This window comes from Mesoplodon mirus (assembly GCF_964341445.2).
Source record: "Mesoplodon mirus genome assembly, chromosome: 3".
NCBI lineage: Eukaryota > Metazoa > Chordata > Mammalia > Artiodactyla > Ziphiidae > Mesoplodon > Mesoplodon mirus.
In genome coordinates, this window is record NC_138978.1 from 61,346,178 (window position 1) to 61,474,958 (window position 128,781).

General features: G+C 38.5%; 1 protein-coding gene across 1 annotated transcript; it reads left to right on the plus strand.

Annotated features, from left to right (window-relative positions):
- Positions 1 to 38,009: 38,009 nt before the first annotated feature.
- Positions 38,010 to 97,099, plus strand: IL23R (interleukin 23 receptor; the record flags this gene model as incomplete). Its single annotated transcript, XM_082612929.1, has 10 exons — positions 38,010 to 38,199; positions 41,248 to 41,544; positions 54,547 to 54,670; positions 65,112 to 65,272; positions 69,354 to 69,499; positions 74,872 to 75,028; positions 87,759 to 87,848; positions 90,166 to 90,268; positions 92,791 to 92,881; positions 96,449 to 97,099. Exons 1-10 carry the CDS (start codon positions 38,130 to 38,132, stop codon positions 97,097 to 97,099), a joined length of 1,890 nt encoding a protein of 629 aa, XP_082469055.1. The 5' UTR covers positions 38,010 to 38,129.
- Between the last annotated feature and the right edge of the window lie 31,682 nt (positions 97,100 to 128,781).

The window sequence follows — 128,781 nt, forward strand, 5'->3', positions numbered from 1 at the left end:
AGAGCAAAGGAACATCAGGTCTAATATGACGATGCATCCCAACGGCTTTTGCATGAAGTAAAAACTAATCTTTTGATGCAAAATGCATCTACTGTATTAAACGTTCCTCAATTTGACCTTCTGTGTTTCAGTCCTTTCTTTTTTTACGGTACGCGGGCCTCTCACTCTTGTGGCCTCTCCCGTTGCGGAGCATAGGCTCCGGACGCACAGGCTCAGTGGCCATGGCTCACGGGCCCAGCCGCTCTGCAGTATGTGGGATCTTCCCAGACTGGGGCACGAACCCGTGTCCCCTGCATCGGAATGCGGACTCTCAATCACTGTGCCACCAGGGAAGCCCTTAATGTCTATTTTAAACCAGCATATTGACTTCATACTTCTGCTTCATATTTATACTTCTATGGGCATAAGTTCTGCTTCATTGTCCTATTTCTATGAGTATACATTTTCATTTAATGACAAACATTTCATTTGGCCTCCAGCTACTAACTCTATTACATGAAAGACACTGTGCTAGGTATTCTACTAAATTTATTGAGTAAGTTGGCACCTGGCAGATATTTTTCTTGTGACACCCCTCTTCCTAGGCAAGGCAAATAGTCTCTCCTATTTCAGGTAAGAACTTCTTCAACTTCCACTTCCCATATCAATGTCTCATCGGCATCCATTCCCATCTCACCTGTATTTTAATTTTAATAGAAGTGTTTCCTCTCCCATCCAAAGCTAATCCCTCCCAAATACTCTAGGTTCTACCACCTCTGGCCTCCTAAAAGAATTACTGCCATTTTTTATCCCCTCTTTCCTCTATCTTTCATTGGTTTTCTTCCCCAATTTCTTCTCCTTAGCATGCTCAAGTCTCTTCTATTTAAAAAAAGAAAAAAGGAAAAAATTCCTCCTCTAACCTTACTAGCCATTATTCTCTCTCATCTTCCCTTTATTGCCAAATTTCTTAAGCTAGTTGTCTATACTTAGGTTTTCTAATTTTTTACATCCCTTTTCCTTCTCAGTCAGCCATCATTTGACTTCCTCTTAAACTATTCCTCTAAATCTGCTCTCATAAGTGACCAGGGTCACCATCTTATACATAGGTGGGCACTTTTCTGCTCTTATTTACCTTATTTGAGTTTTTATAACTTTTGCTAATGTTGACCATGCCTTTCTGTGGGTCTCCCTTCTCTTGGTTTCTGTGACAACAGTCACATCTTCTTGCCTTCTCTGAACATTCCTTGCCAATGTCTTCAACTTGCTCTTCTTTCTCAGACTGCTTCCTAAATACTAGTGTTCCTAAATGTTCAGCCATCTTTTCCACTATTCCATATATTCTTCCAGGATGAGCTTCCAAACCCAAACCATGGGTTTGGAAGTAAATACCATTTATTTCTATAGAAAATCTCTCTTCTGAGTTCCAAACCTATATACCTCACTCAATCCAGATTTCCCACAGGTAGCCCAAAGGTAGGTCTAAAAGTAAATCCATTCTTCTGCTCCCTTAGCCAAAAATCTCTTCCAACCTTTATTATCACATAGGCATCTCTTTATTATCACACAGATTGTATCTTAGGCAACCAGCCCATAAACTTAGGAGTTGTAATGGTTCTCAATCCTAGTTACACTGCAGAATGAACTCAAACGGTTTGAAGAAATACAAATTCCCAGTTACCACCTCAGATCCACTAAGTCAGGGTTTATGGAGGTAAAGACCAGGGATCTATTTTTTAAAGCCATTGTGATGCAGCCATTCCCCAAACCAGAATTTTGTCACCACTCTCCTGGAAAACTCCCTCCCGCCCTTTCCCTAAGTATACAACAGTCACTTTCTCCTATATATGCTACATCCTACATATCTTTTTGGTTTTCTTCCTCTTATCCATTCACATTGCTATTGCCTCAGTTTAAGATTCCATAACTTGTTGTCGGGATTATTGTAGTAGTTTCAAAATATATCTGTACATTTGTTCCATCCTATCCATTTTATTCTTCACTTTTGCCTGAATTATTCTTTTCAAGAAAAATACAATCACATGCCTCCCTGATTGCAGCTTCAACGCCTCCCTATAGCTTTCAGGACAAAGGTCAAGCTCCTTGATTTATCATGCAAGGCTCATTGTTTGGCCTCTGACTAAGCCTTTAACCTCAGCTGCCTCTCCCTCACGTATACTTGATATTCCAGTCCTAATGAACAACTTGCAATTCTTGAATGTGTTGTATTTTCCTTTACTTGTTGCTTTGTCTTTGCAGTTCCCTCTGCCTACAATGCTGTTATCCATTCCCTGTATTTCTAAGTCCCATTCATCTCTCAAGACCCAATACAAATAACACCTCCGCTGGGAGGCTTTCCCTGATACACTGTGATTTAGATGTCCAACGTCTGTGTTCACATGATAGTCTATGTATACTGCTATCCTAGTACTTAATCACACTTTATTAAAGCATTTGATATACTTTATTCCCCCCTATACTGTTTCTTGAAGGCAGGAACCATGTCTAATTCATCTTTGCATCCCTAATACCTAACAAACTGAATAAATGAATTAACCATCAGCCATAGAGGAAATGGAAAACAGTAAATGCTACACTTGCTTTCATCCTGCATTTACATTTATGAGTATACATAAATCTTTGACAGAGTCCTCTTGAGGTTCTTCTAGATCAAGCCATAGCATTAAAAAACATTGCTTTCTCTCCCACCTTCAAACTTAGAAAGGCAGCATAGTATACTGGTTAAGAACATGGACTCTAAAATAAGACTGCCTGAGTTTGAATCCTTGGCTCTGTTACTTACCAGCTGTATGACTGTGGGCTAATTGCCTAACCTTTCTGTGTTGTCCCATCCATAAAATGGGAATAATAGGAGGACCTACTTCATGGGGTTATGAGGTTTAATTGAGTGAATACAAGTGACACATTAAGTGTTTGATAAGAAAAGAAGTAATATAAGTAATGATACACTTACCAGTTAGGGTTAAGATGGTGAGATTACGTATAAATTCTGCAAAATGCATGTTCCTCATATGCATATCATTTTGGTTTTTTCTGCATACCTTCCACTATGCAATCACCAATGGTTTCCATACGTCTTATGGACTACTTGCTTCCTTCACAGTATATTTCTTCAATTATACCTGTATCAAATGCTTGGAACTTGGGAAACAATAAGTATTCAGCAAGTCAGTATCTTCTATTTTAATCCAGTAATCCAGTATCTTCTAATTTAATCCAGAAATTCAGTATCCTCTGTACCATGTCATCTATTATCTTGTTTCCTTCCCTTCTCTAATTTTCTCATAATTTTACTTCTCAATTTTTTATTAAATTCTTATTCTGAGTTCAGTGAACAGAAAATAAAACTCATTGTCCCATAAAGTGTTAGCATAAGCCTTGAATATATAGTAATGTTTAGGGACACTACCTTGATAAGCATTACTATGTTGCCATACTGGAGACTCATCCAAAAACAAAATTAGTTTGTGTTCAAGTAAATAGATCTACTCATCCCCCTTTCAACTGATATATTAACTAGGGGTGAAAGAGATGATCTCACTTCTTAAATACGTATCAATATATCTGAAGCATTCTTTTTTTTTTTTTTTTTTTTTTTTTTTTTTTTTTTCTTCTTTTTGCGGTATGCGGGCCTCTCACTGCTGTGGCCTCCCCCGTTGCGGAGCACAGGCTCCGGATGCGCAGGCCCAGCGGCCATGGCTCACGGGCCCAGCCGCTCCGCGGCATATGGGATCCTCCCAGACCGGGGCACGAACCCGTATCCCCTGCATCGGCAGGCGGACTCTCAACCACTGCGCCACCAGGGAGGCCCTGAAGCATTCTTATATATACTTACGGTTGCTGGGAAATCCTCCCTTCTGGAATACAGAGTTCTTATGTGGTCACAGAAACCTAACCCATAGAATCTTGGGGTTAAAATGGGTCAGTAGTCTTTCACATAATTCCATGAACAGTGAGGCAACATTGACCCCAAATGGACAAGACCTTTCTGATCCTTGCTTTTATTTTCATTGTCATGTCTTCCTTCAGACCTTCAGGTGTTCATTTTCCCTCCTCTCAGTTACTACGTTTTTTTTTCTCTTTTTCTTTTTTTTTTGTGGTACGCGGGCCTCTCACTGTTGTGGCCTCTCCCGTTGCGGAGCACAGGCTCTGGATGCGCAGGCTCAGTGGCCATGGCTCACGGGCCCAGGCGCTCTGCGGCATGTGGGATCTTCCCAGGGCACGAGCCCATGTCCCCTGCATCAGCAGGCGGACTCTCAACCTCTGCGCCACCAGGGAAGCCCTACTACACTTCTAATCTCCCTAATTTGCTAGCCCCTAACCTTCCTCCTCAATATCCCTCAAATATTGGTCCTTCAAAATGCCATCAGAGCTGTCTTTATTAAACAGGACACCGATCAGGTCCAGCTCCAGCCCACAAACCTCGGCTTGCTCCCCATTACCTGCAGAATAACACGCAAACTCTGCAGATGACATACAAGACAGTTCAAGAAAACAGTCCAGGACCTGGCTCGGTCTACCTTTCCAGTTAATCTCCCACCATAACCCATCTTCTTCTGCCATATGCTACCAGTCCTACTCCCCAGACACATCCTGCCCCTTTCCAAGCATGTCCTTCACTCCTGTTTTTCCTTCCACTTGGGATGTTCTTTCCTCATGTCTTCCAGTCAAAAGCCTATTCTTTCTCAACTCCTAATGTAAAGGCAACCTCTTCTGTGAGACTTTGCTTGACATTCTTTCATTCTTTGTCCCGGTGACAGTTTCATTTCCTTGTGTGCTCCTATAATACTCTGTCCTTCATTATAGAACTTGGCACATTGTGCTATAGAGATTTACCATTTGACAAATTTCTTCCTCACTGTGTTAAAAGCTCATTTAAAGCAAGAATTGATTTACCTACCTTTGAATCTCAGCACCAGGCAAAGGATTTTACACCTAACTGGGATCTGAAAATTATAATTTAGTTTGGAGATGTCTCTGAATAAAATGGTTTAGGGGGAGTAATCCCAGTTTATCTGTAATGGATGATATTAATTCATGATGATTTACTGGGGATGAAATATGAAGTTGAGTGAATTATAAAATTTGGTTCTTGCCAAATCTAAACTCAGTAAAATTATTTTCAAAGGGAACTTGGATTTATGTTCTTAATTACTGGCTCATTAATGACAGTTTTTTGAAAAAGAACACAATGAAATAGAGAACTTGCCAACTAGAGCAGAGTAAAATCCCCAGTCACTCTCATAGTAAATCATCCACAGGCCTCACTGCAAAGACTTGGCTACATCAACAAACAATTTCAAGGTTGCAAGGCCAACATTATAAGCACATTAGAGACTGAGTTGTTACTAAAAATAACAATACCAAACTAAAAAGTTACTTTTAAGAGCATTAATTCATTTTAACAGTTAGCACTTTGAAAATAAAAGTCAAAAACCAAACAAACAAAAAGCCCAACATTGCCAACATAACTGGCTCTGCTAAGAAGACTTCTTCAGCAAGTTGCAAATGTCTCCTATTAAAGGAAGAACTTAGGAAAACTGAAAGTGGCTCTAAACTCACAAACTAAAGAGCAGGACTGAGCAACTGTCTAGAAAATGGGGAGGCTCAAATTAAAATTTACTCCATTATCTGGATTTACCAGTTCAAATGTTTACTCCTTGCAGGCAAGGCCTCTGTCTTATACTTGTACCTGACACAATCCACTAAACACTGTACTGAACACATAGTAAGCACTCTGTTAAATGATTACTTTTTGCTCCATAATGAGACAACTGGCTGAATTTCTTTACCTCACATTCCAAGTACACACACAAGGGAATTTTTTTTTTAGTCTAAAATGTTGATAAATGACTAATATTATAGGCTGACTTATGTCACCCCCAAATTTGTATGTTGAAGCCCTAATCCCAAGTATCTCAGAATGTGGATGTATTTGGAGGGAGGGCCTTTATTTTAAAGAGGTAATTAAGTTAAAATGAGGTCATTAGAGGGGGCCTTGATCCACTATGACTAGTGTCATATAGGAAGAGAAGATTAAGACATAGACAATACGCACAAAGGAAAGACCATGTGAGGACACAGGGAAAAGGCATCCATCTGCAAGCCACGAGAGAGGCCTAAGAAGAAACCAACTCTGCAGACACCTTGGTTTTGAACTTCTAGCCTCCAGAATTGTGAGGAATAAATTACTGTTGTTTAAGTCACACCGTCTGTGGTATGGTGTTATGGCAGCCCCAGAAAACTAATACAACCTACAAATCACGAGAACTAATTTAAAAACTCATTATTAGAAGAATTAATTATTAAACCTGGCCTACGTGCATAGATCCACACCATATAATTTCTTGTCCCCTTTTTGTTATAAGAGAGTGGGAGAGGAAATTGCCTCTTCTTTTTCAAACATTACTATACTAAAATTTGCCGGCCAACCAATTTGAGGTTGGATGGTAAGATTCTAATGGCAAATATCAAAAATGTTTTAAAAGTATGATGTATATGTTCTGGGGAGTATTACTGTGGGCAAACAATGAGATAAAGATTGGAAGAATCCATTGGCAAATTCGAAATCCCACCACAATTTTTGCAGGAGTGATCAACTCCAGCCAGATGGGTCCAGGCCCGTTCTGTCTGTTTTGGGAAGTTTGAAGTGCACCAATTATGCAGCCCAGAGTCGGCTTGCACCACATGCCCGCCCTCCAGTTCTGCTTCCCCAGGGAGCCTCCACCTCAGGAACTGCCGGCAGGGCACAGGTGCACAGGTGCACATGGAAAACAAGGGCCCTGCTCACTCTATGCCTACGATCCTTAAATAGGAAGCCAAAATATCAAAGATGTTTTGATTGAGGAAGCTCTTTAAAATTAAGTATAGAAGAAGCAAAGGTCTTTTCAAGGAACCTGGGAAAAGCCCCTGAGGCCGGCCTCCCACCTGTAGCCCACACTCATCTGAGAAAGCGTGGCGAGAGCAAGCCCGCAACCCAGCGTGATGGTGACACGCCTCTCACCCAATCCCTCCCCAGTCAGATCTCACTGGAGAAATTACTGCGACCAGGGCAGGAAGGGTCTAAGACTTAATAAAACTATGCATTTCTTTATTTTTTTAATTAATTAATTTTATTTTATTTTATTTATTTTTGGCTGCATTGGGTCTTTGTTGCTGCACGCAGGCTTTTCTCTGGTTGCGGCGAGCGGGGCCTACGCTTTGTTGCGGTGCGCGAGCTTCTCATTGCGGTGGCTCCTCTTTTTGGGAGCACAGGCTCTAGGCGCGCGGGCTTCAGTAGCTGTGGCTCGCAGGCTCTAGAGCATAGGCTCAGTAGCTGTGGCACATGGGCTTAGTTTCTCCGCGGCATGTGGGATCCTCCCGGGCCAGGGCTTGAGCCTGTGTCTCCTGCATTGGCAGGCAGATTCCCAACCACTGCACCACCTGGGAAGCCCCAAAACTATGAATTTCTTATTTTGCCTTCCATCTCCATACAAATTTTAATTTCCAGGCTTCCAGCGCCTCCACCTCCCCAGACGGCATCTACTTCTTTCTTTTCTCTTCTGGCTCCGGTAGGTCTTTTCTGCTCGCTTTAGCCCCTTGGCAATGCGTCCTGTGTCCACAGAAACAGTTTCCTGAGCTTTCCTTACCTTGAAAAGGTCTTGAGAGCAGAGTTCTCTCTCCTCCAAGGGGTTTTCGACCCCATACTTCTGGCACTAAAAGCCAAAATGACTCACCAAACCCTTACGGATATAAAAACTATTATGCTGAGGACTGGAAGGAGAGAGAGGTTAAGAAAAGAAGAAAATCAAGTAAAAAGAAGTGGGGAGCAGTGACTTTGCTTCTCTTTATTTCCTTCTTCCTTTTGTACTTTCTTGGAAACGCAGAATTTCAAAAAGAAGCTTAAAGCTTCCTCCATGCAGTGTGCAGCTCTGAATGGAAGTTGACAATCTATTTTTGAATACTTGATGAAAGACTGCTTTCATGACTTATGACATTAAACAAACAAACAAAGAAAAGAAAACCCATTCTTACTCCTGAGGCCAAGAAACCACCCGTGTGATTGCTAAGATCACACTTGTATTTTACAAGTTGTATAGCAGGTTTGGCCACACACACACACACACACACCCTACACCATTCATACACACCACAGAATAATAATCTAAAAATGACTGACTTGAAAACATTCTTGATTTGCTCAAGAATGATGGAGCATTTCTACAACAATGATTAATTTTTTAGTCAAGAGTTATATTGATAACTATTTCAGGAATGTGCCTTAACTGATGCAAATCCAAATAGAAGTAAAAGCTTTAGAAAACAGCATTAATCATCACAACACAAGTCCATGCTAGTGGCAATGACAGAACTTGGCAAAAAAAGTAGTTTTAACTATGTAGTAATAAAAATTGAGTTAGAAATTGTTATTCATAGCCAATGTATGAAAAGATTGGAATCAATTTATTTAAATATAAGATTTTCAATGATAAAAGTATAAGGTAGTTTAATTCTATCATATTTTTAAAACCATATCCATTCAAGTACAATGATTTGTATGGAATTGGTAAATAGAATCTAGTGGACATTTGACTAACATTATTATAATGCCTTCACCTCAAATTTTCACAAAGGTGAAATTAGCTTCTTAAATAAAGGAGAATTGAGTTCAGAATTGTTAGCCACTTACCAATTTTTAGTCAATAAAATTTATAAAACATGAATCATATAAAATTCTTAGAATATTATTATTATATCAGTTAATATTTATGGAACACAACTCTGTGCCAGATACTAGACTAGAAATTTTTAATAACATCTCTCATTCAATGCTTCATCTTTCATTAATCCTTAATCTTTAATTACTATGTATGAGAATGGTATTATCTTCAATTTTAGAAATGATCAAACGCAAAGAAATTATGTGATTTGCCCAATATTATACAATTATTAAGCATTAATATAACAAAGTATTTTCTCTTTAATAAAAAACATTTGATAAAATATACACCAGAGGGCTTCCCTGGTGGCGCAGTGGTTGAGAGTCCGCCTGCTGATGCAAGGGAAGCGGGTTCATGCCCCGGTCCGGGAAGATCCCACCTGCCGCGGAGCGGCTGGGCCCGTGAGCCATGGCCACTGAGCCTGTGCGTCCGGAGCCTGTGCTCCACAACGGGAGAGGCCACAACAGTGAGAGGCCCACGTAACGCAAAAAAAAAAAAAAAAAAAATGTACACCAGACAATTTAAATGGATTCTTTCCTAACTTCCTTAACTGCTCTCAGTTAAATTCAACAGGTATTTACTAAATGAGCTCATGAACCTATTATAGATAAATATTGTGTAAAGGAGTCTAATGAATGTTTTATTTTAAAAGTATACAATGTCTTAAAACATAAACAAACAACACTATCTTAAAACATAAACTCTATTCTACCGATATAAGAAAACAAAGAAAGTTGTATCTGCAGACTTTTTCCTCCTGCAAGGTGTTTAGGCCAACCACAAAGTTAGAGGGCATCTTCCCCAAGACCACTCACTTCTGACACCAAGTTTGAACTCTCAGGTTCAATAATTAGCTAGAAGGACTCACAGAACTCACTGAAAGCCATTATACTCAAGATTAGGGTTTATTACAGGGAAAGGATACAGGTTAAAATCAACCAAGGAAGAAAACACATAGGGCAGAGTCCAGGAGAAGTGCCAAATGCAGAGCTTCTTTTGTCCTTTTCCTAGGGTCAGGAACAGCTTACTCTCCCAGTATCGATGTATGACAATGCATAAGGAGCACAGCCAACCAGGGAAGCTCACCTGAGTTTTGTGCCCAGAGTTTTTAGTGGAGGTTCATCATATACGCGTGACTAACTGCTTAATTGCCTACAGGGTTAATCTCAGTCTCCAGGTTGACTGATCCAAAGCCCCCACTTTAAGTCACATTGTTGGTCTTTCTGGAGTGGTCATTCCCCACCCCTAAGACTATGCGGGAGGAGCCAGCCCTCCACCTAACTCATGTTGTTGGACTATCCAGTGTGACCCAAGGCCCCGAGGCAAACAAAGACACTCTATCAGATACAATACTCCTAGGACCCAGAGATTACCTCCCAGAAGCCAAGGGCAAAGTCCAGAGCATCTCTTTGGGCAAGAGATTCTTTATTATATATTCCTTTTTTTTGTGTGTGTGTGGTACGCGGGCCTCTCACTGTTGTGGCCTCTCCCGTTGCGGAGCGCAGGCTCTGGACGTGCAGGCTCAGCGGCCATGGCTCATGGGTCCAGCCACTCCGCAGCATGTGGGATCTTCCCGGACGGGGGTACGAACCCGTGTCCCCTGCATCAGCAAGTGGACTCTCAACCACTGCGCCACCAGGGAAGCCCCTATTATATATTCTTTACTACATACTGACTATATCTTGTTCAGAAAATATTCAGATTTTTATTTAGCCATTCAGAAATGGTGAAATCCTGTCTTTCCCCACCTTCTGTCCTCTCTAGAAAAGGGAGCATTTCTTTTCTTGCCCCACACAAACCATGAGGCCTGGGAGAAGTGTCATTATTCTTCAACTTTCCTATTGTCCCTTTCATACCTCTATTTTTCTTCTTCCTTAGGAAAGGCTTCCTTTTATGAGGTTTGTGCCAACCATCTCTCCACACCTACTTATTAACAAATTCCCAGCCATTTCTCACTTTTCTGGAGTTGGGATCTTTCTCAGTCTCTATATTAAATTTATGAAGTCAATAGTTTCACCTCAACACTCATTAACCTCCCAGATTAAAGCTATCTTTACTTCATTGTCCACTGAAACTGAAACTCTGAAATCTTGAGCTTTAATAGATCATCTTAGATCACAAACTCTCCTCCCTTTAGCCTATCACCTCTCTTACTTCTAGATAATGGGCTCTTTGGCCCCTTAGTGACCCCTTAATTCCATCTCTCTTATTTGAAAATCCAATGGACATCTTTCAGACCCTATGCTATTTGACCTCTGTTCTGAATTTGACACTGTTGACTTCTGGCTCCTTGAAATGTTCCTTGGCTTCAAGGGATGCTACTCTCTCCTACTTCTCCTGCCTACTTCTCCTGCCTTACTGAGAATTTTCTTATTACTCTCCTTTATGGACTCCTATTCCTCTTCTCACTCCTCAAATATTATTCTACCCTGAGATTCTTTCCTGTTATTATCTTCCTTCGTTCTGAAACAGGAGGGAAGGGGACAGGGCACAACCTTTAAAAGAATGACATAGCTGTTGAGGATACAACATAACTGGTTAGAACCAATTTGCCCCAAGATGGCAGATGATTTGACTTCCAGTAGATGTCTGGGCCTCATTATGCACTCATTGTAATACATCAGCTAAATGACATACCCACCAGCGCCAAGACAGTTCTGAGGCTGACCATAAGAGGCCATAAAGAGAGTGATGGCCCAATCCTGGAAATCCCCAGCCCTTCCCTAAAATATTTGGAACAGTTCTCCCACTTGGTAGCCCGTGAAATTACCCAGCCCATAAAAACTAACCACCCCATATCTCGGGGCTGCTCTCACCTTTTGAGACAGACTACATTTTGTCTATAGAATGTGTATCTTTCTAAATAAATCCACTTCTTACCTATCAATTTGCCTCTTGCTGAATTCTTTCTGCACTGAGACATAAAGAGCCTGAGCTTCACTAAGTCCTGAGATCAGGTGTCCGATCTCAATTAAAAGACAGTAGGTTTGAGTCCTAGCCCATGGGTTCAAGTTCCAATCTGAGTTTTGGCTGAGTAAAAGTCTCAGCCCCAGGGTTCAAGTACCAATCTGAGTTTTGGCTGGGTTCGAGTCCCATCTGAGGTGTGCGGTTTCCGTTCCCTTCCTGGCCTTGACATTGTCCTCAGAACACAGTCCAAATTACGCAGCAAAGAATATGGATATGGAAATTTCTACCATCTGAGTCCAGTTTATGTCGAACTGAGTTCTGATTGTTTTTTTTTTAATCTCAGCCAATCCCTGGTACACAAAATGACAGCCTTATCTGTTCATGTAAATTTTTCAGATGTTTCAGGTTTTCATATCTTTGTGCCTTTGTTTATGTTGCTCCCTCAGTACAGACACTTTAGAGGAACTTAATCCCAAAGCTCCAAGGGGAGAACATGTTGTCTATGCTATGCCAATGAGACCACTGACTGTACCCCCTGACCACAGTGATTGACTCAGGGAGAGACACATGACTCACGTGAGGCCAGTTAGGGGCCTGGGTCAAGCTACCGTGGAAGTTAGAACTACTGCCAGACTTTTTCATGATAAAATAAATTCTCTTTGTGTACAAACCAGTTTGGATTTATTTTTTCACTTCCTATAAAAGGAAATCTAAAAACTGATACTATGCTCAACAAATATTTGTCAAATGAATGGAAACCGTAAAATAGGTAGATTAATGATCTCATAGGGCTGGTCTGAGAGTTAAATGATTTACCAATCTGAAGCACCAAGCCCAGTGCCTAACAAAAGCAGATTCTCAAAACTTTCATTATGTTTCTGTGCCCCTAGCCCTCCTCCCTATCTCCACAAAGTCCTCACAGCACAATTCAAAATTGCCACCTGAACTTGATTTTATAGTACTAAGAAAGTACATATTCTCAAATATGTAAATTATTAAATCCTAGAGTTTTCCCCCATAAATCCTCTCCTGTTTAAGACCACAACTTTAAGCATATTCTTTTGTATAGTATCTTAAAATGTTTTGCTTGCTTTACATGCAAAAACAGAATATTTAAAGTAAAGGATTGTAAAATCTGGCTTCATAAATATTTAAAATTTCTGCATGTCAAAAAACATCAAAACATGTTAAAGTTGGAAAACTACCCAACATGTGTAAACAAAAAGTATCTCAAAAATCTTAGGAATCATTAAGAAGAGGACAAACACAATAATGGGGAAAAAATGTGTGTTGAATATAAACAGTCCACTTGCAAAAGAATACCTACAAATGACCATTAATTATATTTTTAATTATCAATAGAATATTCAAAGCCATATGCATTAAACCTACAAAATATAACTTTTTCCCTATCCTATCAGCAATCTGGGGAAAGAAACAGAGAAATAGGCACACCTATGCTGTACCAGTGGAAGTATGAATTGTTAGAATGGTGATTTACAATTTGTAGGAAATCTTTCAAAATATATGTAAACTTTGGCCCAGCAATTCCATTTTCAAGAATTTATATTTAGAAATTAATCATAGAAATGCACAAACAATTAGGCACAATGCTGTTAGCGTAACATTCTTTATAATGGTGTGAAAAGTAAAAAATAGGATAATAGCATCTATTTATTATTTATTGAATTCTCAATTACTAAATGTATTATGTATCAAGTACTATACTGAATTTCACATATATTGTCTCATTTATTCTTCATTTTATAGATTACAAGTTGGATTCAGAGACTTTAAGTATCTTGGTTAAGATCATAAAGCTAGTAAGTGGCAGATTCAGAATTTAAACCCAGTTATATCTGTTTCCAAAGCCTATAATCTTTACTACTATTTTCAGATTTTCTTGTCAAGCTTTTGTCCAGCCATAGGATGTTACATATGATGCAGCTATTGAAAGTGATGTAAAGGAATATTTAATGATATAGGAAACTGTTCATGATGTTGTGTTAGTTGAAAAAAAATCAGATTATAGGACTTTACATATGTACATTTAGAATTATTTTTTTTTAAACAAAGTATGAGTCTATGTTCACAGAAAAGATCTGCAATAAAACACTCTTAAAAGATGGTTATCTTAGGGTGGTAAAACTATTCCTTGGAATTTTTTTTGCTACTTTGTACTCTTTTCCATTTTCTAAATGCACAAAAGACTAATGCATAGTAGAGACTACATATGAATATGTATTATATTTGCACCCGTTATTAAAATACTTCAATATGGCCCCCAATTTTTTTTCTTCTTGTGAAATTTGAAAAGGCAAGAGCCTCTTTGAAAAAAAGTTTGAAATGTCTTTCCATTTGGCATTCAAAAAAGTTTGAATAAAAGTACATAAAGCTAAAGATTTAAAAAATAATTTAATGATTTCAAAAGTAAGGGATAAACTAATGAAAAATAGAAAAGCTGAGTGTAGGACTTCCCTGGTGGCGCAGTGGTTAAGAATCCGCCTGCCAATGCAGGGGACATGGGTTCGAGTCCTGGTCCGGGAAGATCCCACATGCCGCGGAGCAACTAAGCCCATGTGCCACAACTACTGAGCCTGCGTGCCACAACTACTGAAGCCCACGTGCCTAGAACCAGTGCTATGCAGTGAGAACCTACCGCAATGAGAGGCCTGTGCACCACAATGAAGATTAGCCCCTGCTTGCCACAACTAGAAAAAGCCCGCATGCAGCAACGAAGACCCAATGCAGCCAAATAAATAAATAAATACATTTTTTTTAAAAAGCTGAATGTAGACAAGAGGAAAATTGCTGATAAGTTGATAGCAATCCCCTTTAAAATGCTTCTATTGTCTGTTCCAGGCTATGGCACTTTTACCTGAGGGAGGGGTCAAGACACTTTTGTGTGAGTAAGAGCTGGAGCCCCTCCAATTGGCCTGCTCTCAAAGATGTTTTACAAATACAATACAGCAATCTGCTTTGATCCTAAGGCAGGAAAAATCTGAAATGGTCAAGACACTTTAACTCTGACATCAAGACTCCTAAATATAGATTGTATCCTAGAGTGGAAATAATAGATTAGTTGCTCCTCTGACTTATAACATCAGATGTAAACATTTTTATTGTTCAAAACTAGTGGGGGTACACTCAACTGAATTAAAACAATCTCTTATGCTGAGTTGAACTCAGAATTCCTGCTTAGATGAACTTGGTGTTGGGAATCTTATTATAATTCCAAAATCAGTTTTTCAACTTTTCTACAACTGTGATGGAAAACCAGTTTAACGTGATTTTGATTTTATTTTCTTAAAAAATTTTTATTTATTTATTTATTTCATTTTTTTGGCTGTGTCGAGTCTTAGTTGCAGCACACGGGATCTTTCATTGCAGCGCTCGGGCTTCTCTCTATTTGTGGTGTGCAGGCTCCAGAGCACATGGACTCTGCAGCTGCAGCATGTGGGCTTAGTTGTCCCACAGCATGTGGGATCTTAATTCCCCGACCAGGGATTGAACCTGCATCCCTGCACTGGAAGGGAGATTCTTAACCACTGGACCACCAGGGAAGTCCCAAACACACATCCATAGTGCCTGGACAGGGACATGAGCCCTAGGCTGTGATTTTTAAATATATGTTTTATTAGAAATATTTTGCAAGGGATTCTGTCACTTTTTAGGAAAATTCTAGGAAATCTGTCTTATTACTTTAAACTGTTCAAAAATACTCTAAAACTAAATTGGAAAAATATTATTATTATAGTCCTAGTAGACCAGTGACAAACCAGGCAAAGTTAAACTGAGGCAGGGAAGGTAGGAGAAAGATAAAAAGGACAGAGAGAGAAATAAGAATAAACTGAATAGGAGGGAAGAGTATTAAAGAGCAAATAAATAATTTATGTCTAAATAAGGAAAAATAATCATGACGGTTTTATGGTCCAAATAAGAATATGCCCTAGATAGCTCTTTTGTTATTTTCTTCTTTTTGGTACTATTTAGAGAAAGAAGGTAATACTTTAAGGGAAAAAAGTTAAGGAGAAAGGAACTAAGACACATGTGCAAGGTATTTTGCTAGATGTTTTATCTATTTCATTAAAAAATGAACCACTTTTTTTCAGTTATATATATATTTTTTCCAGATTATTTTCCATTATAGTTTATTACAAACAATTGAATATAGTTCCATGTGTTATACAGTAGGTCCTTGTTGTTTACCTATTTTATATATAGTAGTGTGTATCTGTTAATCCCAAACTCCTAATTTATCTCCCCTTCCCTTTCCCCTCTGATAACCATAAGTTTGTTTTCTATGTCTGTGAGTCTGTTTCTGTTTTGTAAATAAATTCATTTGTATTATTTTTTAGATTCCACATGTAAGTGATATCATATAACATTTGTCTTTCTCTGTCTGACTTGCTTCACGTGATAGGTCCATCCATGTCACTGCAAATGGCAATATTAAGAATGAACAACTTTTGGGACTTCCCTGGTGGTCCAGTGGTCAAGAATCCACCTTGCAATGCAGGGGACTCGGGTTTGATCCCTGGTCAGGGAACTAAGGTCACACATGCCATGGAGCAACTAAGCCTGCATGCTCTAGAGCCTGCGCACCACAACTAGAGACAAGCCTGTGCGCCGCAACTACTGAGCCCGGGTACTCTGGAGCCTGTGCGCCACAACTAGAGAGAGCCCGCGTGCTGCAACTACTGAGCCCACGCGCTCTGGAGTCCACTTGCCACAACTAGAGAGCCTGCACACCGCAATAAAGAGCCCATGCACCGCAACCAAAGATCCCACATGCCACAACGAAGATCCTGCATGCTGCACCTAAGACCCAACACAGCCAAATAAATAAAGAAATAAAATAAAAATAAAATATATTAAAACAAAAGAATGAACCACTTTTTTTTTTTTTTTTTTCTTTTTGCTGTATGCGGGCCTCTCACTGTTGTGGCCTCTCCCGTTGCGGAGCACAGGCTCCGGATGCGCAGGCCCAGTGGCCATGGCTCACGGGCCCAGCCGCTCCGCGGCATATGGGATCCTCCCAGACCGGGGCACGAACCCGTATCCCCTGCATCGGCAGGCGGACTCTCAACCACTGCGCCACCAGGGAGGCCCTGAACCACTTTTAATTGGACCCTGTATTCAGGGCATAACCTCACTTAGTCCTCCCCACAGGCTTAAGAGGTAGGTATTATTATCCCCAGTTCATAGATGAGAAAACTGACACTTGGACAGGTTAAGTAATTTGATAAAGCTACTTAGGTAGAAAGAGGTAATTTTTTTTTTTTCTTTCAAAGCCAGGAGCTTTCTACTCCACCTCACAGCAAAACAAAATCAAAGGCTATACATGTGCTTCAAAGGCAAAACCTAAGCAGAGTGAATATCTTATCTGTGACACAAGACAAATTTTTACAAACTAATAGATATTCAACCTTTAGATTGTTTGGCAATGAATAGCATGACTTAGGATATAGTGCTGGGAAGGATTTTTGCTTTAAAAGTAAAATTAAAGATGAATTGTTGTCTTACTTGGGTTCTCCCAAAAGCAGACCAAGCGAAAACAAGGATTTGGTATAAGGACTTTATTTAGGAGGCGATCCCATGAAGTGTGATAAAGAAGTGAAACAAGGAAAGGAAAGAAGAAAAGTCAATGCTTTAATGAATGGGTTACTGCTGTGGGCAACTGGGGCTCAGTTTCCCTGGGTGATTCTGAGAGTTGATGGAATTGATGTAGAACTGACGACATAATTGTCCCTACGATGGGTGAGGAAGCTAGGGTTTATCCACAACACTCATCCCTCACTGATTGATGGTTATTCTGAGCCATTATATTCCTGGCACTTCGACCCTGCCCCACAAATGGGCTGAGCTCACTCCTGAGGCCAGAGAAAGTCTCTAGGCAGAAAGACACAGATGCTTGAGGTGAGATGCCCTTGGCATATAAAGCAATTCTTCTTGAAGCTGCAAGTGATATCAAGAGTGAATTGAGGGGCTTTCCCTGGTGGCACAGTGGTTAAGAATCTGCCTGCCAATGCAGGGGACACGGGTTCAAGCCCTGGTCCAGGAAGATCCCACATGCCACGAAGCAACTAAGCCCGTGCACCACAACTACTGAGCCTGTGCTCTAGAGCCCGCGAGCCACAACTACTGAAGCCCATGTGCCTAGAGCCCATGTTCCGCAGCAAGAAATACCACCGCAGTAAGAAGCCTGTGCACCGCAACTACCAAAGCCCATGCACCTAGAGCCTATCCTCCACAAGGAAGAGCAGCCCCCCCACTCGCTACAACTAGAGAAAGGCCGCGCACAGCAACGAAGACCCAACGCAGCCAGAAATAAGTAAACAAATAAATAAAAATTTTTTAAAGGAGTGAATTGAGGGGATTCAAGTAGGACATCAACAGAGTCCAGTAAATAACTGCGTGTGTGTGTGTGTGTGTGTGTGTGTGGTGTGTAACTTTAGTAGAATAAAATGCAGTTTCAGAAGTAGGTTCAAAGAATAAAATGAAGAGAAAAATAATATTCTCTTATTTCACACACCCTTCTACCAGTTGATGGCAGTATACAAAAGTTTAAATGATTGAAACTAAAAAAATAGTAGTAATGACTTGAAATGACACTAAATATCTCATGATAATGGCTGCAAAACAATTTCCCCAAAATGTGTCATTTTCCAGTTGGAGATTAAGCTACTCTTACTATATTGTAGGTTTTTCAGAAAAATTCTTTCTCCAATGTGTCCCTTCTCCCCCAGCCCCTGCCTGTTTTTATACTATTATAATAGTCATGAAATTACTATTATAATGTAGTGAAACTATTGAATTAATGCTTAAACCACTTTCTTACTTTGTATGTCTCTTTACTTTTTGCTGCTACTGAGGCCTGATTTGTCTCCTTACATTGGCATTCCTTACAGAAAGAGGAAGAGTTTCCTTTCAGTAAGAGAGGAGTTGTCTTTCTTATGAAAATGCTGACAAAATATAAAGGTTCTTGTAAACAAGGCTGCAGCAAGGACCACTTGTGAAATGCGTAAAGTATAAAGGCAGCTAAAGAAGACAAATTAATTAATCTTCCAAGATATACTCTGTCAAACAGGAAAGTAGAAAATTGACAACCTAATTTATACTATAAATTGCCTTTTTACAATGTATTTACAGGTGTGAACACTTTGATTTCCCAATACTGTGAAGAAAAGGAGGCACATGGAAGAAATATCCTGAAGGAGAAAGTTAGTTAGCTACTGATGATAAAGTTAACATCTCTCCTATGTTAAAAAAATTGAATCACACCTGTAAATTGTGGCTAGTGAAAGATCTGTTAAGCTCCTCAGTGTTTAGACCACTGTACTCTAACAGTTTAACAAGAAGCTACATGTGCTCCACTACCGACTGAGAGGTGAAGCAAAACTCTCACAGTTAGGTTACCAGAAGATTCTCCTGACAGAAATAGTTGACAAAACAAACAACTGCTTTTTTTTCTTTCAGTCAAATTTTGGTTTCAAGTATAGTGCCAATGACTTCAATGTTTTACTTTTTTTCTCCTGTGTAAACTTGTGCTCCATTTTATTTGAGACTTTTTCCTTTCTGTAATAGTATTCGATTTTAGTGTGGAAAGGAACACAGCATTGAACTCAAGACAGGACTCTTGCCTTATTCCATTTGTTATCACCATACCAAGAAACTAACATTTATTGCATAATTATGTGCCAGACACTGTGATATACATTGATAGATGTGATCTCATTCAATTCTCCCCCAAATCCTATATGGTATGTATTATTACCCATATTTTACAGAGAAGAAAACTAATGGTAAAATGGGCTTGTGACTTGTCTAAGGTCATTCAACTAGTAAGTGGCCGAACTTGAATTTAAACTTAGGTTCCTCTGGCACCAGAATATTTCTCTTTCCCATTATTCCATGCTGGTGCATTTGTTTCACAGACATAAAGATTAGAAAGTTTAATAGGCATGACCTACTCTTAAAGAGGCACCAACTGGAAAAGAGGTTATTAACTTGGAATCCTCAAGGACATTTTCTTTGCAACTTAAGAGAGTTTATGTGCAAAATGACACTGTTTCAGGTTAATAATAGCTTTTATTGCTTCTCCTTTGAGATAATAGTTATAAAATTCCTAGTATACTGCTCACAACATTGTAAGGGCTAACTGGTTCTCTTCCAATGCTCTCTACTTTAGCATTTGGGGATTGATAAAATCTACTACTTGATATTATTGTATTTGTATCTATGTAATAATACTATACAGGACTCCTATTCTCTTGTTTGCCCAACATCCAAATTTCCTCTGGAAACTGTTTCTTACATTCATGCCTTGTGGTAGATTAAATGATTTAGCCCCATCCTTCTCCCTCCCCTGTATCCCACTCTGACTATAGCTTCACTGTGGGCAGAAAGTTTTTCTCTGCCCCTTGACTTAGAGTTTAGCCATGTGGCTGGCATTGATCAGTAGATGTGTGTGGGAGTGGCAGTGTCAGGATGGTTCAGAGCCTAAACTTCAGAGGCCTCCCATTTGCCGTGACTACCTCGCTTGCTTCAAGAGGTAGATGACCAGCGTGTAGAATACAGCCACTCTAGTCATCACAGCCTAAAGTAGAGCTGCCTCAGCCAATCTGCATATCTGTAGAAATAAATGATAGTTGTTTTAAACAACGAGTTTGGGGTGCTTTGTTAGACAGCATGAAAGTGGTAATAGCTAACTAACTACCTCCCACCACACCCCACTCCCAATCACATGGTCCTCATAGAACTTACCAAGTTCTTCTTACAAACCTGACCCCTTGTAATCTTCATATAAGATGCTGTCAACAGCTGGTCCAGAGGCAGACGTCTACTTAGAGCTCTTCTCAATGTTTTGAACTTGGAGGGAGAACATGCGGGCACTCTTCCTGGGGCAGAAAGTCTAAGGTATAAAACCGAGGAGTTATCCTCAGCCATTTTGGCCGCCCTGTGGAGAAAGCAGATTTGCAGTGAGAAAGATGAGTCAGGAGGTGAAAAGCGACACCTAGGGGCTCTTCAGAGTCCCTGGTTGCAGTTATTAAGGCCTCACTGCATCCTTAGCCTTTCTTAGGTTCTCTGAACCAATAAATTTCTCCTTAGTTTGACTAAGCTATTTTGGCTGAGTTTAGTCTCTTGCAATTGAATGAGTATTGACCCATACACATTTTTTCTTTTCCTTTTTTTAAAAATTGTGGTGAAACCATATTATGTAAAATTTACCATCTTAACCATTTTTAAGTATGCAGTACAGTAGTGCATACTATATGCACACTGTTGTGCAACAGATCTCTAGAACTTTTTTGTCTTGTAAAACTGAAACTCTATATCCACTGACCAACAATTCCTCTTTTTCACATCCTTCCTTCCCCTGAAAACCACCATTCTACTTTCTGTTTCTTTGAGCTTAATTACTTTAGATACTTCATATATGTCGAATTATGAGCTATATGTCTTTTTGTGACCAGCTTATTTCACTTATCATAATGTCCTCAAAGTTCATACACATCATAACATATGACAGAATTTCCTTCTTTTTAGGGATGCATAATATTCCATTATATGTATAGACCACATTTTCTTTATCCATTCATCCATCAATGGACATTTAGATTGCTTTCACCTCATGGCTATTGTGAATAATGCTGCCATGAAGATGGGAAATATGTGCAAATATATACATATTTTCTTAATGGATTCAAACCCATAATTTCTTGTGCAATCTCTGCTTCTCCACTTTGGGAGAAAAAAAATGAAAGAAATATAGACGATAATAACAGTGATTTGAGGACACAAACACCCACCAGTGAAACATACTCCTGTGCTTTCTCACACCGGGGCCCTTGGCCATTATACCTTCTACCTGTCAAATCCCATCCTACCCATAGTTCAGGGGCTATCTGAAATGTCATGTCCTCTATGGAGCATCTAAGATGTTCTCAGTGGAGAATCACTTCCTTTAACTTGAACTTCCATAAAGTATTTCTGTCTCTCTGTGCCTCTTATCACACTTTACTTGTGTTACTTTCTATTTTTCTGTTGTAATCCTTCTGAAGAAAAAGACAGTCTCCTAATCAAATCTGCATTTCCCAAATTACTCTTTCAAGTCTCTTACACATAATTGGCACTCAGTAAATATTTGTGGAATTAGGTGGTCCCTCACCCAAACCCCTGAGTTAAAACTAGATCCCCTCTTTTGCCCAAGTAAACCCATGTTTACTCTAATCCACCTACTTTATGCTGGAGGTTCATATTTCAATAATTTCCCATCATTTGACTGAAATTAAATCCCTAAATTACATTGGGCAAATGAGTCAGCTAGTTTTTTAAAGGTCAAAATATTTGTTGCCAAAAGGCCAACAGGTTGAATTTGATCATCCTTTAGGTTAAGACGTACTTTAGCTTTAAGATTCTTGAGATTTGTAATATATATACAGTTAATTCTTTTTTCCAATCATAAATAAATGAATTTCCAGGTAACCTTCTTAAGGATAGCTAGAAAATTTGCCTTGGTTTATTTTTCCTTATATTTTTACATAGGAATGTTCTGGGCTCAGTCCTAGGGCTTCTTCCCTTTTCTACCTCTAGTTTATATCTACTTTCTTGGTAATCTCACTCTGCTTATGGCTTTAAATTCACCTCTGTGCAGAAGACACTCAAATTTTGTATCCCACCTGTATCCCTCCTCTGAAATTCAGACTGATATGACCAACTGCTTATTCAACATCACTGTCTGGATGCATAATAGGCATCCTAAACCTAACATGTTCTAAAATAAATTCCTAATTTGTTTCCCCATTCCTCTGCAAAATATCTTCCTCTTCAAGTTTTACCCCATCTCAGTTAATGGCCACTTTACCCAACCTTCCTAGTTGCTTAGGCGAGAATCCTTGAAGTCAAATCACGGTCACTCCTCTTCTTAAAACACTCCAATAGCTTCTCATCTCAACTGTCAGAAGAGCTGAAGGCCCATGGAGCCTGACACTATTGCCCACCACCCCTTCACTGCAGTTACTTCTCTAACCTCGTTTCCTTCTGATTTTATCTCCCACTTTCATCTCCCCTTGTTTACTAAGCTCCTCCCACACTGGCCTCCTTACCTGTACTCAAATGCAGCCCAGAGCTTCTCTTCTTCCCCTTCCCTGCCCCCCACTGTTCTGCCTGCCTGAAGCACACTTCTTCAAATTAACTCCATGGCCCCTCACTCAAGTCTACCAGATCTTTGCTCAGATATTATATTCCAGCAAGAGCTTTTCTGAGCACACTGAACTCTGTCTCCCTTTCCCACTTAATTTCTCTCCAAATGGTACCACCATCTAAAACTATATTTCACTTATTTATTTTACTTACTGTCTCCTCACATTAGAATCTAAGCTCCATGAAGACTAGATTTTTGTCTGTTTTGTTTACCCCTTTATTCTCAGTGGTGGAATAATTACTGAAACATAGTAAACACTCAGTAAATATCTCTTGAATAAATGAATGTTCTCAAAGTAGATACATAAGTTCACAACAAATATAGACAGAACAAAATGATGAAGAATAATTTTCTTTCACTCGAATTATACCTTTCAGTGAATGTGTCTAGATGGCAAGGATGACTCCATGGTACATTTTACATTGTTAATAAAAAAACCACTCTCATTCAGTTATTTTTTAAAAATACATATGGGTAGGGACTTCCCTGGTGGTCCAGTGGCTAAGACTCCGCGCTCCCAACGCAGGGGGCCTGGGTTCGATCCCTGGTCAGGGAACTAGATCCCACATGCTTGAACTAAGGGTTTGCATGCCGCAACTAAGACCCAGCACAGTCAAATAAATACAAAAATAAAAATATTTTTAAAAATACATATGGGTAGAATGGTAGAGAAAATATGCCAAAGTAAAGCAAAAAAAAAAAAAAGAATTTTTGGTTCTCTAAAAATTTAGTTTGCTACAGAGGATACTCTAAACAAGTTTCCTTAGGGCAGAGTACTTCTGGTGATAAGTGAGTAATTTTAGATGGTACACAGGTAAACATTTTTACTTAATAGCCATGTGATTATTTTAATGTGTGTTAGGAAAAACAAAGCTAGCATATCACAGCTGCGATCTTCTGGATGTAACTTTTTTTTTTTTTTTTTTTTGGCGATACGTGGGCCTCTCCCGTTGCAGAGCACAGGCTCCGGACACGCAGGCTCAGCGGCCATGGCTCACGGGCCCAGCCGCTCCGCGGATCTTTCTGGACCAGGGCACGAACCTGTGTCCCCTGCATCAGCAGGCGGACTCTCAACCACTGTGCCACCAGGGAAGCCCTGGATGTGACTTTTTAAGGTTAGGCTACAACAGCAAGAGCTGTGGTAATTTGTATACTACACGAATCACAGGAGTGGGTCTCAGGCCTATCCATGATCATAGTGAACCTCCTCTTGGAACTGTTCATAGAATGGATAACGGATGATGCTGTTCACTAGTATGTTTTCTTACATACTGAATTTTCAAGCCCATTCCTGCATTCTTTTCGGCATTAAATTGAAATGTCACTTTGAAAAGCTGTTGAATGTTGAATACTGGAGTATTAAAATGGTTGCCCTAGAAGCATAATCTTGTCACTGTTTGGATGCACCAGCAAAATCCCCCTGAGCACACACATGAAAACTGAAGAGGCGTATTTAAATGATGCTTTTCAAATTGTCAATTGTATCATCCAAAGTTCTCTTAAATCTCAGATTTTTACTTTTCGAAGAGATGAACAGAGGCAATGAAAACCACTGAAGATCATTAGCTTCCATGCGCCCAAGTCCTCACTCTTTCATTTGAGTTGATAGAACTCTAAATCTCTTCTGAAGAAAGCCTTCAATCTTCAAAACTGTTTTCATGAATGGGTTTAAAATTAGAATATCTTACTGATATCTCTGCTAATTTGAACAGCTTAAAATCACCCTTACAATGTGAGCTTCCATTATAATTATACATGAAGGCCAAGTGAGTGAGGGGCCTGAAAAACAGAGTGATGAATGTGTCTTGATCATGCTATATTCTATTATTCTTTATCTGAAAAATTCTCTAAAAATATTTTAATATCATGAAACACTTCATAAATATTTTTTCCCACCATTTGGCAGCAGTAAATGGATAAAGAAAACACTTTTCTTCTATTACTTTCTATTATCTTTAGCAAATGATATAAATTTTCCATCAAAGTCGATAATAATAATAATAATAATAAATGATAATAAGTTTCATTGTTAATAATAATTATCTTCATAGCAGTAAACACCTACCCTGAGAAAAAAGAAAGATCACAAATAAACAACCTAAATTTACATCTCAAGAAACTAGAAAAAGAAGAAAAAATTAAGCTCAAGGTTAGCAGAAGGAAGGAAATAACAAAGATCAGAGCAGAAATAAATGAAACAGAGACCAGAAAAGCAATAGAAAAGATCAATGAAACTAAGAGCCAATTTGTTGAAAAGATGAACAAAACTGACAAACCTAAACTAAGAAAAAAAGAGAGCAACTCAAATAAATGAAATCAGAAATGAAAGAAGAGACATTAAAACTGATGCTGCAGAAATATAAAGATCATGGACTACTATGAACAACTACATGCCAACAAATTGGATAACCTAGAATAAATAGATAAATTCCTAGAAACAGATAACCTACCAACATTGAATCATGGAGAAATAGAAAATATGAAGACCTATAACTATTAAGGAGATTGAATCGGTAATCTAAAATCTCCTAACAAAGAAAAGTTCAAGACAAGATGGCTTCACTTGGGAATTCTACCAAACATTTTAAGAAGGTTAACACCAACCCTTCTCAAACTTCCAAAAAATAGAAGAGGAGGGAACATTTCCAAACTCATTTTATAAGGTCAGCATTACCATGATAACAAAGCCAGACAAGGGCTTCCCTGGTGGCGCAGTGGTTGAGAGTCCGCCTGCCGATGCAGGGGACACGGGTTCGTGCCCCGGTCCAGGAAGACCCCACATGCCATGGAGCGGCTGGGCCCGTGAGCCATGGCTGCTGAGCCTGCGTGTCCAGAGCCTGTGCTCCGCAACGGGAGAGGCCACAACAGTGAGAAGCCCGCGTACCGCAAAAAAAAAAAAAAAAAAAAAAAACAAAGCCAGACAAGACCATAAGAAAAGAATATCCCTGATGAACATATATGCACAAATACTCAGTAAAATACTAACAAACTAAATTCAACAGCACATTAAAAAGGTCATACACCACAATCAAGCCGTGTTTATGCCTGGGATACAAGGATGGTTCAACATCCATTTATTGATATTCAAATCAATGAATGTGATACACATTAATAGAATGAAGGGTGAGAATCATATGATCATCTCAATAGATGCAGAAAGAGCATTTGACAAGAATTCAACATCCTTTCATGGTAAAAACTCTCAATAAATTAGGTATAGAAGGAATGTACCTCAACATAAAAAAGGCCATATATGACAATCCCACAGATAACATCATCCTCAACAGTAAAAAGCTAAAAGCTTTTCCTCTAAGATCAGGAATAAAACAAGGATGTCCACTCCCATCACTTCTATTCAACATGTTACTGGAAGTCCAAGCCAGAGCAATTAGGCAAGAAAAATAAATCAAAGCTACACAAATTGAAAAAGAAATTGTCTCTGTTTGCAGATTTTATATATAGAGTAACCCTAAAGATTCCACCAAAAAGTAACTAGAGTTAATAAATGAATTCAGCACAGTTTCGGGATACAACATCAAAATACAAAAACCAGTTGCATTTCTATACACTAACAACAAAATATCTGAAAGTGAAATTAAGAAAACAATCCACTTAAATAGCATCAAAAACAATAAAATATTTAAGAATAAACTTAACCAAAGAAGTGAAAGATTTATATACTGAAAACTATAAGACACTGATGAAAGAAACTGAAGAAGATATAAATATAAATGAAAAGATACCCTGATGTTAATCAATAAAGTTAGAACACTCCCTCACACCATACACAAAAAATAGACTCAAAATGGCTTAAAGACTTAAATATAAGACATGACACTATAAAACTCCTAGAAGAGAATATAGGCAAAACATTCTCTAACATAAATTGTAGCAATGTTTTCTTAGGTTAGTCTCCCAAAGCAATAGAATAAAAATAAATAAATAAACAAATGGGACCTAATCAAACTTATAAACTTTTGCACAGAAAAGGAAACCATAAACAAAATGAAAATACAGACTTGGAGAAAATATTTGCAAATAATGCGCCCAAAAGTGATTCGTTTCCAAAATACACAAACAGCTCATACAACTCAATAACCAAAAAAAACAAACAACCTGATCAAAAAATGGGCAGAAGACCTAAATAGACATTTCTCCAAAGCAGACATACAGATGGCCAACAGGCACATGAAAAGTTTCTCAATGCTGCTAATTATTAGAGAAATGCAAATCAAAACTACAATGAGGTATCACCTCACACTGGTCAGAAAGGCCATCATTAAAATGTCTACAAATAATAAATGCAGGAGAGGGTGTGGAGAAAAGTGAACTCTCCTACATTGTTGGTGGGAATGTAAATTTGTGCAGCCACTATGGAGAACAGTGTGGAGATTCTTTAAAAAACAAAAAAGAGAGCTGCCATATGACCCAGCAATCCCACTCCTGGGCATATATCCAGAGAAAACTATAATTCAAAAAGATACATGCACCCCAATTTTCATAGCAGCACTATTTACAACAGCCAAGACATGAAAGCAACCTAAATGTCCATTGACAGAGGAATGCATAGAGAAGATGTGAGATATATATATATATATATATATATATATATATATATATATATATATATATATGTCTCACATCTTATATAAAAAAGAATGAAATAATGCCATTTGCAGCAACGTGGATGGACCTAGAGATTATCATACTAAGTGAAGTAAGTCAGACAGAGAAAGACAAATACCATATGATATCACTTATATGTGGAATCTAAAAAAAATGATACAAATGAACTTATTTATGAAACAGAAATAGACTTACTGACATAGAAAACAAACTTATGGTTACCATAAAGTAAAGGGGTAGGGGATAAATTAGAAATTTGGGATTAACATATACACACTATATATAAAATAGATAATCAACAAGGTCCTACTGTATAGCACAGGGAACTGTATTCAATATCTTATAGTAAACTATAATGGAAAAGAATAGAAAAAGAATATATTTATATATAATATATATAACAGAAACACTTTACTGTACACCTGAAACTAACACAACATTGTAAACCAACTGTACTTCAATTAAAAAAAAAAGCAAAGCTATCCTGTGTCCTTGGATTGGAAAAATTAATATTGCTAAAATGTTCATACTATCTGAAGCAATCTACAGATTCAATGCAATACCTATCAGAAACCCAATGGCATTTTTCACAGAAATAGAAAAACAATCCTAGTATTTGTATAGAACCAAAAAAGACCTTGAATAGCCAAAGCAATCTTGAAAAGAAGAACAAAGCTGAATGCATTACACTTCCTGATTTCAAACTATATTACAAAGCTATAGTAATCAAATCAGTCTGGTGCTGGCATAAAAATAGACACACAGACCAATGGAATAGAAAAAAAAGCCCAGAAATAAACTTATGCATATATATCAACTAATTTTTGACAAAGACACCAAGAACACACAATGGGGAAAGTATAGTCTCTTCAGTAAATGGTGCTGAGAAAACTGGATTTCCACATGCAAAAGAATGAAATTAGACCCCTATCTTACATCATTCAAAAAAATTAACTTGAAATTACTTAAAGACTTAAATGTAAGACCTGAACCCATAAAACTCCTGGAAGAAAACACAGAGAAAAAGCTCCTTGACACTGGTCTCAGCAATGATTTTTTTTTTGGATATGACACCAAAAGCCCAGAAACAAAAGCAAAAATAAGCAAGTGGGACTACATCAAACTGAAAAGCTTCTGCACAGCAAAGAAAACAATCAACACAAAGGAAAGACAACCTATGGAATAAGAGAAAATAATTGCAAACTATATATCTGATAAGGGGTTAATATCTAAAATATATAAAGAACATACAACTCAATAGCAGAAAAACAATCTGATTAAAAAATGGGCAGAGGAACTGAATAGACATTTTTCCAAAAAAAGATACACAAATGGCCAACTGGTAACAGAGAAGGTGCTCAACATCACTAATCATGAAGGAAATGCACATCAAAACTGCAGTGAGATATTACCTCACACTTGTTAGAAGGACTTTTTTATCAAAAAGACAAGAGATAACAAATGTTGCAGAAGATGTGGAGAAAAGGGAACACACACTGTTGGTGGGAATGTAAAATGGTACAGCCATTATTGGAGATAGTATAGAGCTTCCTTAAAAAATTAAAAATTGAACTACCATATGATCCAACAATCCCACTCCTGGGTATATATCTGAAGGAACTGAAATCAGTATCCAAAGAGATATCTGCACACCCATGTTCATTGCCTTTATACATAATAAACGCAATAACAAAGCTATGGAAACAACCTAAGTGTCTGACAAGATGAATGGATAAAAAAGATGTGATGTATATATACAATGGAATATTATTCAGCCATGAGAAAGAAAGGAATCCTGCCATTTGCAACAACATGGATGAATTTGGAGGACACAAAATGAAATACACAAGACAGAGAAAGACAAATACTATTTGGTATCACTTATATGAGGAATCTAAAAACAATAAAAAGTGAAACTCAGAAACAGAGAGTAGAATGGTAGTTCCCAGAGGCTGTGGGGTGGGGGAAATAAGGAGATGTTGATCCAGGGGTGCAAACTTTTATTTATAAGATGAATAAGTTCTGAGGATCTAACATACAGCATGGTGAATATCGTGCATAATACCATATTGTATACTTGCTAAGAGAGTAGATCTGAAGTGTTCTCACAAAAAAAAAGAGAGAGAAAGAAAAAGAGTAACTATGTGAGGTGATGAATGCACTGATTATCTTGACTGTGGTAATCATTTAACATATTATACATATACCAACTCATCACATTGTACATTTTAAATATATATTGAATACAATTTTATTTGTCAATTATACCTCAATTTAAAAAATATTTATTATTATTGCATTTCTGATATGGCCTTCTTTTCTTCAAGTCACTAAAGACTTAAGGTCTCTTTTAAAGAAGATGGTAGAAGAATGAAGGAGAATTTAGTGGGATAAAAACTCTTCCCCCCCCTCCACTTAGAGTCGAACTTGCATAAATAAATGTGTACACCAGTAGACATATCCATAATTCCCTCCAGCTGCCTCATATTTTAGAATCGACTAGGAAGTAATCTCCTCTTTATATCCCTCTCTTTAAAGACTTCCTGTCCTTAATGTGTTTAGTATTTTTTAAATGTTTTTAAATTATCATATACAATATACTCATCCTAAAAAATAGGAAGTTATAGAAAAGCAAAAGGAAGAAAAAGTAACCATAATTCCATAATCCAAAGAAACCACTATTGATATTTTGGTGTATTTTTTCCACATACAAATTTTGTTTGGCTAGTATAGGTGAGCACTAGTACAATGGTCTTCCAAATGTTTTCTTTAAATACCCTTAAAATAAACATTTAAAATTATGTACCCTATTGCATATTTTTAAATTAATGTCTAAAATATTAAACATAAGTCTAAAAAAGTTTACTTCTTTTTAAATAGAAATTATTGAATGTTTTATAAGATGAAATAAGTGAGACAAGGCTGTAATAGGGACAAATATGCCAAATATAACAAAACCTTTAAAATTTTGCTTGATTTCTTTAATATTTGCTGTACTTTATTGATAAGGTAGTTACACATGAATTTTATCCAATGTGTCTAGAAAAAATATGACAGTTCATCAAAAATCTCATTTACATTTAAGAGGATAAGTCCCCCATATTACTTCTGATGCTCAGCATTCAGACTATTCCAAAATGGGCCCAAATATCCCCACCCAAATTGGTTAAAATTCAGAGTACATCAATATAGGCTGAAATACAAGTATTTTAGTAAGCTTCACTTTTCTAAAAAATGTATACAATGCAGGAAATGATTAGAAGCCTTATGAGTTTAATGTGCCTTGATTAGTAATCAGAAGAGTTCTCCCTGAAACCAGTATCTCCATTTCTCTGTTTGTTTGGTACCCTGGAGCTAATTATACCCAGGGTCATGCACAATACTGAGATTTGGGGTGGAGGGATACCATTCTTTAAGAAGCGAAAGAATGACTACTGCGAACCCAGGCTCATTCTCAGAGAAATCAAATGTAGGAAAGTGCACATTAGGAAGTTGAAAATCTGGAAACTGATCTCCTTAGGAGTATGCATGAAGTCTCCAAGAGCTACAGTTGTACATTGAAGGTTTTGAGTTCACCTCCGCTTCTGAGCATTCTTAAGTCTCTAAGAAACTCATAGGAAATAAGATAAAGTTGACCTTTAATGCACACCTCACAGGAAATGGTGATGATTCAGCCAGTAGCACCCACTCTTCCGATAGAGCTGAATGAGCCATAAGGCATTTGATACTGAGAAATACTGAGCAGATGCATGTAGGGTACATGTAGAGTCCTTTGGAAGAGTCAAAAGATTTATGGTATTTATTTCTCTTCAAAGTGACTACATAACTCTTTATGAATAATGGGATTATTAATTCAGTAGTTGAGAAAATTAATAAAGTGACACCTCTTTTATCTGGCATATTAGAAGAATGAGTTTTTCCAGGTAAAATTATTGTCAAGAAAATGATAACTTCAAGGCCCTGAAGTTACAAAAGTAAGTTCAACATTTTTGACAAAAAGTTTTCTGAAATGAATACTACTGTCTGTTACATTCTTAAGACTGCAGAACTGAAATTGTACTTTTCGTAATTACTCAGTTGTGAGTTTTGAAAAGTAGGGCAGGCCCAGACAGTGAGCTAGGCACTCTTGGTGAAGCAAAGTGAAATGGTGTGGTACACACCCATTGGAGGAGGATGGGGTAGAAGTAGAGGCAGTTGAAAGAGGAATGCTGGTGTCATAAAAAGGCAAAAGATTTACATGATCTGAAGAGAAACCACAGTTATTTGCTACCATAAAATCTAGTTCAGAGTCACAAGTGTGAGATCAAACTGGAGGGAACAGGTAAGAAACCAAGCCTGAGTCACGGACCCAGATCAGGTAAACTTTGCCCTACAGGAGTTGGCATTCAGGGCTGAAGCTTGCAAAAGTGTGAACCTGAGGCTCCTGTATATTCCTCTCTGATGCCCTAATTGTTTTCATATCTTTCTATTAGCATTTTCTTTCATTGTAATTTTTAAATACAATCTTCTTTCCTACTTCAGGGTCCTTGAAAGCCATTAACATCCTCTTCTGTAGTCACAACACTTAGCCAGTCTACGCTGGCACGCAGAAGGCACTTAAGGCCCCTTTATTAGGCCTGTAACAACAGAAGGGCAGGCTGACACAGTCACTTATCCAAATAAGTCTTCAATTGCACATGCAAACGTCAGTATATTGAAGGTGCAAAATGGTTCTTTACTCCAGGCTCAAGCCCCTTATTGCAGTATATACAGAAACCACCTTAAATAGAGCTGAGGAGTGGCTCACTGCCCCTGCACGAGTCCGTCCACAGTCACAGTGGGCTTTTCTTCTCTCATCCTAAATTTTGGGGGGCCCACCCATGCAGTTGCCTCTCTTTTGAATGTTTAAAGAAGAAATTGGGAGGAGGAAGCCACTTTCCTAGCCAAATGTTTATTAAACAATTAGACTATTATTCTACTATGAATTGGGGAATTGTTTCAAAGCATAACTCCTGTTATTTGCCTAGGGAAAAAGAAGCCCTCTGTCTTATCTTTGTGCTGCAGTTTCTAAAGGCCCTTTTCTGTCATCTTGGTTCGATCTGTGACTGCCCAAGGAGGAGAGTGGATACATGTCTTGCCCCTGGCAGGGAGTGAGGAGGGATCCAGTCACACTTTAGTCATTGTAGTACAGTAAGCCCTCTCAAATGGGCATACCTGTTTTACATGGTGTAGAGAGAGACTGGGCTGTACCACTGTATCCTAGCTACCAAGAATTGTGCAGATATGTACAAATGTCTGCTCTGAGCATATCCATATATTAGGGGACTTCCTCTGGCCTCTATGGGTAGCCGTTGTCATCTTCTCTCCTACAAAAAACAATTCACCCAAACACCCATCAGTCTCCCCACCCTTCCATAATATTGATTTCCTTTTTTCCATACAGAATTGCTAGATTACTATGGCACAAAACTTTAAGCCTCCCAAATTAGGTCTACTTAATGGGATTTGCATATTTAGTGGTACCTTCAAAGGGATGGTTTAGGAGCTTTACACATGATAATATTCAGACATTCTCCCCTACTAAAGCCACTTCAAAGAAATGCAGTAATCAAAGTAGAAATAGTGTACCTGCTATGCAATCACAAATTCAAGAGTTCCCTAGTCCTCCTCTCTAACCAGATTAGCTGCCCTAAGCCAGGCCTATTTAAAAATGTTGGGGCTGCCATATCACTCCCCTATATAGAGGTGGTAGGTTTTCCACCTCTATTCAGAGTCAGGGAGTCACTAAGTTCCCATTTCAGGGATCAACAGTCCATTCCTTGTTCTTCTCATTCCCACCCATGTAGGGTATCTGAGTTCTGAGGCAAGATAGATCCCTCTAGGTCTCCTCCCCAATGCTAGACCAGTGTTGCTAGGCAACAGTTTAACATTCCAGGTCTTGGTTCAGCTATACTTTTTTTTTTTTTTTTTTGGTACGTGGGCCTCTCACTGCTGTGGCCTCTCCCGTTGCAGAGCACAGGCTCCGGACGCGCAGGCTCAGCGGCCATGGCTCACGGGCCCAGCTGCTCCATGGCATGTGGGATCTTCCCGGACCGGGGCAGGAACCCGTGTCCCCTGCATCGGCAGGTGGACTCTCAACCACTGCGCCACCAGGGAAGCCCCAGCTATACTTCTTAAACTGAAAGATCCTAACCAATCCACTTCAAGGAGTTCCTTCTAGTAGTCAGTTGGTTTATGACAATGTTGCCACTGGACAGGGAAACTGGAGATATTTTCAATCCACAATAGGCAGGTAAATTTATAGAAAAGCACAATTGCATAAGGACTACAGTTCTAGCTGTTTTCTTCTGTTCTGAAGTTCTGAAGTTTTAAATTTTAAAATTTATTTGTAACCCCAAAATCAACACTTGCAGCACTTTGTCAGTCATTTGCTGAGATTTACAGAGTGGTGAAAGTTTTGAGTCACACAATGTGCAAGTTCCCAGCTAAGAAACTTGTTTCAGCATGATACTGTAATCAAGTGTCCTTTCTCAAGTCTATCTTAGTGCTACATTTTTCACATTCTGTGCTTTTTTTTTTTTTTGGTGATTTTGCTGTTTAACTTGGCCCCCAAGTATAGTCCTGTAGTATTGTCTAGTTCTCCTAAGTGTAAGAAGTCTGCAATGTACACTACAAAGAACACCCGTGTTACGTAAGCTTTGTTCAGATATGAATTATAGGGCTGTTGGCCCTAAGTTCAACGTTAATGAATCAACAATATAAACTGTCTTTAAACAGAAATACACATAAAGCAATATTACGTATTGATCCATTGATAAAATTTTAAGCAGAGACTCACAGGACAAAGAAACAAAAGAAAGAATCACTAAAATAATTAATGAATTGGACTTAATCAAAATTAAAAACTTCTTTCAAAAAATGTTGGTAAGAAAATGAAAAGATAAGGTACAGACTAGGACAAAATATTTGTGAAACATATGTTGATAAAGGGCTAGTTTCCAAACCACATATAGAACTCTCAAAACTCAATAATAAGAAACATAATAAACCAATAAAAATGGACAAAAGATTTGAACAGACTGTTCACCAAAAAAGAGATATGCATGGCAAATATCTTTGAAAAGATGGTTAAGAAGTACCACCAGGGCCTCCCTGGTGGCGCAGTGGTTGAGAGTCCGCCTGCCGATGCAGGGGATACGGGTTCGTGCCCCGGTCTGGGAGGATCCCATATGCCGCGGAGCGGCTGGGCCCGTGAGCCATGGCCGCTGGGCCTGCGCGTCCGGAGCCTGTGCTCCGCAACGGGGGAGGCCACAACAGTGAGAGGCCCGCATACCGCAAAAAAAAAAAAAAAAAAAAAAAAAAAAGAAGTACCACCAGCCCCCATTAAAATTAATAAACGAATCCTGATTTGCACTGAGCTGTCCATCAATCTCATCTCCACTGTCCGAATTCCTGAAAGATTAGATGATGTCCTCTCCTTTATTTTCTATTCTAGTTCACTTCAATCTCCTTTCTGCCCCCATTTCTTTTCTGAAACTATTCTCAGGGAAGACAGACTTTTGTCAAATTCAACACTACCCATTAGTTCCTATCATATTTAATCTCTGACAATTTGACACTGGTCACACACTTCTTCTCGTATCTCTTCTTCTGTCCTTTGGTCAAGATTTTTGGTTCTGGCCATCTACTCCCTTCCCTTAGCTCCCTGGATGTTCTCTTTGAGTTCTCTTATACTAATCTTACTTCTAATACTATTGACATGCTGAAATCTTCTAAATTTAGATCTTCAGCTCAAACTTCTCTCTCAAGTTTACCCATGTCTCCAATATCCTACCAGTCTTCTCTGAACATGCTGTAAGCTCCTCCAAATCACCATGATCTGAACCAAATTCATTACTTCCCCACCCTCACTCCTCCTTTTGTGTGCTCAGTTAATGCTGTTATCTGCTGAGTCAGCAAAAGTAGCCACAGAGCCAATCCTTAAGCTCCCAAATTCTTAGCCCCACACAGCGTTGTTCACTGCACAGCTGTTGAATCGGCCTCCACAGAGCTCTCAGGTGTGTTTCCTCCTCTCAGTTCTCACTGCCTTTGCTTTGCCTTAGGCTTTCATTAGACTTTGGTTTTCCATAGCCTCCTAACTGGACTCTACCCTCATTCAGTTCTCCACACAGTAATTAGAATTATCTTTCTAAAAATCCAACTTGATTATGTATTTCTCTGCCTAACAATCTTTGCTATCTCTGACACTTTCTGATAAAGGAAGTTGGGGTTTTTTTGTTGTTGTTTTGGTTTTTTTTCAGCTGTGTAGCCTGACAAGCAATGGCCAGGTGGCTATGTGCACCTGGGTGAATGGGAGGACGGACAGGAATACACAGGAATACAAAGCCCATTACCTTCTGCAACTGACCTAATTTTCCAGCTCAAATCCTTTTCCCTTCAACCTGGAGAAACAACCTGCAAGTCCCAAACAATTTACTTGCACCTTCTGTTCTTGGTATGTGAAATGTTTTCCCATACCCTCTCCTTCACAGTTTAGAAAATTGTTACTGGTGATTAAAACCCAGTTGATAGTCAAAGACACTCTTATTCGTGTATTCCAGTGGTCCTCAGCCCTGGCTGTTCCTTGTAACTACCAGGAGAGGCTCTTTAAAAATATCGATGCACAAACAACCATTCACAGAAATTCTGATTTCATTGGGTACAATAAATTTGAGCATAGGAATGTTTTAAATATTCCCCCAGAGTATTCTAATGTGCTAGGTACTAAAGATATAAAAAATAAAAAGACAGTATGGAGTTTCTAACTTCAAGAAATTCACTGTGGAGGAAATGAATAAATTAATTGTCATTTACAATATAAAGGAGTACAAAGAGTGAAAAGATATCATGTAGAACAAATAAGGAGGCAAGAAAAGGTGTGTCGCAGAAGTCTCCTGGAGATGTTTACTATAAACCAACCAAATAATTTGATAATTATTTTATTTGGTCGTAGGATCCTGCTAAACCATGAACAATAGATCAAAGCCACTAATCTGTAATTTTGTCATGTAAACAATACAATAAAGCGGATTTTCTGTGATTAATCACCATTATATCTTTAATGCCCCGAACAATACCTGGCACATATTAGATGCTCAGAAATGCTTGTTAAATAAATGAATGGTCAACAGTAGCATTTAAACTTTCTTTTCTTAAGAAATGGGTTTATAATGGATATCAGTGTTGGTTGCAAATGAAAACTAAGCATCATATCTTTGGTGTCAAAGATTTTGATAGATAAAGCATATATATGTGTTCTACTTCTTGGATGAGACAGATTATTTTAAATTAAGATGAGGAAAAAAAAGTACTGACAAAGCAGTTCACTTTCAGTAATCTGGGTTTTCCCAAATAGTGACATAAGAGCCAGTCATTTTGAATTGGACGGTTTGAGTTCCTCTTTGAGAATCTGAAATGTAGGTTGGTGCTTTGCTGACATTTCCATTTGCCTCATCACTGAAAACCTGAAGTGATCGTTGACAGGCAGGCAGTGAGGAAAGAAGATGTGACACAGGCGACAGCCTGGCTCTGAAGTGGAATTATGTGCTTCAAACACGTTGAAAGGTAAAGAGACAACGATCATCTAAATACTCAAAAAACAGCTATATTTTCTTTTGGAAATACATGGGCCAAGTTGTCTTCTCTTATAAGTTCTTGTGATATTTCATACAGTGGTTACTGATGGAAGTTGAATCTGTAATATTGTCTATCACATCACTTTAAATAATATTGCATATATTCTATTAGGTGAGTAGTTAACTCCTAACTAGGAACATTTTAGGGTTTGTTTTGCCTATTATTTATAAAGTGAAGACCTACTATTGTTAACAAATTATGAAAGGGATCCTTATATTCATAAGTCACGGGGACCCCAGTTTTTAAAAGTGTTATCAGATATCTTGTGCTATTTGATGAGTCATGAGTTTTGTTGTTTTACATGAAAGGATCAGATTTTACTAAAGAGATAAAAATAACTGAATAATGTTGATTATTGAATAATTTATTCAATAATGTAGGTAACTGATTAACTGAATAATGTAACTCCAGTTGTAAACTAATGGCAATATTGTCTGGAATTTCTATAAGGTATTTCTTTTGAACTCTCTACAGATAAAAGGGCTTTCTGTAGATTTAACTAGTGATAGCACATAAGCCTTTGTCTCACTTTCTCTTTCTTCATTTTGAATGCTTTTTTTTCTGGAAGTTCTGACATTTTTGGCTTTTCCTGAGTTTTACTTATCAAAGACTAATATTTCTGGAGCTTGATAGGCATGTAAACCTGGTCAGGAAAAGAACTGAGCATCAGGGGTTAGAGCAGAAAGAGATTTCTGATGAGAGAGACAAGATTAGGAGGAATTATATTTTATCAAGGGCCAAAATGTCCTACTAAGGTAATTCATAGTGATTTTTGGAGGGTATAAAATTCCATATTTTGCTTTACTCCTCAACCTGTATTCTACCTCCTCGCACTCCAGTAACTCTTCTTTGCCCTGTTTCCTTTACCTCCCTCTTCCTTCCTTTTTTTCTTCCTAATTAAAGATTCTCATCACAAACAACTGTTAGAAAAAATGTTATGCCTTTTAGTATTTTATTGTTATTTTATTAAAATATTACAATTTAAACATTTTTCATATTTTTTCTAGAGGGCGACAAAGAGCTCTTTCCTGCTTTCAGGCATGAATCAGGTCACAATTCAATGGGACGTGGCAATAGCTCTTTACATATTCTTCGATTGGTGTCATGGAGGTACAGTGTTTTGAGTACCTATTGCTATTTTTTATTCAAATAAAATATTGAGTGTTTATTATGCTCATGGCATTATGCTAGGATCTCTGAAGAATAAAAACTTATTATGTTCAAAAAAATTATAAGCATATAAAATTATGTGGAATGAAATAAAGTCCAACCTCCCTCCTAATGCAGGATTCATTTATCAAGCATCCTAACAGACAGACGTCTAATTCTTATACCAACATTTCCACGAAGGAGCTTATTGTTTTGAGTTGGCATATTCTATCTTTGAACATTTTTTTGTTTGTTTTTTGTTTTTTTGTTTGTTTTTTGTTTGTTTTTTTTTTTGTGGTATGTGGGCCTCTCACTGTTGTGGCCTCTCCCGTTGCAGAGCACAGGCTCCAGACACGCAGGCTCAGCGGCCATGGCTCACAGGCCCAGCCGCTCTGCGGCATGTGGGATCTTCCCGGACCGGGGCACGAACCCGTGTCCCCTGCATCGGCAGGCGGACTCTCAACCACTGCGCCACCAGGGAAGCCCTATCTTTGAACATTTTTAACTTATATGATAACTCATCAAACATTTCAACTTAATTCAATTCCACAAACCATTTATTGACGGTTACCGTGTGTCAGGTGCTGTGCTAAGCCTTGTATTCCTTTGTGCAGTAGTATTATGTGCTATTATTATTCCTATTTTGTAATTCACACAAACATCTGGCATTATGACAAAGGCATACACAGATTTTAGGAGTCCAGGAGGGAGATCATCAGAAGTTCAGGCAGGGCAGCCATCAGCATTTGAGAGTTTCTGCATAGCATCCTGGGCAGGCGACAGGGATTCATTTACTAGGAGATAAGCAACACCAAGGCAGGGTCCTAGACCTTGAAGGAAACTTTGCAAATCATGAAAGTTACTCAGAATAGTGACAAAAGCAAAACTGTCTTCTGTAGGTTGGGACACATTATATTAGAGATATAGAAGTACCCCACCTTGAGAACTAGAATCCTTCCAGCAGGATACTGGACACTTCCAGAGTCAGATCAACAACTATCCAAGAAGATTTAGTAAAAATAAGACACCAGCTACTTTTTCCAGCTTCTGGAAATATGCAAATGATAAGTAGGACTTCTGTTTATATATCCAAGTGATTAATATAAAGCAGACAGAAATAAGACAAGCCCGTGTCATGTGGCATTAGAGACCTATCAGCTGTCCATTAAAAAATATTTTATATATTATTGTTCAATCTGCTATGAATATTTTTAATATCATCCAGACTATCTTTTCCACGTTTTCTACTAGAACAATATTTTACCCCTTTTTAACAGCTTTGCTGAATAAAAAATATACTATGTTTAGCATTCTTCTGACCAATCTAAAAAAAAGAAGAAATTAATGTTTTATATGACTTATTTTAACATATTAAAAAGAGAAATTGACAATTTTTCATATGATTTTTTTTTTTTTTTTTTTTTTTGCGGTATGCGGGCCTCTCACTGTTGTGGCCTCTCCCATTGCGGAGCACAGGCTCTGGACGCGCAGGCTCAGCGGCCATGGCTCACGGGCCCAGCCGCTCCGTGGCACATGGGATCCTCCCGGACCGGGGCACGAACCCGTGTCCCCTGCATCAGCAGGCGGACTCTCAACCACTGCGCCACCAGGGGAGCCCTGACTTATTCTTATATAATCCATGTTGATTCCTGCTGATTACTGATTTTCTTCTATGTACTGAAAAATGATCAACTTACTAATTCATTCTTGAATATTGTGAAGTTCAGCGGTCCAGTGTTTCTGGGGTTCTTCTTTATTCCACTTTTGAAAGCCAGGAGAATATTTGTCCAAATCTGAAGTCTTCTGACATTTTTGATATTTTCTGTGTATTCTTAAACACTACTCGCAATGGTTTCATGAAAGTATTCACAGATTTTTTAAGGTGCTCAAGATGCAGTTTGTCTGAACTTGAATGTTGAACTTATTTAAAGCAGTCAGATGCTTTCTTAAAACGTCTTTTCACGTCTTTGCCTTCAATTCCCTATTGATAATGATGGAATTATTTTTATCATTACTTCAACATTTAAATATTTATAACTTACATGTAAATGTTCATTACACAAATGGCCATATTCAAGTATGTTTATATTATTAAAAAGTTAATTCTTTAAGCTTTGAATTCCAAAGACAAGAACCCTTAAAAATCAAATACTGACCTTTAATTATCACTATTTTGATAAGGTTTTAAGATATTCTGATACAGGTATTTCCAGAAAAAGCCTACAATAAATTTTCCTTGATGTGAATTTAATTTAATTGATATTGCATTGCATTGTCATTCAAGTTTATGAAAATGACTTTATTGTCTTTTGGTTATAAAAATAATACTTTATTATATAATTTTTAAAACACAGAAATATACAATTAAAAATAAAAATTACTCTAACACACAGAGATTATCATTGTTAATATCTTAGTGTATTTCTTTTTAATTCACTCATCGAGTTATTTTTAACATTGAGCCTCCATTAAATATGTTGTTTTGAAACTTGCATTTCAACTTAAAAATGATGAATTTTAAGTGGTTGTCAAGCAATAAATTTTTGCAGTTAGTAATTAGTACTGATTTTACTCATTAAACTCATAGTTTTCTGTTAAAAGTAGCCTTTATCAAAGAGTGAAAGATTGAGTAGCTGGTGAATGGGGTTTGGATTCTGCAGTGCCAATTCTTATTCCTAATGTTACCTTTGAAAAATGAGGTAGACTCAAAATGTCTCAGTCCTCACCTTTAAAATAGGAGAGCTAATCATATTTGCTCTTTAGATGCTAGAGAAACTTAAAGGCTGAAAGCTGATTCTAGTCTTGTGTCATGCTGATGAACATCAACAGAACACGGTAAAAACACACTTTGCTAAACTAAACAAATGATACTCTGAGTCCTAAAACTCTTTTCCAATGGAAATTATTCAATTAATCGAAAAAAATTTTTAAATGCAATAGCACATTCTTCTGAATCTCTGGTTTTAATGCTTTACATGGAATTTTTAATTTTATCTATTTGTTTTCCAGGAATTACAAATATAAACTGCTCTGGACGCATCTGGGTAGAACCAGCCACAATATTTAAGATGGGTATGAATATCTCTATATATTGCCAAGCAGCAATTAAGAACTGCCAACCAAGGAGACTTTATTTTTATAAAAATGGCATCAAAGAAAGATTTCAAATCACAAGAATTAATAAAACAACAGCTCGCCTTTGGTATAACAACTTTCTGGAGCCACAAGCCCTTATGTACTGTACTGCTGAATGTCCCGGATATTTTCAAGAGACACTGATATGTGGAAAAGACATTTCTTCTGGATGTAAGTGTTGAGGTGCATTCAAAATCCAAATGAAAGTTAGTCTAACAATTAACTGGTAATTACCAATCTTGTCTAAAAATAGAGGCAAATTAATATAGTTCACTTCTTGTATTAGTTTAATGTAGGAATTGCAAATTCAAATGTCTCCAGGGGCCAGGCTGGTGAAATGTGTGAGTTAAGGAGGCTGGTGGGATCCTTGCAGAGAGGAAAGCACAGAGATGGTCTACTGGGCTCAGCCACTGCCCAGCTTCAGCATCTATGAGGGCCCAGTGTCCCTAGATCTTTGGACACTTCAAAAGAAGACAGAAGTGTAAATTTTCAATGTGAACTCTACAAACTTTAAATGTTTGTATGCCAACGCACTCAAAAAATAATTTTCCAACACTAGTCTGGCCAAACACAGCATATGTGAAGGGCAGCATCCTCAGATTTTCACTGTTGCTCTTTTCATCTGTTTTTTACTTAACATCGTTATCTAAACTATTCAATAATATCAACCTTGAAGCAGTTCCCATTGAAAAATATTGAGGCTAAGGTTTAGGAAGGAAAAAAAACATTTGCAACATTAGCTTTGTGTCCCTGCTATACTTCTTACCAGCTGTGTGACCTTGGGCAAGTTGCTTAACTAGTCTGAGCCTCAATTCCATGTCTGTAAAATGAGGCTAATTATATTGGCTATGTATGGTAAGCATCAAATTTCAATAATTTATTTGAAAGCATATTATACACTTTAAACTACAACATTAATGTACCTAAACCCTTTTAAATGCATCCTTTTGATAAAACATGGGGAGATTCTGATACAATTCCCTGCTCCTAATGTCACTGCCCCAATTGTGAATAATTGTGTTTATTATAATTATTAAGAAAAAAATTAATTAAGTTAATTTTTTAAATATTTGGTAAGTTCAATTTGTGTTCATGGTATTCTGAAGGTGTTTAAGTTACTATAGTAATATGGGCTGGCTTGTATAATTATATACTTAACTCTTGGTTCTACTATTATGAAGGAAAAATCAGTTAAGTTCAGCACGGTTTTAACCCAGAGGTTCATTACCTACAGCATCTGGGCCCATTTTCAGTGAAAGATAGAGGGCTTTGGGTTTTTGTCATGCTCCCTTTCTCCATACTTTTGAGAATCAAATCTGAGTTCTTCCTCATCTCCAGTCCTCAGCTAGACAGAGCAAGCCCACCTGGCCACCTCCACCTGCCCCTTGAGGGGATGTCTGAGAAGCAGGAGGCTTCCTTGTTCTCAAGTAAGGCTATCGTCCTGCTGGGCTCCTGATCTCTGTGATTTTCAAGAGAGAAGAGTCGTGGGAAGCAGTAGAGGTGAACTAAGGAAGGAAATTAGTAGGTTTTGGAGTCAAAGAAAAAATTTATGCCTTAAAATAATACTAACATGCTAAACTTGCCCTAAATTGTAGGAACTGAAACCACAAGTAGACATCTTATTTGATGTCTAAGGACTTCTTAGCTTGTCCACATCCTCAGGAAACAGAAATAACCCTTCATGCTTAAATACTTTCCTATTTATTCTTTGGGGCTGTGGTGGGGTGTTGAGAGAATATTTCTTTAGAGGGCAAATGAGTAACTTTCACAGTTGTGTGGAAAGGTTAGTTTTTAATTAAAGCCAGAGTAAGAAAGGAGGCAAAAGAAGTACGCCTCCTTCCCTCTGTTGCAGTTTGGGTGACAGGTTATTGCCAACCGCTCTCCCTGTGTTGCCTGAGGCCCTCTGCCCTCAAACACAACCACCAGGCAATGTTTAGGGCCAGGGAATGGCCTTTTCTCCCCTTCTAGGACAACATATTAGAAGCACTTACACTTTTTGCTGATGGCTGCTTAGAAAGAACATCACCCTTTCCACTTATTTACTTTGTGAGTTGGAACTTCTTACATAGACCTCTGGTTATGAGCGTGAAATTGTAACTGCCATGTAAGGGTGTACTCAAACTCCTGGATTCAAGAACCCCTGTGTTCTCAGGCTCTGCACTCTTAGCAAACAGAACTTTCTATTTAAGTAGGTCAAGCAAAGGCTTTTGAGGGGTTTTGTGGTATTCTAGAAATCACACTGCTTTCACTGGATCACTTTGATTACAGGATATTCATCCTGTGAGCTTTACTGTGTCAACTTATCATCACTGTTCTGAACAAAATGATTATGTGTATTTTTTAAACTGGAGACAAATCATAAAAGACAAAGAGAAGATAAATGAGTCGTTGCTGTTCCTAAAAAGATATCTAAACATATTAAAAAGGTTCTGTACCTTAATGTGTAATTTGTGAAATACAAACTATTATTATCACAGTTTTCATTTTTAGCCATAATCTTAAAAACTTCCTAGATTCTTATCTGTGATTAAATACATGCATATTATGAAAAGTGTTCTATCAGAGTCACACCAATCACGGAATAAAATACTATGTCTTTATTCGTTTAAAAACACCAGATTAAACTATTCATGAAAGTCATATTTCCACATAATCATTTATTTAAAAGTTTAAATATCTTTGACTTAAATTTTAACCATCTTTGATCTCTACTTGTCATCATGTTATCTAGTAGAAGGCACTGAATATTCGTCTTTAACATTGCTACTGAGTCTCATTAGTGACACAATAGGCTAGTCTGTGTGCTCCTTAGGTAAGGAATTATGGAGTGATCTTTGCCAGAAGTATTGACTTTCTTTTAATTTTAAATTCTTCTCATTGTCATTTTATTAATCAAGCCAATCAAGTCATGAAATAAACTTTACTAAGTGGTTGGTATGCACCAAAAATGTGTTAAACGATATAAATTCAGAGAAGAGGGGATCACAGACAGTGTCTTCAAGAAGCTCTCAGTAGAAAATGATACTTGGCTAAACTCTGAATTAACAAGAAACCTGGCCTGTGAATAGTGAGGGACCCAATGGTAGGGGAGAGGTGCAATTAGTAGGAGAGAGCAGAGTGTTTTTTGCTATCTGGCTGTACAGAAGGTTTTTATCCATGGACATTTAATAACCTGGCAATGAGATCTAAAAACAATTCGGTCTTATTCTTATAACCATATTCACATTCCCTTCTTTACATAGCTTCACATTAACAAATAGTGTGTATATTTGCATGTGTGTATATAATCCGTTTGATCTTTTGCAAAGTTAATCAGTTACCAGACACTTCAGAGAGAATGCTGTGGAATAACATAGCCCAAAAGACTGACAGTTGTCTTTTAGGATGGCCAAATCAGTGATACTCTGTCTGAAACCAGAGGGAAAAAATAACTTCAGCACAGATCACTGAGGGACCCCAACTCAATCAATATCCAAAATGATTTAAATTTATGTTTCCACAGCTACCTCCTTCAAGGCTCAAAGAAAACTTAAAGATTTCTTTTATCCTACTTGGAGTTCAGTTTCTCCCCATTGTAACTTGATACTACAACTCACCAAAATATTCTAAATCATTTTAGTGTGTTCTTGCTGTTTGAAAACATCTTTTTTTGTTGTTTTTTTTCTGAGAAGGCCAAGTTAAAGTTTTATTTTTATTTCTTTTAACATCTTTATCGGAGTATAATTGCCTTACAATGTTGTGTTAGTTTCTGTTTTATAACAAAGTAAATCAGCTATACATATACATATATCCCCATATCTCCTCGAAAATGTTTTTTAATTGTAAAATCAAATTGTATTCATGTAGAAAGTGTTTAAAATTTTGGACCAACAAAAAAGAAATACTCATAATTTCTATATTCCCATAATCTCACTACTAACAGACTCCCTCTTTAATAATTTGGAATATGTCTTTTTCAGTTTCAGTCTTTTTCTCTCTCTCCCCTTCCTATCTCTCTGTTTGTCTCTCACATGAGACCACTATACTATACTATTTTTTTCACTTTATCATATGGCCAGTACTTACTTAATTAATTAAACATATTTCTAGTGCCTTCCAAAGGCCATATACTTAAACTGTCTTCTATAACTTTGTTTTTGGATGTATTTTAGGAGTGTATTTTGGGGTGTTAAGGTGGTCTCCAATTCTTCCATTATTAGGAACAACACTTTAAGAGGCAAACCCTTTTTAGCCAAATACTTTTGTATATCTATGAACATTTCAGTAAGGTTGCATTCCTAGATTTAAAATTGCTGGGTCACAAGATATTACTCCCTTTTAAAGACTGTGATATGTAAAGTGCTCTCCATAAAGGTTGTATCAATTTGCATTCCCACCAGCAGTGTGTTAGAGGATTTCGCTGAGTTCATTCCAATACTGTGGATTAACATTTTTCAAAATCCTTGCCAATTTGATAGATCTAAATGGCATCTATTATTGGTTTAATTTGCAATGAGGGTAAATTTTTCATATATTTATTTCTTCTTTTATAAGTAGTATTCTTGGTAGATGATTTATTTACAGGTGAAGTGCAAGAACATATTTGTATTTAAGATAAAGCTTTGGGCATAACTTCAGGTGCATAAATGTCTGTATTTTTATCCTTTCTGAGCCCCCATCCTTTCCTTTTTTTTTTTAATGGGAAAGAATTATCATTTTCTTTCCCCCCCCCCCTTTTTTTTCGGACGCACAGTGAGGCATGTGGGATCTTAGTTCCTCGAGCAGGGATCGAACCCGTGCCCCCTGAAGTGGAAGTGTGGAGTCTTAACCACTGGACTGCCAGGGAAATCCCTCTTGTCATTTTTTGAGTCGTCAAGTTTCCCAGGCAGTATTGCAAATGTAGGCCCAAGCTGAAAAGTGAGCATATGGTAAACACTCAGTATTTCCATACTTCTTTTTTTATCTTGATTCTTGGTAATTTATTATTGGGTGATGCATCTGAAATTCCAGATGTAGTTCTACAGTTGCTGGGGTTTCATAGGTTTCAGAGGTTCCAAGGGCTCAAACGATGTCATTAGAACTCTCTCACCTTTTCTCATTTCTTGGGTTTTGTTTTCCCCTGTGTTGGCTTCATTCTTAAATAGACTGTTTCACTATGACAGCAAGATGGCCATCAACAACTCACAGCTCACATATTACTCAGAGATAGCAGTTTCAGCAGGGGAGAAGCACCTCTTTTACAATGGCTCCAGAAGAAGATCCTTGGATAACTCTGATTGGTTCATCTTGAGTCATGTGTTCATTCCCAAGGGAAATACTCTGATTAGTTAGCCTAGGTCAAGGGTACACTTCTGTGTGATTGACAGCCCTTGGCATAGGGGTGGAGTGGGGATGAGGTTGGGAGTGAGGGAGATGTCAATTCTCAAAGGGAAAGACGGTAGCAGACAAAAACTAACAATATTCCCCATAATAGGGTCACTCAGAGAAAGACTTGAGGGCATGGGAGAAGGGGAAAAGAGAGAGAAACCAGAAATAGAATTCTGTGAATGCCAGAAATTTTTAATCTTTTTTTATTGTAGTAAAATGTACCATTTTAACTATTCTTTTTTTTTTTGCTTTATAACACATTTAATCAGTTATACATATACATATGTTCCCATATCCCCTCCCTTTTGCGTCTCCCTCCCACCCTCCCTATCCCACCCCTCCAGGCAGTCACAAAGCACCGAGCTGATCTCCCTGTGCTATGCGGCTGCTTCCCACTAGCTATCTACCTTACGTTTGGTAGTGTATATATGTCCATGCTGCTCTTTCACTTTGTCACAGCTTACCCTTCCCCCTCCCCATATCCTCAAGTCCATTCTCAAGTAGGTCTGTGTCTTTATTCCTGTCTTACCCCTATGTTCTTCATGACATTTTTTTTTCTTAAATTCCATATATATGTGTCAGCACACAGTATTTGTCTTTCTCTTTCTGACTTACTTCACTCTGTATGACAGACACTAGGTCCATCCACCTCATTACAAATAGCTCAATTTCATTTCTTTTTATGGCTGAGTAATATTCCATTGTATATATGTGCCACATCTTCTTTAACCATTCATCCGATGACGGACACTTAGGTTGTTTCCATCTCTGGGCTATTGTAAATAGGGCTGCTATGAACATTTTGGTACATGTCTCTTTTTGAATTATGGTTTTCTCAGGGTATATGCCCAGTAGTGGGATTGCTGGGTCATATGGTAGCTCTATTTGTAGTTTTTTAAGGAACCTCCATACCGTTCTCCATAGTGGCTGTACCAATTCACATTCCCACCAGCAGTGCAAGAGTGTTCCCTTTTTTCCACACCCTCTCCAGCATTTATTGTTTCTAGATTTTTTGATGATGGCCATTCTGACTGGTGTGAGATGATATCTCATTGTAGTTTTGATTTGCATTTCTCTAATGAGTAAAGATGTTGAGCATCCTTTCATGTGTTTGTTGGCAGTCTGTATATCTTCTGTGGAGAAATGTCTATTTAGGTCTTCTGCCCATTTTTGGATTGGGTTGTTTGTTTTTTTGTTATTGAGCTGCATGAGCTGCTTATAAATTTTGGAGATTAATCCTTTGTCAGTTGCTTCATTTGCAAATATTTTCTCCCATTCTGAGGGTTGTCTTTTGGTCTTCTTTATGGTTTCCTTTGCTGTGCAAAAGCTTTGAAGTTTCATTAGGTCCCATGTGTTTATTTTTGTCTTTATTTCCATTTCTCTAGGAGGTGGGTCCAAAAGGATCTTGCTGTGATTTATGTCATAGAGTGTTCTGCCTATGTTTTCCTCTAAGAGTTTGATAGTTTCTGGCCTTACATTTAGGTCTTTAATCCATTTTGAGCTTATTTTTGTGTATGGTGTTAGGGAATGATCTAATCTCATACTTTTACATGTCCCTATCCAGTTTTCCCAGCACCACTTATTGAAGAGACTGTCCTTTCTCCACTGTACATTCCTGCCTCCTTTATCAAAGATAAGGTGACCATATGTCTGTGGGTTTATCTCTGGGCTTTCTATCCTGTTCCATTGATCTATCTTTCTGTTTTTGTGCCAGTACCATACTGTCTTGATTACTGTAGCTTTGTAGTATAGTCTGAAGTCAGGGAGCCTGATTCCTCCAGCTCCGTTTTTCGTTCTCAAGATTGCTTTGGCTATTCGGGGTCTTTTGTGTTTCCATACAAATTGTGAAATTTTTTGTTCTAGTTCTGTGAAAATTGTCAGTGGTAGTTTGATAGGGATTGAATTGAATCTGTAGATTGCTTTGGGTAGTACAGTCATTTTCACAATGTTGATTCTTCCAATCCAAGAACATGGTACATCTCTCCATCTATTTGTATCATCTTTAATTTCTTTCATCAGTGTCTTATAATTTTCTGCATACAGGTCTTTTGTCTCCTTAGGTAGGTTTATTCCTAGATATTTTATTCTTTTTGTTGCAATGGTAAATGGGAGTGTTTCCTTGATTTCACTTTCAGATTTTTCATCATTAGTATATAGGAATGCCAGAGACTTCTGTGCATTAATTTTGTATCCTGCAACTTTACCAGATTCATTGATTAGCTCTAGTAGTTTTCTGGTAGCATCTTTAGGATTCTCTATGTATAGTATCATGTCATATGCAAACAGTGACAGCTTTACTTCTTCTTTTCCAATTTGGATTCCTTTTATTTCCTTTTCTTCTCTGATTGCTGTGGCTAAAACTTCCAAAACTAAGTTGAATAAGAGTGGTGAGAGTGGCAGCCTTGTCTTGTTCCTGATCTTAGTGGAAATGGTTTCAGTTTTTCACCATTGAGGACGATGCTGGCTGTGGGTTTGTCATATATGGCCTTTATTATGTTGAGGAAAGTTCCCTCTATGCCTACTTTTTGCAGGGTTTTTATCATAAATGGGTGTTGAATTTTGTCGAAAGCTTTCTCTGCATCTATTGAGATGATCATATGGTTTTTCTCCTTCAATTTGTTAATATGGTGTATCAAGTTGATTGATTTGCATATATTGAAGAATCCTTGCATTCCTGGAATAAACTCCACTTGATCATGGTGTATGATCCTTTTAATGTGCTGTTGGATTCTGTTTGCTAGTATTTTGTTGAGGATTTTTGCATCTATGTTCATCAGTGATATTGGCCTGTAGTTTTCTTTCTTTGTGACATCCTTGTCTGGTTTTGGTATCAAGGTGATGGTGGCCTCGTAGAATGAGTTTGGGAGTGTTCCTCCCTCTGCTATATTTTGGAAGAGTTTGAGAAGGATAGGTGTTAGCTCTTCTCTAAATGCTTGATAGAATTCGCCTGTGAAGCCATCTGGTCCTGGGCTTTTGTTTGTTGGAAGATTTTTTATCACAGTTTCAATTTCAGTGCTTGTGATTGGTCTGTTCATATTTTCTATTTCTTCCTGATTCAGTCTTGGCAGCTTGTGCATTTCTAAGAATTTGTCCATTTCTTCCAGGTTGTCCATTTTATTGGCATAGAGTTGCTTATAGTAATCTCTCATGATCTTTTGTATTTCTGCAGTGTCAGTTGTTACTTCTCCTTTTTCATTTCTAATTCTATTGACTTGAGTCTTCTCCCTTTTTTTCTTGATGAGTCTGGCTAATGGTTTGTCTATTTTGTTTATCTTCTCAAAGAACCAGCTTTTAGTTTTATTGATCTTTGCTATCGTTTCCTTCATTTCTTTTTCATTTATTTCTGATTTGATTTTTACGATTTCTTTCCTTCTGCTAACTTTGGGATGTTTTTGTTCTTCTTTCTCTAATTGCTTTAGGTGCAAGGTTAGGTTGTTTATTCGAGATGTTTCCTGTTTCTTAAGGTGGGATTGTATTGCTATAAACTTCCCTCTTAGGACTGCTTTTGCTGCATCCCATAGGTTTTGGGTCGTCGTGTCTCCATTGTCATTTGTTTCTAGGTATTTTTTAATTTCCTCTTTGATTTCTTCAGTGATCACTTCGTTATGAAGTAGTGTATTGTTTAGCCTCCATGTGTTTGTATTTTTTACAGCTCTTTTCCTGTAATTGATATCTAATCTCATAGCATTGTGGTTGGAAAAGATACTTGATACAATTTCAATTTTCTTAAATTTACCAAGGCTTGATTTGTGACCCAAGATATGATCTATCCTGGTGAATGTTCCATGAGCACTTGAGAAAAATGTGTATTCTGTTGTTTTTGGATGGAATGTCCTATAAATATCAATTAAGTCCATCTTGTTTAATGTATCATTTAAAGCTTGTGTTTCCTTATTTATTTTCATTTTGGATGATCTGTCCATTGGTGAAAGTGGGGTGTTAAAGTCCCCTACTATGATTGTGTTACTGTCGATTTCTCCTTTTATGGCTGTTAGTATTTGCCTTATGTATTGAGGTGCTCCTATGTTGGGTGCATAAATATTTACAATTGTTATATCTTCTTCTTGGATCGATCCCTTGATCATTATGTAGTGACCTTCTTTGTCTCTTCTAGTAGTCTTTATTTTAAAGTCTATTTTGTCTGATATGAGAATTGCTACTCCAGCTTTCTTTTGGTTTCCATTTGCATGGAATATCTTTTTCCATCCCCTTCCTTTCAGTCTGTATGTGTCTCTAGGTCTGAAGTGGGCCTCTTGTAGACAGCATATATATGGGTCTTGTTTTTGTATCCATTCAGCCAATCTGTGTCTTTTGGTGGGAGCATTTAGTCCATTTACATTTAAGGTAGTTATCGATATGTATGTTCCTATTCCCATTTTCTTAATTGTTTTGGGTTCGTTATTGTAGGTCTTTTCCTTCTGTTGTGTTTCTTGCCTAGAGAAGTTCCTTTAGCATTTGTTGTAAAGCTGGTTTGGTGGTGCTGAACTCTCTCAGCTTTTGCTTGTCTGTAAACGTTTTAATTTCTCCATCAAATTTGAATGAGGTCCTTGCTGGGTAGAGTAATCTTGGTTGCAGGTTTTTCTCCTTCATCACTTGAATTATGTCCTGCCACTCCCTTCTGGCTTGTAGAGTTTCTGCTGAGAGATCAGCTGTTATCCTGATGGGGATTCCCTTGTGTGTTATTTGTTGTTTTTCCCTTGCTGCTTTTAATATGATTTCTTTGTGTTTAATTTTTGACAGTTTGATTAATATGTGTCTTGGTGTATTTCTCCTTGGATTTATTCTGTATGGGACTCTCTGTGCCTCCTGGACTTGATTAACTATTTCCTTTCCCATATTAGGGAAGTTTTCAACTATAATCTCTTCAAATATTTTCTCAGTCCCTTTCTTTTTCTCTTCTTCTTCTGGAACCTCTATAATTCGAATGTTGGTGCGTTTAATGTTGTTCCAGAGGTCTCTGAGACTGTCCTCTGTTCTTTTCATTCTTTTTTCTTTATTTTGCTCTGCAGCAGTTATTTCCACTATTTTATCTTCCACCTCACTTATTCATTCTTCTGCCTCAGTTATTCTGCTATTGATCCCATCTAGAGTATTTTTTATTTCATGTATTGTGTTTTTAATCGATGCTTGATTCATCTTTAGTTCTTCTAGGTCCTTGTTAACTGTTTCTTGCATTTTGTCTATTCTATTTCCAAGATTTTGGATCTGGGAAATAGAATCTTGGATCATCTTTACCATCATTATTCTGAGTTCTTTTTCAGGTAGACTGCCTATTACCTCTTCATTTGTTAGGTCTGGTGGGTTTTTCTCTTGCTCCTTCTCCTGCTGTGTGTTTTTCTGTCTTCTCATTTTGCTTATGTTACTGTGTTTGGGGTCTCCTTTTTGCAGGCTGCAGGTTCGTAGTTCCCGTTGTTTTTGGTGTCTGTCCCCAGTGGCTAAGGTTGGTTTAGTGGGTTGTGTAGGCTTCCTGGTGGAGGGGACTAGTGCCTGTGTTCTGGTGGATGAGGCTGGATCTTGTCTTTCTGGTGGGCAGGTCCACGTCTGGTGGTGTGTTTTGGGGTGTCTGCGGACTTTTTATGATTTTAGGCCACCTCTCTGCTAATGAGTGGCGTTGTGTTCCTGTCTTGCTAGTTGTTTGGCATAGGGTGTCCAGCACTGTAGCTTGCTGGTCGTTGAGTGAAGCTGGGTGCTGGTGTTGAGATGGAGATCTCTGGAAGATTTTCGCCGTTTGATATTATGTGGAGCTGGGAGGTCTCTTGTGGACCCGTGTCCTGAAGTTGGCTCTCCCACCTCAGAGGCACAGCACTGACTCCTGGCTCCTCAATTTGGGATGATTTGTTGTCTATTCATGTATTCCACAGATGCAGGGTACATCAAGTTGATTGTGGAGCTTTAATCCGCTGCTTCTGAGGCTGCTGGGAGAGGTTTCCCTTTCTCTTCTTTGTTCTCACAGCTCCTGGGTCTCAGCTTTGGATTTGGCCCCGCCTCTGCGTGTAGGTCGCCGGAGGGCGTCTGTTCTTCGCTCAGACAGGACAGGGTTAAAGGAGCGGCCTCTTCGGGGACTCTGGCTCACTCAGGCCGGGCGGGTGGGAGGGGCACGGAGTGCGGGGCGAGGCTGCAGCGTCAGAGGTCGGTGTGACGTTGCACCAGCCCGAGGTGCGCCGTGCGTTCTCCCAGGGAAGCCGCCCCTGGATCCCGGGACCCGGGCAGTGCCGGGCTGCACAGGCTCCTGGAAGGGCGGTGTGGACAGTGACCTGCGCTCGCACACAGGCTTCTTGGCGGCGGCAGCAGCAGACCCAGCGTCCCACGCCCGTCACTGGGCTCCGCGCTTTCAGTTGCGACTCGCGCCCGTCTGTGGAGCCCCTTTAAGCAGCGGTCTTAATCCCCTCTCCTCGCGCACCAGGAAACCAAGAGGGAAGAAAAAGTCTCTTGCCTCTTCGGCAGCTCCAGAGTTTTCCCGGACTCCCTGCCGGCTAGCTGTGGCACATTAGCCCCCTTCAGGCTGAGTTCTCGCCGCCAGCCCCAGTCCTCTCCCTGCTTTCTGACCGAAGCCCGAGCCTCAGCTTCCAGCGCCGCCGCCCCGGCGGGCGAGCAGACAAGCCTCTCGGGCTGGTGAGTGCCGCTCGGCACCGATCCTCTGTGCGGGAATCTCTCCGCTTTGCCCTACCCAGGTATGTGGGGAGTTTCTTGCCTTTTGGGAGGTCTGGGGTCTTCTGCCAGCTTTCAGTAGGTGTTCTGTAGGAGTTGTTCCACGTGTAGCTGTATTTCTGGTGTATCCGTGGGGAGGAAGGTGATCTCCGCGTCTTACTCTTCCGCCATCTTACCCGGAAGTCCATTTTAACTATTCTTAAGTGCACAGTTCTGTAGCATTAAGCATATTGTACATTAACATCACTGTGTAACCATCACCTCCATCCATTTCCAGAACTTTTTTCATCTTGCAAACCCAAAACTCTGTACCCATTAAACAACAACTCCCCATATCCCCCATCTCCCCAGCCACCATCATTCTACTTTCAGTCTCTGTGTGTTTGACTGTTCTAGATACCTCCTATAAGTGGAATCATATAGTGTTTGCACTTCCATGTCTGGCTTATTTTATTCAGCATAACGTCCTCAAGGTTTATCCATGTTGTAGCATGCCAGAATTCCCTTTCTTTTAAAGGCTCAGTAATACTCCACTGTATGTATGAACACCAAACTTTTAAAGTGGGTAGTGGAATAGGTGCTGGAGAAGTAGATAGTTGCCAGAGTAGAAGAAAAACACCATGGAGAACCCTTTCACAAGAGCCAAAAGGCAGAGAGATTTCAAGGTGGGAGTGACCAAAATAGCAAATGCTGCAGAGGTCAAGCTCAATGATGACTTCACAGAAATCATGGGATTTGTGGACTAGAAAGTCACGATGACCTTAACAACAGTGGTTCTTGTGGAATTGCTGGTCTGAATCTTCATTGTTTGGGGTTCAAGAGTAAATGGGAGTTGAGGAAAAAGACCAGTATAATGGACTTTTAAAAAAAAAGCTATTATGAAAAGGAGAAAGATACGTTGGCAGCTGAGGGGAGACAATTTGGAGAGGAATTTTCTTTTTGGATGGGAGGAACTTGATCACCTTAGTATCTCCATAGGAGAGGAGAATATAGTAAAGTATATGGAGGAAAGTAGCAATGTTTGAGGGCAAAGTGGGTTGCAAGGTGAGCTGGTAGGGATGGAATGGGGCAGGTGTTGTGTACCAGTTGGCCTGGTTTTCCAAATAAAATGGAAAGTTTATCAACTAACTATAAAAATCTTTATGTTTCTATGCTCCTAAGTGATATATTTTGTTGCAGATCCACCAGATGTCCCTGACAAAGTAACCTGTGTCATTTATGAATATTCAGGCAACATGACTTGTACCTGGAACCCTGGGAAGCCCACCTACATAGACACCAAGTATGTGGTGTACGTGCAGAGGTAGGTTCCCTCCTAACAGTCTAACCTGAGCAATTCCACTCCAGTCCAGCCCATGCTGTGCCTCCAGCAGAGATCCAAGAAATCAACTTTAAATATTAAATGCATCCTTTTTATCCCAACTCCCTAATTATGATCAAGGAAGCTACCAAAACCCTTTTCAGGCCATTAATATTTTCACTCTGTGGGACAATGTTTTCCATAACCTTTCTACTCTTTTTACTCATTGGAGGTAATTGGGGGCAAGGGCCTGATGGGATACAGCACAGCACAGTTTTAAAAGGATCTTTGCTCAAATCCCAGCTCCATCCTTCTTCTAGGGTTTAGGCAATTTTAATCTCTCCAAATTGCCATTTCTTTATCTTTAAAATGGGTTTAAAAATAAAACCTAATGCACAGGGTAATTTTAATTATTTAAGTGGAATTTGGCTTTTTAATTGTGTATCACTGTGCCAGGTCCATAGTCAGCACTATATTCATGGAAGCTATTATTATTAATAATGACCCCCAAATCTTAAATTTGGTGTCTGTGTAGGCTGACCATCTTCCCTGGTTTGCCTGAGACTAAGGGAGCTATCAGGACACAGGACTTTCAATTTTAAAACTGAAAGTAATAATTGAATGAAAGTAATAATTTTCTAATTGGAGTTGAGGAGGGCTTTGTGGAAATGCTCTTTTGTTACGTTCTAATAATAACCAGACTTCAGGAGCCAGACAACCATGCAGCCAAAATCTCTTAAGTTTTATGCTTAAAGACAAATAATTGATCATAAAAGTTATATTACTTCATACTAAATTAAATTGGGAGAAATGTGTCTTTAGTTTCTGCTATTCAGAAACTGCAAAATAGGAAAAGGTTGATGTGAAAAAAATATTTTCCTTCCTGAATGTACATAGTTCAAATGTTTCACTGTTAGAGCAGTTCCTCAGAGCTACTGAGGCTGTCACCTGGGCTATAGTCCTCAGTTTGGCTTGAATAAAACTCTCTTCTATCCCTTAAAAAAAATAAATGTTTCACTGTTACATCTAAACTATATCCACGTATGTCAGTCTGTGTTGGACTCCTTTGCTAGTGTTAAAGATGGAAATAATACCATTAATTTGGGGGAAAAATTGTGGGCAAACTGGGCTACGTTGGTCACCCTATCCTTGTTTTGTTTCATTTATTTTTTTTTTTAAAGAATGTCTTTAGGGCTTCCCTGGTGGTGCAGTGGTTGAGAGCCCACCTGCCGATGCAGGGGACACGGGTTCGTGACCCGGTCCGGGAGGATCCCACGTGCCGCGGAGCGGCTGGGCCCATGAGCCATGGCCGCTGGGCCTGCGCGTCCGGAGCCTGTGCTCCACAGCGGGAGAGGCCACAACAGTGAGAGGCCCGTGTACAGCAAAAAAAAAAAAAAAAGAATGTCTTTAGTTTTGTACAATTGATCCTTGAAAAACGCAGGGGTTGGGGTGCTGACCCCTTCGTGTAACTTTTGACTCTCCCAAAACTTAGCTACTAGTACTCAACTGTTGACCAGAAACCTTACTGATAACATAAACAGTTGATTGACATATTTTGTATGTTATATGTCTTATATACTGTATTCTTACAATAAAGTAAGCTAGAGAAAAGAATATGTTATTAAGAAAATCATAAGGAAGACAAAATACATTTATAATACTGTACTGTATTTCTTGATACTCTAAGTTAATGTTGTCTGTTTACAAGATTAATCATCTCTTACTACTGATATCAAAAATGAAAAGATCATGTGAAAAAGAAATTCATGTTTATTTACAGGTGTCACAATTCATGCATTGATAGGGAAGAAGCAGCAATATGATTGCTTTATAATAGCCTAGTATAACTGATATGATTGCTTCATAGTAGCCTAGCCTATACACTAATGAATGAATCATTATAAAATTTTTATGGCATACAATATTGCAGTCATATTCATAATACAGCATTGGAAACTGTTACATTTTTTAAAAAACCACTTACCTGTGAATGATAGGCCGATACGCAGTTTCTCTGATTAGGAAAAACAGGCATACTGTACGGTAATGTAATTCTTTGAAAGCAAAGTTATAGAACAGTAAGAAAGTAACACATTATAAATTTTATATTAAATATCACTCACTTTATGCCTATGTAAGGATAGACTAGTATCTACTAGCATCTACAAATATTTTATGCATTTATGACATACCTAAGTTTTTCTTAATTTTTTGATATCTCTAGGCTATGCAGTTCATCTGTGAGTTTTTTCAAATTGTCACAAATCTCCTAAAATTTTTCCAATATATTTATTGAAAATAATCCACCTATAAGTGGACCTGCGCAGTTCAAACCCATGTTGTTCAAGGGTCAACTGTATTTGAAGTACACGTTTTCTCTAGTAATTCTCAAAAGTTTCACAAACTACTTTTTCTTTTATACTTAAAAAAATTATTTATTGGACTCCTACTGTTTGCCAAGCACTGGGCCAAAAGCTTTATATGTGCTACCTCATTTAATCCCCTATACAACCTTGTGTGGTACATATGATTATTTTTCCGATTTTTGTAGACAGGTGACTGAGGCTTAGCTAGGTTAGGTGGTGCATCCAGGGCCACACAGCTATGAGAGGGAGAGATGGGATTTAAATCTGGGGTGGCCTGACTGCTTTCTTCCTAGTTTAGTCTTTTCTGCTGAAGGTGCGTGGGAACCCAGATCACAGGGCATATTTGAGAGATGCTATCCAGGTCTCATCATTATGGGAAAGAATAACCTTCCAATCTTGTTCTCTCTCTCCAGTTGTTAGGTACTCAGAATAACTTTATTAAGTGAAACATAAAAAGTAATACCTCTATGTTCCAGACATTTTGGGTAAAAACTAGACAGATTTTATGAATACATTGCTAAGCCTGGGGTTACTGGCTACATGTCATGGGTAAGAAGCTCACATCTTTCGCTAAGTAGAGGTATGGTCAGGTAGCAAAGGGACGATGGAAACACTGAGATCAGTGATGGGTTGTGTTGTCAAATATATAATATACTAAGCACTGCGCTCCGTACTTCATGTGCCTTACATCTGCAATCCTCAGCTTAACCTTGCTCAGCAACTATTAGAATTGTCCCCTTTACAGAGCTTATGTTACTTCCCCTTAGACATAAGGGAGCCAGGATTCTAACAGGTGTCCAAGACTTAACCAATCCTCCTTGCCTCTGGGATAAAGTAGTCCCCTTGAGATGATAAGAGTCCATGAGGACAAGAATCTCATTGCAAAGGCAACTTTAGGAATGTGAAAATGAGGGCAGTATGGGAGCAAACACCACAGTTTAAGCTCAAAGAAAAGTTAGGTAGTGCCAGATTGACAGAGAATGCCTAAGTTTTGCTATATCCTGCAGCTTTTACTATCTCATGGATCCACTGATCTTGATTAGTTGGTTAATTCTTTTTCTTTTAATATAACAGCTTTATTGAGTATAATTCACATACCATACAATTCACCTTATTTAAAGTGCACAATTCAATGATTTTAGTATATTCAAAGAGTTGTGCAACCATTACCACAATATTAGCACATTTTCTTCATGCCAGAAAGAAACCCCATCTCCATTAGCAGTTGCTCCCCATCTCCCCCCAACCCTCCCAGCCCTAGGCATCCTCTGTGCATTTGCCTACTCTGGACATTTTATATAAAAGGAATCATACAATTTGTGGTCTTCATGACTAGCTTCTTTCACTTAGTATAAGGTTTTCAGGGTTCATCCATGGTGTAGCATGTATCAGAACTTCATTCCTTTTTATGGCTGACTAATGTTCCATTATTTTATGAATATATCACATTTATCTATTCATTAGTTGATGGACATTTGGGTTGTTTCTATTTTTGGGGTTACTATGAATAATGCTCTACTAACATTCATGTACAAGATTATGTATAGACATATGTTTTCATTTTGCTTGAGCATATATTGATATTTAGGAATAGAATTGCTAGGTCATATGGTAACCCAGTTTAAACTTTTGAGGAACTGCCATACTGCTTTTTTTAATTGAAGTATAGTTGATTTACAATATTATGTTAGTTTCAGGTGTACAACATAATGATTCAATATTTTTATAGGTCATATTCCCTTTAAAGTTATTGCAAAATAATAGCTGTGTTTCCCAGTGCTGTACAATATATTTTTGTTGCTTATTTATTTTATAAATAATAGTTTGTATCTCCTAATCTCATACACCTATCTTGCCCCCCCCCACTAGTAACCACTAGTTTGTTTTCTATATCTGTGAGTCTGTTTCTGTTTTGTTACATACATTTGTTTTATTTTTTAGAGTCCACATATAAGTGATAACAGAGTATTTGTCTTTCTCTGACTTATTTCACTAAGCATAATACTCTCTAGGTCCATCCATGTTGTTACAAATGGCATAGTTTCGGGCTTCCCTGGTGGCGCAGTGGTTGGGAGTCCGCCTGCCGATGCAGGACACGGGTTTGTGCCCCGGTCCGGGAAGATCCCACATGCCGTGGAGCGGCTGGGCCTGTGAGCCATGGCCACTGAGCCTGCGCGTCCGGAGCCTGTGCTCTGCAATGGGAGAGGCCACGGCAGTGAGAGGCCCGTGTAGAGCAAAAAAAAAAAAAAAAACACACAAATGGCATAGTTTCATTCTTTTTTGTGTCTGAGTAATATTCCATTGTGTATATATATATATATATATATATATATATATATATATATATATATATATATATATGTATATATACCACATCTTCGTTGTCCATTCATCCGTTGATGGATACTTAGGTTGCTTCCATATCTTGGCTATTGTAAATAATGCCGTTATGAACATTGGAATGCATGTCTCTTTTTGAATTAGTGTTTTCACTTGCTTCTGATATATACTCAGCAGTGGAATTGCTGGATCATATGGTAGTTCTATTTTTAGTTTTTTGAGGAACCTCCATACTGTTCTCCATAGTGGCTGCACCAATTTTCAATCCCATCAACAGTGTACTAGGGTTTCCTTTTCTCCACATCCTTGCCAACATTTGTTATTTGTAGACTTTTTGATAATAACCATTCTGACACGTGTGAGGTGGTATCTCATTGTTTTGTTCTGTTTTGTTTTGGCCATGCCGCACATCTTGTGGGATCTCAGTTCCCTGACCAGGGATTGAACTCAGGCCCTCGGCAATGAGAGCGTGTAGTCCTAACAACTGGACTGCCAGGGCCCCTCTCATTGTTGTTTTGATTTGCATTTCTCTAATGATTAGCAATGTTGAGCATTTTTTCACGTGCCTGTTGGCGACCTGTTGGCTACCCCTAATTTCCTATTTAGTATCATAAAAATGTTCTCCTAATATTTTATAAGATTATTATATATCTCTTTTAAAAGCTATTAACGCATTAACAATTATATCTGTCTAAATTATTTACACATGGTTTTTGAGGGACACATCTTCTTTATCAAGTGAGGAATACTTGCAGTAGTTATGAGTACTGAAATTGTTCTCAGTACCCAAAAAGTCACTTTGAAAGTCTTAAGAATAGATTTATTAAAGAGCAAACTGTCAGAAATATCCATTGGAAAGAGTGCAGGCTTCAGAGTTTTATGTCTGAATTCCAGTTCTGAGACTTATCATTTAGAGGTCTTTTATGGTACAAATATCTGAAAACCCAAGTGCAGTGACTTAAACAGACAAGGCCATAGTGGAAGGTAGTACAGAGCTAGCATGTTAATTTAATGATACCCCAAGGAACCAGGCTCTTTCCACCTTTCTCCTCTGCAGCCTTAGTGTGTTGGCCTTAATCCTCAGATGCTACACATCCAGGCTTCTCATCCAAGTTTCAGGAAGGAAAGAGGTGAAGGGAAAAGGACATTCTCCCATGGACTTCCACTTGCATTTCATTGGCCAGAATTGAGTTACATGTCTACTCTGTCAGGATGGGAACCTCAGAGAGGGGTGTTATGGGTGGAGTTCAGTACTGTCATCTAATAGTATCTGCCACAATTGCTAGCTGAGGGATCTTGGTAAATTTGTTTAGCTTTGCTAAGCCTCAGCCTCCTGAGAAATGAGTATAAGTAATACCATACTAAGTGTTATAAAACTTACAAGAAAGCAAATTATAAGAAAAGGCTCACAAATAGGAAATGCTTAGAAACTGACAAAAAGGCGATGTTAGAATATTAGAACATTAGGGTGAAACTCAAGGCTGGTTCTCTAGATTTGTTTGATTTGTTCCTAAATCAAAACCTAACTGATTTGGGAGACAAGATTAATGTAAAGCCATAAAAAATGATCACTTACAGGATATTATAAACAATAACTTTATTTATGTTATTTTCTAGTAACAGTAATTTTGGACAGATGACTATCTAGGAAGATTGTTAAATGTGCTCTAATAAGTAAGACTAATTTTCTAGCTGTTGTACATATGTCAGTAGTAAAGTCACTCATTTATTCAAACTAGAAATGTAAACCCAATGTGGGCAAGAATTTTTGTTTGTTTTGTTCATTGCTATATTGCTTGAGCCCAGGATGAGGCCTGGCGCATAGTAAGCGCTCAATAAACACTCGTTGAGTGATTATTCTGATAACTAGAAATAAACATTTCCTGCATCCTCCCTTCACAATCTAGTTAACTAATAATACTACAAGGTCCTATATATTAAAAAAACGTTTTTTACTGGCTTTTCTGAAGCCAAGAACAAATTATAGCCAAACTCAGGCAAACCTAACCCAAATTCTGACTTGATTGAGTCCAGATTAATGGAATTTTATCATTTTTAAAAAAACTTTATCATATGTTATCAGAAAAGATGTGAAGGGTTACCATAAGAACAAATGTTCTCCTCTAGCAAATTCAAAGAATGAGCTCCTATAAGCACAGACAAATTGGAAAAGAAAATGAACATCTGTTTGTCTTACAATTAATTAAAACTGCACCCACGACTTGAGAAAAATTAGAGAAATCCATTTTTCTAACTTATGGTTAAGAAGGCCTTTCCCCCTAAGAAAAAGGTGAGTTATAATGAATTTTGTGGTTGAAGTGGTATCAGATTTAAAAAACCTTTTCTAGATCCTGGGTTCTCAGGGTATTTTCCACTTGGGCAGATATGTAGAGATCAGCATTTGCAAGGTTTCACTTCCAACTCATGTGGTTCTGTTTTCCAGTAAAATCACGTATAGAGAGAGGCATTTCACCTAAGCCCACCCACTTGTTTCCACAGTGGCAGAAAGATGGCATTCCCTCTATGGCAGCATAGGGGCCATCAGGGCCTCCGTCTGGTGTTGGATTGAAGTTGTAAAGTAGAGGAATTGTGTCTGTGTTGCTTCAAGAGTCTTCTTTCTCCCCAGAACCTTTGTGGTGACCCCAGCAGCAGAGCTGCATGTCCATTCACATACACTCCTCAACCCCTTTGTATTTTGCTATGTACCAGTGGGTGGTGATAGAAAAAAAAAAAAAAGAATCTCTGCTAATAAATATCTACTTACTGTTGTCCCATTATGCTCAATAGCTTCATGTAAATATGTTCTTTCTTTATCTTGGATACTCTTGCAATGTCTGGCACAGTACCGTCTACTCAACAAATAACTTGTTGAATGAAAATAAGTGCATGATGGCCCTTCATTCTATTTTATTCAAGTCAATTTAACAAATATTTATTTAGTATTTCATGTCTTCTTGGAACTATGTTAAATGCTAGACAATTTTTTAAAGTATGCAACATGTCTGCGCATGACAAGTTTATAAACTGTTTAGAACAGCACCAATGGTAGAATTTTCAGGTACTATGAAAGACCAATAGGGTCTTTTAGTTTTAATGAGACCCCTAAAAACAACTGCCTACTCTTCCAGTTCATAAGGCCTGCTTGTTTTTGCCACATCTCCCTCTTCATATGCATATTCATTATAACCAGAGTTCTTAGATATAATTCCAAATATATTTGAGGCTGTGATGTTATATTTCTACTGAGTTCAATAACCAGTTCATATGTTAAAATCCCTCTCCTCACTGATTCTGCACCAGTGCTAGGAGAGCTAATTGTGGCTGGGGACAAACACAAACTTACTGACTGATATTACTTTATATTCATGACCACTCACCTCAACTGGACCCAGGTAGCCACCCAGTAGTCCTACTACACTTCACTGGCCAAGTCACTCCCCCACTAACCGGGTAATTATTTCATTACTCTTTATCTCATCTCTGGTCTCTAACATCTTCTCCCCTTCTTCACTCTATTGATGACCTGCTTTCTATTTCATTGAGAAAATAGGAGTAATGAGAAATACCACAGCCTCCCTCATCTGCTGACACACTGACATCTGTACCCACATACTTGGTCTTCCCTTCTAGTACTGTGGCTGAACTACCATTGCCCTGATGCCAGCTCTCCACTGTGTACTAGATCTTACCCTGCCTGCCTACTAGAGGACATTGCTCCAACAATACTCCTCTCTTTCTTCTATATCATCACCTTTTCTATCTTTACTGGATCTCCTCATCAGCTTTCAAAGATGATGTAGCATCTGCTCTCTTGAAAATACAACCCTCCCTTGGTCCTTGCCTTCCACTAATCTATTTCTCTGCTCCTTCTATGGTAAACTCCTCAAAAGAGTTGTTTGTACTTTCTGCCTGTACTTCCTCTCTTTTCATCGTCTCTTTAATCTAGTCAAGTTTTTACCCTTCACCTCCAGGTCTTAGCAGTGTCACTAATGACTTCCCCACTGCCAGATGCAATGGTTTATTCTCAGTCCCCACCCTCCTTATCAGGAGGATTTACTATCAGGAACATTTAACTTAGCTTTTTACTTCCTTCTTTTGGCTTCCAGGACAGCACTCCCTTTTGGTTCTCCTCCTACCTTCCTGGATGCTTTTTCTCAGTCTCTTTTGCCAATTCCCCTCTATTCCAGTAAAGTAATGGTGACCCAGAGCTCTATCCTAGGACCTCTTATTATCTCTATCTACACTCATTACCTAAAAGATCTCACCCAAATTTATGGTGTAAAACTCCCTAATCTATATCTCCAGTCCAGATATCTCTCCTGAAATGCAGCCATCATTTATTTCACATCTTACTCAATATTTCCTCTTAGATGTCCAAAAGGTATTTTCAAGCTAACACTTTCAAAACCAAATACCCAGTTTCCTTTCCCCAGACTCGCATTCCCTATCTCAGTAAGTGGTAACACCATCCTTTGCAGTATTCAGGTTAAAATCATTGGAGTCCTCCTGGATTCCTCTCTAACACGCCCCCCATTCAACTGATCAGCAAAACCTATTGGATCTGTCTTTTTAAAAACTGACTTCTCGGGCTTCCCTGGTGGCGCAGTGGTTGAGAGTCCGCCTGCTGTTGCAGGGGACACGGGTTCATGCCCCGGTCCGGGAAGATCCCACATGCCGTGGAGCGGCTGGGCCCGTGAGCCATGGCCGCTGAGCCTGCGCGTCCGGAGCCTGTGCTCCGCAACGGGAGAGGCCACAATAGTGAGAGGCCCGCGTACCGCAAAAAAAAAAAAAAAAACAACTTTGTAACATACAGTTGTATGCAAAAATTGTCCTAAAGTATATAGTCAGTCATTACAATTAGATTCTTCATCTAAAATAGTGCTTTGTGGTCTAGGTGCTGATATGAGGGGTAGACTTTAAAAGAAGAATTCAATTGCCTAGTAGCTATGGTTAATGTCGGTTTGAGAATACACTTCCATTTTGACTTGTGGTCTCAATACGTGTGATAAAAGAGTTAGCCACAAACAAATTAACAACATGTATGTGGTTTTCTCTAACTGGAAAATATTCAAAGATGCCCTACTTACTACTTACACATAGTTGCCATTCTCTTATTTTCACATTTGAATACTTATTTACCATGAAGTTAGCATTCCTTATTACAAAGCCCTTGCATGGAACCCCTGTGCAATGCTCCTTCTCAGAGGGAGCTCATTTACTTCAAGCCATGTCCACAGCTGCCCTTCCCAAAGAGGTACAGTAGGCACAGTACCCAGGGCTCACCATACTTTCAGGAGTCTACAAGATGTTTAATTGCATTTAAAATCACAGGAAAAAATGAACAATTAGGTCAAAGAAAATGGTTTAATATGTGATATTAATATAGTTGCTTTTATATCAGCAGTTGTGAAACATAATCTATATGAATATATGTGTGTGTGTATATATATATATATATATACATATAAACATAAACATACCTACACACATATAAACTTTTTTATGTTAATGGAAGAAGGGGTCTATGAAGGCAAAAGTGCTTAGGGCCCATGAAAGTCATACTGTGGCCCTGGATGGTCTTGACTTTGTTTTAAAAAATTCTAAAAGTGAAACCAATTCTGATTCATTTTTAAGTAAAAGGTTGCCTTCTGAAAGCTAGCTAAAAAGATAGCATCAAAAAAATTGAGGAATAATGAATTCAAACCAACATAATTGGTGATCATAATCTTTTTTTTAAGTTTAGAGACAGAAGAAGAGCAAGAGTATCTCACTTCAAGTTATATTAACATCTCCACTGATTCATTGCCAGGCGGCAAGAAGTATTTGGTTTGGGTCCAAGCTTCAAATGTACTGGGCACGGAGAAGTCAAAACAAGTGCAAATTCATCTGGACGATATAGGTAAAGAATAAGAAATTCTGTAATGGCTTTACAAATAAACAACTAATTTGTTCTGACCTAATCAAATGAAGTTGAGATCTGAAAAAAGTATCCCTAAAATTCCTGAAGATCATGATACAGAAAACAAGAATTACCCATAAACCATTGCCTGAGACAAGCCAAAGATAAGTAAGGCTGCCATTGTGTTGTATATTCTTCCAGTCTTATTTCTACATGGGGTATGTCTTTTCACAATATTTACTGAGAACTTCTTATGTTTAACCATTGTTCTAAGGGCTAGGGAGAATGAGATAGACAAGGAAGATGCTTCCTGTCCTAAATATCTTGCAATCTACCAGGGAAGAGGGAAAGAAATAAGGATTATAATAAAGTGTGATGAGTCTTATGTTGTGAGAAGTACAGCATACTAAAGCATTCTACTGTATATGCTATTTTGGAAGTTATGTTTTTGTTTGATGTTGTTTGAAAAGTTCTACAAAAAACATAGAAAATTGTGGAGAATTATGTAGACATCTCTATATACACCAGCCAGATTCAACAAAAGTTAACACTTTTTGCTTCAGGTATTTTAGAACTTGCCTTTTAAAAAAATAATAATATAGAATACATATTTCTATTAATTTAATCTATAATCTTATTTTTAATTAATATCTTTAATTAGTCCCTTATTATTGTTCTCAATGCTTCACCATCATAAACTACACTGCCATGGACAACCTTTTGGCTGAATTTTTGCATAGTAGTTGTTTTTTTCCTTAAGATAACTTCCAAAAAGTGATCGCCCTTGAGCCTTTTACAACTATATCCTAGTCCTAAAGCCAGAGTACAGCCAAAGAGCACGAAGTGTGAATCACCTTCTCTTTGGAGATTCTAGTGCCAATTATTCCTGTTTTTACTATTAAAGATGATTTAAGTAGCTAACATTTATGGCACACTTTCTTCAGTGCTAACTGCTTTTACATACATTATCTTATTTAACCCTCACAACAGTCCTATTTTGTAGAAGAGATTATAATTTACACATGAGGAAACCAAGGCTAGGTGGCATTAGAAGTTGAGTTTGCAGAGCTAGGAAGCCTCTAGTTCTAGTATCCTCAACTCCTATCCTCAGTCTTTATTTAAAGCACACTGCAATGTGTCTGACAACTTTCCTGCTGATTAATGTTCTAGGGGATGTGACACCTCTTGGGGCACAACACGGGTATCCTTTGGGGACTACTGGGGTCTTCTGTTGGAACTAATATCTCAACATCTCAACTAAACTGAACTATCTCAACTAATAAGATTGGTCTAAAAATCTGTCCTTATGCTATGAATATTGGCTTTGAAAACAAACACTGCTGACTATGGTGATGAATAGTAACTCCATGGTACTGTATATTCTTGGAGTTATAGTTCTCCACATTTTTGTAAGTTTACATTTTGAGGTAGGATATAGCCATAACATGCCCTTATCTTAAAAACAGGTTCCCCTCAATGGATTAATGACGTTTAAAGGCTATCGTGTTCAGTATCATTTTGGCAGTATCATTTTTAGGAACTAGATTATTACTCTTAGTATTACTGCTATTATTACCATTGTTATCTTATTATGATCTTAGTGTCATTGCATCCATTTATTGAACACCTATAGTGTTCCAGACAATTAACATGCAAATCACATTTAATTCTGAAAACAATCATGCATGGTACTACTGTGCTCATTTTATAGATGAAGAAAGAGATAAAATAATTTGCTCAAAGCACATAGCTAGTAAGGAGGAGAGCCAGATGTCATCTCAGACTCGCCGGCTTGCTGTAGTTAACCACCACCCCACCTCCCATAAAGGGAAAATCTCATCTGGCTGTCACCTCCAAATCTGCTTTTCACACTGAACCAGGGAGCCTCTTGTTTAGAGTTACTCCACCTCCTCCTCTTCCTCCTTTCTCAGTATCCCAAAATAGACTCTTAGAAACTCAGGTTGAAAAGCACAGGTTGACAGTGTAGGAGGCTACTCCCAGCAGAGCCCCTAGGTTATTAACGGATGAACTATATTCATTTCTGGCACTTTAAGAATGAGAAATTGCAAGTTAGATATATGAACTGTTCTATGAAACTGAAGACAGAGGACTCTGCTGGGAGCAATTTCCACATAACGGGCTTTAATTAAGTTAGGAAGATATGCTGAAAGGCAGGGCTGAATTAATAGTGCAGTAACACTGCCAAAATGACATGTGAGAAGAATGCTTAAACTTCTCTTATAGAGAAATAAGTTTCAATACGGAAAACGCAGTGCCTTCTGGCTGCCATTTTGAACATTAGTTCTCCCCACTGAATAATTATAAGTAAATACATGTTGTTAGAAAGACACCAAAGAACTACAATATGGTTCTTTATTTCAATATAAGTGGGAACTAAAGATATAGCATCTACGATGGAATTGATGGTTTTTTAAAAAAATGTAAGATCTAATGGGAATGTATGAAACCAAAGCAATGAGAGCAAAAATTCAACATTCTGAGTCTTGTGTAACAAACTAATGTTCAAGTACATATTACATAACATGTTTTTATTTGAAAGATATAAGTTCATTCAAACCTAAACCGTCAGGTCTCTATTGCATTGATCTGCTCTGTGCTAAGACTCTATCTTAAACCCAACTTACTGTTCTATCTGCGTTTCTCATAGGACTAAGCAGACTTTTGCTTCCTCCCCAGAATATTTCTTTCTGCAAAAGGGTCTCGGAATGCTTGTGCTGTTACATCTGTGGCAGGTCACACTCAGAGGTGGGAGACAGGAGGGAGTAGGTAATTTGTAGCCTTGAGGGTGCTTAAATGGTCCCAAGTGGTTTCAGAGCCCTGGAGATCCACTTCCTTGACTCTAGAAATCTCTGAATTCTGATTCTCATTACAAGAAGCTTAAACTAGCAAAAGGAAACCACCTATGGAATTCAGATGATAAAATTTCAGTATGATAAGCTCTTTAATTAGATTAATCCTGCTACTACTACTTATGTTCTATACTGGGTTTAGCCCAAGGATTTTATTTTAGGTCAGTGCTACTAGAAAGCAAATCTTAAATTTTTATATTTTTCTATAAATCATATATCTGTGCACATAATTTTAGATAATATTATTCATTGAAAATAAAACAAATTTCCCAAAGAATACTTTATAAACTTAGAATAAACAAAAAGGAAACTAATTCATAGAGAATATTAAGCTGTAATAATGGCCTCTAAAAACACACATACAGGTTCTTGAGTTCTTTGTTAAGTAATACATCTAACAAAGTTATAGGTTTTCACTGTTCTACTATGCATATAGGAGAAATGGGAAGTGCCCATGATTTTATTCTGTTCAGACAGAACAAATTTACAAGAATTTACACAGTTTAGAAATACAGAGCTTCCAGTTACACCATTACACCTAGTACAAAAAATAACTAGTAAGATAACCAATCAGAATGTCAATTTCCTTTTGAAAATCATAATCACAGAACACAGCAATAATTTGTAAAGTGTTAGAGTCTTCTGAGACTCCTTGTTCAAATCATACTTTCAAGTACAGATTTATTTTAATAGATAACAAAACAAGTTAGCAATAGATATAAATATTCATACAAGTTGCCCTATGACACAAGAGAATAAAAATATTATTGTGAGCGATCTTAATTTTACATCTTACCAAATTAGATTCTCTGAACTAAATTTAGGATGCAAAACATCATTTCTCCCTAAACAGATGCGGAAAAGAAGAGATAGCTTCTTTACCTCCTTTTTACATTATTTTGTTAATAGGCCAGGCTTCAGAATTTCATTAGTTCGGAATACAGGGGAGTATGAGGTGGGAAAGGACAAGATTTTAAGATTCTCCATTTAACAGAAATAGAGAATGGGTGGAATAGAATTTTACTTAAGAACAGCAGTTTTCTCCTACATAATAGATTAGAAAACAAGAAAAATTTCACGTTAATTAGACCATGAGATTTTTTTTTTTTTGGTACTTTGAGTTTTAACATGTCTAAATATTGATGAAAAAATATTGATTTCTCCCTAGGCAAGTTTTAAGCTGCTGTATTTCTGTTTTTGTTTTTCTTTAGTGATACCTTCTGCATCCATTATTTCCAGGGCTGAGGATATAAATACTACAGTGCCCAAAACCGTAATCCACTGGAATAGTCAAACATCAATTGAAAAGGTTTCCTGTGAAATGAGATACAAGGCTACAACAAACCAAACTTGGAACGTAAGCTAACTTTCACTATTCTTTTGCATGTAAGTGAGTGATAGAAAAGCCAGCCAATAGTCAGTGACCACAGTGGATGTATAATGATCTATTTTACATGTTTTTATCTGATTGTTCATGTAATATTCAAACCACTCTACTTTTAATAATGATGCTTCCAAATAGAGAGGTGTTTCCTGAAAAGGTCTCTTGCCTTTTGTAAACTGCTAAATAGACAAATGTCCAACTAGGACGGATTCATCTCTTTAGCTCCTTGTAATTCACTGTCTCTTAGGGTGAAATTTATATCAGTGATTATGAATATAAAATGTAAGTATTCTATGCTGAAATTTAACAGCCACCCAGGGAAATAAAGTCTGTTCAAAAAGCTTCAGATTTATGGGTGTCTCTTTTTAAATGAAAAATGTGCAATCCAAAATGTAAAATTTGTTACTATATTAGTCTTAGATGAGCATAAGGTAAAAAGTGAATGTCTAGGCAAACTAACCATCCTTAAATACCAATGGTAAGTTAGTAAGCGTCTTAGGAGAGGCATAGGTACAAGGTTCATTAATAAAATCACATCACATGACAGCACCTGTGGACATTATAATAAAAACTCACTAATTTGAACTACAGGGTAACACTAGCCTGGCTGAAGAAAAAGTACCAGTTTTAGTGTATTTGAAAACAAATGCCATTTTATTATTTTTAAGTCCAATGAACTGCCATTTAGTCAAAATAATTAAGGAATGGAGTTTATGGCTTTGCTTAATTAATAGTTATGTGTCATGTATGAATTTACCAGTTTTCAGAGAGTTAAGTGAAATGATATGTATTTACTCTCTGGTGATTAGCATGGCTCCAAAGTCTTCATCATTCTGAACATGAACAATATTGGCTTTGCTGTAGAACAATATGTTTAAAGAGTGTCAAGAAAATGAGGGTAAAACTATACTGATTTCATGACATACTCTAAAGACTGCTCTTTAAAAAGAAATCCCAGATGCCAAGTTGTTTATTTACCCTTGTTAATGTACATGAGAAATGTGACCTTTTAGTTGTTTAGATTACACTTGGATGCAAGTCCGTGTTCTGCAACATTTGGTCAGTAACCAAATGAAGATCCTGCTGGACTCGTTGACTAAATAACTGCGGCATTTGTGTGCACAGCAACCCCATGCTTGAAGCCTAAGACAAGCAAGATTAAAAACTTCACAGCCAATCTTTTGCATATGTGGAATTTAGGTAAATTTGAAAACAACCCAAATGAAACTCTCATCCTAGATTTTGAGTGGATGAGGCTTTACTCTAATAAGACACCTGGGTAGTGTCAGGGTCATAGGATGATATTGAGGATATGAAATTTCTTTATTTGGCATAATTAGGAGGAAGTAATAAGCTATAAGAATGTTTAGAAAATAGAAAGGAGTTACAGTATCAGTATCTCTGAATAGATTTTCAGAAACCAACTGTTTTCTTGTTGAAATTCTTGTTCTCTGCTCCCCTTGGTGGTGCTACATATGCCACTGTGAGACTTGGTAACTCAGAGGTAAATCTGAGCTCCCTTTTCAAAACCTTCTCTTTATCAGAAGCAGGCAAATGAAGGAGCTGAATTTCATCTTCATCACAATCTTTTGTGATAGGTAGTATCAGCTCCATCATCGAAATGAGGACATAGGGCTTGAAAAGAGCTTAAGCCAGGTTCTCCAAGCTTACAGCGTTAGTAACTTAGTGCCTCTTACAGACCCTACATCACTTTGGGCACCCCAAAAATGTTTGGAAAATGAAGAAACCAGTTTCAATTCAAAATCTGTATCCTATCCCTTTTACCATGATTCCTCCAAATGTAATTACTCACACAGATGACTCAAGTCCAGTTGGTAACAGCCAGAATGATGCTTTGTTTTTTACATTTGTTACCCGTCAGTTTCATCTGGATCATGCATAAAATGTTGTCTTTACCTCCTTGTAAGGAGACAGGAAGCGAGAGTCATGAAGAGTGGGCAGACACAAAGGACTACCGATTTGCTCTTCCACCTCAGCTCTGCCTGCATCAGATAACTGATGGAGGGAAGCTCTTCACTTCAAAGTGGCAGACAGCTATGCAGAAAGCCTTGTGGCTAAGCACATAGGCTCTGGAGTTCAAAGCCTGGCTCTACCACTTTCTGGTTGTGCAGCCTTGGGCAAGTTCCCTAGCTTCTCTGGGCCTCATTATTACCACACCTAAAAGAGGGATAAGATAGGCACCTACCTCATATGGTTTGAGGGATGATCAAATGATGGAAGAAGCTAGCCCAGAGCCTGGAATAGAGTTAATGTTCAGCAAATGTTGGCTGTTACTGTTCCTCTTCATCTTAACCTCCAGGAGAGCCATGCAGCGGGTGTGGTCGAGCCAAGGATGCCCACCTGAAAATCAAAATCAGTGCATTGAGGGTGTTTTCAGCTGTTTTTAGCTAAGCTGCATATAAATTATGAGGTATCAGCCAGTCCTTCAGGTGAATCTGCAAGGCTGACACCATGGGGAGAATATCTACTTGTTGGTTATATTCATGGACTGTCTCCCTACCTCCCTGGCATCCTTGCCCACTTCTGTGTACCTTATCTCAGGAACATTTGCCATGTTGTTTGTATTTACCTGCTTACACGTGTATTTTCCCATCCTTTAACTATGAGCCCCTGGAAGACAGGACTGTTCCATAATCATTTTTGTATTTCCATTGATATTTATAATGTCTGGTTCACACAGATAATATTTTGGCACATTAGCTATTAGTATTATTATTATTTGCCTTTAATGGTGCCAACAGCAGTGATAGTAAAGTAGGGAAAGCTTGACTAGAAGTTCAGGTGAATGGATTAACATTGACTCGAGTCTCTGATTAAGCTAGACCAGGGTATTGGCAAACTTTTTATTCAAGGGCCAAATAGTAAACAATTTAGGCTTTGCAGGCCATAAGATCTCTGTCCCAACTATTCAACTCTGCATTTGTATCATGAAAGTAGCCATAGACAATATGTAAATGCATGGACATTGTTGTGTTCCAGTAAAATTTTACTTTTGGACACTGAAATTTGAATTTTATATCATTTCCATGCATCACTGAAATAGTCTTCTTTGGACTTTCTTTCAACAATTTAAAAAATGTAAAAACTCTTCTTAGCTCATGGGCTGCACAAAACCAAGCATTCACTTTTTTCCTGGAATGGCTAATAGAACAGCAGGCAGATAGCCAAGGTTCAAATCCTTGGCCTTTGCATTTCAAAAGTGTAAATGCTAGTATAGGACAGAAGACTTGTAAGAACATGTGATTAGTCATGACTGGCTTTCTCAATCCCCATCCCCCTTCCCTCTCACACCAAAGACTAGATAAAGATTTCTGAGCAGAGAGAGGGGGAAATGGGTGAGGGGAAGAGGTTGGTAAGGGGGAAGAACAAAAAGAGTTTAGACTTGGGTGGTTACTGAGCAGGACCCCTCATCTGGGCCATGCCCCAGGTTGGGAGTCAGAGGAAGTTGGGATTATAGAACTCTGAATAGGTTGAGATTTTCCCCTTCACCCAAGGATGCTCTCAGAAATTTAGGTGTAACCCTAAGAAAAGAGGTACCTCAAAATGATGGAGATTAAGTTTCCAGGCCTCATGCCTTCAGAATTGAGGCTCTAAAAAGACAGCAGCTGCTATAAAAATAAAGTTATATCTCTGGCCCTTGAGGCCATACCCTCTGCATAGGAACACAGTTAGGTCCAGCTCTCTCAATGTCCATTGTAGCCTCTGAAAGTATCATTCTGAAGGTACCATCTTCAGCTTGCAAGGCCCTAAGCAGGCACCTGGTTGGCCTCTTAGTAGAAACAGCTGTTAACAATTCCATAAAATTCTTCTTTCTATTTTAGAACTCTGGCTGTACTTTAGGGTATTTCTCTTCTTAGAGGACTTATCTATAAACATAATGGCAGGAGACATATTGGAGATCAGCAACTCCCCTACAAAAGAAGCTCATATGAAGCAGGGTGCATATGGAAGTCAAACTTTTGGCACTAATAAAATCTCTCCTGGCACAGGGAGATCAGCTTGGTGCTTTGTGACCACCTAGAGGGGTGGGATAGGGAGAGTGGGAGGGAGGGAGACGCAAGAGGGAAGAGATATGAGAACATATGTATATGTATAACTGATTCACTTTGTTATAAGGCAGAAACTAACGCACCATTGTAAAGCAATTATACTCCAATAAAGAGGTTAAAAAAAAAAAATCTCTCCTGGATCCCAGTAGACTCTAGGGGCCTTCAGTCATATTTAGAAAAGCAGAAAATTTCAAGGGCCGTGGGTAGAAATGTGGCTTATGGAAACTCTGAATGATATCTTTCAGGAAACGCAATATCCCAAAACATATTTTTATGATTTTTACATTTTCAATGCATGGCAAGTTTTAAAGATTTATGTTAAGACTGGGTTTTAACATTAGAATCTCTAAATGACGTGTATACCTTGTTTGTGTGTGTGTTTGTGTGTGTGTGTGTGTGTGTGTGTGTGTTTTAATTGTGATAGTTTTAACTTTCTCTTTCGTGGTGACTGTTTTCTCCCAGTTGCTGAATAAGTGCATTTCTAGACTTTTTTTTTGTTTACGTTTCAATTGTGCTTCACTTTTTTCAGTAGATCCACTATTACAACACACTAAGGCGCTGTGTAAATGCCTTGGTTTTTCTCTCCCATCTGAACCAGCTTGTCTGGGGGTCCTTTTTCATTATATTATATAGCAGGTTGTAGTCCCAGAAAAATGATTTTTAAGTTTATCTCTCAGCTATTTTCTTGCTTATCTTCCATTGGATTTTCACATTTCAACAGTCTTAAATGTTTTGTTTTTTCATATATATATGAGAAAGGATATATATATCCTTGTAGAATGCATAGATCTGCAATAAGGACCAATTTAACAGCTTAGTTTGTAGGTAATTTTTTCCAAAAGCCATCATTCACAAGTGAAATTATTTCATCATTCAGGAAGAATTATTGATCTAAATATGCAACTGCAGAGAGAGAGAGAGGAAGGAAGAAAGACTGAATTCAAACAATTGCTAATTATGTCCCCTTCTCCCATCCTATTAAAATCAGCTGTTCCAAAATTAAGAATATATTACATTTTGGAATTTCTTGATATTTAAAAGCTTGAAAGAGTTGTCAAACACTAAGCAACATGTATTTCACTTTTAAGGTTAAATAACATGTATTTGATTATCTTTGGCCATCTTTTATACAAAGTAGCCTATTCCTCTCTGTTTTCCCAGGGTCCTGGAACATAATAAGTGTCCCATACATTTCTGCTAAATGGAATAATTGTTTTAAAAGCACGCTGCATCATTTCTTTATGGTATTTCACTATGGTTATTCATCCATTTTAGGTTAAAGAATTTGACACCAATTTTACATACGTGCAACGGTCAGAATTCTATTTGCAGCCAAACACTAAGTACGTATTTCAAGTAAGATGTCAAGAAAAAGCTAAAAGGTACTGGCAGCCCTGGAGTTCACCCTTTTTTCATAAAACTCCTGAAATAGGTGAGTGTATTTATATATTTAATCTCTTAGGCTTCTCTTTTGACTTCTGTCTCTTTTCTAAGTATATATTTGTTTCTCCTTAATTTCTATCAAAATCGACAAAACTATTTTAGGGCAGGTGATAACATTTAAATTGTCATTTTCCTATGATTTTGTTAAGGCTGACCACAATTTATATAATGGTTCTCAAACATTCCAGGGCATAAAAACCAATAAAAACCACCTGGGGGTGCTTGTTTAGTATGCATGGGATTACGTAATTCTCTTCTCAATAAAATCTAGCTGAGCTATTATCTTTAGGTATTTTCCTGCTCTTAATATTATTCGTTTAATTTTCTAGTCATTTACACATCGTTCAATAAAAGCCAAATAGACTCAATTGTAAGCAAATAATAAAATAAATCTATAGTAATTTTCATAATACTCCATAGTGTCCCCATTATCCTGAAGATGTCTCCTTACTGCAGGTAGCTTACACTAGATTAAATATTTTTTTCAGAACTGAAGTACTTAATTGTAATCACAGTATTATTAATATCATTCTTACTATAATACAACATCTTGGAATTGTGTTTTATGTTTTCAAAACACTTTGACATACATTATAAATATTGATGGACACCAAATAAGTAGAAGATGCCAAGAGCCAGACAAGCTAAGAAGTTCTTTTGGTGCCCCCTACTGCCAAAATCTCAGAAACACATTATTAAGGGAATCATTTACAATACTGGTTATCAGTTCTCTTTTTTTAAAGTAATTTTTAAATTTAAGGTATTCTGTTTTAAGTTGATATTTTTAAAATTCTTAGGACTTTAGATTCCATTTTAGAATAGTCAGAATTTAGTTGATAATCTATTTTAATGAAATCTAGAATTGTTTAGCAAGATTATTCAAATTGATAATTAACATTTACTTACCACTTACAAAGTACTACTATATATAAGCTTGTTTGACCTTTACATTAGTCATATTTGGTAGTGTAATTGGCATCATTTTACAAATGAGGAAACTGAAGCATGATTTGTTTCATTGCTAGTGTGTAAACAGCAGTTAAAGGAGAACACGAGTTTTCTTACTCACCACCAGCCCTCAGTAATCTCATCAATTTCTTTCTTTAACCAATTACAGTTGACCCTTTAACAACATGGGTTTGAACTCTGCAGATTCACTTATACACAGATTTTTGTCAATAAATGCTACAGTACTACACAATCTGTGGTTGGTTGAATCCATGGGTGCAAAACTGGGATGCAGAGGAACCAAGAATACTGAGGGCCAACTATAAATTATACGGGGATTTTTGGCTGTGTGGAGGGTGAGCACCCCAACCTCTGTGTTGTTCTAGGGTCAACTATACATCAAAGTGGAGGAACAGCTTACTAAAATATCCTACAGGTTAAGTACAGTCAGCTCTCCATATTCATGGGTTCCACATCCACAGATTCAGCCAACCATAGATAGAAAATATTTGGGGAAAAAAAGTCTGGAAAGTTCCAAAAGCAAAGCTTGAATTTGCCTCACACCAGCAACTATTTCCATAGCACGTACATTGTATTTACAACTATTTACATAGCATTTACATTGTATTGGGCATTATAAATAATCTAGAGATGATTTAAAGTATATGGAAGGATGTGCATAGGTTATGGGAAAATACTACTCCATTTTAATTACGGGACTGAAGCTTCCTCGGATTTTTGTATCTGCGGTGGGGGGGGGGGGTCCTGGAACTAATCCCCATAGATACCAAGGGACTACTGTATAGGACCACAAATGTTCTCCTTTAAAAGTAAAGGCCGAGGGGCTTCCCTGGTGGCACAGTGGTTGGGAGTCCGCCTTCCGATGCGGGGGACACGGGTTCGTGCCCCGGTCCGGGAAGATCCCACATGCCGCGGAGCGGCTGGGCCCGTGAGCCATGGCCGCTGGGCCTGCGCCTCTGGAGCCTGGGCTCCGCAGCGGGAGAGGCCACAACAGTGAGAGGCCCGCGTACCTCAAAAAAAAAAAAAAAAAGTAAAGGCCGCAAACCTCACATAGAAGGAACAGGAACATCAGCTACCCTGCAACAATTCTAAATGTAAAGTCTTTGTTTCCTAAGGGGGAGAAAACCACTTAAGAGGCAAAAATGCCAGTTAAAATGAAATATCCCTGAAAGCTTGCATCCATGTTTAACATGTTAGCTAAGAGGAACCATAAACTATTCTCTTGGTACAAATTCCTTTCTAAGACACACTAAAGAAGAAACAGGGAAAGTGTGTTAGGGAAAGTGCTAGTATTAAATCTTTTCAAAAATTTATCTCTTTTTTTCTATTTGTAAAAGCAATGCAAGTCTGTTGTAATATGCAACCTAGAAATAAGTGTTGTTAACATTTTAATGGATTTAATACTAGTTTTTTTCCTAGGCACATATCTTTAAATGGTTGATGCTGTGGTATATGTACTGTTTTATATCCTGATTTTCTTACTTAATCTACCTTGTTGAATTTAAAAACCTATTAATGGGTGCATTCCAGTTTATGGATGTAGTATAATTTAATCATTTCTCTATTTAAACAATATCTAGGTTATTGCATTTTTTCCGTTATCAATAAACTTCTTTGAATAGCTTTGTATATGAACTCTCCTTATGTCTTTAGGTCTTTTTGGATCAAGAGTTAAGCACATTTAAAGATGTTTGATGCAAATTGCCAAACTGCTTTTCAGTAAATCTTTAATATCAATTTCTTTTTAAAAAGGTATCCATGAAAAGACAGTAATTCATTTAAGTTGTTCATGAAGTATTCATATATCCTCTACCATGCACCAGACACTTGCTAGGTACTTGTAGAACCTCAGTGAGCAAAGGAGACAAAGATCCCTTAATTCTAGAGAAGATAGTCAATACAAAAGTATAATAAAAAGTATATAACATTATAAATATAGAAATCAAGCAGTAAGAATCAAACCTCACAACTGAAGTTTGAATTGTTTCATAACCAACTTGTTTAATAATGGGATTTTTTGGCTAAACTTTCCCAGTAATTAAGGTTTATTTATTTATGAAGAAACACAGCCCAGGCAATACTTCACCCTCCATGCAGGAATTTCCTGTTTTTGTTCTCTAAAATTCTCATATGTGTATCAGTAAATTGATTCATCCTGAAACAATGTGTTTTCAAAATTATGCCCAGATGGCACAGCAGGACAAATCATGAAGTAGGTATGGCTTTTCCTGCAGGCCCCTAGCATTCTTCTGTATCACTTTCCCTCTGGATAGTGCCTTTCCTTGGTCTTTAAAAACCTGGTCTCCAAAAGAAACCAAAGGAACTCAATTATAATAAGGGTTAAATGACGTATTATCTTTTCCTTCCTTAGAGTATTTAGACTTCAATGGAAAACAAAGCCTTACACAGTAGTCCCCCCTTACAGGTGGGAGATATATTCCAAGCCCCCCAGTGGGTGCCTGAAACCATGGATAGTATCAAACCTTATATATGTTATATTTTTTTTCCAGTACATACACACTTATGATAAAGTTTAATTTCTAAATTAGGCACAGCAAGAGATTAACAACAATAGCTAGTAATAAAATAGAACAATTATAATAATATACTATAGTAAAAGTTATGTGAATGTAGTCTCTTTCAAAATATCTTGTGGAAATTTAATGCCTTTTGCATCTTAACTAAGCACTTATCACACTCTATAGCTGTAACTTTTGCAGTTTCAGGTATGACAGCAAAACTAGCACAAATTTCTTTTTCCCTCTTCACAATTTCAAGGATAGAACATACATTCTTACCGTACAAGTTAGCAACCTCAGCATAGGATTATTTTTCCTTCCTTAATAAGTCGAGAACTTGCATCTTTTCACTTCTTTTTCACTTAAAGGAGGCACTTTACGGCTTCTGTTTGGCATATCCAAATTGCTGGCATCACTGCACTTGTACTTTGGGCCATTATTATGTAAAATAAGGGTGACTTGAACACAAGCACTATGATAGCCAAGACGTGTTCTGATAACCAAGAGAGCTACTAAGTGACTAACAGGCCAGATCCGTGGATGATTCCCATCTGGGGCGGGACAGAGCTGGACAACGTGAGATTTCATCACACTGCTCAGAATGGTATGCAATTTAAAACTTAAGAATTATTTCTGGAATTTTCCATTTAATATTTTTGGACCCAGTTGACCAAGGTAACACCCCAAGGAAAGCAAAACGTTGGATAAGGGGGGACTCCTGTACTAAAAAAGAAAAAAAAAAAATCAACCTTAGTTGATTACTTCCTCTTGGGCTTTAACAATCCCATAGGAGAAATTTCTCTAGATTAGAGACTCACATTTTTCTATACTGGTATAATAACAAGAGGCTAACTCAGTGACTGAATCCAGGTGACTTCAGGAAAATAAATAATATAGCTAACATTTACTGGATGCTTATTGTGAGTTGGGCACTGCAATAAGGATTTTACTCATCACTGCAGCCCTATAAAACTGTTATTCCAACTGTGCAGATGAAGAGATGAGGCTCAGAGAGGTTAAGCAGTTAGCTGAACATTATAAAGCTGGTAAATGGTAGGGCCAGGGCATAGCTCAGGCTGTAGGATTCCAGCACTCACCCTGTAGCTCTACTGGTCTCCTTCCTAAGAGACCTAGGAGGGTCCCATGTCAACCTTCACTGGGCCACCTAACCATATTCTCCTCTACACATTAGCTAATATGCCAACATAACTTCATTTAATGTAATGCTTGTTATGAAATGCAAATAAATGAGAGAAGAGGGAACTGTAAGATGCTATCAACTATTTCTACTTTGGCAATGAATACAAGATGTGGAAGCACATTTGGGTTAAAGTGATGAGAATGAAACAATAGAAACCTTGGGATAGGATAGTGCAGTCTGAGATGAGGACAAAGTATAGATGGGAAAGGTGACCTTGTCCAAGACAAGGCACCACAGGGAAAAGCATAGTGTGTTTTTCCAGCTGGCCCTGGCTCAGGAAAATGTCTTGAAAGCAATACTTCTCAGAGCGGGGTCTGTGGACCATCTACATCAGAAATGCTTGGTACTCGTTTAAAATACAGATTCCTCAGCCTCTAGTCAAGTGATACTTCTGCAGCGAAGTGTAAGAACCAGTGTTCTGGAAGTTGGACACACCCTTTAAGAGGGAGAAGTGTCATGAAGGGTGTGGGTAGGAAATGTGGACAGAAAGGGGGAGAACAGAGTGCCCAAGCCATTGCCTTGGTAAGAGTGGTTCTGGGGGCGAGAAAAGGGTGGGTACATGAGAGTCTCAGGCCACTCTCTCTAGTACTGTCCGGTTCCCTCTCTATTCCTTTTCCTCCTGCCTACCGCTTCCTCAGTCACTGGGCACCCCAACTCTCTTGACAGCCCAGGATCCCAAGAAGCACAGGATGCAGGACCTAGGCTCCAGTAAACCATCACATCCCACATTACCCCCTCTGCCTACACCCTCCCCTGCCTCTGGGTGTGAGGTTTCAGCAGAGGCTCTGAAAACCTCCAGGGGCTGCTGAAATGGCAGCTTCTAGACCACCAACCTGGATAGTCGCTGTAAAAATGTCTGGGGTCTTTAAGCAGTATAGAAAGAGCCCCAAAGGGGAAAAGATGGTTTGTCAGCATAAAAAACCAACACTGAAAATGTGAACATGAATTCCCTACTACCTATATGAGAAGAGGTCTTCCAGGCAGGAATGTTTTTCAATTCTGCATTGTAATACAGATCCCTTTGTAATGAAGAAAAGGTAGAGGCTTCTCTAATCCCTTTAAAGACAAGTCAGAAGCCTGAGGGAAGGGCAGTCACATTTCATAATGACTAATTAACTTGCTTGAATTGCAACTTTCAGTAGAAAAGTTTCCCAGAGAAATCATATTCTTTTTTTTTTTTTGACAATTCTCCAGAGGAAAGCAAGTATAAGCAAGATATTAAACCACATCATACTTTGTTCTCACAAAATACTGTTTGTTGTTGCATTACCAGTGACTCAAAGATTCTCATTAATTTTCCAGGACTTTTAGTGGCTTTTTAGCCACTAAAACAAATGTTATATCAATGGAACCAAATATAGGTGGTATTAAATATAATGCAAATTAGAAGTGGCACACAGAATGGACTCTTGCAAAAATTCTGTTATTTGTAACTAGAGATTTCTGATTCATTCATATTGAGATGGATTATAAATTTGTAGATTTGTGGTTACTAAACTGGGTTAAACATATACACAATGTTCCTTGAAATACTAATCATTTTAGACACTTCATCTGGATTTATTTAATCTTTGGGTCCTGTCCCTAATAAACCACCAGGGTTTTATAGAATAAAAAGCAATTCATAAGAGTTTCACAATTTCTCTGAGGTTTGCAATCCGGTAACAGAGAATAAAGATTATGCTTTTTCATGAGGGAGTAATAATCTCCTGTATTAGTTTCCTATTGCTTCTGTAAAATGTTAGCATAAATTCAGTAACTTAAAACAATACAAAGGTATTATCTAGTAGTTATGGAGGTGAGAAATCCAAAATAAATATCACTGAGCCAAAACCAAGGCATCAGCAGGACTGTGTTCCTTCCGGAAGCTCTAGGAGAGAGTCAGTTTCAGTGTGCTTTCCAGACTCCAGAGGCTGCCTGTATTTCTTGGCTTGCAGCCTCATCTTTCATCTTCAAAGCCAGAAGTATAGCATCCGCCAATCTCTTTCTCTGACTCTGACCCTCCTGCCTCCTTCTTATAAAGACCCTTGAAATTTCATCCCTGTAATTTAGGATAATCTCTCCATCTCAAATCCCTTTTGCCATATAAGGTAATCTATACACAAATTCCAGGGATTAGAGCATGGTCATCTTTGTGGGGTCATTATTGTCCTACCATGTCTCCTCACCTAACCACCCACTACCAACAATTGCAATTTTTACCAACTACGCAAGTTTTCACTGCGATTAGGCGCAAGCAAAAGAAATAAAATCTGGTTCTCTTAAGCAGAAAGAGAATTATGGGAAAGATAGCTGGAAAGTAGTAGAAAGGCTGGCAAAATGATCACAAGCAGGATCCAAGGGCTGCAGGAACTAGAACCACAGCCAAAATCCCAGCCTAGGAAGAATCTGGTGAGAACTCTGCAGCTGGCACCATGGTCACTGCCACTGCCTGCCCTGTGCCCTGGACACTCCACTGGTGTTGCTGTTACCAGACCCTGGATATAGCTGTTGCACCCATATTGGATTTTAAGCGATTTCCTGGAGCTGTGTGTCCTGTGTGAGGTGGGGAGGAGGGCATCTGATGAACTAGGCTCAGGTCATCTGCTTGCAGCTACTTGCTGGCTGTGGGGAGAGGGGGCCTCTGCTCCATTGAGGCTACCACAGTGGGAAGCCCTACTGGCCTCCTACCTACCCTAGGATGCCCACAGAGTAAGTCCTGGTGCTGGGCAACTGAAAAATGGCAAATGTCCACTAGACTGTTCAGACTCAGGAACAGGTACATGCTGGCTTGACAGCAAGGTTGCATCTTTGAAGAATCCTAAACCACTGGGTAAAACTTGGAAGCTGCCTATTCTTACACATAGAATTTTGCTACACTTTGGCATCAGACCCTCACCTCTGTGTGGTCCATGTCACTCAAGAAAATGTCTAGATGGCTGCTGCTCTTTACCGTTTCCTTCTCTTATTCTTTCTCTTTAACAATATGATTGCCATATACATATTTCTTACCTTCTTTACTCTCTGTGTACCAAGTACTTACAGCCTAGGAATATAAGCATGAAGACGGTCCCTTGAATATGCCTAGGCACGACCTCCTATCATTAATATACAAGGATAACATGGTAACTCATGAAATGATTCATCGTTTGACTTGTTTTCGAGGTGTGATAAAGAGTTTGTTCTGATGTATTGTTTTCTCTGCCCTGGGCTTCTGGTGCCTATTTGATAGGTCTGGCCACTGTCTTTTGCTTTGCCAGCTGACATGGACTGGGGTCAGATCTTCAGCCTTGGCCCAATAATGTTGAATTCCAACCACAGAGCTAAATTGGCCTAGGGAGATAGCATGTAAATGCTGTGAATAGCTGAGATTATTAGAAGGAGAATAGAAAGAAATCAAAAGGAGATGTTTATGTTTTAAGAAAAACAAGATGGAAAAAAAAACCTTCACTTACTTGAAAAACACACCTTTAATATGGCTCCTCTTTCTTAAATATCTAGAAACTTCTGAAAGAGAAAGGTCTAGAAATGTCCCTGTGTCAGCTCTGGTCAAACATCTAAGATGCAGGCCTTGATTAGTGTGGCTCTGACACCAAGACTGGCAAGGACAAAAATAAACAAAGGAGCATTATAAATGTCCATACCCTTTGGCCCAGTAATTCCACTTATAGAAATCTAGCCTTAGGAAATAAGCAGAGCTATGGAAAGGAGTCTTATGTACAATTATATTTATTTAAAAGCTAATTATAAAAGTAAGAATTTGGTAACAATCTTAAAGTCCAATCATAGCAATAGCTAACGCTTATTAAGCTTTTAATTTGTATAAGGCATGGTACTAAGTGCTTTGTATGAACTATCTCATCAAACCTCATGAATGAAGCGCTGTTATTACCCAATTTTACAAATGAAGATACTGAGTCACAAAGCAGTTAAGCAACTTGTCCAGGGCCAAGCAACTCCAAGTGGTAGAGCCAGGATTTGGACTGAGTTTCATCTGAATCCAAAGCTGGTATTTGAAATCACCAAGCTATACACTTTCTCAATGGGGGATGACTGAATAAACACAGTACAAACATCATGAAATATTAACTTGCCATTAGTATGATGATTTTGAACAATTTTTAATAAAATTTAATTTTATTAAATTTTTAATATTAAATTTAAATTTAATACTAAATTAAAAAATCCCAGACACAACATTTAGTAAAGAGCATGATCTCAACTAGGGTACAGATATACACAAAAGACTGTTAACAAATGTAAAAAAATGATTGTTTCTAGTTTGTGAACAAATGTAAAATTGTATTTTCTTTTTCATACTCTTCTATACTTTTCAAGCATCCTACAGTTAGCAAGTATTGCTTGTATAAAAGGGAAGTAGTTGGTGTTCAGAAGAAGATAACTCTAGGCTGGAAGAGTCTGAGAATCAGTGCTCAATGGGTTAGCCCAACCATCATCCATTGTGGTGGGTTCCAAGCCCTACAAGGCCAGGCAGCTCTAACACACTGGCCAGCCCACAGGGAGCAATGGCTAAGTCTCAGCATGGGAGCACTGCTCGCAAGGCTGACTCAGCTGCCCCATCTGGAGCCATCCTGCTACAAAAGTGAGATTATTAATTAATGGAGCCAGTGACCAGCACAAATTACATGCCAGAACCAGGTAGGAATTTTCACTCTTGGACCTCTACCTAGGTGACTTTGGACAAGTCATTTATCCTTTTTATGCCTTTGTTTCCTCATCCATAAAATGAGGACAATAGTACTATCTACCTGATTGGGTTGTTGTAAGAATTAAATGAGAGAAAGCATGTAAAGTCTAGTACAGTATCTGGAACGTAATTAGTACTCAATAAATCATCACTTTAAAAGAATAACAAAACACACTTTGCCCCATGGTAGACGTAGAGGGAAAGGCTGAGGAGACTGATTTGACATTATCCCTAAGAAACAGATGGAATACATTATTGCTAAAACTAATTCCTTTTGAGTGGATTTGATTAAATTAAGCTGGTATTGGGTAGGCCAAAGAATGTAGTTATGCTTCTAGTTTTGTCCAAGAACAAGAAACTACATCTTTTTTTAAAACCATTCTAAACTCCCTATAAACATACTGCCTTCTGTTAAGACTAACTCTAGTGTCCAATGTCAGTGTGTATAAGTTATATAAAAATTCTTACCAAATTAGAGATGATTTGGGGTTTCTGAGTATACTCAAATATATGCTGTGAGAGTAATAAAGCATAATTTAATATTCCGCTGCAGGGACAGAAGCGTCTCTTTACAGACATAACATTGCAGATATTAAATAAATATCAAAAATACCATGAGATTTTTTTTCTAGCATTTTAGGCAATACACTGATGATTAGAGTTGATATAAACAATGTTTTTCAGTCATGGCAGGTGGATTAAGGGGATGTATTAGAGTTTTTTCCCCTCTCTCTTTTATTTTTCTTATTAAAATTATTTTTTCCTATTATAGTTACTGCTTTTATAATGAAAAATATTAAGTATGATTTAAGAAGAAATGACCTAGCCACTTGGTGGCAGTATGTCATGAAGATAATAGTCTATATGGCTTCATTTCAGTCCTTCGTGTAAAAATTTTGTCATTGACATATATACACTACCATGTATAAAATAGGTAACTAATGAGAACCTGCTGAATAGCACAGGGAACTCTACTCAATGATCTATGGTGACCTAAATGGAGAGAAAATCTAAAAAGAGTGGATATAGGTACAGCGTATATACGTATAACTGATTCACTTTGCTGTACAGCAGAAACTAACACAACATTGTAAAGCAACTATACTCCAATAAACATTAATAAAAAAAATTAGTCATTGGCTTGATTTCTTCTCTGACAGTTTTGTTTATAAATTGTCTTACTTCAGATATCTGATTCTTTGTGAAATTACCCTCTTACAATTAAGCATCTCTTTAAATGACTTTAATCTAATTTAAATTAATACACGTGGTTGATTTGAAACTATGATAACAAAAAGACTCTAAAGGAAGATTATGTTTATTCTCTATTAGGGCTAATAAAGCCCTAGTCAGATATGAAAATTATTTTTATGTGATGCAAATTAATAACTGACGTTTCATGCCAAATAACCACCTGTAGTTTATACAACAGAATTATATTAACCTGTATTAAAAGCCAACAGCACCATATATTTTTTTAAATAAAAATGCTAATTTTAAAATAAAGGTGAAAACAAAAATAATCCAGCAACATATGTTATAAACCCATGATTTTGCAAAATTGAAAGTTGTGTTACATTTTAATGTAATATTTTTCTTAAAATTGTAAACTAATGTAGATGCAGACTCCTGCTTGGGCTCCCTGAGAATGAACATAAGCCTTTAAAATACTAATTTAGATGAATAAACCTGGCTGTTGACCACTGGGGATGGAACCACATGCTTAGGGAAAAAAGAGACGTAGTGAAGCATTGAGGAGCCAGAAAGAGCTTCTGATTTGTCACAATCCACAGTGAAACATTTCCCTCTTGCTGTGGAGAAGTGAGAATAAAAACACAGGAAAGAACTTTTAGCTTTTCTGATGTTTTCATCTTCTAAAATTCCCTACCCATTGTTCTTAGAACACTACTCTTCAATCGAGCCTGTGTTTGCACCCAGATCAGCCTTTTTAAAACATTTCCAAAGACCCATAGGAATCTTTTTATCAGAACTCTGTGATATTTTTCTCAAAGAGAGTTGCCCTGGCCACATAGCTTGTTATACAAGCCTATGATATCTCCGTAGCAGTTAAGGATACCTCAAATTGTGATTTCTCCCTGGCCCCCAAAGTGATTCTTTTAATAGAAGAATTTGAACACTGAAATCAGAATGACTGAATAAATAGGGCTTGAGGCCCTCTTGGAGATCCAGAGCTTAGAACCATTTTCAGGAATATCTTCTGTCAGCTGGGAGAATTGTGCCCTTGAAGTCACCTCTGGCAGCTTTTAATTATCAGGAGGGAGGAGGTGGGTAAGGAAACGCCAGGACTCTTTTTTTTTCTTTTATAAATTTATTTATTTTATTTTATTATTATCATTATTATTTTTTTGGCTGCATTGGGTCTTCGTTGAGGTGAGGTGTGTGGGCTTCTCATTTGGTGGCTCCTCTTGTTGCAGAGCACGGGCTCTAGGCATGCGGCCTTCAGTAGTTGTGGTGCACAGGCTTCAGTAGTTGTGGTACGTGGGCTCAGTAGTTGTGGCTCATGGGCTTAGTTGCTCCGCGGCATGTGGGATCTTCCCTGACCAGGGCTCAAACCTGTGTCCCCTGCATTGGCAGGCGGATTCTTAACCACTGAGCCACCAGGGAAGCCCATCCAGGACTCTTCTGAGTTCAGGCTGAAAACAAGTTAGCTACCAAGGCAGCTGACCCCACCCTGGTCAGAAGATTTCATTAGCAGTGTTCTGACAGGATTTACGGGTAGACAGGGCTGGCCAGGGTCCTTGCCCGCCGGGAAGGAGCAGAGGGAAATCATTAATGGCATTCCACCCTTATGTTATAACCTCAAAGTGTCTGCTAATCAAAACTGGGCTTCTTATATGAAGCCAAGAGGCTGTTCACGAACAGCATCTCTAAGACCGTGCAAAGGCAAAAGTGACATATCTTGGAGGCTCTTAAGGAAACCTAAACTTTATTGCATCATCTATTGGAAGGAATCAAGTAGAGACCAGTTGTGTGTTTTTTTCTGGCTCGGTGAATGAAATAAAGCTCCTTGGAATTTGTTGCCTAGAAGCCTCATGAAATTAGTGGACACAGCTTCAAGTCTTACAAACCCTAGGTAGTTTTATTGTCCTTTGAATGTTTCCTCCTTTAGGATTTACCCAATTTAATAAAAAGAAGAAGACACACACACACACACACATACACACACACACACAGAGGTTTTTGCTTTTACTCCATCTTTCCAGCCTATTAAAGTTACTGGTTTACTTTAATCATCTCCAAACAAGTGAAGAAACTCTCTTAGGAAATTGGGTAACCTGAGTGCAAAAAATAAAAAGCTGACACTATTTTCTTTTTGTTTAAGTTCCCCAGGTCACACTGAAATCATTTCAACATGATACTCAGAATTCTGGGCTTCTAATTGCTTCCATCTTTGAAGGACACCTTACTTCTGGTAAGAAAATACTGCTTAGGTTTGTTGAGTAGTCTTTACTAATCATCCATTTGAATGCTCCATACTGAAAAATCATTGTCAGGCATAAGTTTCTTGACAGTAAGATATGCCACATGCTTTCCACAGGAAAATAATCAAACAAAAATCTGCTTAAAATTTAATTTAAGGAGTGGTTTAGGTAGATTTTGCCAGCTTTGCTCTGGGTTAGATACGTGTTCAGTTCAGTTGGTGCTGGGGCTCAAGACCTCAAAAATTCTTCCTAAAAAATACCATTATTTGAGTGTCTACCATGTGCTAGGAATTTCATATACATCATCTTTTTCAATCTTCAAAATCTTCATCAATCTTCAAAACAACCTGTTGAGGTAAGTGCTATGTATCTATTTTACAGATGGGAAAACTGGAGCTCAGAGAGGTTGAGGAACTTGTTTGGACTAAAATTTAAATCCAATTTTCAAATCCTGAAGTCTGTGCTCTTTCTTTATACAAACCAGCTCCCATTTTATTTGTTAGTATGACTTTGTATTTTCCATTGATAAGCATATCTAAATGTTTTAGGCATAAAAAAGATATTAGATCAGGTTGTAGAGCATTTATCTCCTTGCATAGAAATCTGGCAAGAATAGTATAAAAACTTTGGCAGGTGATATTGACATTCTTTGGACTTCTGTTTATTTATTCAAAAAATATTCTATGTTGCCAGGCACATATTTTATGTGCCAGGCACTATTCTGAGTACTGGGGAATCAGCAGTGAAAAAGATGAACAAAGCCCCTGTCTTCATGGAGCTTCCATTCCAGATAGACAGGGTGGGGTGGGAGTGGGGGAAACCACAAACAGAAAAAGAAAAGGAAGGTAGCAGCAAGTGTTATAAAGGAAACGAAGCAATGTAAGGATACTCTGAATTTGTGTTATGTGAATCAATTATGGGCCAAGTGCTTAGGTTCAGCACAGATCCCTAATTACAAATGCCTGCACAGACCTGCACCTTGATGTTTCTGTGGGAATTGTGGAGGCTAGGAACTCATGGCTGCTCTGTTAGATAGGTATTATTTTACAGAAGAGGAAACTTGAGCTTCAGCAAGTTCATTATTATGCTCTGATGTTACAGAGCTGATAAGCGGCAGCATCTAGTTTGAACCCAGGTATCTCAGGTTATTCTCTTGGTGACTCTGCTTTGCTCCTCAAACCCCTTTACCTGGCCCCATGTTAACTTGGGAATTATTCATCCTCCTCCAGGACTAATGCACAAGGATATGTGGAAGCCAGTACCTCCCATTAGTTGCTTGAAATCCTTAGCAATAGTATTTTAGTCCTAGGAAAACACTAATTCCATACCCCACTGGGACTTTGGAGCGAAGTAAGCCACACTGGCCCTGGCCCACCAGTGGCTTTAGGAGAGGGGCTGGACAGCGTGGAGACCCCCAAGTGCATGTTAGGTGCAGCTGGGGAATAACTAGGGCAGGGCCAATTCAGTGTCTGACACATGGTAAGTATCCGATAAACGTCTGCCAAAGCGGGGGAGGAAGGAGGATGGAAGGGGCCAATACCCAGCATGGCTCAGAACCAACTCCAGCATGACAGGTCATGTCCAAATTAAAGTTTACATTTGAAAATAGAAAATAGGGTTTTTCATGTATTAGGGAGAAAATGGGATGAGCCTGGTAGGTAACACATGCTGAATATAATAATTATTTAAAGATTACAGGTGATTAATTCCACTTCAAAATTCAAAAAAGCATTGTTTTTAAAATAAAATGTCAGTGTAAGATATATGGCAATTTGGATTTCTCTCTTATATATTGTTCTAAGTAGAGTGAATGCTCTTTTTTAGCAGGAAAACATTCATGAACAATAAATTTCGAAGAATGGTGACAAGTTGTACATAACTTCTGTCTTGTACAAAAGGTTAAAAAAAATAAACAACTCAGTTGTGATTGTGGCCAGCTTTAGACTCTGTCGCAAGCAATTGGGAATTCTCACTCGTGTCGAACAAACCGAATTATGTTTATCACTAAACCTTTTTTATATAAAATATGCAAGCACAAGCTCAGAAAAATGTCTAATGCTGACCACATTTGCCAGAGGCTCAATTCACTGACATCAGATATATGCAGCCCAATTCCCTCAAACAAAAGGTATTGTCGTGCAGTTTCGAAGGGCAGTCACTTTACAGCCCAAGGTAAAGGTTAATTTTATTTCCCCTTCCTGTTTCCTTTGAGATCAATGACCTTCACTTGGAGCAGAGTAGAATAACAATGATTCTTGCGTCACATAGATGGAAATTATACCTAAAATTATTTTTCTTTCCTTTCAGACAATAGGCAACAAGACATTGGGCTTCTATTGGGAATGGTCTTTGCCGTTATTTTATCAATTCTTTCTTTGATTGGGATATTTAACAGATCGCTCAGAACTGGGTAAGTTTCTGTAGAATTTGTTTTCTCATTTAGACATATACTGGTACCATCAAAATGTAGTCAATTCTGTGATTTACTAGAAAAATTCATCAACATTTTTCTTGAGAGAAAGACAAAACAAAAGAAACTGCTTAATGAGTACCCACCCATGCCAAACTCTTTACAAATGTCATTCATTTAATCTTTGCAAGATCCTGCCAGAAAAGCTCAGTGGCCTATTTTACAGATGACTTACACGAGGCTTAGAGAGGTTAAGTGCTCAGCCCAAGGTCACCAAACACTAAGCCAGGAGTCCAGACATAGCTGACGTCTCAGCCCATGTTCTCTCTTTCCCTACGCAGCCTTCTCATTGTGCCCTCAAGTCTGTCTACGGTGCCTGAACTCTTCACAGTACTTAAGTCGTAACCTACCTCAAGTTCTACACAAGCAAATCCCCTGAATCAATGTGAAGAGAAATGTGGCAATGTGTGAATTCATCACTTTGATACCAATCGTGTTAGTGTTTTAGCAGCCAGCCCCAATGCCCATTCCCCTTGGCCTCCTTCAGTCATTTTTTTCCAATATGGTATTAGTATAATAAAGATCAATGCCTAATTATTTTAAAATGAGACTTTGAGGGAAGCAAGGCCTTTGACACCCTAAATTTTACCAGATGCACTGAGTATTTCTAATTGGTTAATAGAGTTGTTTGATGTGGCAGTCCCCCAGTTCGTCCAGTGAGGCACAAATTTAACACATGTGAATGTTCTTTGCCTAATTTGCACTGAGTTTCTATTTCTTGCCATCCCTTGCTTCATGAGATAATCCTTCTTTGAAATTTATAATCAAAATGCCGTAGAGAGATTCAGAATGAGCTACTGTGAATAAAGTACACTAGTGATATATTTTTTTAATTTACATAGGCTTTTTCCTCAAAACCTAAGCTTTTAAATTACACATTAATAAATATATCCCTGATACCCTTGTGAGGTGAGAAAACTAATATGGAACTTTATTTTAGGTTGTTTTAAAATATACTTGATTATAAAACCCTTTGAAATATCTTAATGTTCCAACTTGTAGTGCATAAGCATATTAATATTTGTGTTATTATCCAAACATGTCCTAGAGAGTGTAAAATTTTAAATAACATTGTTTGTTACGAACTAAAACTTAACTTCCTACTGGTAACGATAAATAAGAAAATAAAACAATTCTTTGCTTATTTAATTATTTAAATAAGCATTCTTTTTAAAAAGATAAAACTAGAGATAATTCCAATATTACTATTTTACATATGAGCAGATACTGTTTTTACTACAACTTTACATTATTTATAAAAGCCTTATTTTAGAAACAGAACTGGAAAATGGAGAGCAAAACAATTTTAAATATAATGAAAACAAGAGTGGTATCTATCTATATATATATATATATATATACACACACATATATATTTTTTTCTCACTGTATCAGTATGCTGTATAAAAAGTTTTCTTCAATAGCATGAACTTATTAATTTGGTCTAATTTTAGGTATACAAAGGGAGTGTGAATTATTTTAAAAACGGAACCATAAAACATTGTATAAATATGTGTAAAGAAATTATTTTTTACCCTACAGCTCAAGGTCCAATTGGGCAAGCAAAGTCCATGCAGCCAATTTGGTTGTTACTTAGTAGAAGTTCTTAGAGAAGCTGCATAAACAGATACAAGGGTCTGATCTGTTGTGTTGCGTTGTTAACACATAATAATGTGCCGGAGATCAGTGTAGTCTCTTCGAAGCTCCCGGGACAACCTTTTTGCTCAAATCAATTTTTACGTAAATGCAGAAAGTGCTTTCAACACAGTGGCAGTGCCAAGGGGTAGCTTAGGAGGAAAAGTGAGGTGTTCACAGCTTCTCACTCTTCCTTCCATCACCCGATCCCAGAGATCCGTAATAAGTACGCAGCCTAAGTAAAAACTGGTGTCCTCACCATGCCACACAGCTGCAAGCCAACTTCCCCGGACTCCTGCTCCAAGTACATAAGGAAAGTCTGGAGCCACCACTATCATCTCAACCTTATTTAGAATCATTACAATTAGAGGAGCTCAAATATTATAGTTTTATTATATGACATTCTCTTCTTTAATATTTCTCTGTGGTTATGGTCCCCTTGGAAAGTTTTACAAAATATCCCTTAGGTTTTACAAACTTTTCCACACTGACATCTCCACTTATAATGGTTTGCCATATTTAACATGTATATAGTTTCACTTCCTGGGTGGTTCTCCCATTTATCTTGAATCTAGTGTGAGTGTTTTGTAATGTTCTGGCTTATTAGAGACAGGCAGAGCAATAGAGAGAAGAGGAAAATCTGAAAAGATATTGAATCAACTTCCCACATAACTTTTTAAAGTATGATATGGAAATCTTAGTTTCTGCATCGGAAAGTTTGGTTTTAATTATGCATTCCATTCTAGTTGATTTCCTAATCTCCTAGATGATTGCCTGCACCAATCCTCAAGTAAGATGCTTATTCTTAGTCATTTTTTGTTTTTTAGAATTAAAAGAAGAATCTTATTGCTAATACCGAAGTGGCTTTATGAAGATATTCCTAATATAGAAAATAGCAATGTTGTGAAAATGCTACAGGTAACCAAACACCATCAAATACAAACTAAATGGCAGCTGAAACCAAGAGTGCAGTCCAATAATTAGAGTAGAATTTCCATTCAAATAGATACGTGTGCATATTTGCACAACTGTATAACTTATGTAGAGATAAAATTATACATATTTCAAAACATACTTAAGAGAGATGAGAGAATGGACTAAGGGAAGAAAAGAGAGATGAAAGAGAGAAGCAATGCCATTCAAAAGAAAGAGTGAATGGAAGATTGTAAGCCAGGTGCCAGAGCCACTTACTTGGTGGCCAAGCAATTGGAAGGTGTCTTCAGGGACAAAAGGAAGAGGGAAGAAAATCTCAATAGATCGAGCCTCGGAGACACAAAGGGGCTTCTGTTTTACATGAGACTGGAGAAGCAGGTGGAGCCCAAGGAGGACACCACTTTGCTCCTGAGACCCAGTGGAATTCGAGAAGATGAATGTGAGGGGACTATGGCAGATGGCGTCACCAAGGGTGGGCCAGGTATCCAGTTTAGCAAAGAATAGAAGGGTGCCCCAGGAAGATCCTGAGGCTATAGGGGACTTTGCCAGTTATGGAGGAGCTGCTGCTGATTATGGAAGTGGGGAAGTAATCTGCTATGTGTGCTCCTACACTTTCTGGCTCTCCAGCCTGGCTGTCAAGGGCTTCAAAACTCAGTTGATGGGACAGACACATCATTCAAGCATTGCAATTCAGTGACGTAGTACAGTAACAGAGATGAGACCAAACATGATGAGAGTATAGAGGAAACATATTAAAAGACAGGAAGGAGTTGCTCAGGAGAAACGGAAGACATTCAAAATAGACAGCCTACATGAGCAAAGGCACAGAGGTGAGAAGAGCATGTTGGGTGTTGCTTTGTGGAAACACTTGATGTGAGGAGCGGCTGGAATAATGTGGGAATGCAGAGTGGGATCAGATCACAGGAGGCCTTATTATGTAGCTCAGACTTCATTCTGCCAATCAATAGTTTTCAAACTTGAAAAAAAAGTTATTTTTAGCCTAGGAAACCTTTGTTCAAATGATGTGAGGAAGACAAGTATTTGTAAAACAAGAAAAAGTGGCTCTGTTTGTAGATCTAGTGAGCCCGTTAATCAACTCCTTCCCTAGCACCAGGTGAGTCCCTAAGGCAACAGTTCTCAGCCTTGGTTGCATGTTAGAATCCTGATTCCCAGGCCACAACCCAGGGTCTTTGGGGGAGGGAGGACAGGGGGAGACCCAGGCCTCAGCATTTTCCAAAGCTTCCCAAGTGATTCCACTACACAGCCCATGCTGAGAACACTGTTAAGGGGTTGAAAACTATTGCTAAAGCCAGTGAGGAGTCAGTGAGGGGGTGTCCATTGGAATAGGAATGGTCCTAGGAAAGAGGCAGAATGGGAAGGTAGAGAAATGAGCATCGTGAGTTGTGGGCCAAGTGTCGAGAAGCAAGGGTCCTTGGTGCTGACTTCGTAGAGGGTCTGTAACATAAGAAGTGGAATGCATCTGTGAAATGTGACAAGGAGCAGGTCACTGGTGGTCCAGGTCCAGGGGTTCAGTTAGAAGTGAATGGAAGGGGACTGAGAGTGGAGACATCTTTTGATGAGTGTAGACTAGAAGGGAAGTAAGAAAGGGGCTATCCCTGACACATGATCAAATACTCTCAATACTGATGCAACGAATGTATTAACAGTAGCTCCAGAGCAGTATGGACTCAGAAGCGTGTTTGTACTAAATTGAATGGGCTTGAGAGGACTAGTATGGGGGGGAGGGGAGAGGGAGGAAGAGGACTGATCAGGCACGACTATGAAGGGATGAGGAGGAAAGTCTCACCTGGAGCAAGAGGAGGGATTCTTGTCTCTGGATCCTTGAAGGAGAGAAAGGGTGTGGACGTGGTTGATTTTGAAGGAGGTAATGTTGCCTACACAGTGGATGGGTGGTCTGGAATAACTGAACCCACATATAGAATAAAGTACATAGCTAACAGCTGACTGAAGGCCAAGTACATAGTCACCAAACTACAACTAATAAATACTGTGGTCTTGATATGCATTCCACTTAGTCATTCTGTCTTGCTCCCCCACTAGTTATCCTAGGGAACTGGGGACATTCTGTGATTTGGAGCATTGTCCCTGCCCTCGTTGTGATCAGATCCTCCTCTTCCTTTACTGTCCTCACACTGGAATAGTCCCTGTTGCTCTTCTATGTCCTTCACTATGGTCTGACTCCCATCCACTTCTCCACTCAGCTGCCAGGCTGAAGAGGGGAAAACACCCCCTTCCTCTCAGTTTACTATAGCAACTCTAGTTCCTTTGACTTCATCTGACCCATGACTACATGTTTGCCCTTCCCAACCCAAACCTGGCAAGTGCCTTGGGGAGGCAGAGCCGAAGAAAATTTGAATGACCCTTCATGCTGCTTTATTCAAGGTCTTCGTCTTTGTCAAACTTCCTTCCCATTCTGGGCTCCTGGAATTAGAAATGAACCTTAGGGTTTCCTTCAGATGAGGTTTTGTTTTCTGCCCAAAGACTAAGGGGTACTGTTCTAGTCAGTTCAGGCTGCTCCAACAGAATACCATAGACTGGGTGGCTTAAATGACAAACATCTATTTCTTACAGTCTTGGAGGCTGGGAGGTCCAAGATCAAGACACCAGCAGATCTGGTTCCTGGTGACAGCTCTCTTGCAGATGGCTGCTTTCTGGTTGTGTCCTCACATGGCAGACAGAGAGATCAGCTCTCCCGTGTCTTTTCTTATGAGAACACTAATCCTCTTCATGAGGGCTCCACCCTCATGACCTAGCTACCTCCCAAAGGCCCCACCTCCTAATACCATCACATTGGGGGTTAGGGCTTCAACATATGAATTTTGGAGGGACTCAAACATTCAGTCCATAGCAAGTGGCTATAATTTTGTAATTGTGTTGGGTGGGAGTTATTTGCCCTGGGAAGCCAGCCATCAGCTGGAAGGCCTCGAGTCCTTTTCTTACCAGAAGAGTCATCAGGCTTTTATACAAATAAAAACTTTCTTCACCCACCCTCCTGATTGATCATCACAGACATGTCTGAATTGTGAACAGCTAGCTGCACACCTTTAGAACCACAGCACAAAGCATTTACTACAACCTTATTCTCAAATGGAAGCAAAATAGGATTCTCCATGCACTACCCCCCACCGCCAATTTTCTTTTATTTAAGCAACAAAGAATTTTCTTGTAGAAAGGAACTATAATATTAAGAAATAGTCCAAAATTTTAAAAGGCCCTGAAATAATTTGCAAGTTAATATGAAAGAGGCTTCTTTCTCTTTAAAATTTTTAAATAAAGGCATGTGCTTACAGCATGGATTATTTTTATTACTCCTTTCCTTCAGTCTCCTCCTGGGAGAATTTAACAAATGTTTGGAATGGAGCAGGGTAACAAAAGACAAAAGGAGGAAATCATATGGGAAGAGAAACACTATGAAGAAAAATGAGGGGGAAAGGAAAGTTGAGGGAAAGCAAAATTCCAGTCCTTACTCAATTATCCAGTTGGCTCCTTTAAACTTCTTTTGTAAAATAAAACAATGTCTTTTCTTTCTAGGAAAAAAGTGAATTTATGAATAATAGTTCCAGCGAACAGGTCCTTTATGTTGATCCAGTGATTACAGAGATAGAAATCTTTCTCCCAGAAGAAAAACCCATGGACTACAAAAGGGAAAAGAACACAGGATCCGTGGAGACAAACAACAGCCTGCAAAAGTCACTACTCACCAACACTACAATTGTATATATTCCTGATCTCAACACTGGGTATAAACCCCAGATTTCAAATTTTCTCACTGGGGGAAACCATCTGAGCAATAATGATGAAACAGCTTCCTCAACTCTGGAACCACCAGCTGATTGCTTAAACCTGGGAAAGAATGCCAGGTTTAAAAAATATCCTAATTTTTCTTTCTCTGTCTCAAGTATGAATTCGCTAAGCAACACACTATTTCTTGAAGAATTAAGCCTCATTTTAAATCAAGGAGAATGCAGTCCTCCAGACATGCAAAACCCTGTAGAGGGGGAAACCACCATGCTTTTGGAAAATGCATCACCAAATGAAACTATTCCAGAACAGACCCTGCTGCCTGATGAATTCGTCACCTGTTTGGGGAGCATGAACGAGGCGTTACCACCTATAAATTCTTATTTTCCACAAAATATTCTGGAAAGCCACTTCAATAGGATTTCACTCTTAGAAAAGTAGAGCTGTGTAGTCAAAAGCTGCCTTGCAATTTGAAGATGGCTCTGTCCCTCAACACAAATTTAATTCTGCCCTATTTTTTTTTAATTGGAGAATTAAGATCTAAAGATAGAACATAACTCATGGCCACAAAAGCAGCAACAATATTAGGGACGCCTCCTATATTTTAGAAGATGTATCAACTATATCTTTTTTAATTTTCCTCATTACAAGGCACAAAACAGATCTGTCTTTTGTATGAAGGATAAATAATACAAAACGTGGTAGTGAAATAAATGCTGAAAATCGTTCTTTGAAATGGAGATATTAGTATTCGCTTACAAGAGGAAAAGCAAGTTTAATTTTCATTTTATTACTTAGTGTTCTCTCGAGTACATAAAAATACAGCCCACAGACAACAAAATAGGTAAGGGATGGAAACAGAGGAACAATTAATTGCATGTTTACTGTGTTGGGCTTTTGCCCTACTACTTTCTATTAAGATGTTAAGAATTTGATCTTCCTTATTTTGATTTTGGACTGAGAGAGTTTTAAAACAGTGATGTGTGGAAATCATGAGATAGCTGTCTTCATTCCAGTTCAGAGCGATGGCATTGTTCTCCTGTGGTGTAAATGGTGTATTAATTACACTGTAGTAGATCTATTGAGGTAGAAGATGCAGGATCAGCAAGGTGTAATTATTTCTTTTGTATTAGATATCTGTCACAAAATTATTGTTAAGCCAGGTATTTTTCCAAGTCTAGGATGGCAATACTTGCCACACCTGTCACTGCCCCATAACTTATGTCTCCTGTAAACATCACCAACTCATCACCACGTGCCTTTCTGCTGAGCCCTAAGGTGGCCTCAGAATCCTCGCACCACAGTGCTCCTCATGGCCACAGTCAATAAGGGCTGGGGCTGGAGATGAACTCTATCTGCCAACCAGGTCAATATTGGAAGGGGGTGATCTTAAAAATATAAAATGCATATTTTAATTGAGAAATGGTACCCAGCAGACGTCTCTATTATGATTAATTTTTACATCAGGGGGAACTTTTTTCTAATGATCAGAACAATTTGAAAATTGAATAATTACCCATTGAATTTCTCTTCCTCTTCTAACAGTTGTCAGCAATAATTTATATTCAGATTAAATAGCTTTATTTTAGCAAACAAAGCAGTTAATCAAAAAAGGACCAGTTGTTAGCACATGAGCAAGCTATTTTGTTTTGTTTTGGCTTTTGAAAAAAAACAACCCACAAAAGCAGTTTTGTTGTCATTAAATGTCCCCATGAGGAGGATGAACACACATCCTGGTTTGTCCTGGTTTTTGTCTGTTGTCCCAGTGTTAATTATGGCCAGTGTGCCTTTTCTCTCTCAGAAGCATCCCTTTGGATGATAAATCATTTGGTCACGCTATCTATGAAGACTGTTTAATGTCCAACATATAAATAATTTATCACAATTCATCTCTTTTTTTGCCTTGATGGTCCTCTTTATTTTACTTTATATCATTTACTAAAGCCATTGTGCTCCAAAATGAACATACTATTGGTGTAAAAAATGTATCTCCTCCTGTGAAATTCTATTCTGTTTACCCTAAAATATGTATATATTTGTTGTACTTCACATATTCTGAAAGATGTATATTTTAAATCACTAATGAAATGCTAATATTAAATATCTTGACTTGTAAATGATCATATGCCTTTATGTTATTCCTTATCCAATGGGAGAATATAATGAAGCAAAGAGGCAGGTAGTATTTGAGATAGAAACAACAAAAGACCAAGATGAATCTTTGATGTTTACCAGTCTGCTGAAAACATCTGTTAACAAGTGAAAAATATTTTCATAGTGTATTTCAGTATAACTGTAACCTGCCACACATCAAAAAAAGCTTTTGTCAGGCTTATAGGATTGCAGCATTATTTGATCTTCTGTGTGTGCTTTCAATACAGTCAGTGCTTCCTTTAGAACATCTCCTTCTTGTCCCGCTGGAGCAGAAAGGGGGCTGCTTTCTCTTCCTATAGTGTCCTTCTCACACCCACATCACGTTAAGAATGGAGGAGACACTTCTAGTTCCATCCATGCCATTGGCCCTTTTTGGTCCCAATGGACTAAAATTTGAGGCTATACCTATAAACAAAGCAGTATGCTTACCATTGCCCGAACTCAGAGAAAATTTCAACTGCTTCATCACAATGCAACCTTGGTAAACGGCAAAGGGTTTTCTTTCTATGATTCTTCTTTTTTAATAAAGTTATTTATTTTATTTATTTATTTTTGGCTGCATTGGGTCTTCACTGCTGTGCGTGGGCTTTCTCTAGTTGCTGTGAGCAGGGGCTACTCTTTGTTGTGGTGTGCCTCATCATCGTGGCTGCTCTTGTTGCAGAGCATGGGCTCTAGGCGCATGGGTTTCAGTAGTTATGGCACGTGGGCTCAGTAGTTGTGGCTTGTGGGCTCTAGAGCACAGACTCAGTAGTTGTGGTGCACGGACTTAGTTGCTCCACAGCATGTGGGATCTTCCCGGACCAGGGCTCAAACCCATGTTCCCTGGATTGGCAGGCAGATTCTTAACCACTGTGCCACCAGAGAACCCCATCTTTCTATGATTCTTATTCAACAAGTATTCACTGAAGTGTTGAATGCCCCTACTATGTGTAAAGGCAATTTGAACCAATATAGATGTTAACAAAACCAACCAAGTCCCTGCAGCCTTAGAGCTTATATTCTAAAAGCAAGAAGCAGATAGCACATGGAACCAAATCACTGCCCTTCAGGGAGCTTTTGGTGGGGAAGAGGGTGAGGATAGGAGATGGAGAGAGGCAGAAAAAATAAAGAAGAAAAATGCCAGATAATGAGTGCCATGTAGAGAGGTAAAATGGGATAATGTGATAGAGAAGGACTTGGTGGCCACTTTGTGCTGGGCAGTCAGGGAAGGTCTCTCCCAGGAGGGGACACTGCAATCTGAATCACAGGTAGGAGCTGCATGTGAGAATCAGCTTGCCACTGATAAGTCCCTTTTATAGAAGAATTCTCCAGAGCTAATGTCTCTACTTCTTTCCTTCCTGGACAAGTTGCCCCTAACCCCAGACCTCTGCCACCTTTCCCTTCCTCAGTCAGAATTTTCTGTAGCTTTAGGGGACAACTTTGTATCTTTTCATCTTTCCATCTAGCCCTTGGGCTTATTATTAACTTTCTTTCTCTGAGTCTCACAATCTAAGTTACTGCTTCCTAAATGAACGTGTCATACTTACTGGTGTGGGTTACGGAGAAAGAGGAAGAAAGGGAGAGAAAAAGCCCCTCGAGATACCATCGAGAGGAAAGAAGGGGAGAGAAATATAAAGAAAGAAAGGTTAGTATGCAGTGATGCTGAAGCAAAATGGAACACCTTGGTTCTGGACAATACTGAAGCTGATTAAGGGACATCCAATTTCCTCCTGTTCTTGAATCTTCTTTGCTCCCTACCTCTCTTTTCTTGCATAGAAGCAATATGGGGAGGAAAAATTGAATTACAATTTGGGGGTATCTTCTTGGTTTGTGTGTGTGTTTTATCCTTTTTTAAATTAGGAATTTGTTTTTGCCAGAGTTAGAAATAATACTGATGCTATAAGAGGGCTTTAGAGTTTTAGCATGCAGTTTTTGGGTAACATGGGTTGTTGTTTGGCCCTCCTGGTTCAGTCAGAAGATGTTCCCAACTTCTTTTCTTTCCTTCTATTTTCAGTCCCTTTGACATAGAGGCAGAACATGACTATGGCATAGGGCAGAGGTTTTCAAAAATAAATTTTAGCAACTGATCCCCTTTCTCCAAATGAAATCTATTGCAGAAGCCCCAAATATAAAACAAGTGAAAGCAAATATTCTGTTGAAACAGAGGGTGACGTTCATGCTGGTCCCCGCTACCCCTCCTCTGTAGCTGCTGCTGAAGCAGCCTATGCATCCATGCATAGGCTTGCATATGAAAATCCAAGGCTGGGGAATGTCTAGTCCACACCTGGGTGATCCGGGTTCTAGCCCAGCTTTGAGATGCCTGTACCTCAGGACTGAACTAAACTCCCCATCTCAGCCACAAGGTTGCCACCAGGCAAAGAGTACCAGAACTCCCTTGAACCTCCCTACACTCTGAATGACTTTGTAAAAAGCTTTCTCTCGGAGACTACTAATAGAGGTGGTACTATATGCAATAATTAACTTGTTTCTTTCCAATTACTTCATCATAAATGTCTGGGTTTTGTTCAAGTTTATGTTCTTTTTGTAATTACTAAGAATAAAATATTGTGTTGTGAATATAATTAGATTTTATAAACCCAAAGACTGCCAAATTGTGCTGCAGTTTATCTCTTTATGAAGTAATCATACCAATTATAGGGAGATGATGTTTTAATGGAAAACATTACCCACTTGGCAGACACTATTGATTTAAGATAAAAGAAGCGATTAAAAACAATTTATGGATCTCTCTTGGGTAAAAGCATGAAACCAATATAAAATAATTGGATTCTGATTCATGGAGTGGATTGTGTGCAACTTTCTTGGATGCTATCGTTAAGGCAATATTACAAGGATATCTAACAAAGGTTTGATAGAATGTTATTATGTCTCTTTCCTACTGCTAAGATTATCACCATTAAATCCCAATTAATGTTTCATGTTAGGACTACCCTAGCCATTTTGCTAATTTCACTTTTAAACCTAATTTAGGATAAATAATCTGTATCTTTTATATACAGAATTTCCATCAATTTTCTGAAGATGCATTTCCTTTATGTTTATGGTCAGGAAAACAACTTATTATCTAATTCTCATAATTAGCATTTAGCAACAAATTAAGAACTTATTCTTAAATGCTCCCTTTTTGTTTGGGGTAGGAAGAGGATTCAGGCCTAGCTTTATGAGGGAAAAAAAAATATATATATATATATACACACATACACTAAGCAAGTGTTGCAGAAACACAGTTCTTGAGATCACTGGTTCAAAAATTCAAGCAAAACAAAATGCAGTTTCTAACCATAAAGGCATACCTAAAATTAGTGACTCTGTCAGAGCACAGGAAGGAAATCATAAATAGTCAAACACTGGAACCCAAGTGTGAGATGCGGAAGTCCATAAACCTGACTGTTTCTTTCTGTTCACATCCTGCCTGAGAATTTTATTAGAAGTGAGTGAGAAAGAAAGAGTACAGTAGTAAAATATATATATAGTTTTAAGCTATACAGTTATACATGAAAAAAACAAATCTAAGCAATACCAATGTAAATGGAATGAAAAGTGACAGTGCCTCTTCCCACCCCTGCTTCCCATGTGTCATCCCCATCATCAAAAATAGTGACTCTCAACAAGTTAATGGTGTTCTTTCCAATATGTTTTCCACCTAAGTGGTTAACATATAGTATTATTCTGTGACTTTTTATTTTCACCTAACAATGTATCTTGGAAATTTTTACGTCATTATATTTAACCTTATCTTACTCCTTTAAACAGTTGCATAGTATTCCGTAGAATAAATGTGTTTTAATATATTTACCTATTCTCCTGTTAATGGACATTTAGATTGTTTCCAATTTTTCACTAGTATACCCATTCCTGTAATGAATCCTCTTATATATGTCTGTACACACATATGTGAGTCTGGGGGAAGGGATAGATACTTAAATGGAGACAGCAAGAATGGGAATATGAGGTACCTGAGAGGAGAGGCAGGAAGTGTCACTAGACTTGTGGACTGAAGAGGAGGAAAAAGGACTAGAAAAGTTGAAAAGCATGCATTTTAGGTAGTGCAGGCTGCTCATGTCCACCTAGTAAACAACACCAACCCTAAACTCTCATCATACTCGCGCTGTTTTCTTTCAGTGTTCAGGATTTCATGGTAAACATGCAAAATTTGATATTCATTGGATACTGGCTGATGTGATGCTTATTTAAAACCTCTTCTCATCTGGATTTAAACAAAGTTCAGCACTCATTTTACTTTGGTATTCAACGTAGAATATTATTTTAGTAGCTAAAATTGAAAATCACTTGTATTTCATTAAATGAGATTAGGATTTTAAGAAGCTGCCAGCTGCCAAGTATTTGCAGGTTCATTTTTCCTTTTTTAGTATTCATTGCACATTCCACCCAGCATGCTACTTCGGAGATTCCACTTGATTGAATAGAGGCAGCATATGTAGAACCTTGTGAGGGATGGGGAAGGAGCTCGCGAAAGCCCAGAGTAATGCAGAAAAGCAATTTGAATGCAACAAACAAACAAACCCAGAAACACTTTGGAAAAATGCTAGATGTTGGTTTCAGCCTATCCTCATAACTTTAATGAAATGATGATTTTTAAAAGCACTTTTTAAAACTCCTATTTTTTCTCCATTTTGTTTCCTTTGTTTTACTAAGCATGGAAATCCTTCTGTTAAAAATCCAAATTTTAACAAAAAATTTGCAGAAAAGCATGTAGAGCTACAAATACAACTGATGTTGCAAATAGGTGGACTACACTTTGTTTTATTTTCCCTTTAAGAGTTTGGATTAAGGTCAAACAGTCAGGGTTTTTGAATCTTAAATCTCCCACATGCCAAGTGTGTGACCCTGGGCAATCACTGGAGTTTCATGTTCTCTCTCTTCATCCTATTTTCTGGAACAGGGACACGGATCTTGGTGTACCTTGCATAAGAAGATTTGACTGAGTTGACTACTCTCTCCTTCCTGAAACACTCTCTTCATTTCACTCTCAGGACACCGCTAGCCCATGACCTCTTTCTCTGGCTACTCATTCTCAGCCTCCTTTTCAGGTTTCTTCTAGGCCTCTCTGTCACATAAATGCTGGAGGCCCCACAGCTCAGGCCTTTGTTTCTCCTTTGGTGATCCCGTCCATTCTTGTGGCTTAAAGCACTATCTACATGTCATGAAAACAGATTAGCCCGACCTTGACCCTGAACTCCAGACTCATACATTCAATTGTCTGTCTGACATGTCCATTTGCACCTCCTCACAGGCTGTAAGATCCAATACAAGATGATCTCCCAAGACTTCTCTTCTCAGAGGCATCCCTATCTCAGTAAATAGTACTCTCACAAATCTTCGTGTCATCCTTGATTTTTTTTTTTTTTTTTTGCTCTTACTCCTCATGTCTACTCTTTCAGGAAAACCCATTCACCCCACCTTTAAAATATATCCAGAAATTAAATCACTTCTTACTACCTCTGCTGGACCACCCTAGTTCAAACCACCATCATCCCTTGCCTGGGTCACTGCAAAAGTCTCCTACAGATCTTCTTCAATAGAGTAACTAGATGATCCTGCTAAAACAATGTTGTCTGTTCAAAACCTGTCAATGGCTCCCCATCCCACAAACAATAGTAGTCCAAGTCACTACAGTGACCTGTGAAGGCCTAGCTGGTGTACCTCTCTCTGTTCCCTGGCCACCTAGCAAACACCTCAGGGCCTTTGCCTTGCTGTTCCCTCTTCCTGGAATGCTCTTCCCCAAGGTTGTTGCGTTGCTCACTAGCACACTACCTCCGGGCCTTCCCTGGTCACTCTATCTAAAATTGGAAACCTGCCCCCCATACTTCCTACTCTCCTCCCCTCCCTTTTCTTTATTTATTGTACTCACCACCATCTAAAATCAAACATACTGCATATTTCATACATTGTTCATTGTCAGCTACTACAATGTAAGATCCAGGAGGGCAGAAATTTTGTCTGCTTTTTTCCCCACCAATCTTTAATGCTTAGAAGAGTGCCTGGCACATCGTAGGTTCTCAATAAATATTTGTTAAAAGAGTAAATGAATAATAGACAATGACACAATTTATTAATTCCATCTGTTTCCCATGAGAAGGAAAACAATATTACATGAAGGCATCAGAGAACTTTCAGGCCTCAGTGTGTCTTCTGAGGCTCTTCCATATAGTCTACTATTTTATAGTCTATTATTTTATTTTATTGTTTGTCTCTAAGCTGCCATAGTATAACTGATGAGAAAGCAATGATACAATGTAAAAATATGCATTTTTCTTTCCAACTCTGCAGTTTTCTTTTATTTCCTTGGATCATTTCAACATGGAAGTTATTTTCAACCACCTTTTTAACTTTTGACTGAATTCCTTACTTCAAATAGATTCATATGGCAGAGTTAATAACACCTCGGTGAGCAAACAATACTTTCCATTTCTTCAGGAGAAAATGTTTCTAGCTACCACACTAATTAGACAGCTTTCTCTGATAATCAGGAGCAGAAAAATTGTGTGGTGTGTTAAAGAAAATGAGCAAACCAACAGGTGTGCTCACCTTACAGGACATTCATTAAATAGCTCACTAATAAAAAAAACACCAGATGAATTCTGAAAGACCAGGCATTCTCGTCAATAGGAACTTTGGTGTAAAAAAAAATCACTATATTCTACTAAAATAGTAGATATAATATGTAGAACATACTTACTTACTTATTACTTTTCTAAATGTCGTCTATTTTGTTTCAATCTAGCCTGTTAATTTTTTCAATGAAGCTGGGGTCGGCTCGGTGATTTATGCAGTGTGGCAGAGCTGGGGGCACATCCACTTTTCCGACTCCTACTCCAGGGTTCTTTTACCACCTAAACCAACTTAACCGCTTAGAAATAGACCAGTAGCATGGACTTGGAGGGCATTATGTTAAGTGAAATAAGTCAGACAGAGAAAGAAAAATACTGTATGATATCACTTACATGTGGAATCTAAGAAATACCCAAACTAGTGAATATAACAAAAAAGAAGTAGAATCACAGATTAAAGAACAAACTAGTGGTTACCAATGGTGAGTGGGCTGGCAATAAAGGGGTAGAGAATTAACAGGTATAAACTACTGGGTATAAAATAAGCTACAAGGATATATTGTGCAACACAGGGAATATAGCCAGTATTTTATAGTAACTATAAATAAAGTATAACCTTTAAAAATTGTAAATCACTATATTGCAACCTGTAACTTATATAATATTGTACAGCAACTGCACTTCAATAAAAAATTACTAAAAAAGTAAAATATTGATAAAATAAAACCGTTAATCAATTCAGAAAAAGAAAGAAATAGACCAGTAGCTCTTACCTGCCTAAACATTAGAATCACCTGAGGAACTGAAAAATCAAACAAAAAAGAAAACCCAAAACCTCCTGAAGCCTGATCACGGTCGCCAGCCTCATCAGTACCTTTTTAAAGGTTCATCAGGGGTATCTTGTGTACTGCCAGGGTTCGGAACCAGCCACTTAAATGTTTTTCCTTGTAAAAAGGAGCTTTTTGCCTTTGTCCGTTATTATTCAGCATCCCCACTTCTTCCATGACCTCTTCTTCTCAGGGACAACAGACGCCAATCAATGGAGCCCCTTCCTCACCACCACCTCACCTACAAATTGCTTTCCCCCATCCTCTCTCCTTACTTTCATAAAACAAAAGAGGTACACCTTTCCCTTGTTAAGCTACTTTCTCCACCTGGCACTGGACTCGCCCCCTCATCTTGTGCCTCCGTAGGGACCGGTTATAGTTAACTGTTTATAAATCACACCCACCTCATTCTTATTTACCAGTGTCTGGCTCATCGTAAATGTGGTAGTTGTCTCTTCAGCATCCATTCTCACATTCTTACTTACTATCAGGACCTCTCTATTATTGAAGCAGCAATGTACCCCACTAAAAGCCATTTTCCAGCCTCCCTTATGACTACGTGTGATTGAGTTCTGTCCAATGAGATTTACATAGAAGTTTTTAGAGGGATTTCCAGGAAGTCTTTTTAAAAGGGAAGACAGACACGTGGAGACACTTCTCCTTTCCACCACCCCCCCTTCCTTCTTCCTGATGACTGGAAAGTAGACATGATAGCTAGAGCTCCAGCAGCCATCTGGGGCTGTAAGATGACCTGAAGGATAGAAGCCACACACTGAGGACGGTGGAGCAGAAAGATGGAAGGAGCCCACGTCCCTGATGATTTTGAGGGGCTGCCCTGGAGAACTTACCTCTATTTTTAGGTGAGGCTAATATTTTTAACTCACTGTTATTGGTAGTCTAGATATCTGTATATGAGTTAATCATTATGGATGCAATAAGTAATCAGAAATTAATTTTTCTAAGAAAGGATGGAGTACACCCCTATGGTGGCCATCTATCGTCTGCCCAGTTCCCCTTCTCTGGGAACTGCCCCTTTCCTCCCTTCCACATGTTCCTTCAGTGTCACTCTGGTCAGCAGGCTGCAGCTGATTAGTGTGGGGTACCTTAATCCAAGGCAGGCCAACCAAATGCCCTCCTAGGACTTGACTCTGGTTATAACAATTGGGCTAGAGGTACACACTTGACCTAAGCTGGACCAATGAAAGGCCTTCCCGAGAAATTCTGGAGAAACAATCTCTCCAGTGACAGAAGTTTAGATGCAGAGTTCAGAAGCTGTTGTTAGTCATGTTTTTTTTCTCACATGACCAGAATTTAAAAAGGAGGATGGTTTACAGAGAGCAAGAAGAAAAAACAGATGAACAGAAAAGGGCAAAGAAGAGAGATGGAATGAGAACCCCAAATGTATCAGAGTCCCTGGTTTTAATTGTTAACAAGGTTCAATTACATTCTTCATGACCTACAGTATAAGAGAAAACTTTATCATACAGTCATCTTTTTGCATAAACTACTTAGAGTTGTATTTCTGTTATTTGTAATTGAGAGTCCTAATACAACCCTCCAGAGTTATAGCTTTGTATTTTGCTCCCAGAATCTATATAGTTTTAATAATGATTAGCGATAGTGGCGTTTATCTTGTGCACTAATTTACCTGAAATTGAATAGGGACTACTGCACAAACATATATTTGGTGTTGTTTTCAGTAAATTTTTAGTAAACTGGAGTTAAAACTAAAGCCATCCTGACAACTTCTTCCTCAATCAACCTCTTTGCAATTACAGACAGAAGAATTGGCCATAAATGCAATTCAGCTTAAAAAACACCATAAATTTTAAAAGCCTGTGAGGGACCACTGGATTGCATTATCAACTCATTGTACTTCCTATTTGGAAGACTAAAATTAGAAACGAAATTCTAATGTTTTTGTTTATATAAATGTTTATAACTGTCGTCTTTCCATCTCAAACAATTATGCCTCGATAAAGACATTGCACGCTAGTTGAGAAGAGGAAAATACCTTTAAATTATGTGACTGAGTTTCAGAATGTTAGTAAAGTATGGCTAACCAAAATGTTCAAGCTAACTGATGAAAATTTCCTTTTCTATGACTATGTAAACAAAAATCTTTTGCGCAGTACCAAGTTTTTTGGGTTGTTTTTTTTTTTTTTTTTTTTTTTTTTTTTGTGGTACGCGGGCCTCTCCCGTTGCGGAGCACAGGCTCCAGACGCGCAGGCTCAGCGGCCATGGCTCACGTACCCAGCCGCTCCGCGGCATGTGGGATCTTCCCGGAGCAGGGCACGAACCCGTGTCCCCTGCATTGGCAGGCGGACTCTCAACCACTGCGCCACCAGGGAAGCCCCAAGTACCAAGTTTTATGTGGTATAATGTGTAAAAGAGAAAGCACCTTATCTGTGTTTGTGCAGCAACCAGGTAACCTTGTCATAAACTGGGGAAGAAATGACTTAAGTGTCACTGCCCACTGCTGCTGTGAATAGGTTTAAGAGCTACTAGGTGTCATAACCATTAACACAAACTTGACAGAAACTAAATCTCAGTGCACGAACTAAAAACAAACCCTATCTGCTCTAAATGAGTTCTATGAATTCGTATGGGGCTATTCCCAAACATTGTTTAACTTCCCAACTTGTGAGGTATTATCATCACCACTTTACAGCTGAGGAAACTGAGTCAGAGAGCTGCTGCCTTGTGCCAGGGTCACCTAGCTTGTAAGATTTTGAACAAAGGTCACTCACTCCCACCACATGCCTAACTCAGCACTGTGCTCTACTGTGAATTTCTCAGCTGTGGTTTAAATTGTTTCTTTAAATTAACATTTGCTACGCAAGACTGGAGTTTTCTTCTTGGTAGTAATACTGTACACAGCACCAAGAATATAGCAATTATACCAAGAGTATATTAAAGTCAGCAGGTGTGTGTAATAGAGCAATTACAAAAAGCACACCTGTGAAACATGTTCAGATGCAGCAATAATAAATCATTTAAAAACTAGGCTTGACCACTAAAACCGACACATGATTCTGGACTGAATCCTATGCCGAGGGCAAGTATGGGGGGCAATTTACTATCAAGACTATTACTGGGACATTCAGCAGAATTTTAATATGAGCTGCAGTTTATTTTTAAAATACTGTATCAATGTTAAAATTTCCTCTATTTGATACCTGCACTGTGAATATTTTAAAAAATATTTATATGTAAACACATTGGAGTATTTTAGCTAAAGGGCAATAATATATGCAAGCAACCTCTCTCAGATGGCTTAGTGAAGAAATTGTGTCTCAAGAGAGATAGGAGAGAAATGACAAAACAAAAGCGACATGTTAAAAATATCCAGTAAAGGTATATGTGAATTCTTTGCGTTATTTTCATGGTTTTCCTGTAAGTTTGAAATTATTTTAAAATATAAGATTAATTTAAAAAGAGCCCTATGGGCTTCCCTCGTGGTGCAGTGGTTAAGAATCTGCTTGCCAATGCAGGGGACACGGGTTTGAGCCCTGCTCGGGGAAGGTCTCACATGCTGAGGAGCAACTAAGCCCGTGCACCACAACTACTGAGCCTGCACTCTAGAGCCTGCGAGCCACAACTACCTTGCCCGAGTGCCACAACTACTGAAGGCAGCACGCCTAGAGCCTGTGCTCCACAACAAGAGAAGCCACTGCAATGTGAAGCCCGTGCACTGCAGTGAAGAATAGCCCCTGCTCACCACAACTAGAGAAAAGCCCGCGTGCAGCAACGAAGACCCAACGCAGCCAAAAATAAAAATAAATAAATTTATTTAAAAAAACCTTACATACAAAAGAGTAGATATTAAAAAATAAAAATAAAAAAAATAAAAAGAGCCCTAGGTTTAGACTAAGGGGTTCTGGATTCAGGCTCAGATTTCCCACTGTTCAACTGAGTGACATTTGCCATTTCACAAAACCTCTCTGGACCATGTAAAATACAGAAGTTACTTGTTTTAATTATGGATTGGCATTCCATTATATGAATAAACCTCAGCTCATCCATTCCCCTACATGGGGTAGTGTCAACTTTTTCACCATCACAAATAGTGCTGCAATGAGCAGCTGTATACATGCTTCCTTGTGCTCACATGCAAGCTTGTCCCAGAGCTGATCCACATTATCGACAGGGATAAATTCAAGAATATAAGAGTGAGTGGGGAAAAAAGCACACTGCAAAAGGATACATCAATTTGATTCCCTTTATACAAATTTTCAGACACTAAAATACATCATAAAAGTACAAAAACATACACTGGATTGATGTATACCAGCTTCACCATAGAGCTAACCTCTAGGCAGGAGGGAGGAGGAAGGGAAGGATAGGGTGGGCTTTGGTCATATCTATAATTTTCTTTTTTTTTTAAACTTACTTATTTTATTTTATTTTATTTTTAGCTGCATTGGGTCTTCGTTGCTGCACGTGGGCTTTTCTCTGGTTGCAGTGAGCAGGGGCTATCCTTTGTTGTGATGTGCAAGCTTCTCACTGCAGTGGCTTCTCTTGTTGGGAGCACAGGCTCTAGGTGCACGGGCTTCAGTAGTTGTGGCTCGCAGGCTCAGTAGTTGTAGTTCACGGGCTCTAGAGCGCAGGCTCAGTAGTTGTGGTGCACGGGCTTAGTTGCTCTGCGGCATGTGGGATCTTCCCGGACCAGGGCACAAACCCGTGTCCCCTGCATCGGCAGGCGGATTCCTAACCACTGCACCACCAGGAAAGCCCTATAATTTTCTTTTAATAGATCTTTATTGGAGTATAATTGCTTCACAGTGCTGTGTGAGTTTCTGTTGTACACCAAAGTGAATCAGCCATATGCATACACATGTCCCCATATCCCCTCCCTCTTGAGCCTCCCTCCCACCCTCCCTATCCCACTCCTCTAGGCGGTCACAAAGCACCAAGCTGATCTCCCTGTGCTATGAGGCTGCCCACTAGCTATCTAATTTTCATTGGGTAGCGTATGTATGTCAATACTACTCTCACTTTGCCCCAGCTTCCCCCTCCCACCCCATGTCCCCAAGTCCATTCTCTATGTCTACATCTTTATTCCTGTCTTGTAACTAGAGAGAGAGAGAGAGAAGCAGAGGGAAAGAGACAGTGAGCGAGACAAAGAAAGTGAAAGGATTCAGCTAAAGAATCTTTCAGTCCTTTCCAGCTCTCATGTTCTATATTTGAGTTAGATTTGTAACCTTAAGAAACTTTATAACCTTTAGCCTAGTAGACAAGTCAGAGACAAGTAAAACATAGTTTAGTATGCTTTGAAGGAAAAAGGACTGATGTTGTATTAAAGAAAAAGCTTGGTTAATCATTTCCTTGAGATAATGGAACTTAGGCTGCAATTAGAGGAGACAGTGAACATGCAGAGAAGGGCAGGCTTTAGCTAGAGAGGTGCTTTTAGCCATAGATTCCTGATGGGGAAAGAGGACCTTTTTATTCCTAGCATTGTTTGCTCAGTGAACCACCTAAGGAAGTTACACCCCAGATGGAAACCTGTTATTACACATTGGAATTGACTGGTCCTCCATTAATAGCTACAACTGAATAGCATGTTTTGAAACAGCAGAAAAGCACAAAGAAAAAATATTTTTGATCCAGGACTGGTGTCATTTAAAGTAAACAAAGTGGAAATTTGGTAATTATCCAGTGAATTTCTGCAACTTGATTACTAGACTGGATAGTTCAAGCAAAAAGTGCATCTATTGGGACTTCCCTAGTGGAGCAGTGGTTAAGAATCTGCCTGCCAAGGCAGGGGACGCAGGTTCAATCCCTGGTCCGGGAAGATCCCACATGCCGTGGAGCAACTAAGCCTGTGTGCCACAACTACTAAGCCTGTGCTCTAGAGCCCGCAAGCCACAACTACTGAACCCGAGAGCTACAACTACTGAGCCTTCATGCCACAACTACTGAAGCCCACGCGCCTAGAGCCTGTGCTCTGCAACAAGAGAAGCCACAGCAATGAGAAGCACGCACACTGCAACGAAGAGTAGCACCTGCTCGCCGCAACTAGAGAAAGCCCGCGTGCAGCAACAAAGACCCAACACAGCCAAAAAAATCAATCAATAAATTTTTTTTTTTTAAAGTGCATCTATTGGTGAGTACACACACTGCAGCAAAACTTATTTCTCTACCTCTGAGGGTCACCTTATATAAAATTAAACAGAGAGGGGTTACATCCATCAGGGCTCTTTTGGTACCAAAGAGCAGAAAACCTGATTCAAATGAACTTAAATGAAAATAAGAATTTATTGCATCAGGTTAAAAAAAAAAAAAAAATCCAAGGGTAGATTTAACTTTAAGTACCTCTTGATCCAGGAGCTAAGGCAATGGCATCAAGACTTAGTTTTCCCCCATCTCTGGGCTTGTCCTTCTACACTGTTGGCTTCATTTTCAAGCTTCATATGGTGTCCACCATCAGGTCACTCTTACTGCTAGCAGTCCCAGGGAAAAAGAGATGGTCTCAGCTGAGCAGTTCCTACACAAATTCCAACAGTTAAGGTGCTTGGAATAACCCACATCACATACTTATCTCTAAGCTAATTAATCACTGTTGCTAGGGAGTGCAATGCTTTCATTGGCCAGGCCAAGTCACATGCCCAGGAGTCAGGGGTGGAGTTAGTTCCAATCTCAGCACCTAGGGGAGATGAAGTGTTATCAATGAACACTTCTCCCACTTTAATGTGCACTAAATTGCCAGGGAACTTCTAAAATGGAGATTCTGATTCAGGAGGTCTGGAGTGGACCCAGAATTATTCAGACAGAGAGTCTGTATTCACACTAATCCTGGCCATATAAAACTCCCAAGGAGAATGCTAAACTACTGTTTAAGGATCTCGTGTTGTTAGTTACAGGCCAAGCCAGCTACATAAATTAAGGGGCCCAGTGAAAAATGAATTGGAGCTCCTTGTTCAAAAATTATTAACAGTTTCAAAAATTGGTGACAGCAGAGCATTAAACCAAGCGCAAGACTCTTTTGAGCTTGGGACCTGTGCATCCTTACAGGTCACACATCCATGAAGCCAGGCTTGATTGCAGGCTTCTGTTCTGATGAGTCTATGGCCAGAGCAGGATTTCTGTGAATACTAGGGGACAGGCTGAGGCAGACCCTGAGGTCCTTCTCTGCTCTTCCCCCAAAGAGATTCAGCCTTATCTTTGAATAAATGTTGAATATCTATTTGAAAATCATCTCCCTGAAGGAACACCAGTTATTAGGCTGCTTGTGGAGCCCACGAATCTCAGTCTGACTCTCACTAGAAGAACCCTGCAATGCTTACCCGTCTTCTTAATTGCCACTGATTTTACTCCCATATTAGGCTAGATATTCTTGCTGTGTGTCCCAAGGCATCCCACACTTTCACAATCATTGCACTTAGCACATATTATTTGTTAACTAATTTAGCTGTCTTCCCTCCCAGACCACAAGTTCAAGGAGGGTAGGGAAAGTGTCTACCTTGTTTAGAGTCCCTTTCTCTAGTACAGTGCCTGGGACAATGTTTTACAAATATCTGTAAACTGAGTCGACAATTATAGCAATAGTTAACACTTTGGGCACTGTCAGACATTTACATTTTAGCCATTCAGGTGGGTGTGGTGGTATCCTAGTGTTTTTAATCTGCACTTCTCTGATAATTAGTGAGGTTGAACACCTTTTCGTGTATTAACTGGCCTTATGAATACTTTCTGCATCAGCTGGCTGGGGCTGCCATAACAAAGTATCACAGACTAGGCGGCTTAAACAACAGAAACTTATTTTCTCACAATTTTGGAGGCTAGAAGTTTGAGATCAAAGTGTTAGCAGGGTTGCTTTCTTCTGAGGCCTCTCTCTTTGACTTGTAGATGGCAATGTTCTTCCTGTCTTCACGTGGTCATCCCTCTGTGTATGTCTGTGTCCTAATTTCTTCTTCTTATAAGGACACTAGTCAAATTGGATTAGGGTCCATCTTAATGACCTCATTTTAACTTAATTCCTCCTTTAAAGAGTCTATCTCCAAATACAGTCACATTCTGTGGTACTAGGGGTTAAGACTTCAACATATGAATTGGGGGAGGGGTGCATAATTCAGCCCATAACCCCTCTTCTGTAGAAGTGCCTTCAAGTCTCTTGCCCATCTTTCTTTTGAGTTGTCTGCTGCCTAGAAGCTCTTTATATAGCCTGGATTCTGTCCTCTTTGCCTTCTTCTCTCTCAATGGACTCCAGCTCCATGTATGTTAGACCTTTTTATTGTGTTCCACATGTCACTTACCTCTCTTGTCTCTCCCTGCTTCAGTCTGGATATTTTACTCTGACATATATCCAATTTTATTTTCTCTTTAGCTGCATCGAATCTACTATTAAATCAATCTATTCAGTGCTTACTTTTTATTTTTCAGTTCTAGAACTTCCATTTGATTCATTTTTATAGTTTCAGTTCTCTGACAAAATTATTCATCTTGTTCTTTAATTTCTTAAACACATTCTCATAGTTATTTTAAAATCATGTCTAAAAACTCCAACATTTGTATCTCCTGTGGCTCTGTTCATATTTTCTTTCTGGTTTAGGTTAATTATTATTTTGGTAGGCTTCATTCTTTTTTATTGAATTCTAGACATTGTACATGAAGAAATAGGAAGGCAATTTGGGGCCCTGGGTTGACTTTTACTTTTGGCAGGAAGTTTGGCGAGAGGTAGATCATCTTACTGCAATCTGGTATTAAAAATAATGCAAAGCTAGGCTGGAGTTCTTGTGAAGCCTATTTCCCACTCCCATTGACTCATAGGCTGAAGCCCTTCAGGATCCCAACTGAATGCCTGGAGAGTTTACCAGGGAACATTTTCTGAGCTCCATTGTTTTGTCCCTACAACTCCTGGGACTCTCAAGGAGCTTCTCAGTCACACATTTGTCTGGCATCTCTAAAGGGAAAGAGTCCAAATGCCAAGCTCACACACCTAGACTATACTTCCAGGTCTTGCTCCTGCAAATTCTCATGGTCTTCCCATGGATGGGAAGAGGTAACCAGAATCAGCTTTTCAGAAGCTGACTTTCTCAGAGGGTCCCACTGTTGGGACACACTGGCTGGTCCACTGAGCTGTGCTCAGGTGTCTCTTGGAACCAGTAGTACTGCCTCTTCAACAAGGAGCCCCATCACCAATCTTAACTTTCTCCCACAGGCAGGAATGTACACCTGGGAACAAGTAAGCCTTAAAAATATGTTCTCTAGAGAATCATTTTTTTTAATTTATTTTTTTGGCATGTGGGATCTTAGTTCCCTGACCAGGGATTGAACCCATGCCCCCTGCATTGGAAGCATGGAGTCTTAACCACTGGACCACCAGGGAAGTCCTGAGAATCATTGTTTTGAAGGCATTTATTTTCAACAATTCCTCCTCTGAATCTTTGTATGTTTCAATTAGATAGGAAACTCCATCTTGAAGCTGGGTTGTTGCATGTAAGCACAGCCAGCAGCATAAGCTCTCTATGTGAGCAGTCTAATGTGAGAACTCTGCCTCATACCAGTTTGGAGAGTGACTGTGCTAGATTCAATAATGTCTCCAAAATTATGTCTATCCAGAACCTCAGAATATGACTTTATTTGGGGAAAAGGTCTCTGCAGATATAATTAACTAAGTTAAGATAAAGTCATACCGGATTAGGGTGGGCACTAAATCTAATGACTGGTGTCCTCATAAGAACACATCATGTGAAGAAATAGGCAGAGATTGGATGCTACTGCAGCCATGGAATTCCAAGGACTGCTGGAAGCCACCAGAAGCTCCCAGCAGGAGGCAAAGAAGGATTCTTCCCTAAAGCCTTCAGAGGGAGCATGGTCCACCTTGATTTCAGACTTCTTGCCTCCAGAACTGTGAGAGAATAAATTTCCGTTGTTTAGGTCACCTAGTTTGTGGTAATTCTTTATAGCTGCCTTAAGGAACTAATAATACAGTGACAAACAAATTTAATCACAACTTCTCCCATTAGTAATATCAAATCCGAGACATTGTCTTGATTGTACTTGGGATTTATTTTATAGAGGTGACTGAGTGATGATATGGAGAGGAAACTGTGAGGTGTTTTTTTTTTAAAACATCTTTATTGGAGTATAATTACTTTACAATGGTGTATTAGTTTCTGCTTTATAACAAAGTGAATCAGCTATACATATACATACATCCCCATATCTCCTCCCTCTTGCGTCTCCCTCCCACCCTCCCTATCCCACCCCTCTAGGTGGTCACAAACCACCGAGCTGATCTCCCTGTGCTATGCGGCTGCTTCCCACTAGCTATCTGTTTTACATTTGGTAGTGTATATATGTCCATGCCGCTCTCTCACTTCATCCCAGCTTACCCTTCCCCCTTCCCGTGTCCTGAAGTCCATTCTCTATGTGTGTGTCTTTATTCCTGCCTGTCCTGCCCCTAGGTTCAGAACCATTTTTTTTTTTTTAGATTCCATATATATGTGTTAGCACACGGTATTTGTCTTTCTCTTTCTGACTTATTTCACTCTGTATGACAAACTCTAGGTCCATCCACCTCACTACAAATAACTCAATTTTGTTTTTTTTTATGGCTGAGTAATATTCCATTGTATATATGTGTCACATCTTCTTTATCCATTCATCTGTTGATGGACACTTAGGTTGCTTCCATGTCCTGGCTATTGTAAATACAGCTGCAATGGACATTATGGTACATGACTCTTTTTGAATTATGGTTTTCTCAGGGTATATGCCCAGTAGTGGGATTGCTGGGTCGTATGGTAGTTCTATTTATAGTTTTTTAAGGAACCTCCATACTGTTCTCCATAATGGCTGTATCAATTTGCATTCCCACCAATAGTGCAAGAGGGTTCCCTTTTCTCCACACCCTCTCCAGCATTTGTTGTTTGTAGATTTTCTGATGATGGCCATTCTGACTGGTGTGAGGTGATACCTCACTGTAGAAACTGTGAGCTTTATTACTCACAGTTCCCAAGAGAAGGGGGCACACCACACTGTGCAAGGCCACATAGGGAAGTTCCAGGGTTGGTCAGGAGGCAGAAAGAGTGAGGGGAGAACATGTCCTACAGCCTTTTGGGGGGTTTTCATGGGAAGGGATGAGCGGGGCAGAGGAGGCAAGTTTGAGCAAGTTTAGGATTGGGTAGTTTGAATAATCCCAGTGAACTCTGGACTATAGAGGTAGTCTTTAGTCATCTGGTACTCAGACATGGGGTGGTTTGAGGAAGGGGAAATACTGACTTGATGCATGGAAATTGTATAAAGGAGGTGTTCAGGGATATGGACTTTAGGTTAGTTGGTGTTATGGACTGAATGTTTGTGTCCCCCCAAAATTCATATGTTGAAGCCCCAGTCCCCAGTGTGACAGTATTTGGAGGTGAGGATTTGGGGAAGTAATTACGCTTAGATTAAGTCATGAGGGTAGGACCCTCCTGATGGGATTAGTGTCCTTGTAAGAAGAGGAAGAGAGTGAGAAATCTCTCTCCATGAGAGTGCACGGAGGAAAGGCCATGTGAGCACACAGCAAGAAGGCAGCCATACTCAAGCTGGGAAGAGATCTCTCACCAGGAACAAATCTGCTGGCACCTTGACTTTGACCTTCCCAGTCTCCAGAACTCTGAGAAGTAGATGTCTGTTGTTTAAGTCATCCAGTTTATGGCACTTTGTTATAGCAACTGGAGCTGACTAAGACAGTTGGTCTGTATACGAAGAGTGCTTGAAGGCAAATTGCTTACTATCTTAGGAATTAGCTAGTCCTGGGAGGGGAGGTCTCTCCCCAGGTCTGCAAGGCCCCAAAATGTCAAAGCATCATAAAACAGAGAAAGTAAAAAACATGATCGTCAAACTTATAAGCTTTTGCACAGCAAAGGAAACCATAAACAAAATGAAAAGACAAACTACGGACTGGGAGAAAACTTTTGCAAATAATGCAACCAAAAAGGGCTTAACTTCCAATATATCAAATCAATATCAAAAAAACAAACAACTCGGGCTTCCCTGGTGGCGCAGTGGTTGAGAGTCCACCTGCTGATGCAGGGGACACGGGTTCGTGCCCCAGTACGGGAAGACCCCACATGCCGCGGAGCGGCTGGGCCCATGAGTCATGGCCGCTGAGCCTGCGCCTCTGGAGCCTGTGCTCCGCAACGGGAGAGGTCACAACAGTGAGAGGCCCGCGTACCGCAAAAAAAACCAAAACAACTCAATCAGAAAATGAGCAGAAGGGCTTCCCTGGTGGCACAGTGGTTGAGAGTCCGCCTGCCGATGCAGGGGACACGGGTTCCTGCCCTGGTCCCAGAGGATCCCACATGCCGCGGAGCGGCTAGGCCCGTGAGCCATGGCTGCTGAGCCTGCGCGTCCGGAGCCTGTGTTCTGCAACAGGAGAGGCCACAACAGTGAGAGGCCCGCGTACTGCAAAAAAAAAAAAAAAAAAAAAAAAACAGAAGACCTAAATAGACATTTCCCCAAAGAAGACATACAGATGGCCGACAGGCACATGAAAAGATGCGCAACATCGCTAATTATTAGAGAAATGCAAATCAAAACTACAATGAGGCATCACCTCACACTGGTCAGAATGACTATCTTCAAAAAGTTTACAAATAATAAATGCTGGAGAGGGTGTGGAGAGAAGGGAACCCTCCTGCACTGTTAGTGGGAATGTAAATTGGTGCAGCCACTATGGAAAACAGTATGAAGTTTCCTTAAAAATCTAAAAATAGAATTACCATATGATCCAGCAATCTCACTCCTGGGCATATATTTGGAAAAGACAAAAACTCTAATTCGAAAAGATATGCACCCCAATGTCCACAGCAGCACTATTTACAACAGCCGAGACATGGAAGCAATCTAAGTGTCCATCAACAGATGAATGGATAAAGATATGGTATGAAAAAATAAAGAATGGTATGATATGTATGTATATACATAAATATATATATATATATATATATGAATCACTTTGCTCTACACCTGTAACTAACACAATATTGTAAATCAACTATAATTCAAAAATAAATAAATATATATATAAATAAAAACATGATCAATACAGACATACAGAGAGAAGTCACCAGAAGCAGAAACAGTAGAGAGAAGCTGAGAGAGAAGGAGACAGAACCTGAAATTACCCCTTTGTATTCAGGGCTAAATTTCTTGAAAGGATAACTTACATTTCTTATTTATTTATTTCTCATTTACTCCTTACCAACTACAATTTGACCTTTTTCCTTACCTCTAAAGAATTCCTCTTATGCAGGTAATTGCCAAATCCAATTAATACTTTCACATATGTCACCTTCTATATGAATCCTTTCCATTTCCCCTGCCCTCCACAGGCAGAACTGGTCTCTCTTGCACTGGTGGTTTTTGGTATACCTTACGGAAATTTTGATCAAACACCTTAAATATATCATTGTACATATTTGCTTATATAAATACTCCTCTACCAAAATGTAAGCCACCAAACTCTGAATTTCTATCCTTAATATTTAGAATTGCTTCTATTCTTAATGGTTAGAACCTGACACAGACTAGGTTCCCAATAAATATTTTACAAATGAATTTAATGACTAAAAGTACTCCTCTGAAGCAGAACTTATCATTTTGGACAGTTCCTTGCCTTTTTAAGTTAGTTCCTCCCTCAGTTTCCATGGTCTCTTTCTCTTCCTGATTTTTCCCCAGCCTCTTACTGTTTCTTGTCTATCCCTTTTTTTCTCACATTCTTTCAAGACTAGTGTTTCTAAGGTTCCCAAGGACTTTATAAAATCTCCCTGGATGATCTCATGTACTTTCATGTTTTCAATTACCACCTTCATGCTGATGCCTTCTATATGTCTTGGCTAGATCTCTCTTCAAAGTACCAGGCTTATATAGCCAGTTGCCTACTAGACATCCTCTGTCATAACCCCAAACTGCCTCAAACTCAGCCTGTCCAAAGCTGAACTCACAATCCTCCTCTATGTGACATTCCATAATCTGGTTGAGTCCTATTTTGGAATCTGTTCCTAAATGTCCCTTAATTCCATATTCTCCTCTGCATCTCTGCCCCACTCACAGAGTACCCAGTCTCTCCTTCCTCCAGGTCACTCTCCTCTCTATTTCTAGACTTAAAAAGAGAATTAGGTCAATGTTTTTAGTGCTTCAACAGTTCTCTATATACTTCAGGATAATTCTCTCTCCCTAAACATAACATGCTTATTCCTTTGTCCTCTACTTGGAAGACCCCTACCTGTCATATCAGCCAGCCAGTCTCTTGTCCATATAATCATGCAAGGAACTTTAATGTGTGCCTTCTATGTGCAAAACACTGGGCTCATATATCTTTTTTTTTAAGTAAAATTATTATACATTGCAGTTGTTAATAACACTCCTTTTTTAAAAAATTATTTATTTATTTATTTATTTATTTGGTTGCTCCTGGTCTTAGTTGTGGCATGTGAACTCTTAGTTGCGGAATGCTTGCGGGATCTAGTTCCCTGCCCAGGGATTGAATCCTGGCCCCTGCACTGGGAATGTGGAGTCTTAACCACTGCACCACCAGGGAAGTCCCTGGGCTCATATAGCTTCCTTCAAAAAGCTTCCCTGATCTGCCTCCCCATTTCACAAGATGGCCACTTTCAGAGAATTCATCAAACTCTATTATGATTACTTATCTACGCATCTCTTTTTTTCCCTCAGCTTTAGTGAGGTATAGATGAGAAATAAAATTGTAAGATATTTAAAGTGTACAACATGATGATTTGATATATACATACATTGTGAAAGGATTCTCCCTGCATCAAGTTAATTAACACATCTATCACCTCATATATTTACCTTTTTTTTTTTTTTTTTGGTGAGAACATTTAAGTTCTACTCTTTTAGCAAATTTCAATTTGTGTCTCTTATCACCTCTTTCCTGTGGGGCCTATCATAATGCCCAACCCATACCAGACATTTAACAAATTGCCACTAATGGAATGGACGGTTGAATCTTTCATGGGTCCTCACGAAAGACAAATGAGAATCTTCCAATGTGACCAACGCTACATGTCAGCTCATTTCCCACACTCCACCCCGTGCATCTTTGTGATTCATAGAAATTATTCAAACCTTCCCAAGCTCAACCTACACTTTGACTCCTTACATCTAACCATACAATCCATCTCCATCGATGATCTTTCCACACTCCTTTGGACCTGCAAAGATCCTATTCATCCTTCCAGACCCACCTTGAGTGTCACATCCTGTGACTCTGTTTTTTATTCCCTCAGGATGAGTTAGATACTCTTCTGATTATTCCCATAGCAGTATACACATAGTAAAACTTACTCTTGCACATATGCTGTTGTTTAAAAATATCTTTATATCTGTCTTTTTAACCAAAATGGGAAAAGATTGAGGATATGAAATATCTACCCATCTTGGTATTCTCAGCAATTGGCACTGTAAACTGAATGAATGGTTGACTGGCTAAACACATGTTCAAATTTGGGCTTTAGGAAGATTAAATTGGTGAAAGAGTAATTAGGAATATAATACAAAGGCTGAACACCTGAACTAGGATGCTGGTAGTGATGATAGAAATACTAAGAATATCAAGGTGGCAATGTTAAAAGAAGTTGACAACCCATATCAAGGTGGCAATGTTAAAAGAAGTTGACAACCCAGCTGAAGTTAAAAAGGAGAGAGAAAAAACAAAATTAACTCTAAGTCAGTTTTATTCAGTTATGCACGCCTTTGAAAATCTAAAGAAAGCTAAGGATATCATTCCTGGAAAAAAAATGCACATATGCTCATACGCAAAAGCTTCTTTGCATAATAAATCAGGAGATTCCTTCCTTTCTTAAATATCACCACTTAAGTTCACACACCACTACTTTAGAGTTGTAAGACTGGATGGATAGGGAGGGTGGGAGGGAGGGAGATGCAAGAGGGAAGAGAGATGGGAACATATGTATATGTATAACTGATTCACTTTGTTATAAAGCAGAAACTAACACACCACTGTAAAACAATTATACTCCAATAAAGATGTAAAAAAAAAAAAAGACTGGATGGTTTGGAGGATGGTGATAGCATTAAGCAACCTATGAACAACTTGAAAAATAGTTGGTTTAGAGGAGGAGAGGGAAGTTGGGTTTTAAAAATACAGAACAAACACCTTATAGTGTGCGTGGTTTTGACTACTCTAGAGAGACCCTTGAGGAGCATGACATGTGTAATTTCTAAGGATGCTGAAGCCTGAGGCAGTGCTCTATAACAGCAAGTGACTTAGTAGTTAGCCTAGCTGAGTGCCTAGCCAATGAAACTCAGCTTTTAATGCACTAGCCCTAACAAAGTGAAAAAGATCAGCTTGTGGAATGGGTATGTGCAGAGGAAACTCATGACTTTAAAGGCTAAGTTTAAATTATGAACTCAGACAATCATCTCCTTATGTGAGAATTAGATACCTCATTGATCAAGGTTTACTGTATCGAGTTTGAAATGCTCATGGGCCACAGAAGCAGAGATGCTCATTAGATGGTTGAAATGGTTATTGAAAAAGAAACTGAAGTTAAGGTACAGACTTGAGATTCATTCCTGCTAAAGAGTGAATTTCAAATAGTATTCAAGTATAAGATTACCGAGTGTGATAGGCAGACTTCTAAGATAGTCCCATGATTCTCACTCTCTTGTATTCATACCTTTGTATAATCCTCCCTTCTTGAGTGTGGAACCTGTGACCAACAGAAAATGGTAGTGGCGGTAGGATATCACTCCTGTAATTATGCTACCTTATATGGCAAAGGTGAAGGTATTTTGTGGGTGTAATTGAGGTCCCAAATCAGTTAGCGTTGAGTCAGTTAAAAGGGAGATTATCAGAAGAGCCCTCTAAAAGAGGGACTGAGGCCTTCCCCACGTTCAAAGAGATTCTTCTGCTGGCTTGAAGGAACAAGCCACCAAGAGTTCTATAGTTGCATGGAAATGAATTCTGCCAACAACCCTGTGAGCTTGGAAGAGGATAGCATGCTTCAGATAATGTCACAGCCCTGGTCAACACCATGAGTGCAGCCTTGTGAGATGCTTTATGAGCAGAGAGCCCAGCTGAGCCATGCCCAGACTCCTGACCCACCAAATCGCTGAGATAATAAATATATATTGTTTTAAACTGTTACCTATGTGGCAATTTGTGATGCAGCAGTAGAATACTAATACACCAATGGAAAAAGAATATGAAGAGAACAAAAGAGGGTCAAAATTTCTGACAAATACTGATATAGCCATATTTGAGTGATTGGGAAAATAAATAGGGACAAAAATGGGTATTAAAAGGGGGTGGTGGTCAGACGGTGTCTTAGTTAGTTTGGGCTGCTATAACAAGAATTCTAGAGACTGGGTGGCTTAAATAACAATATTTAGTTCTCACAGTTCTGGAGGCTGGAAGTTTGAGATCAGGGTGAAAGCATGGTCAGGTTCCTGTGAGAGCTCTCTTCTTGGTTTCCTCACAATGTGAAGAGAGAGCTTAGATTTCTTTAACTCCTTATGAGGGCACCAATCCCGTCATGGGAGCTCTACACACATGACCTCCTCCAAACCTATTACTTCCCAAAGGCCTACCTCCAAATACCATCACAATGGAGATTAAGGCATCAACACATGAATTTGGGGGGGAACACAAACATTCTGTCCAAAGCAGATGGAGACTTCCTGATAATAATATAGCAACTGATATAAGAAGCTGTCTCTAACTCCAAATACATTGAAATTCTGAATTTTTAAAAAAATTTGTTTAAAATACACAGCCAAGCCAAAAGCAAGAAAGAACTACCCCATTTGCCAGAAATGAAGAGAGGCCCAAAGTAAAAGCACTGAGTAGGAGCTAAAGCAGAATTCACAGGGGTGAAGGGAATAATTACAGAACTTTGGGACTGGAGTTCACTACTTGTGAGAAGAAGAAGCACATAGCCTCAGACCCAGGTTTGATGGAAAGCTTGAATAATTCTGTGAACCACTCAAGGTTGACCTGTTAGTGAAAATGGGTCAAGGAAAACTCCACCAAACCAACACAATAAGACAATTAAAAAAATAAGAAGTATAAGAATTAGAAGTGACAAAGGTTTCATATTTTTAGGTGATACAATCATTTACATTAAAAAAAGATAAACTATGATAACCAATAAGATAAGCTATTATAAAAGAGTGCTATAATAATTTATCAGAACAAGATCTGTATATAAAAATCATTAGTGCCCCCTGGTTCCAGCAATATCCAATTAGAAAACATAATAAAATGATTTTTTATTAATGATTTTTTATTAATTTTTTATTAATTAATTATTAATAAAATGATGAAACTATCAGACATACAAAAAGATGATCGTAGTCAAGGATATATAGTTTAAAGCAATGAGATACCATTTCTCACCTGTTATATTGATAAAAATTACAGAAGATGGATAGCATTCATTGTTAGTGATGATGTGGTATGCTAGTAAGAGTGTGAATTACTACAGTTTGGATAATAATCCGGCATTATACATTAAAGTGAAAAAGCTCAAACCTTTTGATTCAACAAGCTACATGTGAGATTCTACTACACACTATACATTTGTATATGTTTATGTTTAAGAATATTTTTCTTTTGGTGAGTATGTTATATTTTTGTTTGGAGGAAAATAGGACAAAAACTGAAGACCTATAAGTAAGAGAAGGGTCAACTAAATCTTAGTGTATACATAGTATAGAATACTTGTAGCTATTGAAAAAATGAATTAGATCTATTTTGTATGTTGTGGAATGAAGTTTATGCCAAGTGGTAAAGAAAAACAAAAGATAGATAGATAGAATGACTCAATTTTTGTTTAAAGCAGAAAAAATAAAACCCTATCATGCTTTTATACCTCTATAAAGGCATGAAGAAAAATGTGGAAAGATTCTCACAAAACTATTACTTTAGGGGCTTCCCTGGTGGCGCAGTGGTTGAGAGTCCGCCTGCCGGTGCAGGGGACACGGGTTCGTGCCCTGGTCCGGGAAGATCCCACATGCCACAGAGTGGCTAGGCCCGTGAGCCGTGGCCGCTGAGCCTGCGCGTCCGGAGCCTGTGCTCCGGAACAGGAGAGGCCACAACAGTGAGAGGCCCACGTACCGCAAAACAAACAAACAAACAAAAACTATTACTTTGGAGGGAGGGACTAGAAAGAAAGACCAAATTATTAATCTACCCTATTATTACTCTGTTGTGTTTGACTTGTAGCAAAGGATACTTAATTGAGATTCTTTCTGTCTCAGTTTTAACAGAGGTCCTGTAGACTAAAATCAAAAACACTAATACATCACCCAGCAGATAGCAGTGCTTCAGACCAATGACTTCTGGTGTCTCACATTTTTCTCCCTTCCGAAGGGGAGCATTCATTGTTCTTGTTCCACCACTTTACATCATGGGTGAGGGAGTGGGGTGCAGGTAATGTGTTTCTGGGGGTTATAGGCAGTGGACCAGAGGAGTCATAGCCCACTAGGCAGCCACTGCTGCTCACTACCCAGAAAGCTTGGCTCTAAGCTGGATACACTGACGGGACAGGATTAGAGGTTATCTCACTACAGAAATCAGAGAGTATTTTTTTTTAACATCTTTATTGGAGTATAATTGCTTTACAATGGCGTGTTAGTTTCTGCTGTATAACAAAGTGAATCAGCTATACATATACATACATCCCCATTTCTCCTCCCTCTTGCGTCTCCCTGCCACCCTCCCTACCCCACTCCTCTAGGTGGTCACAAAGCTCCAAGCTGATCTCCCTGTGCTATGCAGCTGCTTCCCACTAGCTATCTATTTTACATTTGGTAGTGTATATATGTCCATGCCACTCTCTCACTTCGTCCCAGCTTACCCTTCCCCCTCCTCGTGTCCTCAAGTCCATTCCAGAGAATTTTTTTTTATGTATGGAAAGCATGGAGCAAAGAGATATTTGGAGCCTAAAAGACTGATACATAGAAAAGAATGTTAATGCTCACCAAGCATCTATGTTCCAGAGTGCCCTTCATTAGATTTTCATTGAGCAAATCTATAACTAACTAATTAAATAAATAAATAAGAATCTACTGTGTGATTTTATGTAGGAATGTTTGTGAGAAATTTGTCTTTTATGTGAACCACTCTCTTCTTTAGAAGAACCTAAGAACTTTCTCTTGGGCCACCGCAAGTTCTGCTTCTGATGCCCAGGTTACAAGCCATTATATGATGGGATCTGTGAATCCTGTATGTCATATGTCTCTTAGATTTAGCTGTTGAGAAGAGCCAAGCCAGACTGCGAATCAAACTTATGTTGTGCAGGGCCTGTGGCTGTCAGTGTTTTAAATTTGCCTCCTGTCTCATTTTACTCTTTAAGCTTTACTTTCACTTAATAAGGCTTCTGGCAACCTAAAAACTCTTGTAAATGCATTGTTCCTATCTAAGACACGTCATTTTCCATGTGGTTTGTTCATCTATAAACAACATCTGCGCTTGCTGAATGTCAGTTGTGGAAAAGTTACAACTCTGCATTTTAAGAATCTTTGGGGATCACAAATAATCTAAGAGTCTTGCACTACAATATTTTATATTTTCAACATATGATACTACAGGTATATTTAGGAGTTACATTGGTGTCCTATCAGTGTAACACTTTGGACAGATGAGTAAAATTGATAATTAAGCAAAACCTTTCAGAAATGGAACTTTTGCAAAGTGAAGCAGTAAGAATGAATAATTAATCTTAGATTCTAATCTTATTAAAGTAAAAGGTTAAAATGTATGTCAAAACTTCTTACCAAGCTTAACTGGTGCCAGCATTTGTCTGATGCACTAAATCACTATGTTGGAAACCATCTCTTAATAGTTATTCTGACAAATGACACTCAGTTGTTCGTAGCACAGTATGATTAAGTATTTTCAGGACTTCTGGTATCAACAATGAACCAAAATAGACATTTAAAGGAATGGAAAAATACCAGAAATGGAAACTGAACTAGTATTTCCTAGAAAAGTCTTTGTCACTGTCACTGTGGTTATTCACTTAATTGAGCTTTTGATTTGCAAGTGCTATAGCTACACAGATGACCATCTCATATCCATAGACTTAAAAATAATCATCCTAACCATCATAGGTTGATAGTTTGGTTTGTGTGTTAGGCTCTTGCTTCACCAGCCTTTCTCAACTGTCTAGGGCTTGTTCTCAGAAAATACAGAAGCAAGATTTTTTTTCTCTAACTAGAGAGGTAACCACTGACAACCACCATGTATCTACTAGGGAAACTCCCCAGATATTCAAAGAAGAGGAGGAAGGAAAGGAAGAGAAAGGAAAAAAGAAAACAGAAAGACCTCTACAGATGGTTAAATCCCATATGGAAGGGTCATTGACATGCTAAGCAAAACTATATATAATTTTCCAACTATTCTTTTTTAACTCTGTTGCAAGTTTGAAGATTCAATACCACTTATAACTTTGGTTGACCAGAGAGAATGAGATCTCTCCAGAGCAAGTCAATTCAACTCAACAAGTATTTGTTGAGCCCCTGTTCTGTGCCACTCACTGTGCCAGGTGCTGGAGCTAAGGGGGCAAACAAGACAGGACTCCTTGCAATCCTGGAGCTTACAATAACAGGAAGGATGCAGGGAGGATGGGAGAACCCCTGTTATCAATAACTATTAGCACAAGCTTTCCCTCAATATTTAACCCTAAACTGAATGATCTACAGATGAACTTAGAAGAAGATAATTTCTCTAATAATGCTTATGGAAGATTAGTCATCTTCTGATTTATTTGCATGCAGGGAAAAGAAGAGAATAATGAAGGCTGTCATTGTTGCCTGCATCTTATAGCTTTCTCATAATTTGTTTTGCTTGCTTAACTGATTCAAGTCCTTTCTCCAATACCTCTCATCTGTTCCCCTACAGAAAATGGCTCAGATGTACTGGAATACCATCTTGTGTCTGATTTAGCAATTTTATAACATGCTGCAGTTAGAAATTAACAGACTAGTGGTTTTTAAACATTTTAGATTGTGCATGCCTTAAGAAAAAAGGGACTTAAGAATACATCCCCAATATGTTGTCAGCTTTTTAAAAAATTTACTTAGAATTTTTATATATACATAAATATATATTATAAATATAAATTTCCAACAAATATATTGTAAAATATACACAAAAATAGAAATTAATTTTAAAATGAGAGTAAAATTCATTTTTTGAATAATTTATTAACAAAATAAGAAGCCTTTCTTCTCACTAAAAATTATAGAAAAATAAACTAATCTATGAATTATATAAGCTTATTATTAACATTTGGTTACATAATTTTATTACTCCTGATATTGATTAGCCATCCTTTCAAACTGAGCAGAAGCTGCTGCATTTTCATATTTTTTAATATATGGGTTGAAAATTCACTCAATTACTCAACTGAAAGACTGAAAAATATAGTAAATTGTTTCCAAATTTTTTAAGCATTTTTTTGTAGGTGACTACATATTTTAGGGGGAAAAAAAAGCCCACAATAGTGGTAACATTTTGAAATATTTGTTTTCAAATGTTCTCTTTATAGCACTTTCTCACTCAGTGTTGAAATGTTATCTTTACTTGAAG